This window comes from Acomys russatus, chromosome X, assembly GCF_903995435.1.
Source record: "Acomys russatus chromosome X, mAcoRus1.1, whole genome shotgun sequence".
NCBI lineage: Eukaryota > Metazoa > Chordata > Mammalia > Rodentia > Muridae > Acomys > Acomys russatus.
In genome coordinates, this window is record NC_067169.1 from 48293973 (window position 1) to 48438151 (window position 144179).

General features: G+C 37.4%; 1 protein-coding gene and 1 pseudogene across 2 annotated transcripts; one reads left to right on the top strand and one right to left on the bottom strand.

Moving 5' to 3' along the window:
- Positions 1 to 45345: 45345 nt before the first annotated feature.
- On the bottom strand, positions 45346 to 89132 carry Eda2r (ectodysplasin A2 receptor). 2 transcript variants are annotated; one of them, XM_051141677.1, is made up of 8 exons: positions 89055 to 89132; positions 83207 to 83345; positions 70491 to 70587; positions 52749 to 52927; positions 52134 to 52219; positions 50449 to 50613; positions 46947 to 47328; positions 45346 to 45472 (listed from the first exon to the last, which is right to left on the bottom strand). In XM_051141677.1, the coding sequence occupies exons 3-7, from the start codon at positions 70575 to 70577 to the stop codon at positions 46973 to 46975; spliced, it is 873 nt and encodes a 290-aa protein (XP_050997634.1). In that variant the 5' UTR covers positions 70578 to 70587; positions 83207 to 83345; positions 89055 to 89132; the 3' UTR covers positions 45346 to 45472; positions 46947 to 46972. The 2 variants fall into 2 exon arrangements, with proteins under 2 accessions (XP_050997634.1, XP_050997635.1); XM_051141678.1 differs by lacking the exon at positions 45346 to 45472 and having other exon boundaries at positions 46239 to 47322.
- LOC127185128 (ubiquitin-40S ribosomal protein S27a-like) lies at positions 53841 to 54330 on the top strand (annotated as a pseudogene).
- Positions 89133 to 144179: the final 55047 nt, after the last annotated feature.

The following is a 144179-nucleotide window of genomic DNA, read 5'->3' on the forward strand; positions in this document are numbered from 1 at the left end:
CTCTTTTTCTCTTTCTCAGTTTTTTGTGCATGTGTGTGTGCACACAATGCACATTTCCATATGAAGCTAAAATTTATCCTTTCAAGATCCGTGGAGAACTGTGTTGGTGTTTTGCTGGGAATTGCATTGAATCTGTGAGTTGCTTTTGGAGGGGGCATTTTTACAATATTAATCCTCCCTCTCCATGAAACTGGAAGAACTTTCCATCTTCTGATATCTCCTCCAAGTTTTATTTCTTTAATATCTTAAGTTTTTATTATATGAAACTTTCCCTTGTTTGATCAGAGTCACCTCAAGATAACTTATGTTGTTTGAGGCTATTTTAAAGGTTGTGTTTCTCTGATTTCTTTCTGAGTCCATTTGTCTTTTGAATATATTGGGTATTGGGTTTTGTGTGTTAATTTTGTATACAGCTATTTTGCTGAAAGTGTGCATCAGCTGTATAAATTTCTCAGTGGAATTTTTAGGGTCATTTATGTATACTATACTATCATATCATCTTCAAATAAAGATACTTTGACTTCTCTGTTTCCTATTTGTATGTCCTTGATCTCCTTCAACTGTCCTACTGTTTTAGCTAAGACTTCAAATACTGTATTGAATACATATAGAAAGTGTGAATAACCTTGTTTCTGATTTTACTAGAATTTCTTTGAGTTTCTCCCCATTTAAGTTGCTGTTGGATATGTTTATTTCAAACTGCCTTTATTATGTTGACGTGTGTCCCCTATACCCATAACCTCTCCAGGACTTTTATAATGATGGGATGTTGAGTTTTGTCAAAGTTCCTTTCTATATCTAATACAATGATCCTGTGGATTTTCTCTTTCAGTTTTTATATTCTCTTTCAGTGAATTACATTTATTCATTTATGTATGTTGAAACACCCCTGTCTCTCTGGGAAGAAGTCTATTTGATCATGGTGCATGATTTCTTTTATGTGCTTTTGCTGCATTCTGTATGAAAACAGTTAACTGAGAATTACTGCATTTATGTTCATAAGGTAAATTAGAGGGAATGTGGGGAGAAACAACTAAAATTAAGGGCTATTTGAAGGGTAGTATGTAAGCCCAATGCTTCCATATTATATATATATATGCTACACACAGACACACACACACACACACACACACACATACACACACACACACACACACATGCACTATAACTGAAATATCCAAATAATGGTAGTGACAGAGCCCTCTCTAGCCATCTCATGTCACCAAATGAAGCTTCCAGTATAAGGACTGGGTTACACCTAACTGAGTTATTGGCCAAAGTAGGCCCATGGGAATCCTCAAACAACTCAGGCTGTTGTCAAGACTATAGGTTGCTCTCCACAAACTAATGCTAAGGCCCCAATACTGAAGACAATATTTACACAACTTATTGAACATGGAGATATTGATCTGGTGCCTACACAAGGCTTTCACCTCTATGTTCTAGAATCTTTGGTAAAGGAAAGTATTCTTAATGCTATCAAAAGAGAATCATAAACACCAATCCAGCCACAAGACATTTTATTTACAATTGTGTACTTCTTACAAGATATTCTAAGGAAATGGTGGCACAAATTTTATTAAAGTAACCAATCAACATCCGATTTGACTTAAAGTCTACTCCACCAGCTGGAATGCATACTCAAAACTACTTGGGTGACCAAAAGACTGAGAATAAACTAGTCCAGGAACCTACTACTTACTGTTCTAAAGAAAAAAACAAATAAAATGACTCTTAATCACATTCTGCTATATTCATAGCTCAGTGCCTTTCTCAGCCATCATCAGAGAAGCATCCCCCTGCAACAGATAAGAAAAAATACAAATATTTTATTTTATTATTGTCCCTTAAAATCCATTTTGTTTTCTAATGTGAGACAGAAGGGGAGTGGGTCTGGATGAGAAGGGCAGTAGGGAAGAACTAGGAAGAGAAGATGGAGGGTAAGTCTAATTTTTTTTATCTGTTTAGTATAAATTTGATGGAAGTTTAATTTCTAGAGTTATACCTATGATAATCTTCCTGAAATGCATATTTAACAAAATGATTGATGTTAGAGACAATTTATGGATTCATTGTACTTTAAGTTCAATTATAATCTGCCCCTTTCAGACTCTGACCTAAACATACATTTTTAGCTATAAGACTGATATTTGCAACCAGCTATAATCCGTTATGTCCAGTTTCCTAAATAGACATTTCTCATTGAATCTAAAATATTTTCACTCACACCCCCATTCTCTGTCTAAAATGATTTTTACCTTCATAACTATTAATCTTGCAAATGCTAGATCACTGTAGTATTAACTTTGATTGCTCCTGTGTATTCTTCTATTCCCAGCCTGTTCTCAATTCACTGGAGCAAAACATTTGTCTACACTCCACGCAAAATTTATTTCTTTCCATTCCTTCATACACTTTCTTGTTTAAAGCTGATCATACAGTTGTAATTGCTTGTTTATATTTCTGTTATTCCCAGCCTCTCTTTCCGTTCTCAAAATTCTCAAGGGTATGGGCTGCTTGAAAGACACTAAGAAATGTTTATTGAAAATATTATTGGAAAGGTGTATTGTTTAGAACTTAATCCAATTTCTTATAATGCATCCTAAATAAAATAGCTAAGATGCTGTACAATGCTCCTGAATTCTATTATCAAAGAACTTCAGAAATTCTTGTTGAATTTTCCCCTTTGCTACTCCTAGCTGTTCTTTCTCCCTCTCAATTTTTTCTTCTCCTAATTACTGTAGTTATTTTTCATTGTGGTAAACATTCATTAAAACATGCCATTTAACTATATTTAAATGGATGTTTCTGTGATAATAACTGTAATTACATTGTTGTACAACTACCAACACAATTCTGATGCAAAATTTTTTTTTATCTAGCCATGCTGAAACTTCATGCCCATGAAATTCTAATGCTTTTTTCCTTTATCTCAGAAACCCTTGGTAACTATGACTTCAATCTTTGTGACTTTTGCTCTTTTAGGAACTAAACTCACAGAAGAGTTTATGTTTTCTAACTATCTTGTCTCAGTATGTTTTAAGACTTACCTATGTGTCAAAATATTAATAATAAATAGTTTTTTTATCCATTTATTCATGTATGAACATTTGAATTATACATGGTGAATAGTGGCTTATAATCATAAGTATACAATATACATTTAATTCACCCAAATAAAAAATTTGTTCTGTAAAATCTGCCTGAAAATGGGCAAGCTTAGATGCAGACAAAGTCGACAGCTGAACTCTGCCAAGACAGGGTAAGCAAGCCCTCAATAGTTCCTGCCTTGCGAATAGGTCTGGCAGAGATATTGGTCTAGAAGGCCCAAGATAAGGCTCCAACGTTGTTATAGAGAATGTTGGGTGACTGTTCAGGCAGTAAACTGTCTCAGTCATTCTTTTCTTTTTTTATTTTTGAAGTTGCTAACCTGCACTACTGGTTCACTCAGGCATTTAGGTTTTATTCCTCCTCAAGTCTCTGAGGGGGGTTGAAGGCCAGATACTTTAGTCTTAAAATCAAGTTTAATTGGTTAGGGATACTATCTTTTTAGGTCAAGATAATGATTTAAATTGATAGAGATGAGATATGATACATATTGAATTTCATTCGGAAATTTAGACGCAACAAGACAGGAAAGATGTTTATTTCAAGTTTGACAAATACAAATAGCCAAATCACTATGAATGTAACATTTAAATAACTCATGGTTGTCTCATGGTTCTCCCTGCTGTATGTAGTTTGTTTTATTCATGTGTAATAAAATAAATGTATGTTTTAAAAATTGTTTTTTACAGTTGGACAAAAATTCTCAAAATAATAAATACAAACGGATAGTAAATGCTTATGATAGAGTTCACCACACCTAGCTATCAGAAAATCATGGTTCTGTTGATTCCAACTCATCACAGCCAGAAGGGCCAAGATTAAGTATGCAGATGGAAAAAATGTTAATGTGCATGTAAGGAAATGAGAACTCTGTGGGAGTATAAAATAATAGTCACTGTAAAAATCAGTATGGATGTTTCTCAAAAAACTAGAAAGAGAATTACCATATCTACAGCTATATCACTGGGAATATGCCCAAAGGACTTTATATCTCACTACAAAGAAACTTGCATGCCCAATCCCTGTCCACTGATGTTCAATCCACTGTAGCTAGGTAATAATCAACAAAAATTGTCAGATGGTGAACTAATAAGGAAAAATTGGTACATATGTGCAATAGAGTATTACTAACTGGAATGAAATTTGAGATTATGAAATCCACAGGTAAATAAATGGATCTGTAAAAATTATACTGAGTAAGATCATCCAAGCTCAGAAAGACAAACATTGCATATTTTACCATATGTGGATACTATATTCAAATCTTTTGAATACATGTGAAGGCTAGGAAATTGGGAACAGGTCACGGTGGTTTGAAACTTTAAAGGAGGAAGTGTCTAATAAAATAAAGGTAAAATGGAGAGAGAGAGGGAGGGGGAGGGAGAAGATTAAATAGGTAGACTCACAGTTGTAATTGAGGAATGCATAGGGTACTTTGTGGAAAAGTTAGGGAAGGAGAAAATGTCCTGGAGAAGACAGGAGCATCACAAAAAAACCAACAGAACCAAGTAACCAGGGCCCAGAGGGACTTGCTGAGATTGAAGCACCAACCATGGTCCTTGCATGCATTGGACCTAGACCCCCTAAAGATATGTATCTGGTGAGCAGTTTTGACTTTCTCTAATAAGGGGAGTGGAGGCTTTCTTTGACACAAACTGTCTTGCCAGATTCTCAATTACTGCCCCCTGGTGGGACTGCCTTACCAGGCCACAGCAGAAGAGGGTGAACTCAATCCTGATATAACTTGATGAGCTGGGATGAATGGGAAAGGAGGTTTCTGAGGAATAGGGGGGGATGATGAGGAAAGAGAAGGAGGGTGGGACTGGGAGATGAGGAGGGATGGTGCTACAACCCAGATGTAAAATGAATGAATGAATGAATGAATACAATTTAAAAAGGGAAGCATAGAGAGAGTTGAGGAAAGAGAAAGTGGGCTGTTAGTTGAAAGCTTAACCAAAATGAAAAGTACTTGAAAAAGCTATATGGAAATATATGATATTCCAAATAGAGGAAATAAATTAAACTAGAAAGCATAGCTGAGCACAGGTGACATTAAAGGAAGGAGGTAGAGACTGGCTAAAGATTTCATTGGAGATAGATGTATTGGAAAGAAAACAGGGTATTGGTGACATTAGTCAGTCTAAATTAAAGATAGGTTCATGAAAAAGCTTTATGTAAACCTACTACTTAAAAGCTTATTCAACACATGTAGCATAATATAACATATGAACAATGATGCTCCCAGAAGACATATGTCATTATATTAAAATCTCAGTGCCAGGCAACGAATGCCTCCCTACAATTTATTGGTCAAGGGGGCCTCAGAGGCACCTCAGCAGTCAATGACAACTAAGGGAGAGTCACTCATCTTTTCAGGTGCGGCTACTAGTTATTTGTTTATGCATCAGTAGATGGCCATACATTCATGTGTATATGGACAGCACTAATTTGACTGAGTGGCTACTTAATAAAAATAAATTTTAAAAAAGGAATTGTAGCTGGGATAAAGATTGGGTGGAAGTTCTAGGGAGAATTAGAGGGACATAGTGTTGGATAGATATGATAAAAGAATAAAATATATCACTAAAAATATAAAAAAGGTTTGACTGGTAGAGGTCAATTCATTCAGGGGTATATATCACACTTAAAGTCCTGGCTTCGTGTTTTGATGAACAAGATACTGAATTGAAGAGAGTGAGAAAACTATGTTATACAGATTCTAGTTTGAATCCCTGAGACAGCAAGATCTATACAAATAAAAATTTTCCACTCTGTCCCAGTTTCCTGGTAAGTGAAGGCTTTCGTGGGACATGCCCCTTGGGCTAGTATGCAGATATAAGTGAGTATATACCATTTGATTCTTTCTGCTTCTGGGTTAACTCACTCATTATGATCATTTCTAGCTCAATCCATTTATCCACAAATTTCGGGAATTCCTTGTTTTTAATAGCTGAGTAGTATTCCATAGTGCCTCACATTTGACCATGTCCCCTGGAGGGGGAGACCTGGTGGCACTCAGAGGAAGGACAGCAGGTAGCCAAGAAGAGACTTGATACCCTATGAGAATATATAGGGGGAGGTAATCCCCCTCAGGAACAGTCATAGGGGAGGGGAATAATGGGAAAATGGGGCGGGGGAGGAATGGGAGGATACAAGGGATGGGATAAACATTGAGATGTAACAAGAATAAATTAAAAAAAAAATTTTTTTTCCAGTTCTTTAGAAGACTAAAGTAATTCTGCTTGGTTCTTTGATTTGAACAGACTTAACTAATTCTAAGAGCTTGACTTCTATTTATGCATCCTGTATACTTCTATTTCTCATTAATTAGATTCTATTCATGAGAAGCAAAGGAAGGTTTTTCAATGTTGAATCACCAAGTAACTAAAAGCGCTATGTAATAATGATTTAAGCTGAAGTGATCTTTATTAAAATAGTAAAATATCAGTAGACTTTCAATCTGATAAGCACTGTACAATCTATCCTAACTAACTCAATTGCTACCTAGCCTCTTTTGGTGGCACCAATATCAGTTCAGATTACCAGATCCTAAGTAAGGTACCTTGGCTAGCTCTGGGATAAACCAAATATGAGCAGTAAAATCTAACTTAGTTCAGTCACTGATTCTACTGAGAAGATATATCTGGGGAAGGGGGTGAGTGGCCTAACGAACAGCTTTCAACTTCTAAACCCAGTGATATTTTTGTAGCGTGCGTCAGAGTCGAGGGAGTCTAATCAGCAAATCCATCTTATTCATCTGACACCTAGTTCAGGAGCTTGCAGTTCCTATTTTTAGTAAGCTTCGTTTCTGTTGCAAAAAGGCAGTGATAAATCCATTTCAACTAAATCAGTATTTTAAGGGCCAAAATGCAGCCTATGTTCTAATGTACTTCTGCATTTTATTTGCTCAGTCATAAGATTTTGAACTCAGTTTTACTTCTTAAAATTATGTTTAAATGTGCATACCAAATAATGTATTTCATTATGATATTCTCATTCATGTATATCATTTTACTTTGTCCATATTATTGTCATGCTGTTTCTTTTTATCTCCCCAAATAGTGCCACTTCTGATAGAGCTGTCCAGATATATTTAGATTTGATGTGGGAGAAAATTTGATCTTTGTCTCCCCTAAATCACCCTTTCTTGTTATTCTTCACTTTTTACCATTTCTTACCCCCATATAATCTCCCTTCTGCTTTCATGTGGTGCCTGTGTATATATAATAATTGTAAACTAGATTTAATATATGTGATATTCATCTTTCTGAATCTTGCTAATTTATTTTGCTCAATTAATGAACTACTCCTTCTACTTGCATACAAAGAACAAATCTTATTCCTATGGCTTAATACAGACTCTGTTCTCTGTTGTCTGTATACACCACACTTTATCTTCTTATAATTTTATTAAAATATGACATCATTATCTCCTCCTCTTTTTCCATCCTACCTCTTCCATGTGTACCCTGTCCCAAGTTCATAGTGTCTTCTTTAACCATTGTTTTTATATATGCATATAAATAAGTAAACATACAAATACAGCCCTCTGAATCTGTTCAATATTACATGCATTTATGTCTTTCTACAACTGACCATTTGGTATTGAATAATCAACCAGAGGATTCATCCCTGGGAAAGACTAACTCTCCACTTTTCAGCAGTATTTAATTGCTTGTAGCTTTTTGTCTAGGAATCGGACCCTGTGAGATTTCTCCTGATGACTTTGGCATGTCAACTGTTGTTGGAGTTATTATTCTTCTTTAGGCATCCCTGCTATTGAGATTTTATGGGTATAAATTCCTTGTCATAGCTAGAAGATACAATCACACAGCAGACATCCTGGTGCTCTAGTATTTAAAATCTTTCTGCCCCCTCTACCTCAAGGATCCCTGTTTCTTTCACAAGTAAGTTGTGTTGTTGGTGTATCAATTGGCTTTGGGCACCCTGTGGTCAGTGGTTCTCTGCATTTCGATTAACTGTGGCTTTCTGTAATGGTCTCCCACTGCAAAAGAGAAGCTTTGTTTAGGAAGAGAGCTAAACTCATCTGTGGGTATAAAGGTAAGTATTTAGAGTGCAGTTAGGAATTATAGTGGTTTAGTGAAATGGTGGTAGTAAGTTCTCTAAGAAACATAGTCTAACTAGAAACATATTTTGTTAGATTTACACTCTCAGACATGATTTCCCTTCTGTTGAGCAGGCCTTTACTCCAATTAGACAACTGCTGCTTAATATGAAACTATATGTGCTACTATTGTACCTTTACTAATATCTTCCTATGCTGGCCACTGTTGTGGTTCCCAGGTTTCACAGCTGGGTGGGAGAGCTGATTCTTTTCCTCACTTAGCAGCTTGCAAATCACCTTCTGGTGCTGTAAAATACCATCCTTAAAGGATGAAGCTATCAGATCAAATCCTTTGAGTCCTATGTACAAAATATAATAAATCATAGTCTTTCTGTGTCAGTCATTGGGGAACTAGTTGCTTAAAGAAAACTGCAGATGGAATATTTTACTGCATTAATTAATTTAGAAAGAAGAATTTTTCTTTCTACACTATTGCTTTTAATCTGTACTGAAATCCTCATTGTAGAAGAGGCAGTTAACAAGTGTCTGTAAATAGCTGGAGTCAACTCTTATTATTGCCTCTGTCCAGTGGGCAATGAGACGCACTTTAAGTTTATATTTCTAAAACAATAGGAAGACATTTAATTTTTTGAGTTTGTGACTCTCGTAATAGTGGTTAGTTCTTTACCAGTGGTAAATCAAAACCTTATTGGAACTCCACTGATTAATATTAAAATTCTGAACTTTTGAAGTCTTGATATAACAAAAGCATAGTGATAGGGAAAGAAATCTGTACCATTTCTCATTTTTCACTTTCTTGACCTTTACATCTTGAATTTATACACGTTAAGCCAGTTTCTTAGACCCTCACAACCTACATAAACTTTAAACCTCTTTTCCATCCAGTCAGTTACCATGAAGTACAAGTTATTGATTATCTAAAGCTGTCATTTAAAAGCAAGTTCCTTTAAACAAATGAATAGTAAAAAGTTACAGGGAAATCTGTCTGGTGAGTTTATCTCTTTGAGTTTAAAGTCTGCCCCTCTCAGCAGGAGACCTATTGGCTCTGGAAAATAACAAAGCTTGATTTTTACATATGAAATAGACTGACCAGACAGCTGCAGGCATTGCAGAGAGGAGCTGGATGCTTGCTGATGTGAAACTGATAAATAACAGTTAGCCAGTAATATCCACAGTGATTTGAGAAGGCTAAATTAGAACAGGAAGTATAATCCAAATGTTAAAATGACAGAGACTTACTTGCTTCCAGGAAGGTTACCCTAGGTTCCTCCATGGTGGTTTTGATGGTTTGGGGTAGAGGTCTTGGGCTTTTACACAGGACAGCACTAAAATCCTCAGCTCCCACACAGCGCAACATTAGCCTTCAGCTGTCAGACCCAGAAGATCTGAGAGATGAGGAACTTGGAAATTTGATCTGTTTTGTCAAGGCAGAGTAGAACATTTAACACAACAGTGATCACAATTTGGGAAAGGCCCTGGTGGTGAATGAGGCATTGTACAGTTCTTTGCTCAACAGTCAGCTAGCTTTGCAACATCTGAAACAAGCTCCCAAGGGAGGTCATTTTTGCCATGTCTTTGTCTTTGGAGAACTCCTCAGGGCCATTCAGAGCTGCTCATTGTCTACCACAGGGAACTTTTTTTATTAAGTAATTTAAATGCCACATTCAGCAGACCGCTGACAGCTTTTTTAATGGCCATAATCTTTTAAGTATACCTAAATTTAAACAAACTTTACTGGTTTTTAGTTACTTACTCTATGCATAAATTTGGAAACATAGACAGAAAGCTAAATAAAGCTTGTCCCTGTTTATTAATTACAATTATTCTTACCATAACTACAAGAGTAGTTCTTAACATTAAATATTTTGATTATTTATATAGTGACTGATCATTAACTTATATGTGTTATTTTTAACAGTTTACAAGTTAGTAGCTTTTATTTTATTTTTTTATTTTATTAATTTATTCATATTACATCTCAATTGTTATCCCATCCCTTGTATCCTACCATTCCTCCCTCCCTCCTATTTTCCCCTTACTCCCTTCCCCTATGACTGTGACTGAGGGGGACCTCCTCCCCCTGTATATGCTCATAGGGTATCAAGTCTCTTCTTAGTAGGCTGCTATCCTTCCTCTGAGAGCCACCAGGTCTCCCCATCCAGGGGACATGGTCAAATATGGGGCACCAGAGTTCATGTGAAAGTCAGTCCCCACTCTCCACTCAACTGTGAAGAATGTCTTGTCCATTAGCTAGATCTGGGTAGGGATTCGAAGTTTACTGTACCTACTGTCCTTGGCTGGTGCCATTGTTTAAGCAGGACCCCTGGGCCCAGATCTGCCCATCATAATGTTCTTCTTGCAGTTTTCTAGGACCCTCTGGATCCTTCTATTTCCCCATTCTCCCATGCTTCTCTTACCTAGAGTCCCAATAGTATGTCCTCCCCTCTGTCCCACTTTCTTGGTGAGTGAAGATTTTCATGGGACATGCCCCTTGGGCTAGTATCCAGTTAGTAGCTTTTATAAGATTAAAAATTTACAGTTTTTTCTTTGTTAAGTTTGACCCTTAAAATTGAATTGAATATATAATTGAAGATCTTTGGGTATTAAACAAAACTTTCCATCATGATTATAGTCCATAGATAGATTAGGGACATTAAAAGACCGTAAACATAGTTCACATAGGGATTGAGAACCATGTTATCCTGATCTTTTTATAATATGCCTTTATATAATATTACAGTTTCTTATATGATTCAGTTTTTCCAAATAGATAAAGCTTAACAAAGTTAGCAAAGACAAAGTGGTTAGACATATATCTTCACGTCAGATTCTGCTAGCCTGAGGAGACCTAAGAAATTTATAAACCTTATTTATCAAACATATTGTTCCTTACTTAAAATTTTCTAGAAACCTTGTGTTGAACACTTTTAGTAAAGATACAAATGTTTAGACCTCTATGTCAATTTCTGTTAATCAGAGTATACTTTTACAATCTTAGAAATGTATACATCTTATTTATTAAACATACATTGCTCATCAACATACATTGTTCCTTATCTAAAATTTTTACTCTCAGGACAAAAATCATTATACAAAAGTGCATCCTAATCCAAAATATATTGGAGACATACTGATGCCTCCTTAGTCTAAAAATGAGATACAAGCAGAGACCTCAGTAAGACTGAGAAATTATATATATATATATATATATATATATATATATATATATATATATATATATATATAGTCTTATTTGATTTATACCATGTGGGTATCGTAGTCAAGATGGTGGTGAAATTATATTGTATGGACTCATTTTTAACCTAACTTGTTGGGGACAGGCTACATGGCCAATGTTCAGCCATCTTGTTAAAGCCTAGGTTCCTGTTTCTCCAGAAGTCTGCCATTCACCAGAAACTAGGTCAGCAGTTAGACACCTGTTGTGGTTTACTGTGGGGGCTGGTCATTCTAGACCCCCGAGCTACTCCTTTTCCCCTAAGACTACTGATAAGATCAGATTAAAGGCCAGCTGCCTGCAAGCAGCAGTTCAGGGAGCTTTTTCCTGACTAACCAGATCCTTCAGGACTTTCCTGGAATTTCTCTCCTGCAATTAGCAGCTGTAAAGGTAGATACCTACCTGCTGGAGCATTCCAGAGTTACGTATCCATAGCAACACTTGCTTACGCAAATACCCATGCCTCTGTGCCTATATAAACTCTGTGAAATTTTTCAATAAACGGGGTTTGATCAGAATGCAGACTTGCCCCCTTCTTTGTGTCTAGTGTTCTGTCTCTATACAGGAATTTTTTCCTCCCGAGCGTTAGTCGAACCCCGGCGGGCTGGGGCACTAACTAAAGAAAAGATTGCTGCCAGGCACATGCTTGCTTCTATCCTGATGAGGTTATCAGGCAAAATGGAGACAAGTCAAATGGTTCCTATTTACTCCTAGATGAATCATCAAGCACACAATGCCTCTTCTTATTTCTTAAAACCATCTAGTTTCCTAACCAAGAGTTGAATCCAAGGTACATTTACAGGATGCAATTGTAAACTAAGATTGTCTATGCATATTTTTATAATTTATTCACATTCCATCGTGCTTGTTACTCCCTTGCTTGTATCCTCGCATTCTCACCCTCCCTCCCTCTTCCCCTCTGTTCTTCTCCTCTAGTCCTCTGACAGCTCCAGGGGGCCGGAGGTCTCCTCCCCTACCATCTGACACCACCCTATCAAGTCTCATTAGGATACCCTGCCATGCTCTTCTTCTGTGGCCCAGCAAAGTCACATCCTTAGGAGAAATGATAAGATCACAGGAACCAGAGTCCATGTCAGAGGAAGTCCCCGCTCCCCTTAGTAGGGTGTGTGCATGGAGAAGGAGTAGTCCCTTGGCTACATTTGAACAAGGGTCTAGGTTTTCTGCATGTATTGTCCTTGGTATATCAGTTTGTGCAGGCCCCATCTGGGTCTTGTTGGCTTTGATGGTCTCCTTGGGAGCTCCTGTCCCTTCTGGATCCTTCTATTCCCCTACTCTTCATTGCTCTGCTTAGAATTTGGCTGTGAGTCTTAGCATCTGTTTTGATCCTTTGCTGAGTGGAGTCTTTCAGAGGACATCTATGTTGGCCTAATATCCACTTATAAGTGAATATATACCATGCATGTCTTTCTGGGTCTGGATTACCTCACTCAGGGTGATCTTTTCTAGTTCCATCCACTTGCCTGCAAATTTCAAGATTTCCTTGTTTCTGATAGCTGAATAGTATTCCATTGTGTAAGTATACAACATAAAACCAGACAAACTAAATATATTAGAAGAAAAAGTGGGGAAGAGCCTTAAACTCATTGGCATAAGAGACACTTCCTGAACAGAACACCAACAGTTCAGGCTCTAAGGTCAACAATTAATAAATGGGACCTCATGAAACTGAAAATATTCTGTAAAGCAAAGGATACTGTCAATTGAAAAAAACAAAACAAAAAAATCCGGCAACCTATAGACTGGGAAAAGATCTTTACCAACCCTACACCTAACAGAGGGCTAATATCCAAAATATATAAAGAACTGGAGAAACTAAACACCAACAAACCAAATAATCCAATTAAAAATGAGGTAAAGAGCTAAGCAGAGAATTCTGAACAGAGGACTATCACATGGTCAAAAGCACTTAAAGAAATGTTCAATTTCCTTAATCGTAAGGGAAATGCAAATCAAAATGACTCTGAGATTCCAATTCCATCTTACACCTATCAGAATAGCTAAGATCAAAAAAATCAAGTGACAGCCCATGCTGGTGGTAGTGCAAACTTGTACAACCACTTTGGAAATCAATCTGGTGCTTTCTCAGAAAATTGGGAATCGCACTACCTCAATACCCAGCTACACTACTCCTGGGCATATACCCGAAATATGTTCCACCATACAACAAGGGCATTTGATCAACTATGTTCATAGCAGCTTTATTTGTAATAGCCAGAATCTGGAAACAACCTAGATATCCCTCAACTGAAGAATGGATATGCATAGATTTTTTTTAATGGTTATCCTTTTATTACAAGTTTTAAGCTGACATTTTGTTATAGGTTGCTTTTGTTACAGTTTTTAACCATACCCATTGACTTATAAATGCTGAGATAAAGAGATTTTAAGTAATAATCTTAAGAAAAATTTTAGAGTAGAGAGTGAACAAAGCATAGAGATAAGAGATTTTCAAGACTGGGTAGTAGAAAAATCATAGAGAAGAGACTTTGGGATTATTTAATTGTATAGTGGCAGAAGTTGGTATAATCTGTGAGAATTTGAAAATCAAGTGTGCCATTTATTGATTGAGCTGTACTGAAGCCAGGACCTTTGTATAAAGATGTTGAGGCTTTAATGGAAAAAAGTCTGAGGAGGAAAAGAGCTAAGGAAGGACATAGTAACAATTGGAACTCTGCTACTGCTTGTGTTCCAATAAGCAGAGGAAGTTGAGAGATAAGGAGGCCAAAAATTGCAAATAGAAACTCCATCAAAGTGAGGGTTCCAATATTGTAGAGGTCCAAGGGGATTTTATGAAGCTACAGGACTTAAATAGCAACTCCTATGAGGAAGTGAGGAAGCTCCAGAAGAGGGTAGAGAGACAGAGGAGAACATGATGTGAAAGAGAAAGAAAAGTGTCAAGAATTTCAACCCATGCCATGCCCAAGTAGACCGAGAGACCTGTCAGAGATAAATGTCTCAAATCACAGAGGAAAAGCATCCCTTTCCAAGATTACCATAGGGTGGTAAAGAATACCAATACACAGTGGTGACTTTTTTTCTGTTTAACAGAAAAAGCAGGAAGCCCGGGGGTGATACTCAGATGATGATAAGAGGGGATGCAGAGTGAGAGACAGAGCCTTTCAAAGTGACAATCTTCCAGGAGGGTGTAGCAGAGAGTGAGACTTAGAGATGCCCAAAATCACAGTGGAGGAGCACAGAGGTTGAAGGAAGATGGGGCTGAAGAGGCGGACTCTACAAGTTGGAGTCAAATTTGGTGGATAGCAGAAGTCAGCAGAAACAAAGTATCCACGCATACCTTAGGAGAGTCAGTCAGCAACTGGTTCAGTTAGAAGAGGCTGAGCACCTTGAAAGCGGTCTGTTTGTGCCCTAGTTAGAAGTTTTGGCACAAGATGATCCACATGAGATCAAGACCACTCCAAGGTATGGTTTAGAAAAAAATTTTGATTGTAGATATGAGGATTATAACCAGAGTCATCTGGAAGAGTCCACAGCACAGAAAGTAGTAGATGAAACATGGTCAACATACTGGACATACTGGAGTGGGCCATGAGAAGAGAGGGATGTTCAGAGTTAGAGAGAAGAGAAAGAGATGGAAGAGAGAGAGAGAGAGAGAGAGAGAGAGACAGAGACAGAGACAGAGACAGAGACAGAGACGCAGAGAAAGAGAAAGAGAAAGAGAAAGAGACAGACAGACAGAAGCAGTGATACTCAACCAAGAGAACATATATCCACGAAGGCAGGGTGGTAAGGTAATGAGAATTTCAAGAATTTCAGGAAGGGAGGGAAGTCCAGAGAAGTTTAGGGTAGCAGGTGGAATGAGAACATCTGAGAAGGGCCACAGCTAGATAGGAAACAGAGGAAGTATGGATGCCACTACGCACCTTGGTATGCTAAATAAGCAACAACAACAACAACAACAACAACAAAGCATTTGTCTGGAGTTTCTTTTGAACCTGACACTTTCTAGTTGAGCCATGGCATTTTTTCCAGTTCTGTCTTCATTTCAGCTTGATCCCTCTTCAGTGTTTCTATCTTGCATAGAATTCCAGTTTCAAGTTCAGGGTTGCCTTCATCATTTCAATCAGCCTTACACTTGTGAATTTATTTTGATTTCTTTTGTTCAGAGAGGGGCAGGACCCATGCATTTTTTCTCCCATAAGCTCTTTATCCTTAGTTTCACTAGCCTTTTTCTCTGTGTTATCTGCAAATTTGTTGAGTTATTTGATGAAGTTTATGATCTTTTTTTAGTTTCTGAGTCCTGGGGTTGATTTACCTAACTCACATCAGGAAACATTTCTACAGCACTGGTAAGTTTTAAGGGGAGATACTGGTTTGATATTTCACATTGTATTTTTGCAATTTGTTCTTAGTATAATATGGAAAGAATATGGTGGGACAGAACAGAGAAAGTGTGGGAAAGTTAGGCCTAGATGCTGGAAATGACTTAGGTATAATGAAGTGAAATGGACAGAAAGAACTGGGCTGGTATTCAGGATATTAGCCTGGATGGAGAGTTTAGATACACTATGCGGGAGAAATGTGGGTCAGTGGAAGGGAGGGTACGTTTTGGCAGAAGTAGAGGTTGGTTGTGGTGAAGATCTGTGGAACAGGAGCTATAAGATGGAATGGAAGAGTATGTGGAGGGGAGGATCAAGAAAGCTAGAAACTTGGAGAAGAATGTGTAAGGATGTGGTATGGGATTACACATTTAAGTAAATTGATATTGTAATTGTCTATAAGTGCTTAGTTAATTCTCTAAATACTATCTCTACTTTAAGCCATGTTGTTTTAAATGACAGGATTTTTTTTTCTAGTTTTTGTTGCAGATGATTTTTTTCATATAGTTTATACACTATATTATGATCACAGTTTCTCCTCCTTTGTATCCTCCCAGATCCTCCATACCATACAACCACATGCCTTCTTTCTCTTTAGAAAACCAACAGGGCAACCAAATAACAAGTAAAAACCAGAACAAAACAAAAGGGCAGAGAGAAAAAATATAAAGACAAAGCACAAAAATCATATACACACATGATAAAAACACAAAATCTAAAATTGTAATAGATAATCCAATCACAAGCACTTTTTAAAAAAATATCTAGGGGCTGGAGAGATGGCTCAGAGGTTAAGAGCACTGGCTGTTCTTCCAAAGGTCCTGAGTTCAATCCCAGTAACCACATGGTGGCTCATAACAGTCTGTAATGAGATCTGGTGCCATTCTGTGGCAAGCAGGGACACATGCAAACAGGATTCTATATACATGATAAATAAATAAATCTTTAAAATGCCCAAAAAAGCATTATGAGACAACACATCTGAAAAATATCCTTGAGTTCATTTTGTTTAGGCTGTCTACTGCTAGGCATAGGGTCTTCATTAACTGTGATTTGTATCCCAGTTAGACTCTACTGAGAAGAATAGTTTTACCTTTGAAAGCAGTTGTCAATTGGAGATAGCTTCTGGCTTAAATGTGGGGAATCATTTCCACTTTCCCCTCTTAGTGCTGAGACCCCATATAGTCTGGACTTGTGTAGGCCCTGTATATCATGACCTGATTTCTGTGAATTCATATGTGCATCAGTCCTGTCATGTCCGGAAGACACTGTTGTTTTGGTGTCTTCCTTCTCCACTGGGCTGTTAGAATCTTTGTGCCACCTCTTCTTCATATTTCTCAGAGCTTTGAAAGAGAAGGTTAATGAAAAGATCCCTTTAGGATAAAATGTTCCAAGGCCTCTCACACTCTTTTCACATTGTCCACTTGTGAGCCTCTGTGTTATTTACACCCTCATGTAGAAGGAAGCTACTCTGATAATGGGAGAGAGAGAGAGAGAGAGAGAGAGAGAGAGAGAGAGAGAGAGAGAGAAGAAGAGAGGAGAGAGACTAATCCATGGGTATAGCAGAATGGCATTAAGAGTCATTTTATTGCTACAGTTTTTTAGCAAAGCAACACTACATGATTTTTCCATAAGTTCGTGGCCTATCTAGTCTCAGGTTCTTGGCCATGTGACCAGTTGTCAGTCATGGATTTCATTTTGTGTAATGGGCCTTAAATCCAATCAGAGAGTAGTTGGTTGCTTCCACAACTTTTTAAAAGGACTACTGCAGCAGCATACCATGTAGACAGGTCACCATTGTAGATCTAATGGTTTAAAGTTGTGTTGGTGTTTATCTTTCTCCTCTGGTAACATGTAGAACACTGACCAGTACCCTAAACACTAGTAACTTAGGTATAAAGGCTCTAGGTAGACACCATCTTGACTTTTCCATGTTTAATGAAATATGTACTTTTCTTCAGCATTAGGGCCTTACCATCAGGGCCTTAGCAATACTCAGAGATGTATGGGGGTGTCCATGGGGACCCTTTGTTCAATAACTCAGTTAAATGTAATCTATTCTTAACAATGGAAGTTCTACTTGATGTCAAGAGTGGTCTAGTTGGGATTTTGTCTCTCTTATTCCTTGTTGGTTCCATTTATATTTACATTTATATTTACATTCCCACTAGCAGTAGATGAATGTTCCCCTTACTGACCATCCTCAATTGCAAGAATTGCCATTTGGTTTTCTGATCTTGACCATTCTGCTAGGTACAATATGAAATCTAGAGTAGCTTTGACTTGCATTTCCTTGATGAATAAGGATGTTGAGCATTTTCTTTAGATGTTTTTCAGCCATTTGGTTTCATCTTTTGTGAACTGTAGTTAGCTCGTACCCCGTTTTATAATTCGATTATTTGTTTTGTTGATATCTAATTTCTTGAATTCTTTATATATTTTGGATATTAGAACTCTACCAGGTGTGGAGTTGGGAATTTTTTTTCCATTCTGTAGTCTGCCTCTTTGTCAAAATAATCATGTCCTTTGCCTTACAGAGGCTTTCCATTTTCATGAGGTTCCATTTATTAATAATAGAGCTTAGAGCTTAGGCTATCACTTCAGAAACTTGTCTTCTACATGTAGGCATCCAGTTTGACCCCCATTTATTGAAGATGCTTTCTTTTTCCAGTCTGAATTTCCTAAAATTCAGCTGACCATAGGTATTTGAAGTTTTGTCTGTGTTCAATTTGATTCCATTGATTGACATGTGAGTTTATTATGCCAGAAGCATGCTGATTTTAGAGCTCTATTATATAGAGGTTGAAGTCGTTGATACTTCCAGTTGTTCTTTTATTATTCAGAATATCCTGCCTTTTGTGTTTCCATATGAAGCTGGAAATTGTCCTTTCAAGATTTGTGAAGAATTTTGTTGGAATTTTGATGAATATTGCATTGCATCTGTAAATTGCTTCGGTAGGATGGCCATATTCACTATATTAATTCTCCCAATTCATGAGCATGGGTGATCTTTGCAGCTTCTGATATCTTCTTCAATTTCTACTACTTGTACATTTGGAGTTTTTAGTGTCCCAGTTTTCCTGAATGTTTTGTTCCTAGATTTTTCTTCTCTCTCTTTTTCATTCTTTATTTCTCTCTCTCTCTCTCTCTCTCTCTCTCTCTCTCTCTCTCTCTCTCTCTCTCTCTCTCTCTCTCTCTCTTTCTCTCTCCTGTGTGTGTGTGTGTGTGTGTGTGTGTGTGTGTGTGTGTGTGTGTGTGTGCGCTATTAAGGATTTAACCCAGAAAATATTAGGTAAGTATTCTACCATTAACCTCCATCCCCAGCCCTCATTTACTCATATTTAAAATGTTGATAGAGTAATTAAAATTTTTCTTAGGTTGGCATTGTATTTGTAGTTCTCCTGCCGCAGCTTTCCAAGTTGAGATTACAGACCTGTACTACCAGGTATGACTTTCATTCCTATGTTTCAAAGTATTTATCTTGTTTCCTCTGCTGGTTTCAGACCTTTTAAGTTGCAAAGCTATTTTTAATTTATTTTTGTAACTAGTGACAAGGGTTAGTGCCATTCTTCTGCATGTAGACATTCAAGTTTTCCCTCAATTTTATTGCAAATGTCTTCTCTAGTGAGTAGTCTTGTTGTTTTTGGGAAAGTAGATGGCTATGGCTATGTTATCAATTTTGGTCCAAATTGGCTTCCTTTTTTCTTTAAGAATTATAGAGCCAATAAATTATATAGTAGAGAAAGCAAGGAGAAAATCTTACAAATTAGTTTTTCTGCTTCTTGAGTTTAAGAAGAAATTACATGGAGGTATAGGCTAAAAGGTTTTGGAATATTTCTCCTTTTTTTGGAATGGGTGTCTTTTTCAATAATTCAGGCGGCACCATTCAGATATTTTTTTCTTCCTTGTGCCATGGTACTGGCTAACTATCATGGTACTGGAAGGGAAGGGTTACTCAGCCAAGGGATGTGGTTACAATGAAGGTAGAGATTATGGTGTGGGTGTACTAGTAGACAGCCAGCATAAAGAGGGTTTTCTCCTTTCCTGCATCTCTTGCTCAAATTTATGGTACATGTAAGGGTAACCAATCAGCTAAGTCACTAATGCAAGATATGCATTTCTTTACTTCAGGATAGTGTTCTTTTCCAGTGCTTTTTGTGTATACATACATACACACACACACGTGTGTGTGTGTGTGTGTGTGTGTGTGTGTGTGTGTTACCTAGTGTTATTATTGATGTGAGGAAATACCATGACAAAACCAAGTTGAAGAGGAAAGGTTTTATTTCTATTACACTTCCACATCACAGTTTATCATCCAAGGACTTTAGGGCAGGAAATCAAGTAGAGAAGGAACATGGAGGTAGGAGTTGATGCAGAGGCCATGGAGGAAGGCTGATTACTGGCTTGTTCCTCATAGACTGATCATCTTTCTTTCTTACTGAACATAGAACCCCAAAACCAGGGGTTTCCAAACCAATGAGCCCTCCATCATCAATCACTAATTAAGAAAATGTCCTATAGGCATACGTACAATCCAAATCATGAAAGCATTTTCTCAGTTGAGATTCCTCAGATGACACCAGGTTGTGTTCAGATGACATAAAATAGCCATCATGGTATACTTTTATTTTTCATTGATAAAATAAAAAGGTAAAGCAATAAGTAGAACTCATATTGTTTAAATATTTACTACTGGTAGAATGCTTATATACTTTATAAATTATTCTTATATAATGCTTCACCTCAACCTCTGATGATTACTAATGCTATCTCCTTGTTATAGGTTAATCAGAAAATGTCCTCTATCCAATGTTACCTACCTAATAAGGGACACAATTTAGGCTAGGAATATGAATGCTTAAAACTTGCACTGACAACTCTCATTTTTTGCCTTCACATGACAGTTGCACATAACATTTTAACTTTGGTTGGACTATAAGTAAAAATTTTGGAGAAAAAGCATGTTTTATTCATATTAGAAAAATGGTATTCTTTTCATTTCTTTTTCAAAAGTATGAGAAAATAACTTATCCTGAATAAAATTAGAAGTATAGAGAAGAGATCCAGGAAAGGACAAATAAAATTTCCTCCTACCCATACATAGCTTTCTCTTTGGATAGTTTCCAACCTTGTTCCCAGAATCACAGCCTCCTTGGAGCTCTCAGGGTATGATCCTAGAGTTTACAGATCCCCCAGACTTGCCCTTCAACCCTGGAGCTATCACTGAATTGAAATCAAAGAAAAGAATTATTGATTTCTTCTAGCAAAGAAAGAACACATCCAGAAAGGCAGCTCATTAGTCTTTAGCAGAGCATAATTATGTTTCCAACTTGACAGTTGGAAAGGCCTTACAAGACAGTTGGGATATATGCACTGCGCCCTGGCTAATGCTCTGTCAGCTGGCCAAAATAAGTCATAACACAAGTTGTAATATTTAGGTGATATCTGACAGTTTACATAGAAATCTGAATATGTGGTAGACTTTGAAGAACACTGATAGTTGAGCCCTAGTTTTTTTTTTTTTTTATCATGTCTCAGTAGTGTCAGTGTGGCACTGGAGGTTTGAGTATTCCTAAAGAGCTGCTGATTTTCAGTCTACATTCAAAGGCTATAGAAATGGGTTACTGGTGTCAAAAATAAAACAACAATGGCAGTACTGTTTACACGATTTCTTATTTAGATTTTGCTGTTGTTATTTAGTCAACCCTGTTCATGAGTGATAGAATCTTTGCTGACTTGCAAACATTCAAATTTGTGCTGAAAAATACATATTTCCTTTAAGTTAAGTAATCATTTACAAGGAGAGCAAGGTAGTAATAAAATAAACAGGTGAAACAAACAGGTAAAAATCATACAATGTGAAGAAATAATTGGTAGGACTTAGAGTCCCAGCAAAGGTCGGAAGAAAGGAAAATCAATGAAGCTAAAGATTCTTTTGTGCCTTCAGATTTTTTAATTAGTTTATTCAGATTACAACTCAGTTGTTATCCCATCACTTGTATCCTCCCATTTGTCCCTCCCTCCCACTTTCACCCTATTCCTCTCCCCTAGGTGTATGACAGAGAGGGACCTCCTCTCCCACACTGTATGGTCATAGGCTATGAAATCTCATCTTGGTAGCCTGCTTATTCTTTATTTGAATGCCACCAGGCCTCCCCACCAAGGGGAGGTGGTCAAATATGGGGCACCAGAGTTCATGTCACAGTCAGTCCCCACTCTCCACATAACTGTGGAGAATGTCCTGTCCATTGGCTAGATCAGAGTAGAGTTTCAATGTTTACTACCTGCATTGTCTTTGGTTAGTGCAATAGTTTGAGTAGACTCCCTTTAGGCCCTGATCCACCTGTCACAATGTTCTTCCTGTAGGTTTATAGGATCCTCTGGATCCTTCTATTTCCCCATCTTCTATATTTATCTTACCTAGAGTCCCAGGGGGATGTCCTCACATTTGTCCCAATCTTCTGGTAAGGGAAGACTTTCGAGGGACATGCCTTTTGGACTAATGTCCAATTATGAGTATATACCATATGAGTCTTTCTGCCTCTGTGTTAACTCATTCAGTATGGTCATTTCTAGTTCCATTCATTGCCCACAAATTTTGGGATTTCCTTGTTTTTCATAGCTGAGTAGTATTCCATAGAATAAATGTACCACAATTTCTTCATCCATTCTTCAACTGAGGGACATTTAAACTGTTTTCATGTTCTGGCTATTATGAATAAGGCTGCTCTGAACATGATTGAGCATATGTCCTTCTTGTGTGCTCGAGCATCTTCTGAGTATATTCCAAGGAGTGGAATAGCTGGGTCTTGAGGAAGCACTAGTCCCAGTTGTCTGTGAAAGCACCAGATAGATTTCCAAGTGCCTTCAGATTTTATATAGCAGAATAATGGTTGCAATTGTGCTTTACAATGCAGAGGCCGCGAGTTGTGTGGGCTATGGTGTCAGTGTCAAAAAAGCACCAAAATGAAGTTACCCAGCAAGAAACAGGAAGCCTGCAACTTTAGGATGGTTGTTTTTAAACGTTAATTAGGAAAAAATCCCTCAATGTTTTGCTGGGTTTTTTTTTTTTTCTGGTTGTAGTAATGGTTATTGAACTCCACAGGGCCTTGCACATGCTAAGATAGCAGTCTAGAAAATGGATCTATACTACCAGTTCATAAATATATTTAAATGCTAGAAACTATGTTTGAGAAGTTAGAAAGGTATTTTGATTCATAGTGGCAATAATTGAAAAACAATGTGAATATACTTGATATGGTTAAACTGTACATTTAAAATTATTGAAATGGCATTTGAGTTCTATTTTATGTTGCTATAATAAAATACCTTAGAAAAAGAAATTCACAGAGAAAATATTTATTTGGCTTACACTTCTATATCAGGAACGGAAGTTAGGATGGGAGCTCAAGCCAGGAGGCATGGAGGAGCACTACTTGCTGGTTCATTCTCTGGATGAGTCACAGGTTCATGCTTAGGTAGTTTTCATATATATTCAAGGTTCATCTTCCAAGGAACTTGCAGTGATCAAAGTAGGTTGATCCTTCTTACATAATTTAAGACAATCAAGATACTCTTCACAGGTGTTTTCACAGACCAACCTAATACATTCAAGAATTTCTTCAGATGATTGTAGACTATATCAAGTTGACAATTAATGCTAACAAGAATGCTCCATTTTCTATCAACTTGATGGAATATATGACTTTAAGTGATACTTTTTCATTCTTTGTCTGTGAGGGCTCATATTAATATCATAAAACAATCTTGAACCAGTTTTGTCAAGTGAGTCATTCCTCCAACTGACCTTCATCTCTACTACCATCTTCAGGCCTAGTTCTGGACCTATGGCTGATGAAACAACTTTGTCTCACCTAGATCCAATGAAGCAGTTCATTCACCTGCTTTCTATGGCTTGACTCCTGTCATTTGTCTTCTGCATTAAGACAGGTTCCTACCAGATACACAGTTAAAGCAGTCCACACGCCAAGATCATTGCAAAAAACACAAACTATATGAAAGCCTAAGATAACAAAAGGTCCATCAAATCCACTAGTCCTATAGAAATGCTCTGTAATGAGATTTGCCTGGATGAACTTCAGGATACATAATTTAAAAAGAACAATCATCAACTTAATCAAACGATTCAATGAGTTTTAGAAAGACTTAGACAAATCATGTAAATTAAACAGAAGAGAAAACCCACCTGATTAGTCACAAAAACACAGAAATACAGTTGAATATCAGGATTTGAAACTGAATTTAGTAAAAATATCAAATATTGAACTTAAGTTGAAAATAAGAAGGAACTGAAAACTCACTAACTCAATTTAAAAACTCAGGGAAAATATTTACAAGTAGTGTAGATAAAGTAGAATATTGAATATCAGAATTAAAAGATAACATAGAGGAATTGAAGCACTCAAACAAAGAATATATTTTTAAATATACTAAAGAAAAAAGAAATATGATACAACTTGAAAAGAATAAGTCTTTGAATTATAAGTATAGATGAAAGAGAAGAGACTTTGTGAAATGTGGTAGACTAGATCTTCAATAAAACGATACAATAAAACACACCCAAGTTAAAGAAAGTCGTACCTATATTGATACAAGAGATAAGACAAAAAAGGAAATTCCCCATGGCATATTCAAAGTATTAACACCCAAACAAGAGAGGATATGGAAAACAGCTACAGACAAAATAGGTAAGTCACATATAGAGGAAAGCCCATCAACATAACAGCTGGTTTTCAAGTGAAAACAGTAAAAGGTAGCCAGGTATCGTACCACACGCCTTTAATTCCATCACTCTGGAGGCAGAGGCAGGTAGATCGCTGTGAGTTTGAGGCCAGCCTGGTCTACAAAGTGAGCCCAGGACAGCCAAGGCTACAGAGAGAAACCCTGTCTTGAAAAAGCAAAAACAACAGCAAAAAGAAAGAAAACAAAAAGAAAAAAAAGAAAAAGAAAAGGAAGAAAACAGTAAAAGGTAAAACAGGTTGGAGCAATGAATTCCAAGTTCTAGAAGATCACAAATCGCAACCAGTATTACAATACTCCCCCAAATCTATCAATCATAGTAGAAAGAAAAATGTTTCCATGATAAAATCTTTAAGAATTTATTGCTATCAAAGCAATCCTACAGCTAATATTGAAAGAAATAAGTCAGACTGAAGGGAGGAAGTGTAGCCAAGACACTGTACAGAAAACAAATGAAGCTATAATTATTGAAATCAAAATTACAGCTAAGAACACAAATCAGGAGAACAAAGGCAAAACAGAAACCCCCAATGAAATGACTACAGTCAATCCACACTTTTTTAAAAGGACTGGATTTCTATATATTTTGAGCATGCGTAACACATATGTATAAATAATACTTTACAATATATTCATTTATTTTGATATTTCTTTATAAAGCCAAAGGTAAGAAGAACAAAACTATGAAAATTTAAAATATAACATAAGAAAAATCTTAATGTTAAAAAAACATATTCAGTAAGATGAACATAATTAATAGCACTTGTATTTCATCAAAATAAATATTCACAGTTTTATAGATAATGGTAAACATATCAGAGGAACAAATAAAGGCTTGGACAAAGTATGATATGCATAAACTATAAGGAATTGTATATAATTAGTATACATGCCAAATCTAATTTTTCAAAATAATTAATTTTTTCTTTTTAAATACCAATTGTATCCCCCTCCTTCCTCTCCTCCCAGTTTCACTCTCTCACCCTCTCCCTCTCCTCTATCCCTTAGGAAAGGAAAGCTTCCCCTAACCCATTCCAACACATCAAGTCACATCAGGAGTAAGAGCATCATCCTTGAAAGTAGCCCAGAAAGGCAGTCCTGACAGGGGGAAGCAATTAAATAGCATGCAATAGAGTCCCTGTCAGAGACACAGCCCCAGCTTACCTTATTAGGGGACCTTCATGAAGACTTAGATACTCACCAGGTACATCTGTGTAGGGGGAAGAGATCCAGTCCATACACAGTACTTCATTGGTGCTTCAGCATCCGCAAACCCTTTTGGGCTCAGGTCAGTTAGCTCTGTTGGTCTTCTTGTGGAACTCCTTCCCCCTCCAGGTCCTTCTATCCCTCCCCCTTACTCTTCCATAAGGCTCTCTGCGCTCTGCCTAGGGTTTGGCTATAAGTCTCAGCATCAATTTTACCCAGCCCCTCAGAGGACAATTATGTTAGACTCCCATAAACAAGGAAAGCAGAGTGTCCTTAATAGTGTCAGGGGTTGGCTTTCTCTCATAGTATTGGCTACGGATTAGTTGGACATTCCCTCCGTCTCTGCTCTATCTTTATCGCTGCACATCTTATAAACAGAGTAAATTTTGGATCAAAGTTTTTGTGGGTGGGTTGGTGTTCCCCTCCCTCCATTAGGAGTTCTGACTAGGTAAATGGTGGGATCGTCAGTTTCCATGTTCTCCACTACTAGGGGCCTCAGCTAGAGTCACTCCCATAGCCTCTCAAAAGCCTACCCTGTTGTAGATCTCCAGCTTGTCTCAGAGATGCCACCACCTATGGTTTCTCTTTTACTGCAAGCCCTCTGTTCTCCCCAATCCCATGCTCTTCCCCAACGTGGTCCCCACCCTCACATCCCTCAGCATTTTTTCACCTATTTTGTTTCCTCTCTCCAAGCACTTCCTCTGTCTACTCTATTTACCCTTTTCAGTGAGATTCAAGCATCCTCCTTTGGACCCATGTTGTTACTTAGATTCTTTGGGTCTGTGAACTATAGTATGGTTATCCTGTATTATATGGCTAATATCCACTTATAAGTGAGTACATACTATGTGTGTCTTTATGGGTCTGGGTTATCTTACTCAAAATGATGTTTTTTAATTCAATCCATTTGCCTGCAAATTTTATTATTTCCTTGTTTTTAATATCTGAGTAGCATTATATTGTATAAATATACCACAGTTTCTTTATTAATTCTTTGGTCTATGTACTACTGTGTTGTTTGCATGTTTTGGCTGTTACAAATAAAGCTGCTATGAACACACTTGAGCAAATGTCCTTGTTGTATGGTGGAGCACCTTTCGGGTATATGCCCAGGAGTGGTGTAGCTGGGTCTTGAGGTAAAGCTATTCCCAAATTTCTGAGAAACCTCTAGATTGTTTTCCAGAGTGGTTGTACAAGTTTGTACTCTTACCAACAATGGAGGGGTGTTCTTCTTTCTCCACATCCTTGCCAGCATGTACTGCCACTTGAGATTTTTAGCTTAGCCATTCTGACAGGTGTAACATTGAACTCAGAATTTTTATTTGCATTTCCCTGATGACTAATGATGTTGATCATTTCTTTAATTGCTTCTCTGGCCTTTGATATTCCTCTGTTGAGAATTCTCTTTTTAGCTCTGTACCTCATTTTTAAATTGGATTATTTGGTTTGTTGGTATTTAATTTCTGCAGTTCTTTATGTATTTTGGATATTAATCCTTTGTCCAATGTAGGGTTGGTGAAGATCTTTTCCCAATCTGTAGGCTGCTGTTTTGTTCTGTTAACAGTGTCCTTAGCTTAGAGAAACTTCTCAGTTTCATGAAGTCCCACAAATTCTTGATATTAGACCCTGAGTAGTTGGTGTTCTATTCAAGAAGTTGTTTCCTGTGTCAATAAGTTCAAGGCTGATACCTACTTACTCTTCTATTAGATATAGTGTATCTGGTTTTATTTTGAGGTCTCTGATCCACATGGATTTGAGTTTTGTGCAGGGTGATAAATATGGATCTATTTGTATTTTTCTACATGTAGACATTCAATTAGACCAGCACCATTTGTTAAAGGTGCTATAATTTCCCCATTGAATAGTTATAGCTTCTTTGTCAAAAATCAAGTGTCCATAGATGAATGGATTTATTTCTGGGTCTTTAATTTGACTTCATAGATCCACTAGTCTGTTCTGATGCCAATACCATACAGCTTGTATTATTGTGGCTCTGTAGTACAGCTGGAAATCAGGGATGGTGATATCTTCAGAAGTTCTTTTACTGTATAGGATTATTTTAGCTATTCTGGTTTTTGTTTGTTTGCTTGCTTGCTTGTTTGTTTTTTCATATGAAGTTTAGGATTGTTCTTTCGAGGTATGCAAAGAATTGTGTTGATATTTTGATGAGAATTGCATCAACTCTATAGATTGCTTTTAGTAAGATGGCCGTTTTTACTATATTGATCCTACCAATCCATGAGCATGAGAGAGCTTTCCATCTTTTGATATCTTCTTCAATTTATTTCTTGAGAGATTTGAATTCCTTCTCATACAGGTCTTTAACTTCCTTGGTTGGAGTTACACCAAGATACTTTATAGATACTTTATATTATTCATGGTTATTGTTAAGGGTGTTGTTTCCCTAATTTCCTTCTCAGGAGGGCTACAGATTTTTGGAGATAATTTTGTATCCAGCCAATTTGCTAAAGGTGCTTATCAGTTGTAGATTTTCTCGGGTAGAATTTTTGGGGTCACTTATGTATAGTATCATATTTTCTGGAAATAGCAATACTTTGACTTCTTTTCCAATTTTCATCCCCTTGATCTCCTTTAGCTGTTTTATCGCTCTGGCTAGGACTTCAAGTACCATATTGAAGAGCTAAGAAGAGAGTGGACAGCCTTTTCTTGTTCCCGATTTCAGTAGAATTTCTCTCCATTTAATATAATGTTGGCTATAATCTTGCTGTATATTTCCTTTATTGGGTGTAGGTATGTGCCACAGTATTGTGTTCAGGTATGTGCCTTATTAGAAAAGAAAGTAGGGATAAGCTTTGAATGCATTGCCACAGGACACATCTTCCTGAAGAGAGCAGCAACAATTCAGCAACAATTAGTTTACTGTGGTTTATTGTGGTTAGTTATGTGCCTTGTATCTATAATCTGTCCAAGACTTTAAACATGAAAGGGGGTTGGATTTTGTCAAAAAATTTTTGTTGTCTAATGAGGTGATCTTGTGGGTTTTTTCTTTCAGTTTGTTTATATGGTAAATACATTGATGGATTTTTTTTATGTTGAACCATCCCTGTATCCTTGGATGATGCTGACTTGATTATGGTGGATGATATTTTTGATGTGTTCCTGAATTTGTTTTACAAGTGTTTTATTGACTCTTCTTTTTTGTGTGTCAGTGTTCACAAGGGAAATTGGTCTGAAACTCTTTGTTGCATCTTTGTGTGGCTTAGGTATGAGGGTGACTGTTGCCTAATATAATGAGTTTGTCAATGTTTCTTCTGTTTCTATTTTGAGGACTACTTTGAGGAGTATTGGTATTACCACTTCTTTGAAAGTCAGGTAGAATTTTGTGATGAAACCATCTGGTCCTGGCTTTTTTGTAGTTGTGAGGCTTTTGATGACTAACTTCTATTCCCTTCAGGGTTATAGGTCTATTAAAATTGTTCACCTACAAGTGACAGCACATGCTGGTGAGGATGTGGAAAAAAAGAGAACAGTCCTTCATTTCTGGTGGGAGTAAAAAGTGGTAAAACCACTTTGGAAATCAATCTGGTGCTTTCTCAGAAAACTGGGAATTGGGCTACCTCAAGACCCAGTTATTCCACTCCTTGGAATATACCCAGAAGATGCTCCACAAAACAACAAGTACATTTGATCCACTATGTCCATAGCAGCTTTATTTGTGATAGCCAGAACCTAGAAACAGCCTAAGTGTCCCTCAGTAGAAGAATGGATACAGAAACATGGAAACAGCCTAAGTGTCCCTCAGTAGAGTAACGGATAAAGAAACTGTGGTACATTTACACTATGGAATACTACTCAGCTATTAAAAACAAGGAATTCCCAAAATTTGTGGACAAATAGATTGAACTAGAAATGATCATGATGAGTAAGTTAACCCAGAAGCAGAAAGACTCAAATGGTATATACTCACGTATATCTGCATACTAGCCCAAGGGGCATGTCCCATGAAAGTCTTCACTAACAAGGAAACTGGAACAGAGGGGAGGACATCCTTTTGGGACTCTAGATAAGAGAAGCATGGGAGAATGCCAAAGTTGAAGGATCCAGAGGATCCTAGAAACCTACAAGTAGAACATTATGATAGGCAGATTTGGGCCCAGGGGTCCCGCTCAAACTATGGCACCAGCCAAGGACAATACAGGCCGTAAACTTCAAACCCCTACCCAGATCTAGCCAATGGACAGGACATTCTCCACAGTTGAGTGGAGAGAGGGGACTGACTTTCACATGTACTCTGGTACCTCATATTTGAGCATGTCACCTGAATGGGGAGACTTGGTGGCACTCAGAGGAAGGATAGCAGGCTACCAAGAAGAGACTTGATACCCTATGAGCATATACAGGGGGAGGAGGTCCCCCTCAGTCACAGTCATAGGGGAGTGGAGTAAGGGGAAAATGGGAGGGAGGGAGCAATGGGAGGACACAAGGGATGGGATAACCATTGAGATGTATGAATAAATTAATAAATTAAATTTAAAAAAAGAAACTGTGGTACATTTACATTATGGAATGCTACTCAGCTATTAAAAAACAAGGATATCCTGAGATTTGCAGGTGAATGGATGGAACTAGAAATGATCACACTGAGTGAGGTAATCCAGACACAGAAAGACTCACATGGTATATACTCAAATATAATTGAATACTAACCCAAAAGGGATGTCCTATGAAAGTCTTCACTTACCAGGAGATTGAGATAGATCCGGGGACATCTTATTGGGACTCTAGGTGAGAAAAGTATGGGAGAATGGGGAAATAAAAGGATCCAGAGGGTCCTAGAAACCTACAAGAAGAACATCATGATGGGTGGATCTGGGCCCAGGGGGGTTTGCTCAAGCTACTGTACCAACCAAGGACAAAAACAAGAAGTAAACATTGAACCCCTACTCAGACCTAGCCATTGGATAAGACATTATCCACAGTTGTGTAGAGAGTGGGGACTGACTCTAACATGAACTCTGGTGCCCCATATTTGACCACTTCCCCTGGATGGGGAGGCCTGTTGGCACTCAGAGAAAGGATAAGCAGGCTACCAGAATGAGACTTCATAGGCTGTGACCATAGGGTGGGGGAGTAGGTCCGCTTCTGTCACAGACCTAGGAGAGGAAAATAGGGTGAAAGAGGGAGGGGGAGGAATGGGAGGATACACTTAAGAGGATAACAATTGAGATGTAATCTGAATAAATTAATAAAAAATAAAATTATTCACCTCATATTGATTTAACATTGGTAAGTGGTATCTATCAAGAAAATCATCCATTTTATTTAGATTTTCAAATTTTGTGCCATACAGACTTTTCAAGTAAGATCTAATGATTATTTGGATTTCCTAGGTAGCTGTTATTATGTCCCCGTGTTCAGTTCTGATTTTGTTAATTTGGATATGCTCCCTCTGCCTTTTGGTTAGTTTGGCTAAGGGTTTGTCTATCTTGTTGATTTTCTCAAAGAACCAGCTTTTACTGTTGTTGATTCGTTGTATGTTCTCTTTGTTTTTATTTATTGAGTTCAGCCCTGAGTTTGATGATTTCCTGTTGTCTACTCTTCTTAGGTGTATTTGCTTCTTTTGGTTCTTGAGCTTTAGGTGTGCTTTTTACATGGCTAGTATGAGATCTCTTCATTTTCTTTATGAAGGCACTTAATGCTATGAGCTTTCCTTTTATCACTGTTTTCATTGTGGCCCATAAATTTGGGTTTGTTGTGCATTAATTTTCATTGCATTCAAGAAAGTCTTTAACTTCTTTCTTTCTTTTTTTTAATGATTTCTCTTTTCTACTTTTATTATTTTAAAATATATTATAATTTTTTCATATTACATTCAGATTGTTATCCTCTCCCTTGTCTCTTCCCCTTCCCACTCTCCTCTCCTCTTTAGTCCTATTCCCTTCCCCTAGACCTCAGATGCTGGGACTCCCAGCCAGACTCTGGGCAGAGAGTGGTATGGAAGAGTTGGGGTGGTGATGGAAAGACCCAGAGGGTTCAGAAGCCCCGCAGGAGACCATCAAGGCCAGCAGATCTGGACTCAGGGGGGCCTTCATAAACTGATGCACCAGCCAACAACAATGCATGTAGAGAAACTAGACCCCCTGTTCAGATCTAGCCAATGGACAGTTTGTTCTCCAAGGTTGTGAGGGGAGCAGGGACTGTCTCTGACATGAACTCTGGTGCCTGCGATTTGGTCACCTTCCCTTGGTAGAGAGACCCTGGGGGCACGTAGAGGAAGGGGATGCAGGCTATCTAGATGAGACCTGATAGGCTGTGGTCAGACAGTGGGGGAGTAGTTTCCTCCTCCACCCCAGTTTAACTTCTTTCTTTATTTCATCCCTGACTCAGTGATCATTGAGTAGAGAGTTGCTCAGTTTCCATGTGTTTGTAGGCACTCTGTTGTATCTGTTTTTGAAGTCCAGCTTTAATCCATGTTGGCCTGAGAGAATGCAAGGTATTATTGTAATTTCTTTCTTTTTAAAATATATTTTATTAATTTATTCATATTACATCTCAATTGTTTTCCCATCCCTGTATCCTCCCATTCCTCCCTCCCACTTTCTCCTTACTCCCCTCCCCTATGACTGTGACTGAGGGGGGCCTCCTCCCCCTGTATGTGCTCATAGGGTATCAAGTCTCTTCTTGGTAGCCTGCTATCCTTCCTCTGAGTGCCACCAGGTCTCCCCATCCAGGGGCCGTGGTCAAATATGGGGCACCAGACATTGTGTGAAAGTCAGACCATACTCTCCACTCAACTGTGAAGAACGTCCTGTCCATTGGCTAGATCTGGGTAGGGGTTTGAGGTTTACTGCATGTATTGTCCTTGGCTGGTGCCATAGTTTGAGCAGGATCCCTTGGAATATACCCAGAAGATGCTCCACCACACAAGAACATTTGCTCAGCCATGTTCATAGCAGCCTTATTCATAATAGCCAGACCATGGAAACAGCCTACGTGTCCCTCAGTAGAAGAATGGATAAAGAAACTGTGGTACATATACACTATGGAATACTACTCAGCTATTAAAAACAAGGAATTCCCGAAATTTATGGACAATTGGATTGAACTAGAAATGATCATAATGAGTGAGTTAACCCAGAAGCAGAAAGACTCAAATGGTCCCATGCAAGTCTTCACTTACCAGAAAAGTGGGACAGAGGAGAAGACATCCTATTGGGACTCTAGGTGAGAGAAGCATGGGAGAATGGAGAAATCGAAGGATCCAGATTGTTCTATAAACCTACCAGAAGAACATTATGATGAGCAGATCTGGGCCCAGGGGTCCTGCAATTTTCTTCTATCTGTTGAGGCTTGCTTTGTGGAGGAGTATGTGGTCAATTTTGGAGAAAGTTCCATGAAGTGCTAAGAAGGAGGTATATTCTTTTGTGTTTGGATGAAATGTTATATATATATATATATATATATATATATATATATATATATATATATATATATATATATCCTGTTAGGTCCAATTAACTCATAACATCAGTTATTTTTGTAATTTCTCTGTTTAGTTTCTGTCTCAATGATCTGCCCATTGGTGAGAGAGGGTGTTAAAGTCACCTATTATTAATACATGGAGTTTGATGTGTGATTTAAGCTTTAATAATGTTTCTTTTACAAATGTGGATGTCCTTGCCTTTGTGTCATATTAAGTTCAGAATGAAGACATCATCTTGGTGGATTTTTTCTTTGATGTGTATTAAGTGTCCTTCCCCATCTCTTTTGATTAATTTTGGTTGAAGGTATATTTTATTAGATATTAGAATTGCTACTCCATCTTGCTTCTTGTGTCTGTTTGCTTGGTAAACCTTTTTAGCTCTGTACTCTGAGGTAAGTTTTATCTTTGTTGCTGAGGTGTGTTTCTTGTGTGTAGCAGAATCATGGATCCTGTTTTCATAACCACTCTATTATCCTGCGTCTTTTTATCGGTGAATTGAATCCATTGATCTTGGGAGATATTATTGACCAAAGATTGTCAGTTGCTGTAATTTTAATGTTGGTAGTGTTAGTGTGTGTGTGTTTGTTGATGTGTGATTCCTTTCTTTTTGTCTTTGCTTGTGTGGAATTACTTATTTCCTCTGTTTTTCTAGATGTAATTACCTTTGCTGGGATGGAGGGTTATTTATTCTTTTATTTTCATATTTTCTGTCTGGCTGGATTTTTCGATAGATATTGTTTAAATTTTTTTTCTTGGAATATCTTGTTTTCTCCATCTATAGCAATTGAGATTTTTTTCTGGGTATAGTAGTATGGAATGACATTTGTGATCTCTTTGGTTTCACAAGACATCTGCTGAGGACCTTCTTGATTTTAGGGTCTCTCATGAGAAGTCAGGTCTGACTTTATATGTTACTTGGCCCTTTTCTCTTGCAGGCAGTTATCACCACAGAAAGCTACAACTGGTCAAAATGAAAAGATGACCATGGAATTCTAGCCTTTAATTAATAAATGTACAGCATAGTCCTTACACTTAAGGCTGGTGAACTATCATCATTAAAGAGAGGATGGAAAACTAAAAATGTTAAAGGACCAGGGAATTTGATGTTATATAGTCTTTCCCTTAAAAAAGGAAAGGAAGGAGGAGGTAGGGAGAGAGAGAAGGGAGGGAGGGAGAGAAGGGGAAGATGTAGGGAGGGAGGGAAAGAAGGAAGGAAGGAAGGAAGGAAGGAAGGAATGAGAAAAGATGTAGTTGGGAAGGAGGTAATGGTTGGGATAGATCTGGAGGGAGTTGTGTAGAAGTGGTAGGGTGAATATAATGAAAATACACTATGAAAATATTCAAAGATTAATAAAATATGTTATTAAAATCATAAAACTGTAAAACTTTGAAGTACCTACAGGTTATGTTTTACAAAAATTTATAATGTTTTGAAAGTTTGTAGGCTCCTCTCAAATCCAAAGTCCTATAAAATAAAAACTAAGTTACATACTTCTTTATCTAAAAGGAAAACGCCTTCACATAAAAGAATTCAGACTTTACCAAATCCAGAATCAATCAGTGTGGACTCAGATCCTGTAGCTCAATGTTGAGCTTCTGGGACTCACTTATCATATAGTGTTTTGGCTCAAAATAGCCTTAGACAATCCCACAATTCTCCATACTTTTCCATCTCACCCATTTGCAGCATACGTGCTTATCTCATGCTTAGGCCGTCTTTGTCTCAACTTCACACGTGCTTTTATCCTTGGTATACATCTCAATATTCTGGAATATCCAATATCTTGGATTCTCCACTGCAACTGAGGATGCACCTCAACTAATGTCCTTTAATGACTTCTCTACGGGTAGTTAGCCTTGATCAGCTTCTCTGTGTTGACCCTAAGGAAATACTTTCCAGAAGTTATCACCTCAATGCTGCTGATCTCTTATTAATCATATCCGATGTTTCAGATCTAGCTGACCACCATCCATTGTCCCAAATACACATGGGTTTCACTTTAGTCATGCTGATATCTTTTTAAGAAAGCTGCTTCTTTAGCTCCAACAAGTAAGCAAGCACTGATTCCTAATCTAAAATAGCACACAAATAACCTCAATAAAGTCTTACTTCCTCCTGAAGCCTCAAAAGCTAGGTCTCTACAGTTCACATCTTCCTCACACAACAGCTCATTAAACTTTGAGCATCTGATTAGTTTTTATAGCCAAAGGCTCCAAAAATCCTTCACAATTTAAAAAAAATCCAAAGATTAAAAAGCTACATGCAAATTTCAATTCTAGTTGGATTTCTGTTGTGATAAAAGCATTTTTATCAAAAGCAACTTAGAGGACTTAGGATTGTATTTCAGTTTATAATCAATCCATGCCTGAGACAAGTAAGGATAGGAAGTCAGTGCAGGAATCTGGATTTGAGAACCATGGCAGAACATTCCTCAATGCTTACTTGATGACTCTCTCATAGGCTAATGCCTTGTTAGCTTTCTTTATGAATGAAAATGTATATTTTTAACCCAAATAGTTCAATTTTGAATGTGTTGGCCTTCCCTTCTACTTGACCTAGCCACTAGTCAACCACATTGCTCAGTCCTTTGAGAATTTGCATTTAGAAAATGATTATCTTTCAGAGAAGCAATATTCAGGTTTTGTGAGACATATAAAACAGAAAGATAAGTCCAAAGATTTCAGTGAAGAACCCAATTTTGTTGTGCATTTTGTAACATGTCTGTAATCCTAGTACTTTGTAAGCTAGGCCAGGAGCCGCTCCAGTTCTAGACAATTTTTGTTTACATAGTGAGACCCTGTTGAGTTACGTGGGAGGCAACAGTTAGGAATTGTGCTCCTGATGGTACATCAAACCTGAGGCCTCCACTGCAAGCTGACCTCAGCTTAGTCATCCATCGTCATTATGGCAAATATCGATAGAGCATGTACAATATGCCACTGTTATAATAAGTGCAGGGATGTGAGTCATCTTATGAAAAAAATATTTTTGCTTTACTAAAGAATGATAAAGGTACAAACAGGAAAACTGACTTGAGTTTTAAACAGAGATTTATATATAGCAGCCAGAAACAGGCTTGAAAATGAGACCATTGATTTCTCAAGTCTGTGTTCTTACCTAGTCACCTCAGTCCCTTCTGAATAATGGACAGTTGTTCTAATAGTAGATTCTGGAGAACATGGTAAAGGCTGAAGAGTGGTCAGCAGTCTTTAAGAGGTATATTATGAACATGTTATATCATTATGCTTCTGCTATTTCCATACCATGTGACTTAGAAATAACTGCTGAATTATTCTATTTTATATCTAACCAATTACAAGTGAATGTAGTTCCTCCTGTCTTTATTTAATTCAATTAGAAAACAAACATGAAAGGTGATTCAAGGATACATGAGATGATGCCAAAAGGAAAGATACTAGACAAATAAGGTTATTGTAGTGGTGTTTGGGGTTTGTCATGGAATGTGTTTGTATCAGGAATGGCATTTGTCAAACTTGTTTCCATTAAGAAAGTTTCTTGTCAATGCAGAGACTCATAACTGGTAAAATTTCTGTGAATTATTGACTATGAGTGTTCATTCTTAAATGGGACAACTATATCAATGATCAGAGAACATCACAGAAGGTAGAAAAAATATAAGAGCTATAGGATTGAGGGCGCTGTGAAATGTTATCTTCTGGTTATAACATTTCACTCATGAAACAGAAGCTGGGGTGATCCGCACAAGATTAAGATCAAGCCACTTAAAACTCCACCATGGATGGGAGGAAAGCTCATAAGAGCCCATCCATAACTAAGGAGTTCTTTTGCATTTGATGGCTGCTGGAAAGGGGACAGCCTTTATCTTTGGAAGTATGGTCACTGGAAAATTGACCAAACCTTAGTAGATGGTGCCACACCTATGCATATATAGGCAACGCTATTTGGATTCAGCAGGTGAGTAAAGGGTAAAAGCACAAAAGAAGGATGTAGCGCTGGGAGGAAGATGTGTTGGGTGGGGTCCTGGGGGCAGTTAGATGGAGAACTGCGTAATGGATATGGTCAAAACTACACACACACACACACACACACACACACACACACACACAGAAACACACACACACAAACACAGGCACGCACATGCCCACATGCACACACACACTCGCATATATATATACATACATGCACATATAAAAAACAATATGTGAGACATGGAAATCAGGAAAGCCTTCTCTAAGATGGTAACATTTAGGAAGAAACATATAACATAATTTATGCCACACAAAGGGAATGGTAATTTTAAAGGCCCCGAGGTGATAAGCATGCTTGAGATGATTAGTACATAGGCAAAAGTGGCCAGGGTGGTTGTCACAGTGACATAAGGTAGAAGAATTGCAAGTAAAAAGGGTTACAAGGAATCTGACACTGCAGCAATTGAAGGACATGACTCACCCTGTTATTACTGCCAGCTGCTGCTGGTGGGGTCAAAGTGTTTCACTCAGCCTCTCATTATACCCCTGAGGTGAAAGACCTCTCCTTGCTCTTGGTAACATGAAAGTTTTAGTTAGTTTTGAGATAACTGTAGATACTAAGCCAGAAGAAAGAAGAGTACCATTTAATGTTTCCCAGGTGACCACCACTGACATCTTTCAATGGGAGATACTTTGTTACTTTAAGACAGTAGCAGATGTTGTGGCTTTTCACATAACTTCCAATGATAATCACTGGCAGGACTAGAAGTTACAGGAATGCTTTGGAGAGAAATGCCAAGGTGAAATCCCAGCCTCCTGCAAGGCTTCCGCTGATACCTTAGTGGTATGTTTAGTGGGGTGTAATTAGTGACAAAAGTCTCCAGATTACCTTTGGCCTTGTTTGGTAGCAGCCTGACAGGATGGAAAAGGGCATGCCATTGAAGGAGAGAAAGGAGAGTACGCTTTGATCCCCACGCCAAACTAGCAGGCAACTGTAAGATTAAATAACAGTTTTTCTATATTTTGTTTAGGTAATACAAATGTTGCTTACAATGAAGCTGTTTGGCTAGATTGTCCCTTTCTTTACATTTTGCCTTGAAAGAACAAACAAACAAAAAGGCTTTCTTTCATGCTTTGAACTTGTTGAAATTTGTTTTGTTGGCTTTTCTCCCACTCAGTCTTCACAATATAAACAGCATGGGGGGATTAATTAGATAAACAATTTCTTTCCTAGTGTCTGTCTTTGGGAGGCTTCTGTGGAAGAGTGGAACATGCTTAAATTTTAGGGCCATACAGACTTAAACTAAAGTTCCAGAACATCACTTAAAGTTGTTTAATCATCACAAAATCATTAAATTTGTCAATACCTTAGTTTTTTAATAAGATGAAAATTATCAAGGGAAACTACCAACTAAGAATATCATGAGGATTCACTTTAATAATGCAGAGTATCGATGGATATAAAGGTGTCAATTCACATAAGATTGTCTTATTAGTTTTTTTTTTTTCTGTGAAAAGCACCATGACCAAAAGAAACTTTTGGAGAAAAACATTTGTTTGGCTTACACATCCAGATCCTTCATTAAGGAAAGTCAGGGCAGGAGCAGGAGTGTGAAAGTAGAAATTGAAGCAGAGGCCATGGAGGGATGCTTCTTACAGGTTTGTTCTCTTATGTTTGACATAGTTTGCCCTCTTCTACAACTAGGACCACTAGCCCAGGAGCAGTAACATCCATGTTGTGCTAGTCTGTCCCACATAAACCATTATTGAGAGAGGCCTTTGCTCAATTGTGGTTCCTTCTTAGCTCTTCTAGACTGTGTCTAATTGACAAAAAATTGATCAGCACACTAATCAACACATATTACTGCTCCATTCCACTTCATTGTCACTACACTATCACTTAAAAATGAATGATTAAGGAATGGAATCTGCTACCACTAGAAACCACAGGATAAAGACTTGCTGGATGATAACCATGCCACCCAGCAACTTCTTTAAGGAGGAAGTCATTTTGTTCAGACAAACAGAATCTAAATCCCAATCCTCATGTACACATGATTTCTCACTCCTTAAAAGGCTAACTTCTAGCTATCCAGAAACTTGCCAGTCACACTGTGAACAGAACTAAGTAGTGTTAGTAGCCCAAAAAAATGCAAGTGTTCCTAGTCACTAATAAAACAATTAATAACCATCTAAAAATTCCCTGCTTGATGCTTTGATGACTTTACTGCTCTGATCCATCTGTTCAGAGATCTAGTTTCCCCATATCCTTCTAGGGTAGAGCAAGAGTTCATTGCCTGTGACTAGCTCAGGCACACAGTGACCTCAACTCAACAGCAGACAATGTTGCTGCTCACATATTAATCATTTCTGTGCCTTCATCACCATGAACACAGTTGTTGATTTAATTTTCCTCACTATAGGAACATTCCCAATTTTAATCAAGTGATAATGGAAGACCTGGCATGTTTTCTCAAACCCAGAAACAGGAGAGTTTCACCATAGGCCTCAGCCTCTTAACTAATAGTAATTGCCAAGAAACCAATATTTTATTCATTGATAACACCAATATTCCTCATTGGTACTTCCTTTGCCCTAACATCTCTTTTGTTAGTCCAACCCTGAGACTGTAGTGACCTCTCTGCTCTTCCTCTTTTGGTCTGAGTGATATGATTAAACCTTCTTCCTGTAAGTTCCTCCTACATACTTCTCTTTCTTCCTGGCTATTTTGATAGTTCAAAAAGAATAGAGAGAGGGGGGTGAGAAGGGAGAGAGAAAACAGGCTTATTCTAGGGAATGAAGGTATATGCACAGTATTTAAATTGACAAATCTCAAAGTGAATTCAGAGATCATGAGATATGTTTTAAAAAACAGTTTTATTGAGTATTTTTATATAATAAAATCTATCCACTTCAAGTGTGCCTGCAGCATTTTTTAAAAAACAAATTTACTAAGAAGTGCAGCTATAACTTTTTTATCTTCTAAATAAGATCACAGATGACTAATAACATTTAGTTGTTTCTCTTGTACCCATAACCAAGAAACCACTAATTTAACTTCTGTCCCTACTAGATTACATTGAACATACATACAATATGAATAGAACTATGTAATGTTTGCCTTTTTATACCTGGATTCTTTCACTTAGTATGATTTGAGCTTGTTTTCTGACATATCAAGTACCCGAATTTCAATTATTTTAATATCTTATGTTTTATTTCTATGTCAATGACTCCATAGAGCCTTAGCTTTTTTTTCTTTTTTTTTTATTAATTTATTCTTGTTACATCTCAAATGTTTATCCCATCCCTTATATCCTCCCATTCCTCTCCCACCCCCCATTTTTCCATTATGCCCCTCCCCTATGACTGTTCCTGAGGGGGATTACTTCCCCCTATATATTCTCATAGGGTATCAAGTCTCTTCTTGGCAACCTGCTGTCCTTCCTCTGAGTGCCACCAGGTCTCCCCCTCCAGGGGACATGGTCAACTAGCCCAAGGGGCATGTCCCACGAAAGCCTTCACTTACCAGGAAACTGGGAGAGAGGGGAGGGCATCCTATTGGGACTCTAAATGAGAGACGCATGGGAGAATAGCAAAATAAAAGGATCCAGAGGGTCCTAGAAATCTACAAGTAGAACAATATGATAGGCAGATTTGGGCCCAGGGGTCCCGCTCAAACTAAGACACCAGCCAAGGACAATACAGGAGGTAAACTTTAAACCCCTTCCCAGATCTACCCAATGGTCAGAATAATCTCCACAGTTGAGTGGAGAGTGTGATATGATTTAATATCTTATGTTTTATTTCAATTTGTTTATTCATTCATTGGTTGATGAAATTGGATTGCTATCTATTTTGAATATTACAAAGTTTCGAAAAGTATTTAGTTAATATATTATGTGCACGTGCTTTTAATTATCTTGAATATATATTGATGAGTAGAATTATCAAATCATATGACAACTGAGGTTTAAACTTTACAGGAACTGCCAGACTGTTTCAAAAAGGTCATAACATTTACGATCCCACCAAGAAAATATAAATTTTCTTTTTTCACATCCTTGTCAGTATGTATTTCTATTAGGATTAGATAATATTTGAGATAGGAAGAAATTTAATTTGCCTGGTTTTAAATAAAATTATTGTAGTGAAGAACATTTCAAATCAAATGCTGTTCCTTTAGCAGCCTCTTGAATCCAATAACACTCTAAGCAAAAATACAGAGAAAACAATGGGAAAGCAATGTTAAGAGGCAATCTTATAGATGGTCTAGCTTGTGCATATATGTGTGCATGTATGTGTGCCTGTTTTCCTATTTGTAAAATAGTACAAACAAATGGAAATATGCACATATAAACTGCAAGAGATTGGTTCATACTTTTAGATATATGGGTATATTCTTAAGACTACAGAACTCTCCTTAAGAATTGTAAGTGTAGAACACAAAATGTCTGGTAGATCTGTAGCCAAGAAGATTCTAAATGTCATAAACAATTTGAAAGCAGGAGAATTTAGACTATAACTCAGAACTCCTGGGTTACAAGTCAGAATCCCCATAGCCCTGGGGCTACACCCAATGATTAGAAACATAATTCTTTCTGTACTGAGTAAGCAAACATACAAAACAACCAAATGAGTCACACCAGTTCTCTGAAGACAGATGAATAAACAAGGCATTTGAATGTACTTCTGTTTATTGATTAATATGAATTGTTTACAGATTCTCATAAGCCAAACATAATTTTTCAGTATCCACACATGCATATGGCTCAAAATTTGAACAAAATCTCTATAAATAGCTAATCTTAAGGAAAGCAATAATTAAAATCTACCTACATTAAACACAAAACACAACACTAAGGACCTTGGAAATAAATTGAGTGAGGGCCAGGAGGCTGACATCTCAGTATGGCAGGGCTGTTTGTTTGGGAGAGTGGTGTAGTACTAACCTTTTTTATTTTTTTACTTAACCTAATATTAACATCCTTAGGGAAGAAAGTTGATCTCTCATACTATGTACACCATTTCAAAATTCCAGTGAAATTCTAAGTGGAGGGAAAAAAAAATGAAGACGGAAGCCTAACTCACCTACACTAAACACCTACCTCTCCCCTGTAAACAAAATACTTACTTTTGCTAGCTCACAAATGTAAAGCACAACTATGGTCTAGGCTCAGAATGAACACATTTCTAATGACTTCTTCAAGTGACCTATATAACCAAATAGAAGTCATATAAAAGCATAGTACTCAAAGCTGTTCCACCTTATAAGGACACTACTTGAGTAAACCCGCAAATATGAAATAACCATCCTTCATTTCACTGCTATCCAAGATACCATGGAAAGCAAAAAAAAAAAAAAAATAAAATAAAATAAAATAAAAAATAAAAAAATAAAAAGGAATCTTCTCCTTATTCTAATTATCAATTCCAACTGTTCAGTTCAAGAAAACCAGAAGAAAGATGATTCTTGGTATGGGTCTATAACGAGCTTGCTATGTACAGGCAAGTAGGGTTCCTGGGTCATTTAATCACATTGTTTTTGCTATTTTATCATCACAATCCTCACTGAGAAGCAGTGATGGACTTCAGTTTAAAGCAGTGCCAGGCACATGGTGACCTTTCAACAGCTGGAACCTGTTTAAGCTGAATCCACCTCAGCTTGGGTGCTAGTTCTTCACCAGAAGTATAGATATGATTAATTAAAGTTGGTGAGATAAGAATAAAATGTCCCAGAAAAAAAAGTACAGAGAGCCCAAAGACCAAGGCCTGAACCTTGGCTCACACATATTTGTTAATGCTTGCATGAAACCAGGTTGCCTGGTACAGGCTTGTAATTCAAATGCTTCTAATCCCCTGCCAAGTACAATGGGACCTTTTAGCGTTTTTCTCCTGTGCTTTTAACACACGTATCAGCTGTTTGACCTTAAGGCCCTTAATCAGGGCTTGTGGATGAGCTGTTATTAAAGATGCACTTAACAGAATCCTCAAAACAGAAATCTTGTAGAAAATGTTCTCTATTAAGGATAATACTTGGTGATGACATCCACATTTTACCTTAACCATCAAGCACTTGTAGGATAGAAACTAGCCGTATGAGCTTCAGAAAGGTTCTGAGATGAAAAAGAAGAATATAATCTCCAAAGAGATTCATGCTTTTCTCTGCTCTTGAAATGTATAGGTTAAGAGCTAAGAGCAAAATGGACTTTCAAAAAGAACCAAATGGACTTCACAGTAGTCTTCGAACTGACATATCAAAAGAAATACCCAGACCTTGGGGCACCCTACACATCCTCACTTAACTAAGTGTAAATGGCTTGGGGATATCTTTAGAGACCTGCTGAGTGGTTTCTTAGAGGAGCCCAGATAGAGGAAAGGAAAACTTGGCTCAGAGTGTTCTGTAAAGTCCTGAAATCAAACTGCAGCCTGGTTTTTATACAGAACCTCAAATATTGCACAGGTCCTATGAGACCCATATGAAAATTCCTTTATGTGTTATGATACAACTCCTTGAACATCTGCCTGATCTTTTAGCAGACTTAGAGTGCTGTGAGTCTAGGGAACCAACGGGCAAACAGAAAAATCTTAGAAAACAGCGTTTAAGAGCTGGTGGTAAAACAACAAAACAACAACAGCAACAACAAAAGCTCTTAATATATGATGACGTCGTGTGATGTTTTCCAATGGAAAACTCTACTACATCCCCAGAAGCACTTAGCAGATTAAAGGATCTGGTATATTTCTTAGGTGGTGGACATGTTTCATTTCTTTCTTTCCTTCCTTCATTCCTCCAACCTTCTGCAATGCTAGGATGGAATCTAGGACCTTTAAAGGCAAGTAACCCCTCACTATCTAAACTCCTCTCCATTGGGTTTTTTAGAGTCTTGCAGGGCAATGTAGCTTTGCTTCAACATTCCAGTACTCCTGCTTCTATCATCTTTCTATTGGAAGAATACTTCTATGCAGTCATGCTCTGATTTTCTACCTTTTAAGAGCCATCAAGAAAATGTCAAAGGGGGAGAAATGACTGAAAACATTCTAGCACCTTGTGATCACCCCTATTCCACTGAGGAATCCCTGCACTTCCTGTATCCAAGTGTGCACAATGAGTCATGGAGATGAGAACCATGCTGTGAATAATGTTAGGTGCAGCACTCACATGTTTAGCACATCTTAACATCTTTAACCCAGGAGAGATGTGCTTATCTTTAGTTAGCCTTTAATAAGTTAAGGCACACAAGCATCCAGGATGGTATATATTACTCACAAGAAAAAGTATCCAGTTGTTTTACTCATTTGACCACTTTCCCCTATCTAAACCCGAATCACTATGAGGGAATAGGTATCAATCCTAGTGGCTCACTTTGGACATACAGGGATACTTAAAGTTAATGCATCATGGTCACTTCTAAGTCCTGAGGGTCACATCTGCCATGCTCCACAGGGGAAAAAAAACATTATGAAGAAAAGGGTTTCAAGTCATGCTGAGAAGCATGTGAAACTGGAGGTTCAGGCTTAAGAGAAATGGATTGTCTATTCCCTAAGCCAAGAAAGCATCAAGTGGTCCCCTTAGCTTCACAGTGCACTATTCCTGCACCTCAGAAACTTCACAATCAATACCTAACTGGAAGGGGAAAAACAACATTTGAGTAATAAAAATGGAAAGAAGTTTAGGAAAAGACAATTTAAAAAATCTAAAAGATGCTGATTTGAATCCCCACCTAGAGAGTCTTGGTAGCTTGTCTTGAGAATGAAGACAGTAATGAAAATGCTGGCTTCCTAGCTATCACAACTATCAACGTGCAGGACATGGGCTGAAGAATCAAGACCTCAGGCTGCCCCCATGATATCAATTCCCCCTCACTTTGCGTGTGTGGGTGAGGTGGAGGAGAGAGTCAAAGCAGAAAGATAAAAGGGAAAGCACTTCATTTTTCTCTCTAAAGTGGTAGGTAGATGCCAACATAGTTCTGTGTACCCCTTATTTCAGGTCTACCTCTAAAAAATATAAGCAGGAAAACTCTAACTCAGTCATTGCTATTCCCCTCACCTCTATAATTAGCTAAAGAGAAAGAACATGTCCAGCAGCCCCATAGCTATGGAATCTGGGTCTCCAGACTAGAAATGGAAAACAAAAAAATGCTCAAAGTCAGTCTTGGTGAAATGGTGGGGAATTAATCCTCTGGTAGGGCTATGGATATCGCATTTTTAGAGTACTGGTTATTTTGGACCTACATCCCAGCCCCATGCTACTGTTGTTGAATAGAAGAACAGTAAAGTCCAGCAGCAATCACTGGTAGGTTGCCGAGAGCAAAAGAGACCTAGAAAAAGAGCAGAGCAAGTTAGAATCCTATGATGCAATCTCAACGCCATACTCCTCTTCCTTTTCTCTAAAGGTTCATGGTTAGACCACTGACACAATTGCAGAAGTACATCACCTGACTATGGAGATGCCAAATCTGTCCTATTCCAAACTAACAAGAATAACTTTAATAAAATTTGGTTAAGTTCTAAGCACCATGTACTTTAGAAAGATTTTTTTTTTAATTAAGAAAAACCCTAAGTAGTACTTTACAGACAGATGTTGTCTTCAATTCTTTTACATAGCAGAGCAATCAGATGTGTGGCTCAAGAAACAGAAACAGAAACAGAACCCATAAGTGAGGATGAGACACAATTCTGATTTTTATATTGAGTTCCAATTTTTCGGTCATAGCTGTACTACACATTGAGCAGTTGGGAACTCTTGTTCACAGCAATATATGAACAAGAACTACATAACCTCTTGAAGCTATAGATTAAGCATCTTTAATCTGAAGTTAAATGATTCAAAACTCCAAATTCTTAAAACGTTATAGCTATTCGGCATGATGCTATAAATTAATTTTTCACACTTGAGCACAGATGTGAGTTTGTATTAAGACTATCACCTGAACTACTTTAAGGATGAGTTTTTTTCTACCTAGTTGTTTCAACATACATATGTATGTATATGCATACACACATGTACACACATACGTTTATGTGACATATATTGAGAACATACAATATATTTAAAAATCCAATGATGGAGTTGGATGAGCTCTATAATGGGACTTCTAATCCTGGATTCTAGTCTATTTCTGAGATTGGGTTGCTCTGTGATTTTAAGCAAATCACTTTTCATCTCTGTAGCTCAATTCCTGCTTGGCTAAAATGAGATCAACTTATTTCTTATTTTCCTACCATAGAAGTATGAAGTTGTGAAGTTCAGGAAAATGTAGAGGGTTTAGGAATTTGTAATTTGGGCCTGGGTGAAGGGAAATGAAAAGAAGGCCAGCATGGTATAAACACCTATTATGCAGACACTATAAAGGACACTTGCATTTGTTTTCATTCAGTCCTCAAAATAATTTGGGAATGGAAGGCTCTGTGTCTGAAAGAGGTAAAATGATTTGCACAAGTTCATTAGGCTATTCAGGAATTGATATAGAGATGCTTATTGGTACATACAAATTGGTGCTGCTTATACATATGAAAGGAGAAAACTGAATATGAGTAGTTGATAGTGGGGTCTAGATGAAGAAATTAGCATCATGTTAACCTGCCCTGACTACAGATAATTTCTGGGCTAGAAGTCTGATGTAGAATTAGCTCAAAAGCTTAGTACCCTAACTGTTGCCTCTCCAACATCTATCAGTCCTAATTTCCTGCTATTCTTCCACCCAAACCCTATAGAACAATAGAACTGGGCTTGGAAATTTCTGGAGTGTAACCCACACTTTCTGGTCTTTTAACCTTACCTTTCTTGCTCACCTCAGTAGAGTTAAGGGCTGAGAACTTCAAAGGGTAGATAGAGCTCCAGAGCTTTCACCTGTGTTCTCTCTCAAGGTTTCAGCCCCAGTACAGGGAGCAGGGCTGGAAAACTTTTGCAGGTCCAGCTCTGTACATTCAATGGGGGTGTGAACCCATTGAGAATGTCTCTCTGAGGCACAAGAGGCCATGGTAAAGGACTCCTGTGTGGGGAAGCCACGAGTGGAGCTGGAGTCATCATCCAGGATGGAGTTAAGAGGCTTGATCTCAAATATGCTCTCATTCACTGGAAATTCAGGACTGGTTTCCTGGCCAGGTGGCACAGGGAAAAGAGAATCCTCCTCCACTGCGTTTTCAGCATCATACTGCAACGAATCTCCTGCAACTCGAAGCAGAAAGCCAATAAGTCACCCAAAGTCAGGGTCTTTTCTCAACAGGTTACCTTTTACTGAGCAGAAAATAAGGAGGAGTGAGGGGGTGAAGGATCCAGAGTTCCTCTTCCACTCCTGGAGGACCAGGGCACCTAGAAGAGGGCTAAAATGACATATTTCATTTCATTGAGGTATCACATTAAGTCTGCCAGATGCTGGATTAGGGAAGACAAATTTCTTCAGATAGATAAATGCTTTGCAGAAAAGAGATTTTAACATGTCCCTTTCTTCCATGATCAGTGACTGTTATGTAATATGGTAAAGGGTACAGACAGAATTAAGGTAGTAGATGTTAAAATAGGAAGGTTATCTTGAGTTATGTAGATGGGTTCCCACACTTCTTTCAGCTAGACCATGATTTTTAAAAATTCTGTGCTTAATGAATATTTAATTCAGATTCATTTTTCTGGTTACTAGTTGTATCTTTCTAAGGAACCGGGAGTCAAAAATAACACAGAGCATTAGGGAGGTGTGGCATAAAATGAACTCAATGTATACCATCACTAGGTTTAGAAATAGAAGAGAGCCATGAACCAAAGGAGATGACCGCCCTCTAGGACAGGGCTTCTCAACCTTCCTAATGTAGTGACCCTTTAATACAGGTCCTCAGGCTGTGGTGACCCCAACTGTAAAACTGTTTTCAATGCTTTGCCATAACTCTAATTTTGCTATTGTTGTGAGTCATAAATACCTGTGCATTCCAATGGTCTTCAGTGATCCCTATGAAATGATCGTTTGTCCCCCAAAATGGGCACAAGCTACGGGTTAAGATCTACGAAGCTGTAAATGACTTTCAGCTGATAGCCAGCAAGAAAAAAGGACTCCAGCCAGGCGTGGTGGTGCATGCCTGTTATCCCAGCACTTGGGAGGCAGAGGCAGGTGGATCACTGTGAGTTCGAAGCCAGCCTGGTCTAAAATGCGCGTCCAGGACAGGCAGGACCACACAGAGAAACCATGTCTCTAAAAACAAACAAAACAAAAACAAAAAAGAAAAAAGGACTCTAGGCCTATATATTCACAAGGCAACAGATTCTCATAGACTGTATAGAAAGAAGCATAGCCCTGCCAGTTTCTTAATTTAGCTTTGCGAAGACCCAGAGAAGCCTGCTAAACTGAGCTATGGAAACTGAGATAAGCCATTAAACATGCGACAATGTTACAATGATAAGTGACACATCCTCATGTATGAGTTTGATTCAGTATCAGGTTACAGACTAAGTGTGTGTTCATGGTTTCCCTACTGTGGATGTGGTTCTGTTGTTTGTTCAAATTATTTGTGCGTGCATAAGAAAATTTAATACAACATTACAAATATCTGGATTCTTTGAAAATGTGGAAACTTTTGCAATGGTAACAATGAGGAGGAACTGGGTAATGCATTCTAGATTATATAGAGATGGTTTTTCTTGTTTGTCAGTTTCATTCCTTTCTCCTGCATCTACATTAGATTTACTTCACACCAACTTGATCTTTCCTACAAAGCCCTAGAACGTTTGTCAGTAAGTACTGATAAATATCTTTCTCATGAAATCATGAGGAAGTTACCTGTCTTCATGGTCGTAGGACATTACAATTGTGTCTTTAGGCTAGAAAAAGTTATTCATTTCTTCTCTCCCAAGGGTAGAATAGGGAGACAAGCAGTTCTCAGATGTTTCATCACATTAATCTTGTTGTGACCTTGGACCCAAGCATTTCACTGCACATGATCCAAGATTGGGCAAGAGACCTTACTTCACATACCACCTTCCAAAGATTAAATGGTTAATGAAACAGAGATAAGTGGTCCAACATTATCTGAAAGGTCTGAGCTACCAGAGTAGCTCTAAGGAATTTGAAGTAGAGTTCAGAAAGAGTCACTGAGAATCAAGAGGGGAATACAACATCTCATGAAACGCTAGATTCATCTTTGCTTAAGCACAAAGTACATACAAATAAATCATTGGTAGGCTCTAGATCCAAACTTACTAAGCAAACTCTAAGAAAGATTTTCCCAATATACAGTGAAGCTAAGTTAAACAATTTTGCTTTAGTCATAGTATCCATTAAATTAAGAAATCCTGTTAGTCCTTGTATCTGATAAACTCTATTTATGGTTTCGTTTACTATCACAGATATATTTACCTATTAGTCTGAGGCACTTTGTGTGTGTGTGTGTGTGTGTGTGTGTGTGTGTGTGTGTGTGTGTATGTGTGTGTGTCCCTATTTAGTCCTCAGTTCCCTTAATTGCACTGAAACTGCATTGGACATTGGTATTCTTGTCTGAAATTCTGTCTTAGTCCTGATGATTCTACCTCTTCCATATTTGCCCCTATAATGCTTTTTGTCTTACATTATTGGCTAGTAGATGTAGTTGAACCAAGTAAAATATTATCAAGACTTTAAACATGATTATCTTGATTTTTACATAACCATCTCATATGGATTTGACTAGATCACCTTAAGCAGCAATATTCTGGAGGATAGAAATGTATAAGAATGTTGATTAAACACTTGCCAAATTACTATATTGACAGCATTCATTATAAATCTCATCAACTTTTATTAGTCATGTTTCAGTATAACTAATTCTCTTCAATTCTGATGCTTCAGAACCTATTAATATATATGTATATACATACTATTATATTAATAAATACAATATATAAATATAAATAGAACACATTAGGAGACAGTTAACTAAAACTTATCCAATACCACCTATCATTTTGAAGATTAAAAACAAGTAAACCCAAAGAATCTAGATAATTTGAGTTAAATTATGATTTAAAACTAGAGTTAGATGTTTGGTCTCTTGGTTCATATAGTTAACAAGTGATTTCCCATAAAGGAAAACTGTCCATGAACCCTTATAACCTAATAAATTGGTCCACTTAACTTCCAGATTTTGGCCCTGTTGACTTCCCATGTTTTTTTATGTCATCCCAGATAGTTCCCATATGACAACAGAGCATCTTTCGTGGGATTTTACATCATATCAGAGAACACACATTATCTTGCAATCTCAGAAAATTTCTTTTTACCAAAAAAGTTATCTTACTTTTGATTCATGAGAAATGTTAAGTAGACACACTTACCACATTGGCAATGTCTGTTGAAGATATGTTTACAATAGAGGAAGAAGAGTCCAATGAAAGCCAGGGCAAATATCACTAGCAGACTGCCCACCAGTGCAACAAGTGTGGCTTCCTTAAGGGGAACAATGTGTGCATCTACCTTCACTAAGCTCAACTGGAAGGTACCTGTGGAACAACAACAGCAACCACAAAACAATGGATGAGGTCAGTAAAGTGGACAGTTAACAGCCATTCTTACAAGGGCTCTGAAGTTCCTTACGCTACATCTTCTTTAGGTCACCTGCATCAAGGCTACCATGTTCTTGTGAGAATAGGTAAAATTATAATGAAGGAAGCAGAGATTATATCCTGCAGGCATGGGATAAATTAGCATGACTAACTAAAAGATGCTGTATTGTGGTTCACTTGTGCTATGTTTAGTAATATAACCTAAAAATATAACCAAATTAAAATGCTCATCAGTAAATACTGGGTCACTAAATTGTGATTATCCTAAAACGTCATAAAAGACCTTTCAATGATTAAGCTAAATAACCCAGTGGAGAAAAATAAAGTGAATAAAAGATAGCTTGATGTTCTTTATAGAAAATGTTTAAAACATAAAGTAATAACATAGGTTGTCTAAGAATATGAATATACATGAAGTGATACAAACATTTAAACCATAGTGGAGAATATGGCAGAGAAATTTACCCAAGAATTAACCACACACTCTGTATTCGCTACAACTTTACAGTAAAGTCATTACCATGTGCATAGCCAATGCACTTTGAATGGAAATGATATGTATCACTTCCAGACTGAGTCAGTTAAGAGCTGATATATCTTAACCACTTCTTTCTGTAACAAAGAACTGGACGCTACCAGGTCTAGCAATCACAGGCAGATTATAGAAGAAGGCCTTTGCCTTATGAAAGGAAGCATGGGATTTCGGATTTCTTTTTACCATAATATAGCCTAGCAAAATGCTTCTTAAATTTTTAGAAATTTTTTGCTTCTGAGGAGGAAAGAAGGCTCAGAAAGGATCTAAAAGGGAAATTTATTATGCTTGTTCTTTTAAAAATCTAAAGGAAATATACAAAATTTGGAAATTTATTATCTAGGAATCTCAGCTAATATAGGACTTTATCTTTTAGGGTTATATTTATTTTTCAATAAGTATGTTTTATATTTCATGATTTTTAGGGATATAACAATAAGTTAAAGAGTATGTGAGACTATGGACAATTATAGAAAACCAGACAAATAAGTACATGTCTAGTAATATAGGCATAGACTAGTTTCTAGCTCTTCTCTCAGCTTCTGATGTTGTCTAAGAACTAATGATTGCCATGAATATTGACTATAATAGCAATATTGATCATAATAGCAATTAATAACTATAGAAATATTATTTTAAAAAGTACACTGTAGCATTCATTATGCCATCTAACATAGCCAAATACCTCACAAAGTATGAAGAAAAATGTTTTCTCATTAGATACCATTTTTAAGACAAAGGAAATGTGATCCAATGAGTCTGAATGCTGGAAAGTTGGGATTTAATCACAAGTGATTGCCTTTTGGCAATACTCCAAAGGAAGGAGTGTCAAAGAGTCTTTTCCTTCTACAAGAATAAAGAACTCTATTGATTTTGTTGACAAACACAGGTTTGTGGGAGGAGGGAGAGAAAAGTAGATACACACACTGAACCTCAGAAGAAGGAGTCTGTTTTGTACATGGGATGCATTCTTGGTCCTGCAGGCCCCCAATGCGGGTCTTTCGGTAGAACCTGTGGCGAGAGCAGAAGAGAATGGCAGAGTGGGGAAACAATCAATTGACTTGTAACAGTCCTTCCTGAGCTGATAAGAAATGTATAAGAGTCTTTTCTTCATGACAGGTAATACTGACCCTTGTGAGATCTCTACCATGTGTGACTTAGTCCATCTTTCCTGATTCAACACATCCTATAGCCAAAAGGGGAGCTAAGGTCATGAGATATGGAAGCACTTACATGATGCCAACTTATTCATGATTTCTGTATAATCTATCAAAAGTAAGATTTATCTTAAATTTTAGGCGTAATGTCAATGTGAATATAAAGCTTTTAATTTCTCATCTGCCTTTGATACCTCCTAGATACCTGATATAGTGAGATCTAGTTAGAAAGATATGGATTCCCCATTCATGGAGCTTAAATAGAGTGTGATGTGGATTGTTAGAATACTTTTACTAGGGTCTAAGAGATAGGATGACAAAGGACATCAAAGAGTTTTTTTTTTTTTAATCCAACAAGGACGGATACAATTTAGTAGGCTTACCTTGGCAGGCAATCTCCACAGATAGCGTTAGAGGTGTTTGTGCAGTTGGCCTTCTGGACCCGATTGATGACAGCACAGGTAATACAAGTCTGACAGTTATGATGTCCCCAAGTGCTTTTATACTTTCGGGGAGGGCAGGCTATGCAGTATGCATCTCCACCTTCTCCATAGCCACAATCCTGAAACAGAAGGTATTCATAAAAGCTTAGAGAGAGGATCTGCTATGAGTCAAGTAAATATAGTGTAAGGCAATACTTTTTAAACTACATGTTTCAAGCACATTGTTGGGGCATTAAATCAATTTACCAAGTTGTACCCAAGATGAAAAATTGAAATGTAGCTAAACAGAATAGTGAAGTACAATGAAGTAAAGCTACGTGCATAAATAAAAATAAGCAAGATTACACTATGGAAAAAACCCAAAATTTTAGTTGTATGAAAACAAAAGATTATTTCTCATTCACATTCTGCCTATTAGAGATTTAAAGGGGGTTGTCCCCTACATGAACCTACCATGAGGCATCGCATATATGAAAACTTTCATTTTATGCTTCCTTAAGAGGAACATCAGATAAAAAAGAACATTTGTCCCCAACAAATAATACACTTCACTTTAATCATATGCCACAGGCCACACATGACAACTAATTATTATGAAGTATAACGCATACAAGAAGGCACAATTTTAGAGTATAGCAAAGGGTTGCAAATATCTGATATAAAAGAATAGTTGGTATTAAAACTTTCATAGGTAAAATCTACGTTAGTATATGCTGGGTAATGATGAAAAATTCCTTCTTATTCCAAGTCATAGTAAAAATGTTTTAATAGTCACTTGATAATGGATCTATCTGGCCTATGCTTCATATCTGGTTTCAGTGTAATGATACTATATATTACCCATAACCCACTCTTTCTGAGCATAGGAGAACTGAACATTTGAAGAGACGCAATAGATTTTCTGTAAAGATCATTATAGCTCTCCTACTATGAAAATTAGTGTGGTGGTGCCTTAGAATGATGGGAATCAGTATACCTCAAGATCCAGCTATAGCTTTCTGAGCCACCATCTGTGGTGGAGCTGCTGCGAAGATGCAGATTGTTGTGAAGACGCTTATAGGTAAAACCCTCATGCTCAGGGTTGAACCCTGGAACACCATAGAAAATATAAAGGCCAAGACCCAGGATAAGGAAGGAATTCCTCCTGATCAGCAGAGGCTGATCTTTGCTGGTAAACAGCTGGAAGAGGGCCATACTTTGTCTGACTACAACATTCAAAAGGAGTCCCCTTAACCATGTGTTGAGACTTCGTGGTGGTGTTAAGTAAAAGAAGAAGTCTTAATACCACTCCCAAGAAGAATAAGCATAAGAGGAAGAAGGTTAAGTTGGTTGTGCTGAAATACTATAAGGTGGATGAAAATGGCAAAAGTAGCCGACTTCGTCTAGAGTGTCCTTCTGATGAATGTGGTGCTGGAGTGTTCATGGCTAGCCACTTTTACAGACATTACTATAGCAAGTGTTGTCTGACTTATTGCTTCAACAAACCAGAAGACAGGTAGTTGTGTATGAGTTAATAAAAATAAGGAACTGGGAAAAAATTCCAGCTATACCACTCTTGGGGATATACCCAACGGATGCATTATCCTACTACAGAAAAACTTGCTCAACAATGTTCATTGCTGCTCTATTAATAATAGCCAGAAATTGGAAAGAACTTAGATGCCCTTCAACAGACAGATGTATAAAGACAATGTGGTTATATTTCCAAAATGGAATATTATTCACCTGTTAAAAATATGATTCAGTAGGTAAATGATTGGAACCAGAAAATAATCATTCTGAGTTAGGTTACCCACACCCAGAAGTACAAATATAGCATACATTTGCTTATGAGTGGATTATGAGTGCTTATTAGTCAATTATAGACAAGCAATTGTTCAGAGAGGATGGATAGATCTCCCTAAAATGGGGAAATAGAATATATAGTAATGGATAGATGCCGGGTGATCTGGAACAGGAAGACCAAGCAGAGTGAGGGAAGGGAGAGAGATGAGGGGGAGATGTGGGAAGAAAGAGCTAAAATTAAGGGCCATTTGAGGGGTGGTATGGAAACTTGGTTTAGTAGAGGTTTCCTAAAATATATACATGCATGAAAACAATCTAAATTAATTCATTAATAATGGGGAAGACAGACTACTAACTGTCCATTTCTTGTCACTAAATGAAGCCTCCAGTAGCAGAATTGGGTTATATTGAGTTGTTGGCCAAAGAGGTTCTATCAGAGCCCCTAAACAACCCAGGCTGTTTCCAAGACTATAGGATATTATCCTATCCTGACATCAAGGCCCCATCTGTAAAGACAACACCCACGCAACTCACTAAACATGGAGAACTCCAGCAGGTGCCTATCTAGAGCCTTTCCCTGTAAGGACAAGTGTTCTTGGTATCATAAGGTCCTCTGTACACTACCAAAAGAGAAACATAAACACTAACTGAGTTTCAAACTCTTTGACCTAAAATGGTGTCCTTCCTTCAAGATAGTCTAAGACAATGGTGGCACAAAGCTTGTGGGAATAACCAACCAATATCTTATTTGTCTTGAGGCCCACTCCAGGAGATAGAAACCATACCCAACAATGCTTGTGTGATCAAGAATGTGAGAATAGATGTCTCAGGGTTCTAGGGTAAAACCAAATACTGCTGTTGTTATCACCATGCCTAGTGCATAGTATGTTGTCAATGAACAAATAACATTAGCTATTGTTATGTATTCTGAAATAATAAGTTGGGCACTGGTATCAAAGTAAGACTTGAGTCCCTATTAACTCACTCACTAGAGAAAACAATGATGGAAGCTAGCCAACATTCACTGATAATCAACAAATTTACTGATAGTTCAGCATTTTCCTTGTTTTACTGATTATTTCAGATAATATTTATCAAGTAATTATTATATATTATGATTTTGCCATGAGTATTATCAGTAATTTATTAAAAGTATCAGAGAAAACAATCTCTGCCTTCAGGGACGTTTATACTTGTTTATTTTCCATAAAAACATCTAAGGTTGCATTATAACCCTTCTGGTGGGGTTGCCTTGTCACACCACAGGTCTCATTCCTGATGTAACTTGATGTCCTGGGAAGGGTTTGTCAGGAGACTCCCCTTTTCTGAGGACTAGGGGAAGAGGTTAAGGTGGAAAAGGAAAGGAGAGTAGGACTGGGAAGAGAGGAGGGAGAGGGCTACAATTGGGATGTAAAGTGAATGAATAAATAAATAATTAAAAAATATAATCCCTATTTTAAAAGTAAGAATTTTTTGTGTCAAAGCATTTGGCTAGCTTATGAGATGTCTCCATACACAAACAGATATTGTGTTTTAGGGGACATGAGAAACAGGGATATTGATGCAAGTACACAATCCAAGTAGCCTCTTTATCTTGTTGGACTACCAATAGTACTACACAGGGCTGGATAGCTGAGTATATAAAGGCAGGTAGTATTCTACAACCACTACAGTATTAAGAATATCCTTCATCTCCAAAACTCAGAAAGTTCTTTATTTCACATGAGGTAATTAGAGAAATTGCCCAGGAAACATTTTTCCAAACATCAAAGACTCTAGCAGAATAAGGAAAGATGCAGTACTAAAAACAATATAGGCCAAAGAATATATAAAGGATACAGAAAATTATTCTTTCAACTGACATCCACAAAGAAGGCCAGAACCTGTATGTTAACACAGCCTGCAAAAATGGAAGATTTTAATAGGACTCTGAGTGTCCTGGGAAAAAAATCATATAGAGTAAAGCACAGTATCAGACACAATAAAACACTGTATCAAACAATGAAACACTCATGATAAGAATCAAGAAAATCAGATAATTAAAAAAATACAATCGACAGACAATACCAGTTAGATGAAACAATTATTGGAATTATTTAATAAGGATTTTAAAGCATCCATTAAAAATGGCTTTGACAGTTACAAATTATATATAAATATGAGAGAAAATGAAAATATCACAGCAAATGAATGCCTTTTTATTGGCAAATTTCGTTTTTAAGATAGTGTCTCTACGGTACTATTTGGCCTGAAGCCCAAGTTGGCTTCAAGCTTGAAGTCATTTTGCTTCTGCCTTCAGAATGCTGGCATAGAATTAGAAATAACTATAATCAGCTCAAAGAAATTATTTTAAGAGCAAAATGGAATTTATAAAAATAACTAAATAAATGAACAAAATTCACTGGATGTGCTGACCACTACAGAATTAAAAACTCACTGAACCTGAGGATAAAACAATTGAATGAATGCAGCTCAAACAGCAGAAAAATTAGCCTAAAATAGAAAAAAAATAAGACAATGACTAAAGAAATTTGGGGCTGAAATAACAGATCAAGTAAGAAAAACATCAAAGTCACACTAAACCAAAATAAAAGTCTGAAGAAAAAGAAATAAAGGCTGAAATTTTCACAAATTTAGAAAAAAAATCAACAAATATGATGACCAATTAACAATTAACAGAATAAGCTCAAACAAATATGCACATGAACATATATGCAAATGTAATTTACATATATAATGAAACTTTTGAGATTATGTATATGTAAGTGTATATAATGAAATTTCTAGGCAAGTCAGTTTTGAACATATCCAGGAAAAAATGACATTAACAATTACTGAAAATGACAGTGAATTTTCATCTGAAATTTTGAAAGCTTTCTTCAACCATATACTTAAAGTGTTGCAAGTGCATACCTGCCAAATGCAAATTATAATATGCAGTGAAACTACAATTTAGGAAAAAAAGGGGAAACAAAGATATTCTCCAGGCAAGAGAAAACTTCCATGTTGCTGGTAGACAAACTATGAAATAGTAGCAACAACAAGTTTTTAGTCAGAAAGGAATAGTCAAAAAAGGTACTTTGTAAAGCTGCATAAAAGATGAAAGAATATGGGAATCATATTTATAAAAAAACATCTACTTGTAGATGACATATGTTAGAAATTCCAAATATTCTACCAGAAGACTTGTAGAAACAGTCAAGAATGTGTGCAATGTGAAAGGATTAAGATCAAGAGCTTTTCCCATTTTTCTGATAGCACCAGATAGATTTCCAAAGTGGCTGTACTAGTTTGCATTCCCACCAGCAATGAAGGAGTGTTCCTCTCCACATCCTCACCAGCATGTGGTGTTACTTGAATTTTTTATCTTAGCCATTCTGATGGGTGTAAGATGGAATCTCAGAGTTGTTTTGATTTGCATTTCTCTGATGTCTAAGGAGGTTGAGCATTTCTTTATGTGTTTCTCAGCCATTCGATATTCGTCTGTTGAGAATTCTCTGTTTAGTTCTGAGCCCCATTTCTCAAATGGGTTATTTGGTCTGGTGGTGTTTAATTTCTTGAGATCTTTATATATTTTGGATATTAGACCTTTGTCAGATGTAGGGTTGGTGAAGATCTTTTCCCAGTCTGTAGGCTGTCGCTTTGTTCTCTTGACAGTGACTCCTGCTTTACAGAAGCTTCTCAGCCTCATGAGGTCCCAGTTATTAATTATTGACCTTAAGGCCTGGGCTGTTGGTGATCTGTTCAGGAAGCTGTTTCTAATGTGTTCCAGGCTCTTCCCCACTTTTTCTTCTAACTGATTTAGTTTCTCTGGTTTTATGTTGATGTCTTTGATCCACTTGGACTTGAGTTTTGTACATGGTGACAATATGGGTCCAATTGTATTTTTTTACACGTAGACATCCAGTTAGACCAGCACCCAGCTATTCCACTCCTTGGAATATACCCAGAAGATGCTGCAGCACACAACAAGAACATTTGCTCAACCATGTTCATAGCAGCCTTATTCATAATAGCGAGAACATGGAAACAGCCTAAGTGTCCCTCAGTAGAAGAATGGATAAAGAAACTGTGGTACATATACACTATGGAATACTACTCAGCTATTAAAAACAAGGAATTCCCAAAATTTGTGGACAAATGGATTGAACTAGAAATGATCATAATGAGTGAGTTAACCCAGAAGCAGAAAGACTCAAATGGTATATGCTCACTTATATCTGGACACTAGCCCAAGGGCATGTTCCATGAAAGTCTTCACTTACCAGGAAACTGTGACAGAGGGGAGGACATCCTATTGGGACTCTAGGTGAGAGAAGCATGAGAGAATGGGGAAATAGAAGGATCCAGAAGGTCCTAGAAATCTACAAGAAGAACATTATGATGGGCAAATCTAGGCCCAGGGTTCCTGCTCATACTCTGGCACCAGCCAAGGACAATACTTGCAGTAAACTCCGAACCCCTACCCATATCTAGCCAAAGACAATTTTCTTTTCTGGGTTGACAATGCTCCCTGCAAGAGCCAAAGACAACCTAGTAAAAATCCAAACACTAGGCAGGAGAACCCCTCTTTTGAATTTTTGGTCACAGTTGTTCAAACAAACAGCCTATTGCTATTGACAGTAATTGTCATCAAAAGTAGAAGGGAAGTCCCTGTTTCTACAGATATTATGCACTTCAGTCACAGGGTTCAGAGGACCCTATACTGCACCTAACTTTAATGCTTCCTTCATGAGGACTGGCTTTCATGATACCAGAAGAGGCCATAAAGCCATACAAGCATCTAAAGTTTAAAGAAAGGACATAACTCGCAGTCCGACCCAGCTATGATGCCTATGAATCACAGCAGTGACCACATGGATAAACGTAATAGGTACAGTAGTGGCACACATACTTGGTGGTGCCCAACAGCTTTTTAATTTCTCTTAAGACCTGATCAATAAGAGGGAAATCATGTCTGATACAGGAAACCTTTTCAACTACCCAGTGCTAGTGACGTCAGAGATCTTGGAGGAGATTCTACAACTACGACTTTACTAAAACCTCCAATATTCCTACCCACATTCTAAATAATGTCTTCATACACACAGTATAGTAATAATGTAGTCCTTACTACTCCTTATCAGGGAAAGTTATCTTTACAACAGGAGATCATTACAGATAACTGTAAATAATCAAAATGCTAAGCTGTGGTGTGCAGCCTCAGTGGGTATATCTACAAACAAACTCCTATATCTAAAACTCAGAGAACACTGTGGAACAGGAGTAGAAGTATAGAAGCCAGAGGATGAGGAAGTTTGATGTGAGATTGTGTATCCTAGTAATGTCATAAATACACCCATAGTCTTACCAAAATGGATGCCTAAACATGAGCAGAACAAGGATAACACAGACATGTTAAATTGAATGAAGGAACTCAATGAGTGAAGGCCTCAGCCATACACAAAGAGCTACAGTCAACTAAAGAATGCTTAGAGTAGAAGAAATGGTCTTCCCCAGAGAAAAACACACCAACACCAAGGAGGGATACATGATAATGGTTGTAGGAAGGGAAAAAGAAGGGAAAAAAATCATGTAATCATATTTTAATTTCAAAAACTTAAAAAGAAACTTTTCACGAGTTTCATGAATCCTGTTTGCTGATATAACAAAATATCATGTCTAATATTCACACCAACTACATTTATCAGTATGTTGGGTATTGTGGTGTAAGTAAGAATGGCCTGCATATACTCATATACTTCAATATTTAGTCATCAAAGAGTAGCACTGTTTGAAAAGGAATAAGAGTTGTTGCCTTGCTTGAGTAGGTATGGTCTTATTGATGTGTGTCACTGAGGGAGTGGACTTTGAGGTTTCAAAAGCTCAAGCCAGTCCCAGTGTCTGTCTCTCTTCCTTGTTCCTATGGATCTGGGTATAGAACGCTCAAGCTCTCCAGGACCACGCCATCTTGCATTCATTCACCAGTGCTTGCTGCCATGTTTAGAGTGGACTAAACCTCTGAAACTGTAACCCAGCCTCAATTAAATGCTTTCTTTTACAAGAGTTTCTGTGGTCATAGTGTCTCTTCACAGCACTAGAACACTGGCTAAGATATTGGGAAAGTAAAGATACTTAAATGGAAATGATGTTTCTATAGTCATAATGAGAAAAAGTTGAAGCCAACAGACCCTGAAAAGTCATGTGTGTATTTTAGTATTTAGAACAGTCAAGTAAATAATACAAAGAAATATAATAAAATTGGCACAAATATATCAAGATGGAGTCCTAAGAGATACCTTTGTGTAACCAACAGGAAGGCAAGAAAAGAGAGAGAAACAGGAATGAAGAAAACAGCAATAAAATGGCAGGCAGCCTTAAGCCCTAAAATGCCAATCAATTACAATCTTAAATTTAAATCACCTAAGCAAGGCAATTAAATGACAGAAATGAGCATGGTAGATAAAATCTGATACTATCAAATTACCCCCAGTAGCCATTTCTTTCACTGATGAGTGAATCATTTCCTAAGAATTAAAACGATGCAAATTATCATTTAAAACTCTTGTTGAGAATCAACTTTCATAGTTAGGAGGCAAAAAGAGTTTTGTTTTTTAAAATGATTCAGGTTCCCAAATGCTTTTGATGGTAATCAGTTTTATAACCAGGAAACATTTATCTTAATTTTATCATGCTTTAAGGATGTGGACACAAAGTTTTGATGGTGACCATAAAGTAAGTATAGTTATTTCCTCTTAAAAGTTGTTTGTGTAACATACAGGAACAATTAACAATCAAAATCAAGAATGGCTTATGTTAAAAATATACAATATTTTAATTTAAAGAATTTATTAACGTATTGCCAAATTAACATGAAATACAGCAAATTTAAAGCCATTTCTGATTTTAATGTATTTGTTATATAAGGGATTAAAACATTTTATTTTGTAATATCTGTCTATTCAAGTACCTTATGTAAGTAAAAATTTAATAAACTTTTCATTAAGAAAGTTTGCAGGTTAGGAAATTTCTCTATTAAATATTTAAAAAGTAAAAAGAAATCCTATACCATTTCATAAATTAGTGGCTAATGTTATAGAAGAAAGCACAAAATTAACAGATGATGGAAATATGCATTATTCATTTTTGGTTTTGACTTCTGGGACATGGGAATTTTATGCATTAGTAAAAAAAAGGCTCCAACATGGTATCTGTTCATATATTTCAAGAATATTAAAATTGTGTTTAGTTTATAAATTATACTTCTAGAAAAATATCCTGAGGAAGTACTGGTAATTTTATTCAATAATTTGTTTACTGTGAAAGTTATAATGCATGAGTGAAATATAAAATTAAATAAAGGTAACTGAACAGAAATGTTGTCTTGGATGCCATTAGCTACTTATCCAAACATCACTGGTCTTCCTTAACAATCAATTGTTCATTTCCTTCTAGGTACTATGATGATCAGGTTCAAAAATGGTTTCTTAGCTTGTTTAGTCAGTCATGACAACACCCTTCTCGTTTGCCAAATGCACACTTTGAAGTCACCATTCTAGTTATACAAATATGTGTTACCCAATTATGTATCATAAGATACAAAGAAGCCTTCTTGGAAATGTCGAGGCAATATTTATTTCCTAATAAAAAGCAATCTCTTTTGGCCTTATATCTGCTTCATGACTTTTGTGGTATGAGGATGTGATGAGTTGGTTTTAACAACTATAGGGCCATGAATATGTGAACAGAATAGCAAAGCATTCAAAATACCTGAAAAGAACTCATTTCCTTGATAATATTTTTGATCTGCAAAATACACCAAAAGACTTCAATATGACATACATGTATGTGGTTGTACACTAAGTCACTCTTAAGTTTTATGCTATTGATTGCTTGTCATTCTAAACATAGATAATTTTTGAAGTTTTAACAATTGTTTCGATTAAATTTATTTTAAATTAGTACACAAAACATAAACATGGCACTATATCAACTGAGCCAACTCCTCAGTATCCAGCTTGGATGTTTGTCATACATCATCTTCTGACAATTACCCACTTGCATGAGCCTGTTTGTTGTGTGTTTTGTTTTCTTGGTATTTAGTTTTTTGAGTGTTTTTATATTTTGTGTTTTAAATTGTTTAGTTAATCATGACAATATTATTCTTGTTTGCCGAATACAAATTCTACTTTCATATTGTGCCAAATACACAATGTTTTCTTACACAACTAACAAAGATTTTCTACAATTCTCTAGGATATCTTTTTGCTCAGTTGTTTACTTTGCAGTGAAGAAACATTATAATTTCATAAAATTTCCTTTACCAATCACTGTCACTGTAGTTCTATTCAGAAAGTACTTGATTTTATTTATGTCTTGAATTTTTACTCTCTTTTTTAGGGCTTGCATCTTATAATTAAGGTCTTTATGCATTTGAGGTCAATTTTGATGCAAGGGCAGAGATAGAAATCTGGTTTCATTATCTTAAAAGTGGATATCCAGCTTAGCTAGAAACATTTGTTGGTGAAGGTTATCTTTTCTTAAAGTGTGACTGTGAAAGAAAATTCACGCATGGTTGCAGCTGTATGAGCTTATATATGGGTCCTATATTCTGATACACAGATCCATTCCTGTGATTTTTTTTGCCAGTCCAGTAGTTTTTATTACTATTGTTCTGGGGTACCACTTAAAAGGATGTGTGGATATATTTTATTCTCCCCCCCCCAGAATTAATTTATGGCACTTTGGGGTCTTTTGTGTTACCACATGAATTTATTGATTTTTTCTATTTTTGTGAGGAATGTTATTGATATTTTGAAAGGATTATATTGACTATATAGATATTTTTGGTAGTATAGCCATTTTCAGAATATTGTTTTCCTGTCCATGAGCATCAGTAGGGTTTACATCTGTCTTAGTTAGGTTTTCTAATCTATAGAAAAATATCATGGCCAGAAGCAACTTAGGGAAGAAAGAGTTATTTTAAGCTTACAGTTCCACATTACAATGCATCATCCAAGGAAGTGAGGACAAGAATCTGGAGACAGATATTGAAGAGGAAACCGTAAAGGAGTGCTTTAAACTAGTTCTAAATGGGGCTTTTTCATCCTGCCATTTTTTAGCACCCAGGACCACCAAGCCAGGGATGGCACCGCTCAAAGTGGTCAGGCCTTCCCTCATCAGTCAAGAGAATACACCACTGGCTTGTCCAACGACTAACTTTATGGGCCATTTTTTCATTTGAGGCTCCCTCTTCTAAAGTGACTCTAATTCATGTTAAGTTTACATAAAACTGGCCTGTATTGAGTAAGAATGAAGAGAGGGTACATTCTTATCTTATTCCTAACCTTAGTGGCAATGCCTGGAATTTTTTTCCATTTAGGATGATGTTGTTTCTAGGTTTGTTGTATATAGCCTTTAATACAGTATTTTCTTCTTTTTCTTCTTCTTCTTCTTCTTCTTCTTCTTCTTCTTCTTCTTCTTCTTCTTCTTCTTCGCCTCTATGTGACTTTTATTATGAAAGGATGTTAGATCTGTCAAAAAGCATTTATAACTCGAAATAATTAAGTAACTTCTATGCTTAAGCCTATTCATGACAAATTATGTTTGTTGATTTAAGTATGTTGGGCCACTTCCATATCTCTGGAGTAAAAACAACTTGGTCATGAATGTACTTTTTGGTGGAATTGAATTAGGTTTATAAGCTCTATTTGAATTTTATGGGAATTTAAATAAGAATGGCCCCCATAGGCTCATATATTTCAATACTTGGTCTTCAGTTGGTGGAAATCTTTGGGAAGAATTAAAAGGTATGGTTCTGTTATAGAAGGTTACTGAAAACGCTTTTTCTCACTATGCCCAGAGCTCCTTTTTTGCTTGGGATTTTTAGATGTGAGCTCTCAGTTGTTCCTGCCACTGTGCCTTTGTCTCACCATCATGGATTCTAATCCTCTGAAACAATAAGCCCAATTAAACACTTTCTTTTATAAGTTGCCATCATAATAGAATTTTGTCATTACAGTAGAAAAGTAAGACATTTATCATGTTGAAAAATTATTACCTTATAATTATCTGCTAGTATTTTTTCTTAATTCGAATAGTTTAGGCATCAGAGTGCTGGATTCTTAATTTGGTGGATGCCTTAGAAAGTTTTCTGAACGCCATTGGTATCTCTTGTAAAACCTGTCTTTTCATTTTTAATTTTGATAATTTGGGTTCCCTTTTGTTTCTCTTGATAAGTTTTATTAAAGATTTATACTTTTATCTTTTTAAATGACTGACTCTTTGATTCATTAATTACCTGGTTTGTTTTGTTGTTTCCTTTTTGTTGTTGCTGTTTTGTTTTTTCAAGACAGCGTTTCTCTGTGTAGCCTTGGATATCCTGGGCTCTCTTTGTAAATTAGGCTAGCTTTGAACTCACAGAGATCCCCTGAGTATATTTTCCCTGAAAAGATTATATCTATCTGCTGATTTGGGTTTTTTCCTTGTTCTTCCAAAACTATAAGGTGCATCAATAAGTTATTCATTTGTAATCTGATTGTGTATGTGCACATGCATGTAGGAGCACATGCAAATCATGAGCCTTTCTCAATCGCTTTTCCAACTAATTTTTACATTAACATTCTTTTTCATTTTTATCTGTTAAACGTATTAACTCCTGCATACTATGTCTTAATGGTCTTGCTTCAGTTTTTACATTATTCATAAATGATTCATGACTGTTCTCTATGTGTCTATATCTATTTTGTTGTGTATTCTTCCTTAAACACAGCTCATATACTTTCCCTCACATTTCTACCTCATTTTTCCAATCCCCTACATCTTCTAATATTTATGTCTTAGTCAAATAATGACTCAACAGTAATAACATTTAAACCCTGTGAATACTAGAAACACTGCAGTTTTAACTTCCATCTACTTTTCTCTTCAGTTTTTTTCTAAGTTGAATTAACCCTATCCCTCATTTCTCAGCTGACATTTCTTCCATTCTTAACTTTAGTAACTAATGTTTTTTTGGCTGATAAAGAAGTTAGGGAAACAACACCTTTAATAATAGCCACAAAAAAATATGAAGTATCTTGGTGTAAGTCCAACTAATTTTTTTCAGGCAAAGTCTCTCACTGAATCTGGAGCTCAGAAATTCAGCCAGATAACCTGGCAACCAAACCACAATGACCCTTTTAGCTGTATCTCTTCAGTATAGGATTACAGGTGAGTGCAACCATGTGTGGATTTTGCTTTTATTGCAAGGGTGCTAGGTGTTTAAACTTTGGTTCTCATGTGTATGAAGCAAATACTAACAGCTGTCTACTCAATATAGTTATTCTGGATATAGCTGTCAGGTGGAAATTCTGGTAGTTAGACAAAAGCCACCATTCTTCAGGAACTTATGAAGCTGTTTCCCCTCTACCAAGGGAATCATTTTACTTTCAGACCAGATGAATGTCTAATTGTGGTGCCTGTTAGCAAATAGCTTATAGCCTAGAGGCTCTGTCAGTGTAACAAGAACTTGTTATACTTCAGAGTACATACTGGCATCCTAGCTCTACGCATTGCACTCCTTATCCTAAACTTCTCCAGCTCATGCCCTTCCCTCCTTCCAGCTACTTATTTCTCTTTATAATCCTGTGATTTCCACTATTCCAATATTCTCTCTCTCTCTCTCTCTCTCTCTCTCTCTCTCTCTCTCTCTCTCCCCTCGTTCTTTCTCTTGCCTTGTCTTGTTATTCTTTACCCATACTCGCTTTGTCTTCCTCTCTTGCACCCCCACCTCTTCCCTCATTGCCAAGTCCAGTTTGCTGCCCTTTTTGTTCTGAACTCCACCTCTTACCTACAATAACACCTTCCATTTAACCATATACTGGAGAGGTCTTATCATCAGTTTACACAATAGCAACTGAATTGTTAATTATTGTCTATCCCTCTTGAAATACATCATTAACTACTCTCTGGGTTTTCAGGGTATCTCTTCAAAAATCTGTTATAATACTGATACATTGTCTTTAAGAGAGCTTGCTGGATTTTTCCTTTATATATATATATATACACACACACACATTTGTGTGTATATATATATATATACACACACACGCACACACACACACACACACACACATATATATATATATATATATATATATATATATATACCTGATTATACCTGATGCTTAGGAAAAAAATCTATTTTCAGTTCTTTCCCATTTTGTGACTGATGTGTCTCCTGAGCCTGAGCCTGGATAGTCATCTTCTTAGCCTAGATTTTGAAAGCTTTTTGATATTGTTTTATTGAATATACAGTTTATTCATTTTAGTATGAATTTCTTATCTTAAAAATTAAACATAATTGCCTCATTTCTTCTCTTCGCTTTAGCAGCTTCCATACCTTTTTAAAATTCCTCTCAAATTCATGGCCTTTTAAAAATGCTAATTTCCGTATATCTATAAATACATAAACAAAGACAGCTTCTTGAGTTCATTTAATGTTGCTTTTTTATGTTTATGATTTCAGGATTGACCATTTGTTATTGGATAACCAAGTAAGGAGCTCATCTTACTGTTAGTTTAATTCTCTTTCTCTCAACAGTCCTTAGTTACTTGTGAAATTTCTCCTTCCTACCTTAGTATATTTGCATTGCCAAATTTCAAGTCATTGAGGTATTGTGACTATAGCTTCTCTGTGATTTCTAAAAGACACAATATCACATCAGACTTTCTGGTCCTCTGGTTTGTACAAATTTTCTGACCCCACCCCCACTGCTTCTATGGTGTTCCCTGAATCTTATGTACAGGAGTTGGGCTGTAGGACAATATTAATCTTTCAAGGGCAACTTGTAGAACTCTATGTTTTACTTACATTTCTCACTATTTTATCTTTGTTGATATCTTTAGTGTTTTTCATCTGCATTCTTTCTTCCATATGATCCATTATACTATTATATAATCCATTATATAATCTATATCTACATCTATATATCTATATATTTTAATATGGTCCATTGAGGCTTCAATTGAGGTTATTTTGCTTCCTGACTATTTTTTTCACTAAAATTTCAATTTTATTTTTACTGCATTTTTATTTCTTTTCTAAACTTCAGTTTTTTATGCTATACTAACTTTCTTATTTCGTTCCACTATTTATTTTTAATTCTTCTTGAATTCTTTCAGGATTTTATTTCTATTAAATATTCTATTAAACTACATTTTCTGAAAATTTAGCCATTTCACTTGTTCTATCCCACTGAGACTTATGCATCTGGGTTATTTAATTAATTGAGTTTACCAGCTATTTTCTTGCAGTCAAAATATTTTCAATATTCAAGTGATAGAATGTATATACGTTGTTCATAATTTATACCCTCAGTCATGTACTCAGAGGCCTGGTACAACCAAATCTTTGAATATCAGCCATAGAATCAACCACAACTGCTGGATAGAAGACCTTCTAGCCAATGATCCTTTTAACTCTAATAAGCATTGGAGAAGTGATAATCATGGATAGTATGATGTATAGTAGAACATTACCAAGATTAAAAGTAAATGGAATATGGTCTGGATAAGGATAAGAATTAGTGTTAGATCAATTGGAAGAAAATTGAGATGAGGAAAAATATTGGGAAGAGTCAGGATATTGTTATTGTCTAATAGTTTAAACATGTTAAAAGTTTTGGAGGGCTAGAGTTAATTTTTTTTAAAAAAGAGAAGGGGACAGGGAAGACAAAATAGAAAAAAAGTGCAAATTAGTGGGAAAGAACACAGATTGTATGTAGGAAAAAAACTACAGAGTACACAATAGTACAATGGGTTCAAAAGCATGCAAAACAAGCACATAAACTGAGCAATGCATGACCTAAAGCAAGACACTTACAGAGTATTTATTCAAGAGTTAAAATTAAAAAGTGAAAAGAAAAAATGAAAAATTAACAAAAACATTAATAGTAGCAAAAAAGGTAAGGTATAATAAAAGCATTTTTGTTTTTGGGAAAATTATATCTGTCAAGATTTCTTTCCTCCTGGAATGGGTTTTGAATTCTTCCTTCCCTTCAAAAGGTTCATGTGGCAGATTGCACTAATGGGGGAGGTGCAATTTGTTTCTTTACCATCTCAAGAGAAACCAGAGTATTACAATTTGTTTCTTAATCCTGTAGAAAGTTGTAAGTGCTGATTTTATGTGCATATAGTCACATAGAGTTTAGATGATAACACTTTAGACAACAGCTGCAGTGAGATGAGCAGTGTAGTTCTCAAGTCCCTTCTTGATACTCTGTATGGTCTGGCTTTACTGTGCTGGTGAAGACAGTGGGATCCCCTGCTGTGGGTTCCCATAGACTATAGCTACAAACTTGGGATAAAGAGGGTGTCAATTGTACTATCATATTTCAGCCCCTATACCCACCCAGCTCAGGTTTTTATTCATTAATTTATTTACTTGTTCATTTTATATGCCAATAACAACCCCACTCCCTCCCTTATCCCAGTTCCACCCTCTCATTTACTCTATGTCCCCTAACCCAGGTACCAGGCCACCGTAACACATCAAGTCGCATCAGGACTAAGTGCCTCCTCTTTCACTGAGACAAGAAAGGGCAGCCCTGCTAGGGAAAGGGGATGCAGAGGGAGACAACAGAGTCCAAGTCAGAGATAGCCCCCCAATTGTTAGTAGACCCACTTGAGGACCAAGCAGCCCATTAGCTTCATATGTGTAGGGGACCTAAGGCCAGTCTTTTCATGCTCTTTGGTTGGTGGTTCAGTCTCTGTGAGCTCCCATGGACAAAGGCTAGTTGGCTATGTAGGCCTTCTTGTGGTGTCCTTGACCCTTCCAGCTCCCTCAGTCCTTCTGCTAACTCTTCCACAACTCCCTCAGTTCCTCCTAATGTTTGGCTGTGGGTCTCAGTATCTGTTTCCATTATCTGCTGCATGAAGCCTCTCAGAGGACAGCTATGCTAGCCTCCTGTGTGCAAGGATAGCTGAGTATCATTACCAGTGTCAGGGGTTGGGTCTTTCCCACAGGGTGGGTCTTTAGAGGTAGTCTTTCCTCAGGCTGGGTTGCCATGCTGGTGTATAGCGAAGGGGAAGGAGGTGTAAGCTATTGTCCTGCAATTCCCTCTTAACCTCACCAGGAGCCCTGCTGTGAGAACTAAGCCTTTAGTTCCAAGGCCCCATCTCCGACTGCATAGCCAATCCTTGGTTATCAGCTAACAGGTACTGCAGGGCTGCTGAGTGTGTGTGCTGGAAAGTGCTTCCCCGTGGTTTCCAATTACCTCACCAGAGCCAATTTCTGCAGCTAGGCACCAATTCACAGCCATTCTTGTCTGCTTCCCACAGAGATCTCACTTGGCTTAATAAGTCCATTTACAGCCACTATCTCTTGCAAGAATAGAGATTATCCTGTTTTCTTTCTCTGAGTTGCATCATAAGATCTCTAATCTGCCAACTTCTGTGAAAATGCCTATTCTTAATTCTTGAACTTCTGAGCTATTTTACAACATGGCTTCATTCTTACCATAGTGTAGAAGAGGGTTTTTTTTTCTACACCTCTATCAGCATTTTCAATTGAATTAAGTATATTTTGCTTTAACAGACTTCTTTAATGCAAAAGTTCTATACCTCTGTATTTACATAACTCTTCATAAGGTGCCCTAATATTTCATTCAAGTTTTGACTGCCTCTGAGTCTGCTAGCATCACTTCTTACTTGAACAATGACTATTACTGCATAATAGTATCTATTTGTATCTCATTGTGGCTATTGAACTCAACTAGTCATATGTGAGAATGACTGTGTTGCTAATATTGGCCTTTTTCATTTATTTTCTTTAAACATTATTTTGTTTATTCCTTTCACAAGACACAAACATGCAGAGGCATACATATGTGGCTTCCTGAGATGTTAAAAAAAAAAGTATTGATCAAAAGGGTTTACCTTGGAGAGCTCCTGTCCAGGGCCACATTGTTGGCAGGTGACACAGCGCCCCCATTGGTCCTGGTACTCATTTTCTTGACAATCCATGATGAAAAAGCTGTGTGTAAAGAAAATGATTACTACTAAGGTAAAAAGAAAGATGTTAAGGAAGTGGCTTCCCTGACTCCTGGCTTTGGTGTTTTCCTAAGTGTATATTTAGTGAGGATATGTAAGGAAGCCAACCTAAAGTACTAAAATGTTTATAATACTGTCAATGTTACCAGAACTCTTCTAAATGCTTCCTGTGTGGTAATACATTTGATTTTCAAAAAAAAAGTGTCACAATTATTATTACTTCCATTTTTACAGGTAAGGAAACTAAAGCAAAGGGACAAATTTTCAACTTGTGGTTATGCCAGGAGCTTTAGCGGCAAAAGTTAATAAATAAATAAATAAACAGTTGGATTCCTTCTAGTGGCTATAATCAAATATGTGAAAAGCTCTTAAGCACTTAAAAATACCTTTTACACTTATTGTATTTTATTTGTTAATATTTCCAAAATTTTCTGACTTAAGCAATATGGAAATTATAATTTCTATTTGTGAATGAAAAAATTGAAACATGATTCTTCTTTGCCAAAGTATCTGATTACCTTGACTGGCCTAACTCCATTTCCACTTGGAGTCTTAGATGGATTACTAATGGCTTCAGTTACTTAAATGAATGAAAATTAACATCATGTTCCTCACCTACACCAGATAGCTTCAGAGCAGATTAAATGTGTGAAGACTTTGAAGGAATATACAAATAAAAAAGGTGAAGTATGGAGCTAGGCTGTCTTATATAAATACATTAAAAACTAACTGGCTCAAGGCGCCTCTCTCTCTAAATAAAACCTTGATAGGACTTTTTTGTCATTCCTAATCTTATACAAGACTGTATTTCAGCTGGTTTCTCAACCTACTGAAAGACCTTACTGTATACTTCTAATTATAAGACAGGACAATGTGACCACCAATCATCTCCTCAAAGGTCACCGATAGAAATGGTGTAGCATTTCTTGGCTGGCATTTTTGCTGAAGTATATCTTTTCTTATAACTTATTCCCCCATTTCTTCACTCAGTAGAAGGTAGCCTATGAAGTTCACCTTCTGCACAAAATGAATACACTTTCTTCTCTGTTGTCAACTTGTCAGCCTCAGCAGACAGGCTTCCCCTCTTTGCTTTCTATCCTTGTCATTGAGGAAAAAGCATTAGTAGTCTCATAACTCTTAATGACAGGGGTATTCAGTATTATGGCAGCAAGTCAGCAGATAATCTAAAGAAAACTTCCGTATAGTTTTCTTTCCCAGAAAACAGAAAAACACTGACAAGGTCCACACAAGGAACCTCTTTTGGAGATAAATTCTTAACACAAGCACCTGGAATTTTCATGGAAACTGCTGGCCATGTAGCATATGTGAGACCCTGTTTTCAGTTTGGTTTCCAAAGCGTAATCCACCCAATAGAAATGAAATTACATGAAGCTTAATGTGTCCCTTTAACCTTGGTTTGAGATTGCTTTCTAGGTGACCTTCCTGCCAAATAAACATACCAGGACATAGTAAATAGCACAGTTTCTTTGTCCCTCCTTTTTATAAAAATAATTATCTAAAACATAAATTCTTCTTCAATTTAAGTTTAAAAACTGGTTTTATTAAAGAGAAAAAACCCTGTGTACTCTGGAATAGTCTGAGGAATCCTGCGTGTGTAGATAAAACTGCCTAATAATCAATAAATGTCATCACCCATGGATAATGTGAGGCCTTATATCCAGTGAATAGCAGCATCCTGCAGCAGATGTTAATTTATGGTCAGCATAAGAAAGAATAATTAGGCATTAAGAGAAAGAATATAGTTAGTCTGCCATATCCTATTCCTGGCTTTGTCCTTCTACAAATTTGCAGAAGATGTAGTTTTGGATAAGTCAGCAATACAGAACCATACCTATGAATTTTCTAGTAAAGAATACTTAGTGCTCTATATTATTGAATGCCTCAATACTGAAATGGTAATCCAACAGTGCTTGCTGTTTGTTATTTTGTGAACATACTTACTTTCCTGGTCTATGATTAACTATGTATGCATCTAGCTAGGAAACTTAGATTGCTTCTCTCTCTAATAGTGCCTTTCCAGCCAATGCATTGTAACCCCATGTCAAGAATACTTTGGGTCTGAATCACAACTCTGCCATTTACTAGCTTTTAAAATGATTTTCTTTCCTACAGCATGGTTCATTTAACCCTTAAGTTTAGTATTTTAATAATACACACTTTCCACAGTAACTTATAAAGAAATAGATGTAACAGCATGTGTTAAAGGGCTAGTATAGAGCTTTGAGCAAGTGTTACTACATAGTAATTAGGTGAGTATCTTCTCATTTACCCCAAGTTTCCAAGAGATTTTTCAGAAGTGTGAAGAATTTAAGTGAATTCACATTTGTCACCCCTAAGATTTGTAGAAAAGAAAAGGAAAAAGCACATAAGGTCCTTCAGTGGCACAGTTCATCAGGAACATGGAAGTAATGCCAAAGAAATAGGTGTCTCCAGAGCACATGCCTCCTTAGCAACTGCTCCTGCCAATAACCTGAGGCTTAAAAACAGGGTTTTTTCCCCCAATGCGTGTAGTATCTGAGTCACTTTGGTGAAGCAAAGCTGAACATTGTTTTGCTGTTTGTTGAATCTACTTTATCAGGATATTCCTATATAAGAATAACTAAGTGGATGAAGCTTAGAAATTTTTCTGAGGTAATTACTTGTAAAATGGAAGTGGAAAGAAAAAAATACAAATTACTTAGGGATGATATTAGGGACATTCCTGAGTATCAGATCATTTTCCATTGTCATATCCTAATGCAGTGGCTGGTCCCTAACATGGACTGCCTTCTTTTTATATCATTACATTAGTAAAAATAGGGGAGATGAAAGAAAGTGTCAGGTATCTCTTGTCTCCTCTCCTGAAGCACGACATAGGCTGGGTGGGGAGCTTTCTGCTTCTGCCAAAGTTCACAATCCATTCAAATGTACTGTACAGGCCATACGTGAAAATTCTGCCTCCACCTTGAGCAACAACAAGGAAGAAAAGTATACACAAAGCTAACAGATGAACGTTGAACAAAGTCTAGATGCAGTTGACAAATTCTGTGGTTCATGACAAGAAATACCATCCAGGTAAAGATGTAAATCCTATACAGTGGCTACTCAGGTACCCTTGTATCCGTTTCCCAGTATCTGCAACCTCTTCTCATAGGTGATTACCATTCTAGTTTCTGTCATTATATATTTTCACTGAAATTCAATGTCCTATAAGTTAAAATGTAGGACATCATTGTTTTGTTTTTAGTTTATACGAGCTTTCTCACAAGAGGTATTAAAATGTATAATTTAACATTGCTTTGATCAAACAATATAGATATAAATTTTTGTGATGTTAGATTGTGTTTTTAAGCTATAGCAATACACCATAGCAAACAAAGGGCAGGGTGGGAAGACAAGTTGTATTAAAATTTAGTACTTAAAAATTAAAAATGATAGAGTTTTGGGTGACTGTTCAGGCAGCAAACTGTCTCTGTCATTTTTCAATTTGGAAGCCGCTAACCTGTACTTCCTGTTTACTCAGGTAATTAATTTTATTTCTTCTCAAGACTCTCATAGGGCTGAAGACCAAATAGCTACACAATTAAGCTTAATTGTTTAGGGATTAAGATGTTTTTATGTCTAGATAGATGTTTTAAGTTGATAGACATGAGATATGATAGATATTAATTTGCATTCAGAATTTTAAAATCACCAAGAGAGGAAAATGTTTTCTTCAAGGTTGCTAAATACAAATAGCCAAAACACTAAGAATGTAACCGTTATATAATTTCTGATTGTTTCATGGTTCTTATTGTTGTTGGTAGTTTATTGCATATATTTATAATAATATAAATGTGTATGTAAAAATCTTGTATACAAAAAATTCAAAAAATTTTTGACTCAAGGTGTGACTTAAGAAAGAATCTGCCCCTCTGATCTGAAGTGATTCTGAATATACAGAATACCAACGTATAACTAGACTTTAGCCAACATGCATCAAGAAGCTAAGGTACTGAGATTATGGTAGTCTATAGACCAAACACATTTAAAGTATGAAAAGTTGCTGCCAGCTGTAGATATGCTTGTTTACAGAAAAAAGAATGCACACCCTTTACAACCACAGGCCATAAAGCATTCATCACTCTTTTCACAGTCGGAAGAACCTGAAGTCCCACTCTAATTTTTTGGTCGGTTGAGTCACACAGGCAAAATATAGAGTAAAGGGGAATCATAGTTCAGTATGTGGTGGCCTGAGTGTAATGTGGGCTATTGCCCCTAACAGACTCCTACCCCTCCTGGGAGCATCTCTTTCTAGCCTGAGAGCAGGATTTGCAAGGGGCTCCCACACAATGCCATTAGGAAGGCCTGGTATTCTAGGAATGACCATGATTTTTAGTGAAAGCATGATGTCCTGCAGTGAGTAGCCTTCCAGTCTCAACTTCCAGTAGCATCTCGATCATGTCCATTACCAGTGTCCAAATAGTGCACAATACTAGTTCCCTGACAGTACCTTCCACCACAACTTCTTTAAGAAGAAATGGTACTAGTACCAGGCATGGCTTCTACCTAGGCCCAGGCTACTTTCCTCTATATGGATCAGATGCTATTCATCAGCCAGGACTTTTGCATTATTGTGGCTGGGCCCCAGGAGTTCCTAACTTCAGAATCTCAGGACTCATTTGGGCACCAATCAGACTGCCAGGAAGGCACTCTCTTGTATGAGCAGCCCACGTGTGCTCCAGAGAGCACAGAGAACTCCAAGGGACATGTAAGAGGGAATGCCTAGTTTCAAGGCCTTATTTCTGTCATTATGACAACTGTGGGACAGTATATATGAAATATTCTCACCTTATCAGTCACCAAATAAAGACATAAGTAAGAAGCCTTGAAGATGTAAAAGGCTATAAGTACATGGTCCTTTCTCATCCCTGTTGTGCTCATATTTTATAATGTGAATATACATTAGATACTGAGCTCAGATATGATTCCTGTAGCTGATAGTTCATGAGATCTAACTATCTAGCTAACACCGAAGAACTCATCAGTGGATTTTAATTTGGCTAGATGCAAGCCAAATGTACACCTCAGGGCAAATGTAGAAAGACTAAAAGTCTTATTCCTCCTAGACAGGTACTTTAGATAATTTTCTTCTTCCTTTGGCTCTTTAACCCCTGACATCACTGCCTCACATCAGCTCATCTCTTTGATATGTAAAGATTGAAATGTAGGAAGGAGCATTAGGCTGTGGTATTAAGGGCTAAATAAAGCTATTGAACCTGTAAGAGATAACTCAACACCTTCAAAAATAATCTATGATGCTCTCATCTCTCAAAAACACCTACTCTATGCTTTAGCCAGATGAAAAAGATGGAATAGAGATAAAGGGCTTCAAAAACCTCTTATCCTCCGTCACTCTTTATCTCAAAAACCCTTTAGTGGCTTTTGTTTTCCTGTTCCATAATGTCCAGCATCTCCACAGTCTCCAGCACCAGGTTTATGTTCAAGTAATAAAACTATTACTTACTGGAAAGGTCTTTGAGCACCATGCTTTATTTCATCATTTTCTGGAAAGTAACATTAAGTGTATTCAACTAATATGTACAGTCATATGTACCAAATAAGAGTACCTCTGACATGGCTATCCACATACTCAGTTTCCGTGAATTCTCAGTAGACTTAAATGGACTTTTTTTTTTTTTTTTTTTGCCACAGGAAATGGGATTTGAAACTCTATACAGCAACAGAATCCCATATTTTTGAGACAAGGTAATCCTCATGGGTAAAGTCTGAGGGAGAGATCCAAGAAGGGACCATCTCTCCCATAAATTGTTAGGTAGCATTAATTCTCCACCACAGATTAGCTTTGTGGAAAGACCTGCAAAGCAGCCAGTAAGCATGCCTGTCTCTTTAAGGGCTTGTCAGGAAGCAATACCCAACATGGAAACATATCACCTCACACTATTTCATTCTTCACCACCCCACCTGCATATTTTCTCTACTATATATTGGCTTTGAATATCCACAATAAAGCATTAGTATTTATTTTATGTTTAGCTTTTAAAAATGACCAGTAAGGAAGTAGAGTGAAACCAAAAGAAGGTTAGGTGGTAATTGATTTTCATTGGATGAATATATTAAAATTAACACTCTGAACCTCATCAATCTGTATAATGATACACATTAATAAAAGTTAAAATATTATTTCTTAAATAAAAAGGAAACTAATTCAAACAAGAGACATAAATTTGTAAATAATATAACTAATAATAATATATTTGTACCTAGAATACAGTTAGAGTTACAACTCAAAATTTAAAAAAACACAACTTAAATTGAGCTCATATTTTAAACACACTTCTGAAATAGGATATACAAGTGAGCAATAAACAGATGAAAGTGTGCTCATTAGGAAAGCTAATTCAAACCATAATTAAACACTTCTTTATACCATGTAGAGTGGCTACATATTTTTTCTTAAATATGGATAAGATACTGTAGCCAGAGCAATAACACAGCAAAAAGAGATCAAGGGGATCCAAATGGGAAAGGAAGAAGTCAAATTATCCCTATTTGCAGATGATATGATAGTGTACATAAGTGACCCTCAAAATTCCACCAGAGAACTACTACAGCTGATAAACATCTTCAGCAAATTGGCTGGATACAAAATTAACTCAAAAAAGTCTGTAGCCTTCCTATACACAAATGACAAGCTTACAGAGGAAGAAATTAGGAAAACCACACCCTTCACATTAGCCACAAGCAATATAAAATATTAAGGAGTTATTCTAACCAAGCAAGTGAAGGACTTGTTTGAAAAAAAATCAAAACTGTGAAGAAAGAGATTGAAGAAGACATGAGAAGATGGAATGATCTTCCTTGCTCATGGATCGGGAGAATTAACATAGTAAAAATGGCCATCTTACCAAAAGCAATCTAAAATACCTACACAATTTTTAAAGACATTGAAAGTTCAATTCTGAACTTCATATGGAAAAACAAAAAACCCAGAATAGCTAAAACAATCTTGTACAATAAAAGATCCTCCGGAGGAATCTCCATACCTGATCTCAAGCTATACTATAAACAAGAGTAATTAAAACAGCATGGTACTGGCACAGCAACAGGCTGGTTGATCAGTGGAATCGAATCGAAGACCCAGATATGAATCCACACACATATGGTTACTTGGTTTTTGACAAAGAAGCCAAATCCATTCAATGGAAAAAGGATAGCATCTTCAACAAATAGTGCTGTTCTAACTGGATGTCTATGTGTAAAAAAATGCAACTGGACCCATATTTGTCACCTTGCACAAAACTCAAATCCAAGTGGATCAAAGACCTCAACATAAAACCAGACACACTAAGTCAGATAGAAGAGAAAGTGGGGAAGAGCCTGGAACATATTGACACAGGAGACAACTTCCTGAACAGAACACCAACAGCCCAGGCCTTGAGGTCAACAATTAATAAATGGGACCTCATGAGGCTGAGAAGCTTCTGTAAGGCAAGAGACACTGTCAAGAGAACAAAGTGACAGCCTACAGACTAGGAAAAGATCTTCACCAACCCTACATGTGACAAAGGTCTAATATCCAAAATATATAAAGAATTCAAGACCAAACACCACCAAACAAAATAACCCAATTGAGAAATGGGGCTTGGAACTAAACAGAATTTTCAACAGAGGAGTATCAAATGGCTGAGAAACACTTAAAGAAATGCTAAACCTCCTTAGTCATCAGGGAAATGCAAATCAAAACAACTCTGGGATTCCATCTTACACCCATCAGAATGGCTAAGATAAAAAACTCAAGCGACACCACATGCTGACTAGGATGTGGAGAGAGAGGAACACTCTTTCATTGTTGGTGGGAATGCAAACTAGTACAGCCACTTTGGAAATCTATCTGGTGCTGTCTCAGAAAACTGGGAATAGGGCTTCCGCAAGACCCAGCTATTCCACTCCTTGGTATATACCCAGAAGATGCTCCAGCACACAACAAGAAAATTTACTCAACCATGTTCATAGCAGCCTTATTCATAATAGCCAGAACATGGAAACAGCCTAAGTGTCCCTCACTAGAAGAATGGATAAAGAAACTGTGGTACATTTACATTATGGAATACTACTCAGCTATTAAAAACAAGGAATTCCCGAAATATGTGGACAAATGGATTGAACTAGAAATGATCATAATGAGTGAGTTAACCCAGAAGCAGAAAGAGTCAAATGGTATATACTCACTTATATCTGCATACTAGCCCAAGGGGCATGTCCCATGAATGTGTTCACTTATCAGGAAAGTGGGACAGAGGGGAGGACATCCTATTGGGACTCTAGATGAGAGAAGCATGGGAGAATAGCAAAGTAGAAGGATCCAGAGGGTCCTAGAAACCTACAAGAAGAACATTATGATAGGCAGATTTGGGCCCAGGGGTCTCGCTCAAATTAGGGCACCAGCCAAGGACAATACAGGCGGTAAACTTTAAACCCCTACCCAGATCTAGCCAATGGACAGGACATTCTCCACAGTTGAATGGAGAGTGGGGTATGACTTTTACTTGTACTCTGGTGCCTCATATTTGACCACGTCCCCTGGATGGGGAGACCTGGTGGGACTCAGAGGAAGGATAGCAGGCTACCAAGAAGAGACTTGATACCCTATGAGCATATACAGGGGGAGGAAGTCCCCCTCAGTCACAGTCATAGGGGAGGGGAGTAACGGGAAAATGGGAGGGAGGGAGGAATGGGAGGATACAAGGGACGGGATAACCGTTGAGATGTAATATGAATAAATTAATAAAATTTTTAAAAAAAGAAAAAAAGATACTGTCATGGAAGATGTAGACCACTGGGATTTCACACATTGTTATTGAGAGTCTAAAACAGTGCAACTTTTATAGAAAATGATTTTTCAGTTCTACAAAAAATGAAGCATGGAGATGTCAAAAGATATAGCAATTATTCTTAAATATATGTGCCAAGTTGTGAAAACACATGTTCACACATAACCTTGTACATAAATGTTCCTAGCAGCATACTCATAATAACAGAAAGTATAAAGAAGAATCAAACGTCCATCAACCTAAAAACAAGGTTGAAAGATAGATCTTGGTTTTTCTGTAAAACAGAATATTGTATTTATCTAGAAACAAGAATGAAATATACAATGTGTGCTATAATGTGTAATCAAGTTTTAAAATATTATGATTAAGAGAAGTAGCTAGACAGGAAAGGGCAATAATATGATTTCATTTACATAAAATGTCAAAAATAAACAATACACAGAGACAAAAAGTAGGGTTAGTATTTGCCATAGGCTGGAAGGGGAGATAGTCACTATTCAATGCACAATGAAAATGACCTGGAATTACATAGTAGAAACTTGTGAATATATTAAAAAGCAAGAAACCGTATATTTGAAATGCCAATTGTTATGTTGTATTAATTATATTTTAGGTTTTTGAAGAAAGTTGACCTTCACTTTTAATACTTAAAACACCCCATGTTTTTCTAGTGAATATTGTCAAAGTTAGTCCCAAAATTAAAATTAAAATTAAATCTGCTGTAAATAGCCATGAACAACTGATTTATTTCATTCTACTTTTATGCACACATATGTACTTAATCTTATATTATCAGATTAATATCTTATTAAGTATGAGTAGAAACATATTTATCCAGTAAAATTGGAGTGACAACTAAAACAATGACTAGGGCTTCTTTACTTGTCCGGTCTGTCATCTGCTTTTATGATCTCTGAGCTTGTTCCCATTGTCCTGATTTCCCCTGAATATAACACAGAAGAGAGTGAATGCAGGCAGACAGGAAAGAAAAAAGCAATGACGTTGGCATTAATAATAATCTCAACATTAGCTCACTGTGCTCTGAATAAATAACGCTGGCTAAGTTTCTCCTGTGTCTACGGCACTCACACTGCTGGGTGTGCAGCTGCCTCTGGCCACCCTTTGTGGCTGTTGGGCTTCTCAACTTGCAGAAATGCCTGTGGCATGAAGCATGGTCTCTCTATCTAGGATGGATAGAACTTGTAGGATGACAAGTCTAAATTAAGAACTCAGGACTTTAGGCTATTTTCTTTGCCTAGGCAGTGCAGAAGTCCTGAGATTAAAAAATGGTGATGAACATAGCAGTTGGCCCATGCCCTGCCCATCCCTCTATTCCAAGCCCAATCACCACCCATGTTCTTTCCTTGAAAATGGAGCTTTTAATCTGTATAATGTCCTCACCAATTCCAGATGTTTGCCCTGCAGCTCAGAAGTTGTGTCAAACGATTAGATACTGCCTCTCAATTTTCCTTTTTCTGGTTCGGCCCAAAATCATTCCTAGGACAGATTTATCTTGTCCTTTTCCTAGTTCTATTTTATCAAGCATCTAATCCTCCTAACTCACTAATTGTGAGCTTCTGTCTCTTACTTCACCTTAGTGTAATGGTCCCAGATACAGCTCTGTCAAAAGTAACAGTAACAATCAGTGCTCACTCAAGTTCCACAGTCATCATGAGAAGGTTGGTTAAGTTAAACACTTCAGACCAGTGGTCTTCATTCTTAGCGATATTTTGGAAGCTCCAAAATATATTGATATCTTGGTACCACTTTTGAGTTTCTGATATAATTTGTCAACATCTGACCTGAGCTTCTGGAATGTAAACAGTTTACCCATTGATTTTTGGGCCCATCTACTCTAAATAACAGTACAAGGGTTTCTTCAGCTTTGAATTTTTGTGTTGCTTGAATATGAGGCAGTAAGAGGGAATCCCTGTCCTTCCACAGTCACAAGCAATCTACACATATTTTTTATAGGACAATGAGAGATGAAGAAGCAGATGAATGGATCCTATAAAACATATTAGGTTACATTCTTTTCAACTCTTCAATTACTTTTCCTTTTACTCACAAGAAATCTGAAACCTTTTAATGACTGGCGGTATCTTACATAAGCTGGCCACCTAAACTTCCTCTGGTATCACTAGCTATAGGCCCTATTGTTCTGTCCTTACACTATTCACTACAGGAGTAATGGTCTCTTTGCTATTCCTCAAATTGATCAGGGGGATTTTTACTAGAAGGACATCATACCTTGTCAAGCCATGAATTTCTTAAATATATATATTTGATTAGTTATTTCAGCTTCTTCAGCTCTTTATTATTATACATCCTCTTAATAAGGCTTCTCTGGCCACTATTTTAAAGTTAAAATTTTCCTAATCCTTTTATCCCCTTCTTCTTTCATTATCCTCCACAGTACTTATGACATTCTTCTACATTATGGTTTTCTTATTAACATATGTCCCATTTCTTTCCAGCTAAAGTGGAATCAGCATGAGCTCAGTGTACCTATTATGTTGACTAGTCCAACTAAATTCCTTAAAATACTGTCTGTGGAACAGTAAGCACTAAATATTTGTTGTTTGAGTGATTGGTAAAAAGAATTTCTATAGAATAACAGTGACAATCTTAGTTTGTAAAGAGTCTCATGTCAATTAGTCCTACAGAATTTCATAATAATCTTATGAAAGCTAAGACAGATTTTGTCAAAGCAAAATAAATAATACGCAGAGGAAAAAAAATTTCCTTTAAGTCCATTTACTTGGTAAAAAAAAAAGCCAATCTTCTGAGACTTGACATGCCAGGGTGGGTTGGTATCCCTTGGGTGGGGCTTCCCCTTCTCTGAGAAGGAGAGGGAGGAATGGGGGCAGGGCATGAGGGTGGAGCTGGCAGGAGAGGAGGGAGCTGGGATCAGGCTGCAAAGTGATTAAATAAATAACTCTTTTTAAAAGAAAAAAGCCAAGACTCAAAGGTAACTTAGGAATCCATAAAGGTATCATGTTTTCCAAGGCAGTGTTTTACTAAAATAGTGAGTTATAACCTTTGCTGAGTTTTTTTGTTTTGCTTTGTGATATTTTCAATGAGCAGAAAAAAAAAAAAAAACTCTGCACATTAACTTGATTTTTCTGATTTCAAAGGGGTTACTATGTGATTTTTTTTGAAATGCCTAAACTTAAGACTAATTAAATCAGAACACCTAGTGGTATAAAGTTGAGAATCTTTATACTAGGCAAATAATAGGACAGACTTGGATAAAGAAGAGTGCCACAAACAAAATGCTAAGTGACATACATATTAAAAGCTATAAAGGAAATAGTAGCCAAAAGCAAGCAGGAGGATCCCAGGGAAAAACTAGATTGTAGGAATAGTGGGGCACAGTAAAATGTTACTAAGTAAGGAGTGAGTAATATTGTCAGGTTTTGGTAGAGGGGTGGATAAAGGGTTTAAGATATGCTGTTTTAGTTTGGCTTGTGTAAAAGTAAATTGTCAGCCATAAAAATAGCTCAGTGAGTAGGTAAATGTGCTTGTCCTGAAAGCCTGATGAAATGGATTTGATCCTTGGAAGCCATATTTAAAAAGCAAAGTGTCTTTTTAGGCTTAAATTCATTAACATATATGTCTGAAATAAAGATAATTCTGAGGACATGGAAGCTTACTGTAGTTTTTAATTGGCTTCTCTTTCTGTTTTCCTAGTGGATGAAGAAGTTCATCTATTAATGATAGCAACTTCAGGAAAATAAAAAAGAGCTGTACACAATTAAAACTCACCTGTTGACTTTGTACTTTATTCCAGTGTACAAAGCAAGGGGTGGTGTCCCATATGAGGTAGGCAAAAGTGTATGAATCTTTTTCAAGTCAGTTGTCACTGTAGAGGTAGAATTAAACTGTTGAACTGGGCCACTTCTACCTATCCAAAGGCAAGCAGTAATCATAAAGCTACTACATAAAAAGACACAAACTTCCCAACAAACAAATACAACATAGAAGACTTTAAATTGAACAGAAGGCCCAAAACTACAGAACCATAAATTGAACAGAAGGCCCAAAACTGCAGAACCATATACACATATAATTATTCAATTTTAGGGTGATTTTAAGGGAAACATACCCTTTTGATTTCTACTGAAACAGTCATCCCAAGTGAAAGCAAAGGAACAGAAATTACTTTGGACTATGTTCAAAGGAAAAAATGAGGCAAAGTATGTGAAAATTTTCTGGAAAACTCCAAACTGTGCTTCTTCACATGTGAAGAGCTGAGATGTCTGTTATTACTATATCGCACTCAGAGCAAAAGAGCAAAGGACGGGGGAGAAAAGCCACAGACCATATCAATACTGAGCCAATATTTAAAACCCAAGTGAGTCACTGATCTGGGTATTGACCACCCACAATAAGACAGCATGAAAGTATGCTATGAGCAATACTTACCTACCAGCAGAGTGCTTGAAGGAAAGATTCACTAGCTTTCCAGGGAAACTTGGCTGAGCATCCCAGAAAGACTTCAAAATTATCATATAATTTCTTTACATGCATGGCTAAAAACTGTATGACTCAAAAACTGTGTTCTAATATCTGACTTTACCTTCCTAAATTTTGGTCTTGCATAGTATTGTTTCAACTCTGTTCAGATTAGCAGGCAATCTAGAATAACTGTACCACTCTAAGTCTGTTAGTCCTTTTTACCCAACACTAATAAAATATGCCATTTGTTCCTTAGAAGGGCAGGGGAGTGAAATATCCTGCAGAAACGGAAGGACAAACACAAGGCAGGTCCATACAATGAGACTGGGAACATCAGCCCAGAGATTAGGGACTATTTTTAGAGAATGAGCTTCTGTTGCCAAAGTAGTTCTACCCCCTTTTAATAGCCATGCCCAAGAAACAGAGAAGGATAATTGGAGGTGGACATAAATAAGAAACATAACAAACATAGTGTCATAACGAAACTCAATGTTCCGTATGTTAACCAAAAAGGTTAAAGTAATGTGGAAAATGCTCAAGAAGAAGAAAAAAATATGGGACTTGAAAGGTTTGGCATTATAAAAAATGCCTAGTAAAAATAAACCTATGATTTCATATATAGTTATGCTTCGTGAAATAATTTTCAAAAATAATTTCAGAATTTGAAAATTTCAAGCAAATAGTCATAGTAACTCAGAGGACAATGTTCCATTTACCAATATCTCCATTTGAACTCCTTTAATAACAGGCAGCTCACATGACAGTGTTTTCATTATGGTTTATTTTTTTTTTCTTTTTCTTTTTTTTTTTTTTGACAACTAGTTAATATATAAGATAAAACTAACTAGAACAACATAGATACAGAATTCTACAAAGGTATATCAGGATAATCTCAACCCTGTAGTCCAAGTAGGAAAACTGAAGTTTTAAGAAAAAAAAATAATCCTCAAAGGTACATAGTTTGTTAAGACTAAGCTCTAAGGCTCTGTTCAGGGCTCAGTGTCTTGCCTATTTCCCATATATAAAGACACAGGCCACCTTCAAGGACTGATTGCTCACTAACTACGTTACCAAGGATCCAGATTCTCTTTTTCTCTTACTCTCACAACATACTATTGGCTCTGTAATCTCTCAACAAGAAAAATTCCAAAGGGAATGGTGGATCATGAAGGGGAAGTAATCCTGACCACCCTTTCTGCCTTAGTCACAATAGTGACTTAACAACCTCCTGGAAATAATGGTATCTTACTGTTTGATTCCATCATATATTACATGGAAACCACTTTATTTTTCAGCATGGGTTGGTGTCTCTTAGGGATACATATATAGAGTAGCTTTAAAATCTCCTGGGTAGATGGCTAGTCACTACAAACTCAGTTGATAATCATTTTCTATGCTAGGCATTATGTTAGGCCTATTCACAAGGGAGAAAATCAAACCAGTGTGAATAAGATTAATCATCTGCAAGACAGCATCTAGAGAAACACTGAACCAGCACTCGGGAGGCAGAGGCAGGCGGATCACTGTGAGTTCGAGGCCAGCCTGGTCTACAAAGTGAGTCCAGGATGGCCAAGGCTACACAGAGAAACCCTGTCTCGAAAAACCAAAAAAAAAAAAAAAAAGAAAAATATATAGTTAATGCTAATCTAAGACAGACCAGCGCCATTCCCATATCTCTCATAGGTATCTAATAATTGCCCTCCTAGTATCTAAATTGATGATAAAACTGGCAAGTACTCTTCTCATTAAGCACTTTAGGGGAGAATATATGGGTAGACACAGTCTTCTAATGAAAGCAGAGAGAAAATAGCTCCTGCTTCAAAAGGTTCGGCTCGAATAATGATTCCAAAAGATGCCTCACTCCCTGCAGATGGCATTCAAGTGGAACAGATCAAGTAAGCATTCAACTAAAGGAAGGCTACATGGCCTGCCTTAGGTTTCTAGGCTGAGTTATCATATACTTTTTCTCCTTGGTTTCTTCTACTGAAAGATCTAAAAGACAAAACAACTGGTATAAGGCAACTGAATTATTATCTTCCTCTCCTTTGTCAGGATCAACCTATATAAACATAACTTTATATACAAACAGCTGTAGAAAATGAAGCAAAAGTGAATTAGAAGAAAAGTGTGGTTTGCACTATGGCTCAGACACATACAGACCAAATGATATCTAGCAAGTTTCATTTTCTCTAAGCACTCTCCAGTGAAGAAATGATGCAATTAAAGAATTGAAAGAAATAACACATTATAAAGAAATTTGTCACATTCTCCCATCATGTTTCTTTTGCAGTTATTGCCATCTCTCTCGAGGTGTTATCACTCCACTTTTATATAATTCAAACCCTCAGACTCATATTTTAATAAACAGCATGCCACATGAGAAATGGAAGAAATCTAGCTGCTTTACTAGGGAACAGAACATAAGGGAGATTTGGTCTCTGATCTTCAGATCTCTGAAGTTTCAGAAAAGAGAAACAGGTTGCTGTCCACCAGAAAGCAGCTCTAGAGCATAATAAATGCTGCTGGACAAAAGGAAGAACTTTCAACAATCTAGGATTTCCCCACAGACAGATAACAGGTTCTTTCAGAGGACAGTAAAGACTCTTCCCCCAGAAGTGTTCAAAGATGAGATGAACATTTAAAGGTGAAGTCAGTTGTTGTAAAAAAGAAACATATGATTCACAAAAGCCTGCTATTCATCAAGCAGCAGGCTAGGTCCTTTACAGAGGTTATTATTTTTAATCCTTCCAACAAGTGGGAACTATTTCCCATTTCTCAGGAAGACAGAAACTTGGGGAACTTTTAAGTTTCTCATTGGGCTTACTCATGATTCTATAGGTGGAGGGAAGGAACATCTCTTTGTTTGTCCTAATGTAGAATGAAAACATTGAACACACAATGCACTTAGGAATCCAAACAGCAGGTAAGTCTCGACCCAGGATTTAAAAACATCTGTCTCTAACTCTATCCAGAAAGGTGAGATGAAAATATGCACTCTTTCAAAGTATAGGCTAACCCTAAGAGATACACTCCATCCTTCCCTTTTTAAACCCCATGTAATTCATCAACTACAAATTTCTGAACATTCGAGTCTGTGTAACTTGATAAATAAAGTACATTGTCTCCTTTCTGTTCCCATAGTCACCATATCAGGTTTAGGGCTTTGTCTACTTTTCCGTTGTTCACATTTTTGTTTTCCTCTTCTAGCCCTGCTGATTCACATTAACCTGATTATGATTCCTAAAGTATAGATCTGACTTTTTCTTCTATTCAGAAGCTCACAGTGGCTCTTCGGTGATCTGCGAAATAAACAGAACCTCAAGCATTGGAAGTCTTGTGTAGTGTCCCACCAACCGAACTTGTACTTTTCCCTAATTGCATTAGAACAGCCAGCTCAACTATTGTTCCTTTCACATGCTCTGAGTTCCTTGCTGTCAAGCAGTTGCTCATATTTTCTGTACTTAAAATGCCTTCTCCCCTTTTTCCACCTGTTGAAACCCTATCTGTGCTACATAATCTATCTTAAATAATAGTGGCTAACATTTATTGAGTGCTTATTTTGCACTGTGCTAAGTGTGTGCAAGTATTTTACATGGATTAATTCAGTTCATCCTCACAACCACTCGATGATGTTGGTACTATTATTATCTCAGCCTTTGCCTATAGCAAAATGAAGCTCAGAGAGGGAGAAATATCCCTTTTCTCCAGGGTCCCTATATAGTAAAATGAGATCTGAATACAAATTAAGTTTGCTCTGTAGCACCCAAAGGTGTTAGTATTGAAAAACAATCAGCTGGGCATAATGAACACATACCTATACTTACAGCATTTAGGAGTAAGAGGCAGAGGGATCAGGAATTGAAGATCTCCTACAGCTATATAGAGTTTTATTCGGTCCAAACTTATCTGCATGAGACCTTATCAGGTCCCAAAGAAATCCTGAACAAGTCTCCCTCAGTACTTGTGGTGAAAAACAAAACACACAAAAGCTATTTAAAAAAAAAAAAAAGCCCAAACAAACCATTTTCTGTTCTTCTCTGTCTCTACTTGATATGGTCCTTATTTGACAACTTCAGAGCACTTTGACTGAACTTTCAAACCTCATCTTGTGCAGTATTATTTGTGGTCCTACACTCAGGATGAGTCTGTGAGGCCGCAGGAAAAACAAACTCTCTGTCTTGCACAGCTTAGTACTTCAAACTTGGGGCTAGAGGGTAGAGATTCAGTATGCATCTTATGTTAGATGAAAGCTATGATAGGATTAAAAGGGGGACAGGAGAGTTACCTAGACAGAGTTCCACAATTTACTACCTCCTATTGCCCTACTTGAATTTGGCCAACGCTGCCAAAACCTGTCAAAATGAGATCCTACAGCCTGTTTTCCCAGCCTAGTCTCTGGCAGGTCTCTTCTTCCTGCACCCTGCCAGTTCTTGCAGCTGTCTGGGCCTTCGCCAGTGTTTGGGGTGAGGCTGGATCAAAATATCACTGTCCTGGGCTCGGCTTCCAGCAGCAAGTGATCAAATGAAACTCAGTCGCACTGGTGACGAGGTTGGATTGAAAGCCCCCATACAAAGTGCCAAATTGCTCTTTACACAGGCCCGGACTTGCCCAGGCACCACGTGGGTGGGCTAGTAGTTCAACTTTCAGCAAGATGCTCTGCATATCCAATCCATTCCCTCCTTCTCTATGAGAGCTAACTCCCAGACTCCTTCTTTTCCTATCTCCTATCTCAGACGCACACGGTTGTTGGACAAGTCTGGGCATATTCCCAGCGGCCATCTGCCTTCAGTTCGAACCTGCACAGGCAGAAACTGACTAGTCAAGGCTGTAGGGATAACAGCCTGTTTCTGACATCTTGGAGAATGCTGTCTGGTCTAAAACGGATAGAATGACTGATAGCCACAGAATACCTTCCCCCAAGTCATGCTGACTTTGTAGCACCCTTACAGGGACATCTGATATTGTCCTCTGGTCCCCTATTTCCGTCCCTTTGTGCCACAGGTTCCAACTGATTTACTTCACGACGTAGTGTTCCCACACTTACTCTGTCAAGATCAATGGATGGATCTTACAACGGGATTCCCTGAAAAAACACACTAGATTACAGAACAGACACCCTGCCCAGCAGCCGCCCCTCAGACCCCAGACAGCATACCGCTCTCACTATAGGTGAAATCCGTTGCAGCCAGTGTTCTGCTGGACTCATTTCACTTCCACGTGTGGCAACAACAGATCAAATCCATCCTCTGTTTCTTTCATGTTATGCTTATCCCAGCCCCTCCTCTCCCCTGTGAGGCATTGGATTATTTGATGTATCTGGGAGTGGCTATGCAAATAAACCCCGCCCCCAGAGAACAGCGTGAGTCTGGCGGGTAAACAATGGCCAAGTCACAAGTATGGCAAGAGATTCTAAAGCTCTGGGACCTGAAGCTGAGGAGAGAGGGGGAAGGGCCTTAGAGTTGGATCTAGCAGAATCTGTGGGGAGGAAGGGAGAAGGCAGCTAAAAGCAGCACAGATTTTAAAGTTTTGTGCATGACTTAGAAGGCTTGGAGTTCCAATGAAAACCAATGTTAAAAAAAAAAAAAGGATTCTCAGACATAAGGAAAAGCCATTTCCTGACTCTGACTTTGCATTTTTATATTAAGATTGTTAACAAAAAAAATGAAGATGAGGAAAGACCACTAAAAAAATGAAGAAAAACTGGATTCTATACTTCACTCTGACTTTAAGACATCCTTTGTAAATCTCTCTCTCTCTCTCTCTCTCTCTCTCTCTCTCTCTCTCTCTCTCTCTCTCTCTCTGCCTTCCAAAAATGATATTTTCTTAGAGTTATAATTTTGCAGACTTAGGTGGGGAATGTCCTGGAATGTACTATTGATAGATAGAAAAAAGAAGAAAGAAAGAAAGCTTGAGCCAAGGTGCAGAGGAGAGAACCAAATAATGTGCCTTGACCAAACTGAGAAAATTCACCTGGCCTGGCCAGAGACCATAAACAGGAATTTGGAATCAAGTTTCAAAGGCTGAAAAGCCTTCAGAGGGAAAGAGTAGTATTGGATTAAAATAACGACTATCATGGGACATGCTCCTTGGGCTAGTGTCCAGTTATAAGTCCCATGAAAGTCTTCACTTACCAGGAAAGTGGGATAGATGTAAGGACATCCTATTGGGATTCTAGGTGAGAGAAGCATGGGAGAATGGGGAAACAGAAGGATCCAGAGGGTCCTAGAGACCTATAAGAAGAATATTATGATGGGCAGATCTGGGCTCAGGGGTTCTGCTCAAACTATGGCACCAACGAAAGACATTACGTGCAATAAGCATCAAACCCCTACCCAGATCTAGCCAGTGGACAGGACATTCTCCACAGTTAAGTGGCGAGTGGGGACCGACTTCCACACAAACTCTGGTGCCCCATTTTTGACCACGTCCCCTGCATGGGGAGGCCTGGTGGCACTCAGAGGAAGGATAGCAGGTTGCCAAGAAGAGACTTGATACCCTATGAACATGTACAGGGGGAGGAAGTCTCCCTCAGTCACAGTCATAGGGGAGGGGAGTATGGGGAAAATGGGAGGGAGAGAGGAATGGGAGGATACAAGGAATGGGATAACAATTGAGATGTAATATGAATGAAATAATAAAAAATGCTAAAATAAAAAATAAAATAAACTACTGGCTAGAATTGAGTTGTATAAAAGTGTACACACACACACACACACACACACACACACACACACACACACACAAACTTTGGGGCCATCTGACATTATCTCTGAGAGTAAAATGAAATTACTATCCTGCATAGCTAATTTTATTCTGAGTAGGGAGGGGGAACTAATAGAGAAATCATCTGCCTTTTCTCCCAGAGAAGGCAACATTTTCTAAAAGAGGGGCTCTCTGATTTTCCTCTGTCTTCTTCAAATGAGAATGTCTGTGCTAGACGAGTATTGAGACCCCATTGTAATAAAAAAGAACGCTGGTTTGGGAATTAGGACACTTGACCAAGCCAACATCTCTCAGTCTTGCTCTCTACATTTGAAATTGGAACAGGTTCTTAGCCTTGCTGGTCTCGAAGTTCTAAAGCAGTGCTTCTCACATACAGTCACATAGATTTTCTAATAATACTCCAATTCTGAATTAGTATCACCAAAGTAAGGCTGAGACTGATTTTCTAACTGTATCCCCATTTGATACAGTTGCATCTGAGTCACAGAGAATACATGAAATAGCAAAGGTCTAGATGGTAGACAAGAGCCACATTAGCAGCTCATCTCTGTTAGTCACCATTCCATCACAATAACAATCAACCTGTTAAAAAGACAGACTTGTTTCAGTTCATAGTTTTAGAAGTTTTAGTCCATGGTTGGTTGCCCATGTTGGTTTTTGGTTTCTGGCAATTAACCTTATCATGCCAGTGGCACAGTGCCATTTGCATAATGTCCAGAATCTAAAGGAGAATCTTGTCAAATAACCTGGGCCTCACTACCTCCTTCACAGACATACCCCCAGCCACCTATAGTTTCCACTAAACCTCACCTCTTAAAAGATCTAGCATTTTCTAGTAACACCATGGTCTATTGTCAAGCCATGGACAAATGAGGCCTTGTGAAATATACCAGATTTAAATTAAAACAGTCTGTAATCCTGTACATTGTGTTGCTTTGCCATTAACAATTGTCCCTTGAGGTATGGTTTACTATACACATTTTACAGCTGAAGTGCATTCTAGTACTCCATAATAATATCTGGAAGAAAGCTGAAGGAAAAGTTGCACAAAACCTGCACCGACTCAGAGTTATGTTCTCACCTATTTCCTCAAGATAGAATCTACTTCAGTCCCATAAACAGTGAAAACTGAGTTGGGACACTTCATTTCTTGGGGCTCCTCCAAACCCTCTCCTTATCATGGATGAAAGTTATTTCATGAGACTAGAGAGTATAATCTTAGTTTCTCTTATTGTTAGAACCTGCCTTACATACCTAACTGGAGGACAGATAGGTCCAGACTCCCCCTATGCATATCTAGGGCTGCAAATAGGCTCTTTTTGGGCCACACACAGATATTTGGGGCACTTTTTTTGGTTTTTTGAGACAGAGTTTCTCTGTACAGCCTTGGCTGTCCTGGACTCACTTTGTAGACCAGGCTGGACTTGGACTCAAAGTTATCTGCCTGCCTCTGTGTCCCCGAGTGCTGGAATTAAAGGCATGAACCACCATGCCAGGCAGATTTAGAGAATGTTAATGTCAAGTTTTAGATATTCCTCAGGCCACTTATGTTGGCTCTGTTTCTTACTAATTAAACTTTATTATACAACCCAACTAGCTTACACAAGAAGGAAAAAGGGTTAAAGGGACAAAAGAGCGAACCTTCCGGTATCCGTTCCAAGGGACAGGTCCTTAGGTGTCTCTCTGGCCGGCGCGCTGGTCCAGCTGGTCCGCTGCTCCATACGCTATCTCCCCCAGGCTCAACTTGTTGTTCTCTCCTCCCCAACTGCCTGAGTCACGTGGGAAGGGCCCTCTCCTTCTCCGGGTGAGGTTCAATTAGAAAGACAATAGTCCAGGTGGGGTTCCCAGGTCTGCTTCCTGAATTCCAGACCCAGGATGGCTCCACTCAGTCTGTCACAAGGTATTCATGGGGTGCCCCAAGGGTAAAGCCCGCCAAGATTGCTTCCACCTATGACAAAGCTTAAGCTTTCCCACACATCTCCCCTTCTCTTTTAAAAAAATTAAGAACTATATAAACACATACATATATACATAATCATCAGGTATCAAGTACATAACCAAGTCCTTTTATACTTGTTAACCTGAAAGAAAGTATTTCACTATCTTACCAAAGAGAGTCCTTTTCTTTTATGAGAAATTGCAATTATCAATCTATAAATGTGTTTTTAATTCTTAAACTAAAGCTTCTAGTAACACTGTGGCTATCTAGTCTTCAATCCCATCAGAGACCCAAGAAGGAAAATCTACATAATAAAGGACGTGCTGGCAGGCAACTTCCAAGTTGCATAGGAGAGAGAGAGCAGACTGCCTGGGTAGTCACCGGATTCTCTCCTTCATTGGGGCAATCAGTCTTCAGGCTTATCGGCCCAAAACATCCAACAAACTGCTTTTTGAAACAGGAAATCCGACGGTCTGGTCCATCTAGTCTCTTCAAAGCTGGACCGTCAACTTTCCACCATCACTGTTGATCATTGTAAACAGTCAGCCTGTCATCAGCAATAGAGATAAGAGCAGTTTCTCCGTCCAGTGACCATTCTGCCAGCGTCTCTTGAAGCCCCCATCTTCAATGATGTAAATGGAGAAGCGGCCAGGAGCGGATGTCTCTCTCTGTCAGGAAAGCCCTCATCCTTAATTGCAATATTCTGTGCATCTCTGAAGAGTTTGAAGACCAACTCTATCTATTCTTACAGTTATCAATCTATTCCTTTGAAGACATATACAAGAAATTAAACAAACCTGCTCTATGACAAAATAAGTTAGTATCTAGTAGGATTTCTACATAACTAAATACCAACTTTTATCCCCGATCTTCCTGAACAGTTTTTCCTAAGACATTAGTGGTACATGAATAATACATTAAATAAACATTGAATAAAATGAACTTGAGTTTCTAACATACAATATATAATATTTTGTTAACATATAACATACAATACATAAGGCAAAAATAAATTACAGTATACAATTTAAATTCTTATCAATGAGGCAAAAGTCGAAGTCTTAAATTTCCATCAATCAAAAGTCTTAAATTTTCATCAATCTACAATACCAATGTAGGATTTTTGAAGTTAGTAGATTCAATAATCTACCTTTTATTCTACAAACCTGTATCCTCCGGGCTTACTTAATTCTCAAAGAAGCCAGAGTAACATCTAATTTAAGAGTGAAATGCAGTGAGAGTGGCTTATTATAAGAGAAAATAATTTTTGTTCCATTAGATTTAGGGTCTTCCAATCTGTAGAAACTGAAAAGTGTGAATTGAAGCTACAGTTGATAAATCATAGGAAGGTTAGAGATATAGAGATGACCCTTTGGATGCTAGTATGTCTAGTAACATCGCTGACTACACAATGTTTCCTCTGTCTGTTAATTACCAGGTGCAGTATATGTAAATAACTTTGGCTATGGCTGTCTCACATAATGGTTTGGGTCTTCTGGATTAGAAAACTGGGTTATAAGAAAGTTACTTTTATTCATGTGATTATTTTTCAAACTTCAATTACTTTCTAGCATAGTTAGTATTTTCTCTCATCTTGATTCATGATTCTATTAATTTGCCAAAAAAGACAATTTCAAGATTATTCCTCTTAGTCAAGATTCTAAAATGCCGAACAGATCACTTCATTCCCAATAATATAAAAGAGCAGTGACCTCTCCTTTCTCAAGCTCATCTTTCTTATTTAAGAGCATCTTTCTGTCTTGGAATGATATATCAGCATTCATTCCTATTGTCTGTTATTTATTTCTTTTCATGTACCTTTGGACACTCAAAAATAGTATGATCCTTGAATTGTTTATTGCCACATTAAAAAACAATCCATGCTTTCCTTTCCAAACTAGGACCATCCAGTCCTTTCTGTAGAGTTAGTCTATACCTCAAACCTTTTCCTAAATGTCCTACTAGTACTGACTTTTCAGTCTAGAAAATGCACTTTGCTTTTTTCTGTAAAGAACACCTTGGATTGTATGTATTTAATATCTCTGCTTCTTTCATGTGAATCCATAATAATCACACTCTCTTTATGTGTCCTGCACTTCCCTCTGAGAGGAGAAGAGGAGAAATGAGCCTCTTCTTCCTGGTCCTTCATCCATCAATCACCTACATCTTTAAAGGTATCAGAATTATCTTCTCTGTTGTGTCCACACTCTACTCACCACCACATTTGAATCCCCCTCCAATTATAAAATTCACTTGAACCTGGCTTTCCACTGTCTCCTCCTTAATGAAAAACTTCATTTATCTTCCTTTCTTAGTTAAAGTAAGTTCTGACCAGACAAAAACCTATGGCTGGAGAGAACATTAGCCTTAGTAGGAAAGATAGTGCTTTTGTTCTGATAAACAGACATAATGTCCTAATTGAATCACTTCGAAATAACTATGTTTATGCCTATAGATTAGTGATGTTGTTATCTTTCATCAGAGAAGCTTCATTTTATGATGGAAAATGAAACTGAAGAGACTCAACAAGTTAAAGTCCTGAGAATAAGTGACTGTTGGATGCTCAGATACCTCCAAGGCACTGGAAATACCATGAAAGGGGGCAAAAGAATATAAGAACTGGAAGTAGGGGCTAGAGCATGCTGAAGAGTGTCTTTCAAACATAAAGTGGTTGATGCACTCTTGAACTCAAAGCAACCATGATTACCTGCATAAAACCTGTATGAGTCTGGTTCAGTCAACACTTGGTCATGAAGTAAAGATGGGTTCCTGAAGCTGTATTTTACCTGAGGATTTATACAGTGTAGATGGTTGATGAGGGAGACAAGTTTCCTCAAGAAAAGAGACACTGAAAAGTGCCCACAGTCCTGTGAACAACCCCTCACTTGTGCTCCTGTAAATAAACAACCTAAATGAATCTTACTGAAACTCTTTCTCCCTCCTCCACACATACATGTGCGTGCGCACACACACACACACACACACACACATACACACACACATACACATACCACCACCACCATTAAAGTAGAAAGGAGTATAGTTGAGAAGAAGGAGTGGACTAGTGGGAAAAAGAATGGAACAAAAGAAAGTAATGAGGAATGAATGTATGATCAAACTATATTGTGTACATTTATGAAAATATAACAGTGAAAACGATAGCTATATATAATTGATATATACCAGTAAAATTATTTTAAAACAGTAAGTACTGTGTACTTACTGTTTGCATGTCATCATTTGTATCAATAGCTTAATATACTGTAATTAGGCTTCTTGCCTCATGTGCTCTCCATTGTACCACAAGGGAAAACTTTAGTGCAAAATATTAAGGAACATTTTTTTGTCATCTTTTCTTTATTCACAGCTTTTTCCAGTGATGGTCAGTTTTCTTCTGGAAACATTCTTTGGTTGGAATAACATTTTCTTCTCCTGGCTTCCTTCTATTTCTCAAAATAGTCCCTCTCAGATCGTTTCATAGAGGTTTCTCTTGCCTTGTCTCTATGAATATTTGTTAACATGAGAGTTTCAAAATATTTTACACACATGAATTCATCTACCTCATAGGCAGCCCTTTGAAGTATGTATTCTTTTCAATACTTTATAAAACATGGAATTCAAAATCAAAGAACTAGATGGAAATGCCCAAGGATGCAAAGTAGCAAGAACACATTTCAGAATAAAAGCCAGAATCTGATTCCAAACCTGTCTTACTGTATTGTCCCTCTCAAAAAGGTATAGGTACAGATTATATAGGAATAGACTGACTTGTGATGCTAAAATGAGGTCCTTAATCTCTCACTAGTTTATAAGTTGTATTGTTTTTAAACAGTAACTTATAACTTTTGAACCCCTATGTCCATGTTCATAAAAAGAGGAACAACACAGGTATTTTTAGTCAAAGAGGAACATTTATAGACTTCTTATCTGAGTTCTCACCACATGAACTTAGTAACTGTAATTATTATCATTAGATTATGGTGATAACAATGATTATAGTTACTAAACATTTTCCTTTGTTGAAGTCTAAATGTGTCTTCCAAAAACTCATATGTTAAAACCTAAATTCTAATAGCAGAATATTTGTAGGTGGTGCTTTAGAAAGTGATTAAGTCACAAGGGGCAAAGACTCATGAAAAGAATTAGCAGTCTTAGGGAAAAAATCATATAGATCATAGATATTCCTTGTCCTTTTCATCATGTGAAAACACAAGAAGACAACAATACAGAAAGTGGACATGGACCAAACAGTGAATCTTCTGACATCTTAATCTTGTACTCTGAGCCTATATATGATGAGAAACATATATTGCATATAACCTACCCAGCCTGAGAGATTTTGTTTTGCTACCCAAAATGAATGCTTTATATACCTACCCAACTAATTTTCTAACCCACTATTAGAAACATAAATGAAACACTCCATGTCACTTGAAAACTGGGCTGTGTGACTTGAATTAATGTAGTGCTTGGGAGATATGAGCCATCCACAAGGTAGCTCCATAGAAACCAAGCCCACCACAGGCTTTCATATATTAATGAACCAACCCTCAGGTGGCACTGATACACTAGTGAACCAGCCCTAAAGTTTGACAGATCCAAAACTAACACCATTGGAATACTATAACGATTTGTAAGTTTGAATACAAATTTACTATCACCCTGCCTTGAGATAGCATCTCAAGCTTTTGCACTGATACTCATCCCCAAGAAGAGCTTGAGAATGGCATCTATGTGGCTCTATCTTTGGTGATTGTTGAGCTTACTGTTGCTGAGTGCACACATGACTGCTAGCATTGGTCTAACTCTCAAGAACATTTTGAGTCCTACATCAGAGCCATCCTTTAGGCCTGCCACAGGTGAGGGGCTTCACAGCAGAGTGGAGGTTGACCTGCAAGAATCATCCTAAAAAGAGAGGATTCTTCAGTGGCATCCTGCAGCAATTTTCTACATGACCAACTGTTCTCTCCTTAGTGAGATATCTGTTTGCATAAGATTAGCATAGCCTGTATTATAGCATGGAATTGAAAGGAATATTGTGAATAAACCAAGCATACCCAATTGGTAAATCTTGTATGGACACCCTAACTGCCAACTTCCTCATAGCCCTCCAACCCTGATCTTCACATGGTTTCTGAGACTTCACTTACTAATCTACTTCCCTTGTAAGTACTTCCTGGTTTATTTGGTTTTTCATTACTAAAACACTGACTGAAATAATACAATTTTGACTCAGACAAGTAGCCAAACTCATGATTTTTCTACATACTACACTAACAGGCTCAAGTCCAGAAGCATACGTGTTGCATAGATGCTTATTAATAAGTTTACTTTAAAGTAACTTGGAGCCAAATAGCTCTTCTCTGTCATTCAGGTTCAATATGATGGGAAAGATGACTTACTATAATTATGCTAATTTACTTATTACAAGGGGCCAAATTGCTATCCATGGGATGATTGCTAGATATAAGCACCCGTTCTAAACAATTATAAAAGTTATCTCACTAACCCTTTTCTGTAGTTTAAAACAGAAATACCCACACAGGCCAGTATATTTGAATACATGCTTCATGGTTGGTGCTGCTGTTTGGGAAGATACTGAAACTTTCATGCAGGAGGAAGTAAGCTCTTCAGGGAAGGGTTGGAGAGTTTATTGCCTCATCCAAATTCTTGTAGTCTGTGTCTTGTGTGCTTTTGAGATACCATCTCTTGGCTTCCTGCTTTTGATATCATGTCTTCCCCATCATTATGAATGCGAACTCACTGGACCCCTAAGTCAAGTTACTCTCTTATAAGTTGTTTTGGGTCAGAATGTTTTATTACAGCAACAAAAACAAAAACAGATACAGTATTTTACAACACTTCAAAGATTAGCTACTTTTAAAAACTGAAAACAATAGTGACTGGATAGACAGCACAATGTTTAAGAGCACTTGAAGATCTTGCTGAAGACCTTGATTTGGTTCCCAGCACCTACATCTGGCCTTCTATGGTACTATGCATGGACATGAGGTAGATACATACGTTCAGGTATTCACACACACACAAAATATTTAAAGACTATAAAACTGAAAAAATAAACAAGCAAAATATTAAGAGGGAACAGCATCAGCAACATAGTGAAATAGAGCTTTTCAGTACTTGTCCCCTCGTAGAAACATCAATTTGATAAACTATCCATACATAAAAATATCTTCAGGAGAAATGAGTCCATGTGAAGGACGTATGCACGTAATCATAACCTCTATTTGTTGATGTTTGCTACAGCTATGTCATGGTCAGAGTCAACATTTCACAACTCTCCTCCAAATTTACTGGGTCATGTTTTCTGCTTCCTCTTTTGAAATAGTCCCAAGCTTTGGATGGCTGGAAGCTAAGCATTTAGTTACTTATATTTGGTATTTTTACAATGATCTAACTGCACAAAGAACTTTTTCTTCCTGCAGTTGAGAACAGCAGAAATCTATTATATAAATATAAGTGTTTAGAACGCAATTTGACAACATAAAATACTTAGCAAATTAATAGTGTGTATACTTCTCTCTAAAGCTAATTATCTTCTTAGCCATGTTGTTTTAACCATATTAACAGTACCAGTCATAAAAATTTCCTGATGTATCAGGCCCAATATCCAAACAGGAAGTCATTAGCTGCCCCCATAACCATCAGTACTATCACACTAGTAGGCACATTTTTTCCAGCATGCCAACATGGAAGAGCCAGGGCTTCCCCCACCTATGAAGTATACGTAACACCTTGTGGCCTTATGTAAGGCAGCCAGTAGAGAGTTTTCTAGTCAGTTGGAGGTTGATTTCTTTAAGCTCTGCATCTAAAAATACTAATGTCTTCATCAACAGGGTCTCACCATCTGATCATGATGGGAGTCTAAGAGCAATGGTGATAGCCTCTGTTGTTCTGAGTATGTCTAAGGCATCCCTGAACAATAACTGGTAGAGAGATATCTCATAGCTGGCGCTGGGATTTTTCATTTGCTAACCCATATATTCTAGGGACAGCATTGTCTACCCTTGCAGGATAATTATATGTGTGTGTGTGTGTGTGTGTGTGTGTGTGTGTGTGTGTGTGTGTGTGTGTGTGGTGTGTTTGCCTTAGTGTACTTTTTGTTGTTGTAATATGCAGTAATGTCCAAGACAACTTATAAAAGACAGTTTCAAAAGGTTAAAGAACGTGTTGATCATGATGGGGGCCATGATAAGAGGCAGGCAGACATGGCTGTGGTACAACAGCTGAGACATTCATCCAGATCTGTAAGCAGGAGGCAGAGAGAAAGCTAAGTTGGAATGGCCCAAGCATTTGAATCTTCAAAGCCTGCCCTCAAGTAATAGATATCCTCCAACAAAGCCACACTTAGGAATCATTCTCAAACATTTTTACCAAACTTTCAAATATGTGAGGATATTGCGCAGTTTACTATTCAAACCAATAATAAATATTATGTGTGTAGGTTTTATTGGCTTACAAACTAGTGGATTTACTTAAGACGTCTTCATTTGCTATTACCTTTTCCTTTCTGCAATCCTTTTATGCCCACATAAATTCTAACCCTGAGTATTTCTTCTCTAATCTCACCTCACATGCCTCTCTACTCTAATTTCACTGTTTTTCCTGGGCTAGGAGTTCATAGGTTTCAAGAAAGATTTTAAAATATTTTTGGTTAAGCCTTTTTCCTATATCCCATTTTCTACCCTCTCCATGCTTAAACATTTTTACTCTCAATAGACCCCCTTTAGAACTTTCACTTTATTTTTCTTTTCCTATCTCACTTTCTTTACAGCATCCATGCATCAATGGCTTGTTTCTTCCATCCTGGCTTCTATATCTATGTCAGATCAAACAAATAAAAACAAATGATTTGGAGAAAGGATTCAAATATGAGAGAACATTAATGCAGCATTTGTCTTTCTGGGCTTGGGTGACCTCACACCTCATGTATACATGACACATATACATATACATATACATATACATATACATATACATATACATATACATATACAAGTCACTTTTGGTTACCACCATATCTAGTTCCATGCATTAACTTGAAATTTTAATAATTTAACTTTTTCTGTACAGTAGTTTGGTATATCATTATGCATATATATCACAGTTTTCTCACTCATTCATCAGTTGATGGACATTTTGGTTCATGACATTTCCTAGCTATTGTAGATCTAGCATCAACTAAGATGAGTGTTCAAGTTTTCTATAATAAGGCATAAAGTCTTTGGAACCTTATAAACCCAGGAGTAGTACAGCTGGGTCATAGGATATTTCTATTTATACATTTTTTTTTTTTTTTTTAGAAAAATCCAGCCTGCTTTCTTTCCTATAAACAGTATATTTGAGTACCGCTTTACCCACACACATTAGAATTTGTTGTCATTTGCATTCCTGATCTTGGCCATTCTGGTTGTGGTAAGTTAATTAATGAAGTAGTTTTAGTCTGCATTTTCCTTACAGTAAACAATGCCAAACACACTTTTATTTAATTAAGATACATTTACATCATTTCCATTCTCTTTCCCCTGCAACATGTCCCTTTCAAATCCATGACCTCATTTTAAATTATTATTATACATACATATTTGCAATCTTCTAAATATGTTTAGTGATACTTATGTGTATGTTTTCAGACCTGACTACCTGGTATTGGAAAACCATTTAAGGGGCTCATCCCCAAGGTGATTAATTGACTCTAGCTCTTTATCTAGTGGTGGAACCCCATGAAAATTTTCCCACCCACATTTTTATGTTAGCTGGTATTGTCATTGTTTGGTTCTTCTTTGGATGACCTTACTGTTGAGGTTTCATGGGTGCAGCTCCCTTGTCATAACACAGTGTCTTACACCAGACTTCCTGGTATGATGGCTCTTATAATGTTTCCACTCACTCTTTTGAAGTGTTTCCTGAGCCAAACGTGTAGAGGTTGTGTTGTAGATGCATCTGAAAGGGCTGGGCATCCTATAGTTAACTATTCTCTCAAATTTCAACAGTTATGGTCTTCTGTACTTTTCTTCATCTGCTGCAAAAAGAAGCTTCTCTGATGATGGATGAGAGTTGCACTTACATTTGAGTATAAAAACAACTATGTAGAGTATGGTTAGAGAGTATCCTGGGAAGTGTCAGTAGTTCATTCTCCACTTAGATCCATATCCTCATTAACCACATGTAGTTCACTAGGTTAACAGTACCAGACATGATTTCCAACCTGATGAACAGGACTTAAGTTCAATTAATCAGCTGTTTGTTACCACCATGCAGTATTGTACCCTTAGGGATGTTTTGTCATAGGTTCATATGTCATATTTCACAGACATCAGAGCTAAGAAGGGCCATTGATTGTTTTCTTTGTTAGAAGCTTGAATAGCACCTTCAGGTAATATGAAAATTGATTCTCAGGGAGAAGGTTTTCTTTTATGAATTATCTTTCTATGAATTCTCTGTCCTAGCTGCATGGTGTCTTAAGCAATAGGGACATAATTTCAAGCAGAAACAATAGCCATAACCTACATTGTTTTGGGCAATGTTTAGACTCCTCTGAGCAACAACTTAAATAGATATTTTTCATGCCTGTTGCTGAAGTTTGGGGGAGTATGCCAAGTGGCATACTTACTTTAAACTATATACATGTAATCATATGTATTTTATTCAAACCATATACATATGAATGGGACATTTCACAATCATGGCTTTTCACTCATGATATCTCAAAATTCATACCCTCACATATAAAACACATTTCATCCATGGCATTAATTCTCCTTTCAGTATGAAAATCTAAAACCCAGAGATTCCTGTAAACAAAATCTAAATGAGACTTGGGGCATAATTTTTCCAGAAACAAATTTCTTTCCACTGCTGAGCTTATAATACTGACAGTTTCATTTCCAAAAAGAATGATAAGAAAGAAAAAAATAAAGATATAAAGATTCGAAAGAAGTGCAAAATACAACAGAAAAACATTAAATCTTGAAAAATGTGAATAACCTTTGTGTTTTCTGCCTTCTGGTATAGATTGAACCTCCAATACTGCTGGAAGCATCCCTATGTTACCAAAAGCATCACACATTACAAATCTTACTGGTTGAATTATTTTTTCCGTAGCTTTCCAAAAATCTTTATGGTTTTGAAATCCTGGAAAATTCTTCTCTGTAACTCCACTAAGGATTGCACTATTAGAGGAGATCCCTCTCCCTCCATCCCTCCCTCCTTACCCCCTCTTGGTCTAATGGCTATAATAGGCATCATTTGAAATATATGTGGAGCCTGGTACACTGCTGCTTTTCTCGCATCCTACAACTTTGCACAGCTGGCAAAATGTGCATAGTTCTAAAGTTAATACATTTTTGCTTTCAGGATGGCAGCCTAAAGTTGTTTATTTTGTTGTGTTGTTTTCTTTGTTGTTGGTTGTGGTGATGGTGGTGGTGGTGGTGGTGGTGGTAGTATGTGTGTGTGTAATAAAATTAGACAGCAAAATATTAAGTAGAGAGTGATAGTGTGATAGAGAAAAGAAAGAAGAGGCGAGGTGGTGGCAGTACATATGGATAAGCTAAATAATATACTTAAATATATGACAAATGATTCCTATAGGCAAATACTGTGCTAATGGATAACATCCCTAGTCTTCAAAGGGTCATTTCAAATAGAAAAGATAGCTCTCAAGTTGTTTTACTCAATGTTCTATTGCTGTGAAGAGATATGATGATCAAGGCAACCCTTAAAGCATTTAATTGGGACTTGCTTATATTGAGAAGTTTAGTCTACTGTTACCAGAGCAGAAAGCGTAGTGACATGCAGGCAGCCATGGTGCTGGAGAGTCATCTGAAAGTTATACATCAGGATTAGCAGGCAGGAGAGAGAGAGAGAGAGAGAGAGAGAGAGAGAGAGAGAGAGAGAGAGAGAGAGAGAGAGAGAGAGACTGGGCCTGACTTGAACATTTGAAACCCCAAAGCCCACCCCCAGAAACACACTTGCTATAATATGGCCACATGTATCCCAACATGGCTACAACTACTAAAACAAGGTCACACATCCTAATGCCACCCTATAAGTATTCAAGGCCATGAGCCTATGGAGCCATTCTTATTCAAACCACCACACAGGTGGTGGTATATAAGCTGGTATTTTATTGATAAGAATCTGGTTCTATGAGATCTAAGGAAGAGAGCTATAGATAGATGAAATAAATTCCCAAACATGGGAACAATTCAAGTGAGTTAAACAAAGCAAGAAAACTCAGTGGGATTACAACATTGTATAAAAGAGTTAAGAGATGAGCCTGGGATTTTTTTCTTCCCACGTGAAGTTTTAATGCATATTGATCTAATATAGGAATCATTTGGAGAATTTAAAGAAATGGCACATGTTATGATTTATATGTTACTGACTGGCAGAACAGTGTAATCTTGTATGAAAGATTTTTAATTCCGTTGATAGTTTCTTGTGCTATGTTAAATTATCTGTTTTTATTGAGTGGTGGATTCATGCAAAGAATTTTAAAAGTGAGATTCCATAGCTTTTTATAAAGAGTTGGCCCATTCTAAAATCTTAACAACCAGTCATTTTTTAAAAACTTATCTTTTGTGCCACAGTCCAGGTTTGTAGCTTGAAGAGTCAGGATTATAAAAATTGAATAAAATATTCCTTTCAGGAACTTAGATTTACTATGCACATATGTATTGTTATATGTAGGGAAGTATAATGTTACAGAGATCTACATTTTCCACTTCATTTTTTATGACCCTTTTTGGTCTAAGAGAAGAAGAGAACAGAACAATTAGGAGACAACTCTGCTTGCTCATATTTGTTGTCTTTCATGTTACTGCCTGGTTTTTCTCAGGATAATACAGACTGAGTATTTTTTTATTTTAAGAGGCTTATTATGAGTTATCTGGAACTTCCCTACTGGTTAGTTCTTTATGTAGGAGATCCAAATCATCTTCTTTCAAATTAAGCTGCCACTTCTAGCCATGTAGCCCAAAGCTTCTTGCTGCTTGCCAGCATTTGCTGCTTGTAGACAAGGATCCATTTTAATCAAGCATGGTCAGATGATGAGCCCACAAAGTTGCATATCACCAAATCAACCTTTCTGATGTGTGTAATTAGAAGGTTTTGTTCTTCTCTAATGTGTATCACCTATCTTGGTTCAAGTATAAAATCCTAAGTTCACGTCTTACTCTGTAACTATTTTTCTCTTCAAACTAAGGAACTTGTCTCTGTATGTATGTGTGTGTTGTGTTCACTGTGCTGTGCGGTGCTCTCTTTGTCTCTCTGTCCCTCTGTCTCTGTCTATCTCTCAGCCTCTGTCTCTCTGTCTCTCTGTCTCTGTCTCTGTCTCGCTCTGTCTCTCCCTCCCTTTCTCCCTCCCTTTCTCCCCCCCCTCTGTCTGTCAAAGTTACGTATCTTGTGATTACTTAACATAGGTCCTCTCACTGAACTTGGAGCTCACTGAAGATTCTGAAAGACAAGCTAGCCAGCAATTCCCAGGAATCCTGTACAATGTTCTGATTACCAGCATGCCTTGCTATGCTGAAGATCCTAAGCCAGGACTCCATGATTGCATGGTGAGCATTTCTCCAACTGAGTCATATCCCCAAGCTGGAATCTTTCCCTTAACTAATAATAAAACTACTCTTCCTAAAGGATCTGTTAATTCTTACTTTATTTCCCCACTGAAGGAGGCCAGAACATGTTTTGATCATGACTATGTGACCAGGTTTAAAATGGAGAAGGTTATCTTAATGACTGGAAAAATCTAGAGAGCTACAAACTATACAGTATATGAAGCTAGATAACACATGGCAAGAGGAAATTGTCTTGACTCAAGATGTATGAGAAGTTTCAGTGATTTCTTCAGCCTACGCTACTAAACTACACCTGTCATACTAGCTGCTGAGTTTAAGATTTGATTTATGGAGTAGAGATCTGACAGGTTTATTACAGTCAAGAGTCACCAAGTAACAGCTGGGCAGCTATGAGTCATGGACATTTTCCTTGTCTGAAAATCAGCTGGTCTGTTAGCCCTTGCCATTGGAGAAAAGAAGTCATATATTTGGGAACATGTATTGCTGCCTTTATTGTGGCTATTTTATACATTTAGGTTTTCTGCCTACTTTCCACAAAACTTCATTATATGGGCATTATTACTCTAATATTAAGATGCTGAAAAGGTATAAATGGCATAATGTAAGTTCCTAAAATTCATACATTTAGCAAGTAGGATACTGGTCTGATAGTGGTTATAAGAAATTTCCAACCTGTGCTCTACTGGAGCAGGATTTCATTGTTGTTGTTCCTGTGTTATAAAATCAACAGTCTAAATGGGACAAAAATGAAATAAACAAAAATATTAACTGGCTTTCTTTAACAAATTAGTAAGATATCCTTGTAAGAAGTCTTAAGTTGAGTAACGATATTTAACTAAAAACCAAATGAACAAGCACTTCAATATCAGAACAAAGGACTGTTAGATGCCATGAGGATGTTTTGTTTTATCATTCATCTTAACTTCTTAATTCAAATTTCTCCCATGCCTTTTTACTCCTGACAGTACTTGTCCACATGGCAAGAAAAACAGCTGCCATGAACCTTGGTTTGTAACTTTAACAAAAAGTAGTGTCCACCCGTCCCCCCCCCTAGAATTTATATATAGCAAAGAAAAGGCTTCCATTGGCTCTGTTTGAGCTAGAACAGAAAAAAATGCCATATTATGTTTATCCAGACTTGAATTATGTGTTCATCCAGTATGAAGAGAACCTACCAATAGAGAAAGAGGAATAAGACAGATGAGGCTGAAATGGAAACAACTATTACAGCCTACTGACTATATACAGTTGTAAGACTATGCTAGGGAACTAGTGCAGAAATTGGTAAACTTTTTTAAAGGATTAGAGAACATTTTAAGCCTGTGGGCCACATACTGTTGTGTTTACTTCTTCATACTCTTCTTTTTCCTCTTCCAACCTATTAAATATCTGTAAACCATTTTTAGCTTATGAGCCACAGGAATACATGCCTCAAGCTGGACACAATTCATCTGAATATAGTTTTCTAAATAGGGATCCAGGCCTGTGTCATTTTGAATCAGAGCATGATACTAAGCATCTTAAGAAGCAGTTAGTTCCACACTGAGAATGTTCAAACTGGCAGCTAAATTCATTCACTGGAGAGGGGGAGGGGAACTAATATTACACATCTGATAAGTGTAAAATGTGGTACTAGAAGTTTTATATAATAGCTCCTTAATTCCTTGCTAATCCATTGTTACATGTTTAGTTTATATACTGGGAAATGAGCATTGCTTTCTTCATTCACAGAATGGTGTTAACAACTAATGGGCACATGTGAGAATTAAATAAGGCAGATATTTGTTTTGCATTCATTCTGTCTTGTAGCCTTTTGTTTCTTCCACAATGAGAGGATACAATGCATAGAACATGTGGTTTTGGACCCAGTTTTATTTGGCATTGATTTCTAGTTTAGTTCCCTTGCCATTTTTGAGCCTCAGTTGGCTGATTTGTAAAAAGAAGATTAATACAGTAGTTTAGGCAAGGTTTGTTACAAGAATTACAGTTCATAGCATGTAGTAGATAGTACTACTTTTTGATATTTGTCTTATTTTTTGGCCACTATAAAGATTGTAATGTTTACATACCATACTACAATTCAGCCTATCTGGAAAGGCAGTGCTAGGACTCTGTGTTTGTATATCTGTGTGTTGTGCGCTGTAGGGAGCTGGGGAACTGTTGGGTGGAAAGTTAAGCAGTGTCATGATTCAGAAAGAAATGGGGAGGCTGTTTTCTTTGTTCTCACTGTCATATGACTTTGCTGGAAATGTGGAAGGAAGATAATTAATAGACAATTCTAACAACCAAACAAGGAAAAAGTGAAATATAACAAGGCATAGTTTTTTCCTGGACCTGGGATCATGATGAGTGATGGGAGTGAGGAAAGTCTAGTTTTTTTTCTGTTTATTTCACTGTGACAACCAGAAATTAACTACAAAACACTGAACTCAAAGATTTACCCTAAGAACCTACACTGGCCAACCAGAAAGTCTTTTTCCAGATGTTCTTAATAATTGTACTAAAGCTCCCCCTTCTTTCTCAGGAAGTTGATTCAACTCTTTCAGCACTTTCTGTTTGGCTTGATGACTGATAAGGAGGGTGAGGCATGGCCTGTTTTTATGTCATCTCTCCCAACTGATTTTTATCCTGTTTTTATACTTTTCCCAGTTGTGCCTTCTTTGTATCATAGCAACCAGGGCATAACCTTTTAAGGAACTAGGTGGTCCACAATAAAAAAAATTAAGCCTTAAAGGCAATTCTGGCTCTTTCTCAACATTTTCCCTCTTCTGTTATCTTTGCCATGCTCTGTCCCACCTCACTCAGTGTCACAGACGTGAATAAAACTGCTAAACATGGGGTGCAAACCGATGATAGAAGAAAGGTTTAAATCTTTCATTACCTAAACGTAATGCAAGTCACTGCTTTCTTTTGGCTGTGGCTTTACTATCTGCCAAATATGAATACTAAAATCTTTCCTGATCTTATAGGGGTTCTGAGAATGGATGCCAGACAGTCTGCAAAAATTCAAGCACTTAGTATACAGGAGGCAAAATAGAAAGTGATAGTAACTGTTTTATTATGTGCTTAGCATGAAATAGACTTACTTTTAAACCTTTATTTTAACCCTCTCAAGCACATCTCTCTTTTTCTTTAATTATCATCACATCACAAGATGCGCGCACATACTCAGTCACATATATACAAATAAGTATATAAATAAAATCTACTGGTTCTATATAGTGTTACTTGTATGCGTATATTTTTAGGGCTGGCCACTTGGTATCCAATGAGAAATTAGGGCCTAGTCCCTGAGTAAGACTAGTTCTTCTCTAAGCAGTCATTAATTGCCTAGGACCATGTGAGATTTCCTGTATCCACATAGCATGCAAACTGCTATTGAAATTTGTTTATTCATTTCTTTTTTTCCTTTTTTTATTATTAATTTATTCATATTACATCTCAGTTGTTAGCCCATCCCTTGTATCCTCCCATTCCTCCCTCCCTCCTGCTTCCCCCCCTTGCTCCCCTCTCCTATGTCTGTGACTGAGGGGGACCTCCTCCCCCTGTATATGCTCATAGGGTATTGAGTCTCTTCTTGGTGACCTATTATCCTTCCTCTGAGTGCCGCCAGGCATCCCCATCCAAGGGACATGGTCAAATATGGGGCACCAGAGTTTGTGTGAAAGTCAGATCTCCTTCTCCACTTAAAGGTGGAGAATGTCCTGTCCATCAGCTAGTCTGGGTAGGGGTTCAAAGTTTACTGCCTATATTTTCCTTGGCTGGTGCTATAGTTTGAGGAGGACCCCAAGGCCCAGACCCGCCTGTAGTTTTCCAGGACCCTCTGGATCCTTCTATTTCCTCATTCTCCGAGGCTTCTCACACCTAAAGTCTCAATGGGATGTCCTCCCCTCTGTCCCAGTTTCCTGGTAGGTAAAGTTTTTCATGGGGACATACCCCTTGGACTCGTGTCTCGATATAAGTGAGTATATACCATTTAACTCTTTTTGCTTCTGGGTGAACTCACTCATTATGATAATTTCTAGTTCAATCCATTTGTCCACAAATTTAGGAAATTCCTTGTTTTTAATAGCTGAGTAGTATTCCATAGTGTAAATGTACCACAGTTTCTTTATCCATTCTTCTACTGAGGGACACATAGGCTATTACCATGTTCTGGCTATTATGAATAAGGCAGCTATGAACATGGTTGAGCATATGTCCCTGTTGTGTGGTATTGTGTCTTCTAGGTATATTCCAAGGAGTGGAATAGCTGGGTCTTGAGGAAGCCCTATTCCCATTTTTCTGAGAAAGCACCAGATAGCTTTCCAAAGTGGTTGTACTAGTTTGCATTCCCACCAGAAATGAAGGAATGTTCCTCTTTCTCCACATCCTTGCCAGCATGTGGTGTCAGTTGAGGTATTGATCTTAGCCATTCTGATGGGTGTAAGATGGAATCTCAGTGTCATTTTGATTTGCATTTCTCTGATGACGAAGGAGGGTGTTTCTGCTTCTTTTTTTTCTAAAGCTTTCAGATGTGTTGTTAAGTTGTTTATGTAGGATGTTTCCAGTTTCTTTTTAAAGGCACTTAGTGCTGTGAATTTTCCTCTTAGCACTGCTTTCAATGTGTCCCACAAATTTTCATTGAATTCCAGGAAGTCTTTTATTTCTTCCCTTATTTCTTCCATGACCCATGTGTCATTAAGCAGAAAGTTGTTTAGTTTCCATGTGTTAGTATGCTTTTTGTCATTTCTGTTGCTGTTGAAGTCCAGCCTTAGACCATGTGATCTGATAAGATACAAGGTATTATTTCAATCTTCTTGTATCTGTTGAGGTTTGCTTCGTGACCAACTATGTGATCAATTTTAGAGAACATTCCATTGGAAGCTGAAAAAAAGGTATTGAGGAGTGCGTTTAGCACCTCCGGACTGTTCCTTGTCCCGGAGTTAGACCCACTGGTGGTCTGCGGAGTTTGGGGCCCCACTCACCTACAGTTCTCAAAATCCAGCAGTCTGTGGCTCCATTCACGTCCCTGGTCTCCTCGGAGTAGATCAGCTATGGTGCATACTGGTCGACGCCATCTTGGAATCCCCTATTCATTTCTTGTTTAGGCAACCATACTGTTGAGATTTTACAGTGATATCTAGAACACACAAACTCTTGTCACACTTCCTGGTCATCTGGCTCTAACTGTCCACCCTCTCTTCTGCAATGTCTGTAGAGCCACAGGTGCAGGGGTTGCACTATATATGTATCAGTTGAGGCTGAGCACACTTTAGTCAGTTGTTCTCTGTGTGTTTGAACTAAGTATGGCTTTCTGTAATTGTCTCCAACTTCTGCAAAAATAATTTTTTTGAGAGATGAAAGTTATACTTTCTTGTGGTTATAAGGGTAGAAAGAAGTTAGAAATTATACTGGTTTAGGAAAGTATTAGTATATTCTCCTCTAGAATCCATGACCTTACTAGTCATGGATAGCTGGCTAGGTTTATAGTACCAGGCATAATGTCTCCCCTGTTGAGCAGGGTTAATGCTCACTTAGAAGGCTGGGGTTACTGCTAAGATATGTGTTTCATTATTGCTCCACTAAGGATATCTTGTAATGTTGGTTATTGCTGTGATTCATATGCACCATATCTGGGTAGGAGTATTGATTGCTTTCCTCTCCTGGCAAATGGTATAGGAATTTCTGGTACTGTGAAAGCTAGTCTTCATGGAGGAGAATTTTGTGGTGGAGCCACATCAAATCCTCTAAGTGCTGTGACCAAAGTGTGTGCTGTCTTTAGCCATAGGGGCTTATCTCTAACATCTCAGAGGTAACCAAGGACTAAAACAATAGTTTGTATTGATTTAGGAATACCCTATACTCCCAAACCTAACAACTTGAAAGGAAATTTCTCTTTCCTGGACCTAGGAATTTGTTAGATAATCTATGGCCCTTGTAAAAATCATGATCCATAGTAACATAAATTAATTTAGTAGAATATCTATGTATATGTATATACATAATTATAAGTAAATATAAAATAATGTGATTGTGTATCCCTGTATCAATCCTTTCTAAAAATTTCTTACCCAACTTCCCTTCTTTTCTTTCTGTATTTTCATTTTTCTATCCTCTTCAGATAAAGCCCCTCTCTCTCTTTTTTCCATTTCCTTCTTAATATTACCTTGATACTGATATTACCATCTGTATGGCACACTGCCTGGGTTCCTTTTTCATTTCCTCACTTCTGTAGTTATTCTAGTTTGAAGATTTAGACATATGAGGCACAGATGAAGGAGACTATACACCATTTTTCTTTCTGGGATTGAATTATCTCATTCACTATAATATTTTCTCATTCTACCCACTTATATGAAAATTTAAGGATTTAATTTTTCTTTAAAGTTGAATGATATCTCATTGTACATATATGCCATATTTTCATTATCCATTCCTTAACTAAATAACATTTAGATTATTTCTATCTCTGTTACTGAGACTAGAGTAGCCCCAAACACAGTTGAGCAAGAACCTGGAGAGTAAGAATCTGAATTTTATGAACTTATCCATGGGGACTGAGCTCCACAACACTACATTTTGATTGGTGGATGCCAATACTTAGAGTATGTCCAAAGGGCTGGGAATCCTATTCCAGATACTTACTTAGTCATGTTCACTTGTTTTCTAATCAGAATAACTAGGAAGTGGAAACAACCTAAATGACTTTCAACTGATGAAATGAATGGATAGTGAAAATATGGCAAATATACACTATGGAATACTATTCAACTATAATGGTTTATCTTCACTGAAAACAGAAATTTCCTTGATGAGGGTTAAGGGCTACATTTATCTGTGGGCATTAGGACAGATATTTAGAGTGTGGTTAGGTGTATTTCTGATATACTAAAGTGATGGTTTTAGGGTCTCCTCCAAGATTCATGGCATCAGTAACCCTGTGAAAACTGATGTTCAAATGCAGCAGAATGAAATTATATATGCAAAACATTGCAAAAAAATAACTCCATATGGATCACAGACATCAACATGAATCATGAAACACTAAAATTTGGCAGTATCCTATATATGTGTAGGAATGGATTTTCTGAGTTGGACTCTATTTGCCCAAGAATTCACACCAACAATTGAAAATTGAAAGTGATATAATATCCAAACAGCAAAGAGTACAAAAAGACCTATTTAAATCATGTGACTGGTATATTCCTTCAGGGGAATAATATTAATAGGTTTCTCCCTAACACCATGACTTACATCAAGTTCTGGGCCACATTAGCAGGGTCATGTATGGGTTACCTCTCATCAAATGGGCTGCAAGTGTAACAAAAGAAGTTGCTTAGTTAGTGCTACTTTTACACCAGTATATCTTTTAAGGAGATCAATGTTGTAGATCAAAAGGGTTGTAAGTGGGAGAGCCAGAGGTAGTACAAAATGCCTGCACAGTGTTAAACCAGACAAAATCGCAGCATGGAGAAGGAAAAGTGAATACCATGTTCCACTCGTAACCATGAAATTAGCTACAGTGGAGACCTGCTAGGAAGGCCTCATGCCCTGGAGAAGTTGGCTTAAAAAAAAAAAAAAGACAAAAGACTTCGTGTTTGTTCAATGTTTGTTGTTTATTTGAGTGTTTTATGTTTTATTTTGTTTTGTTTGAGTATTTTTTGTTTTGTTTGATTGGTGCGTTTTGTTTGTTTGTGTTCTCTTATTATTGTTGTTTTACAGAGTGACAATGATGGGAGCATTGGGTGAGACAAAGATCATGACCTTAGATGAACAGGGTGATGGGTGGTATAGGATAAAAAGCTGACAAAACCCTGATTGCACCCTAAGCTCAGGATTTAAAATCTCACCAACCCTAACCCTTGAAATCACAACCCTGAAAAACTCTGTCCCTCAAAAAACCTTTCTTCTGCTTGGTTGCAGCTTCTTACCTGAGCAGAGGCAGCCATCCTCTTGTGTCTTTCCTAAAAAAATCTCTTGTGTGATGTTTGCTGTGTGGTGTGACTTTGTAGGACTCCTTGGCTTCTGACTTTCAGGATACTTTTTCCTTCAGAGCTGCAACACTTGCATTGTGGTCCCCTTTTCTCTCAGAACTGTAATGCTTAGCATGGGTGCTATGACTGGGATACGTTCTCTTGGTGCCTACTTCAGTGTATGGACTGCCCCGCCATAACAGAGTCACCTTCTTGTCCACTAATCTCTCAGCACTCCATCCACCAGAGGCAATTAGGTAAGTTTCTCCTTTGGTGTAAATGCTTCCCTGAGTCTGAGGAGGTGGTCCTTGAGCATCTGGCACTGCTCTGTTACTCTTGGAGGCTGAGGTACCCCTACCTATGGTATTTAAGGCTATGGCTGACCCTCTTCACATGACCAAATCCTCCCACTATTAGAGCTATAATCTTAAAGTTTCTTTAGGCCAACAAGGCTATTGTGCCTCTTCCTTACCCTCTTCTCCTGCCTTCCCTTAAAAGCTGCTCATAATCCCATGGCTCCTCAAGGCCCTCATAATTTTTGAGACTCAATTCTTGACCCTTTCCTATGGACAAGACCCCTTCTTCTAGAGATCACTTCTCTTTCTCACTTTCTGTCTTCTCCTGATCTCCTTGCCTTCTGGCCTCCATGGTAGGCATGGTACCAAGTTCTGAGTCTTTCCTTGGGCTAAGCACATAAAGCCTGTTGACAATCCATTGAAAGGCTTGTCTTCCTCTGGTCCTGGGAATGCCAGTGACTATAGGTTGAAGAGATTTTTTCTCCCTACTCCCCATGGAATGGTGTCTCCCATACCCTCTCATTACCTCTTGGGCTACCTTTTAGAAAACCTCTAGCCTTTTCATGTGACACTGGACCCAAAGCGCCCTAAATTTATTGGCTTTCGTAATAAGATTTGGCCTCAATATCTCTTAGATAACTATTCCAAGTAGCTGCCTAATGGCATGCTAGATCCAAGTATTATTTGAGACCTTTACAAATACTGGTAGTAAATGTTGAAATGGAAAGAGATTCTCCATTCTTTATGTTCAACCTCTTTTTTCTCCACTTCAAGCCCGGTTAGTCTTTTGTCTGGTCTCACCCCACCCTCAACCTGGAACACACACACACACACACACACACACACACACACACACACACACACACACACACACACACACACACTGTGTAAATGTCCTGTCTTTTTTGTTTGTTTTTACTTTTTATTTTATTAATTTATTCATGTTACATCTCAATTGTTATCCCATCCCTTGTATCCTCCCATTCCTCCCTCCCTCCTGCTTCCCCCCTACTCCCCTCTCCTGTGTCTGTGACTGAGGGGGATCTCCTCCCCCTATATATGCTCTTAGGGTCCTGTCCTGTGTTGACTCTGTTTCTTAGCAATTAAAATTTATTCTACAACCCAACTAGCTTATACAAGAAGGAAAAAGGTTAAAGGGACAAAAGAGTGAATCTTCTGGTAGCCGTCCCACGGGACGGGTCCTTAGGTGTCTCTCTGGCCTGCGCCCTGGTACAGCTGGTCCACTGCTCTACAAGCTCTGTCCGTGCTCCCCCCCCCCCCCCCCCCCCCCCCCCCCCCGCCACCTCCCCCACCCAGCTGACTTTGTTGTTCTCTCCTCCCCAACTCCCTGAGTCACATGGGAAGGACCATCTCCTTCTCCCGGTGAGGGTCAATTAGAAAGACAATAGTCCAGGTGGGGTTCCCAGGTCTGCTTCCTAAATTCTAGACCCAGGATGGCTCCACTCAGTCTGTCACAAGGTATTCATGGGGTGCCCCAAGGGTAAAGCCCCCCAAGACTGCTCCCACCTGTGACAAGGCTTATTCTTTCCCACAGTCCTGTCTTTTAAGTTACAGTTGATGGATCTGTAAGTTTGTTGCAAAATAGAAGCAGGGAGCTAAGTCTAGCAGGAGTGGGAGAAAAAGGAGTAGGCTAGCAGCAGGGTGCACGCACTCAACTGACTAGTGGGTTTCTCAGTTCCCTTTTGCAGTGTCCTCTGTCTATAGCCAGGACTCAAAATTTTTTTTTTATCTCCAAGCCTTCTTTGTTTTCATCTTACTGGATTCAGTGTTACAGGAATCCAGGAGCTTTTTAGGTGCTTTTAGGCATGATTGGCATCAGACTGCTGTTTTGTGCTATCCAGTTTCAATTAAAAGATGGCTTTGGAGTTGCGATATGGCCCCTCCTCCTCCTCTAGACCCAACCAAGCATACTTATTTAAAGGTTACCTCCAAAATCTTTGTCCTATATCAGGCAAGCTGCTTGATTGTGGGACAGAAAAAGGAGAGCAAAGCAAGAGGATAGATTATTTCCAATGGGGAGTATTGCTACTCATGCTCTTTTGGTCTTGGTTTAACTCGCTAAAACATTTGCAAAGGTATAATAAATCTTATCACAAGATTTGTTAGACTATTGTGTAAACTTTCTGTACTTTATTAAACCTCCTGTCTGGCTGGGGATATAGAGTTTCACTCTCTGAGGTCCAGGTGTCCACTACCCAGGATACTTATCTGAAACTAGCTATTACTCTAACTCACAAGGCCATTACCCTTGATAGAAAACACTTTATTCACTTGCTCACAGTTGCCACAACCAAGGATCAAATGCTATCTTTCTTAGGAATGGCTGTTTTCATTGGATATCCTCTTTCTCTCCTCTTGCCTACTCCTTATATGACGTAGCTCTTAGCACCTCACACAAGCACCTCATCATACCTATTGACAAGCCCTTTTATAAAATTTCAACAAGCCATCCTCCAGGCTCCAGCCCTACATCCTTATTATTTACTTATCCTTTGTCTCTCTATGTTACAGAAAAGGAGGGATATGCCCTCATGGTCCTGTGTCACCAACTATGATCTTCTTTTGCCCCCCATTTCATACTTACTGAAAAAATAATTAAATCATACTATACAAGGATGGAAACCTTACCTGCATGCTCTAGCTGCAACAAAACTTTTTATACACAAGTAAAAAGGCTAATTTTCAGTTCACCCATTATATTCACTTCTCACCACCTGTCCTATCTTCTAACATACAAGGGTCTCCAAACACTACTCCCTTCTTGAGTTTTCTCTCTTCAGGTAGCATTAGTAGAGGATGCCATATGTATCTTTCAGGCTTGCCCACTTCTCCGCATTTCAAACTGACTCAAGATGTTGATTTGACTCTATTACAGTATGTATGGACAATTTGTTTCTGCTGGCTTTTGCCACTCATCATACTTGTTTTCAAATTCTAGGGTCTGCCTCGTCAGCTACTTCTTCCCTTCACCATCTCTAACCATCCATCTCTCCTTGCCTACTCAGTAAGTGTCCTCTCTGACTCCTGGAGTTTGCTACACCTTCCAGGACCTCACCACTGTGCAACTCTAGTTACTGAGACATTTCCTCCTGGGTCAAATTTACAATCACCATATGTTGCCTGGCTCATTGTCTTGAACCCCCTTCCATCCATTTACTGACATTCCAGTCTTTCTAAGTCCCAATGACCATGTCCTAATTTATTTTATTTTAATTAATTTATTTATTTTAAATTTTATCCTGATCAGAGCTTCCCCTCTCTCCCCACTCCATCTCTCCCTCTTTTTTTCTACAGAAAAGAGGAGACCTCCCATAGACATCAACCTGCCTTGCCATATATCAACTTGCAGTAAGACTAAGTGCATCTTCTATTAAGGCTAGATAAGGCAGCCCAGTTAGGGGAAATGGATCCAGAGGCAGACAGCAAGCAGAGACAACCCCTGCTTCTGCTGTTAGGGGTCCTACATGAGTACAAGCTGCACACATATTACATATGTGTAGGGGGCCTAGGTCTATCCCATGCATGCTCTTTGTTTGGTGGTTCAATCTCTGTGAGTCTCTATGGGCCAAGGCTATTTGATTCTGTAGGTTTTCTTGTGGTCTTCTTGACCCCCTGCCTCCTTCAGTCCACCTCCCTCTCTTCCACAAGGTTCTCTAGCTCCACATACTGTTTGGCTGTGGGTCTCTGTATGTATTTCCATCAGTTGCTAGATGAAATCTCTCAGATGACAGTTATTCTAGCCTCCTGTCTACAAGTATCATTAATATTGTGAGGGGTGGACTCTCTCTCATGGCATGAGTCTCAAGTTGGGCCAGTTGTTTGTGGGCCATTCCCTAAATTTCTGCTCTTTCTTCATCTCAGCATATCTTATAGGCAGGAAAATCTGTGAGTCAAAGTTTTTGTGGCTGGGCTGCTGTCCCCATCCCTCCAATGGAAGAATTGCCTGCTTACAAGACATGGCCTTTTCAGGTTCCTTATCACCTATTACTAAGAGTCTTAACTAGGTTCATCCTCATAGGTTCCTGGAAGTTTTCATTTTCCTATATTTCTAGCTCATCCCAGAGATGTTTCTCCACTGATTCCATTTCTCTCTCCCAGGTGTCTCTGACCTCTGTTCTCTCCACAGTCTCTGTTTCCCTCTATACTTCTTTCCACACAGTTCCATCAGCCCACTCACTCCTTTCCCTTCCCAGTGAGATTCATACATCTTGCTTGGGCCCTCTTGATAATTTTCTTCTTTAGGTTTATGGATTATAGCATGGTTAGCTCACATTTTATGGCTAATAGACAATTGTAAGTCAGTAAATACCATATTTGTCTTTCTGGGTCTGAGTTACCTCACTCAGAATGATATTTTCTAGACCCATTCATTTGCCTGCAAATGTCATGATGTCGTTGTTTTTAATAGCTGAGTTATATAAATGTACCATATTTTATTTATCTATGTTTTAGCTGATGGGCAACTAGATGGGTCCTGAGGTAGCACTATTCCCAATAGTCTGAGAAAGCACCAGATTGATTTCCAAAGTAGTTGTTCAAATATGCTCTCCCACCAGCAATGGAGAAGTGTTCCCCTGTTTCTACATGTGCTGTTGCTTGAGTTTTTTATCTTAGCCATTCTGACGGGTGTAAGATGAAATCTCAGTCATTTTGATTAGCATTTCCCTGATAGCTAAGGATTTTGAACATTTCTTTAAGTGTTTCTCAGCCATTTGAGATTTCTCTGTTCAGAATTCTCTGTTTAGCTCTGTACCCATTTTTAATTGGTTTGATGATGTCTAGCTGCTTGAGTTCTTTATATATTTTGGATATTAACACTCTGTTGGATATGGGATTGGTAAAAGCAGTATTCCATTCTATAACCTGCCATTTTGTCTCACAGACAGTGTTCTTTGCCTTACAGAAGCTTTGCAGTTTCATGAGATCCATTTATTAAGTGTTGATCTTAGTTCATGCACTATTGGTGCTCTATTCAGAAAGTTGTCTCCTGTACCAATGAATTCAAGTCTCTTCCCTCCGTTTTCTTCTGTTACCTTCACTGTATCTGATTTTATGTTGAAGTCTTTGATCCACTTTACTTGAGTATTGTACAGGGTGATAATTATGGCTTTATTCGCATTCTTGTACAAGCAGACATCCAGTTAGAACAGCACCATTGTTGAAGATAAACTCCTTCAGCCTATTTGTATCATGTAAATTACATCTTCTTTTTTCATCTATACAGATAGTTTTGTTATGTGGAATAGTCTAGGATGGTGATTGTTGTGCTTTACAACGTGACGAACCCTTCTCTAGGCTCTTCTGGCTTTCAATGTTTCGATTGAAAAATAGTTTTTCTGTATATGAACCTTGATTTCCTCTTGTAGCTTTTAGTACTCTTTTTGCCCCTATATATTTAGTAGTTTATGATGTGCTATAGGTGTTTTTTTTTTTTTTTTTTTTTTTGCTTTGTCTATTTCGTGTCCTGCATACTTTTAATATCTCTATGGATATACCACTTCCTAGTTTGGAGACATTTCCATTGATGATATTGTTGAGGATCTGTTCTGTGCTCCTGATCTGGGATTCAGGCTGTTGTCAATTCTATTGGTTGCCCTACAGAATTTGATGATAAGACTGTATTGGTAAAGATACACTATGCTTGGGCCATAGATTATGGGGAAATCAATATAGCACTAAGATATAAGGTTTGTCCTTGTAAGGTTAGCTTTCATTGTATTGGAAGGATCTGTATACAGGACCAGAATAGGAAACAATTTTTTAAACTATTTACTGATATCGCTCATATATGAATTCTCAGAGATGGTTCAGCAGTTAAGAGCACTGGCTGGTCTTCCAATGTTCCTGGTTTTAATTCCCAGTCCACACATTACAGCTGAAACTATCTTTAATTCTAGTTCCTGGAGATATGATGCCTTCTTCTGGCTTCTGGAGGACCCAGGCATGAACATGGTACACAGACTTGCATACAGGAAAACACACATATATGTAAAATAATAAAATACAATGAAAAAGAAGAGATGCCCACTGGTAAAATATTGATATATATATCATGAAGCCAATGACATTTTTATTGGATTCAAGGCCTTGCCCATAAGATGAAATTCATGTCTGGCATGGACACTGGTGTCAAGAACCTATGGGTAGATAAGTTATAGGACTTAAGGATAATCTACTAGTATTATTCTGCTAAGTTCAAATAGTATTAAACTGAGTAAGAAATTATTACTTGTTTAGCACTTCAAAATATTTTAAAATTAATTCTCACAAAGACCTTATCATTTATTAAGTGTATTGGTAAAGTTTATTAATGTGGAAACTAAAGCTTAGAAGAGATGAACTCACATTGAAAGTGGCAAAGAAACCTTTTAAACTCAGCAGTCTTGATTTGAGACCCACATGGTCAATCACTGGTATAAACAAATTGTTAGAAGTGGATTGGAATGACCAGTCTCTGTGTAGACTAAGTAGAGCTAAAACCTCTATGCACAATGATATTTCAGGTACATTAAGAGAAGTTTAAAAACAAAAAGCATAGAAAAGAAATGATGAGAGAGGAAGCGTGAGTAAGATATGGATACTTTTGCGAAGCCAAAAAAATCAATAAACTGACTCCAATTATGTGAACAAAGGCCAAATAAGCAATATTTCTACAAAGACTTCAAGCTCTAATATTAAAGAGATAGTCGATATTTAGCAGAACTTTCTCAGAGGAGTAGTGAGAGTGTACACTGGATCACAACGAGTTTTACTATCAAGAAATGGAGCCTAAGGAGAGACTATTGAGGTAATGAAGGAACAGAAGATACATATTTGCAATCTGAGAAGAATATAAAGTCAGAGGGATTTCTCCAACTGAGAAATAGTAGTAGAGAATATAGAAAGATGGATGTTTGAAGAGTGTGCAAGAGTATGTGATATGGGATGTGAGAACAGACCAGGGATATATTAAAAAGACTTTTAAAAAAAGTCACACTGTAGCTCAGATAAAAGTAGAGTGTGTGGAATTGGTGATGCTTTAATGTGTCTTGCTGCACAGTAGTTATATCTTTACTTAACAGCATTATAGTGAGAGAGTACAGCACAGCAAAAGCTTTTTCAAACTTTCTACTCAAAGGTTCTTGAAAGGTGGCATGAAGAACAACAACTTCTAAGCATTTCTTATCACCAGCATAGCCTTAAAAACAGTGTAAATATTTTCACTCAGGATTTGCAACAACTCCAGGGCTTAAGAAAACTCTCATTCTCATTTTTCATGGCAAGAAGCTGAAATTTAGAGGTTTACTGTAATGATAGTAAATTTTAGGGACTGTCTTCAAATACAAATAGTGTGAATGTGAATCAATGCTTACCACAAGAATACTACAACTGTGTATCTTCTTAAGGTAGTAGTTATATTTTTTATCTTTTTTTCTTTCAAGTCTCTTCTTAATTTTTTAAAAATTTATTATAATCTAGATTACATTCCAATTGTTATACCTTCACTTGTATCTTTCCATTCCCACCTTTCTCTTGTGCCCCTTTCCTCTCCTCTAGTCCTCTGAGAGGGGAGACCCTTTCCCACACCACCTGACTACAACCTGTCAGGTCTCATCAGGATAGTCTGCATGCTATTCCCCTGTGTGCCAAAAGGGCCTCCCCACCAAGGGGAAGTAATCAAATTGGGGCCACCAGAGTTTATGTCAGAGTTAGTCTCTGCTCTTCCCACAACTGTGGAGAATGAGCTGTCCACTGGCTAGATCTGAATAGGGTGTCTAGATTTCCTGCATGCACTGTCTTGGTTGGTGCATCAGTTTGTGCAGGTCCCCTTGGGTCCAGATCCACAAATCTTGATGGTCTCCCTGTGAAGTTCCTGACCCCGCCTGGTCCTTCCATTCCCCAACTCTTCCATGAAATGCTCAGTGCTCCACCCAGAGTCCTGCTAAGAATCCCAGCTTTTACCCCAATTGTCCACTGGATGGAATCTCTCAGAGGACATCGATTTTGGACTAATATGCTTATAAATGAGTATATACCGTGCATGTCTTTCTGGGTCTGGATTACCTCACTCAGGATGAATTTTTCTATTTCCATCCATTTGCCTGCAAACTGCAGGGTTTCATGTTTTTGATAGCTGAGTATTATTCTGTTGTATAAATTAACCACAATTTCTTTATCCATTCTTCATTTCAGGGATTTTTGAGTTGTTTCCAGATTCTGGCTATTAGGAATAAAGATGCTATGAATATAGTTGAGCAAATGTCCTTGTTGTATGGTGGAACATCTTTTGGGTGTATGCCTAGGAGTGGTAGAGCTGAGTCTTTTTTTTTTTTTAAGTTTTTATTAATTTATTCTTGTTACATCTCAATGGTTATCCCATCCCTTGTATCCTCCCATTCTTCCCTCCCCCCCCCATCTTCCCCTTATTCCCCTCCCCTATGTCTGTTCCTGAGGGGGATTACCTCCCCCTCTATATTCTCATAGGGTATCAAGTCTCTTCTTGGTAACCTGCTATCCTTCCTCTGAGTGCCACCAGGTCTCCCCCTCCAGGGGACATGGTCAAATGTGAGGCACCAGAGTCTTGAGGTAAAGATAGTCCCAGTTTTCTGAGAAAGCACCACATTGTTTTCCAAAGTGGTGTGCAAGTTTGCACTCCCTCCAGCAATGAGTAGCGTTCCCCTTTCTCTACATTCATGCCAGCATGTGCTGTCACTTGAGTTTTTTTTATCTTGACCATTCTCATGGATGTAAGATGGAATTTCAGTCACTTTGATTTGCATTTCCCTGATGACTAAGGATTTTAAACATTTCTTTAAGTCTTTTTAAGCCACCCAATATTCCTTTGTGGAGAAATCTCTGCACCCCATTTTTGATTGGATTATTTGGCTTATTGGTGTTTAGTTTCTTGAATTCATTTTTGATAATAGCCTTTTGTGAGATGTAGGATTGGTGAAGATCTTTTTACAATCTGTAGGCTGCCATTTTGTTCTGTTGATGGTATCCTTTACTTTATAAAAGCTTTTCAGTTTCATGAGGTCCCACTTATTAATTGTTGACCTTAGAGCCTGAGCTGTTGGTGTTCTGCTCAGAAAGTTGTCTCCTATGCCAATGAGTTCAAGGCTCTTCCCCACTTTTTCTCCTATCAGATTTAATGTGTCTGCTTTTATGTTGAGGTCTTTAATCTACTTGGACTTTTATTTTGTTCAGGGTGATAACTATGGACCTATTTGCTTTTTTCTACATGTATACATCCAATTAGACCAGCATCATTTGTTGAAGATGCTATCTTTTTTTTCACACTGTATGGTTTTGGCTTCTTTGTCAAATATCAAGTGTCCATATGTGTGTGGGTTTATTTCTGGGTCTTCAATTTGATTCCATTAATTAAACAGCTTATTTCTATGTGAGAGCCATGCCATTTTTATTACTGTTGCTGTGTAGTACAGCTTGAGATCAGGCATGGAGATTCCTCAGGAAAATCTTACATTGTACAGTATTGTTGTAGTTATTCTGGGTCTTTTGGTTTTCCACATGAAGTTGAGAATTAATCTTTCAAGGTCTATAAAGAATTGTGTTGGCATTTGGATGGGAATCGCATTGAATCTGTAGATTGCTTTTGGTAAGATGGTCATTTTACTGTATTGATATTCCCTATTCACAGGCATGGGTCATCTTTTGATCTTCTGATAACTTCTTCAGTTTCCTTCTCAGAGACTTGAAGTTTTTCTTCATACAAGTCTTTCACTTGCTTGGTTAGAGTTACACCAAGATACTTTATATTATCTGTGGCTATTGTGAAGGATGTAGTTTCCACAATTTCTTTATCAGAGTGATAATCATTTATATACAGGATGGCTCCTGATTTTTAAAATTAATCTTGTATCCTGCCACTTTGCTGAAGGTATTTTTCAGCTGTAGGAGTTCTCTGGTGGAATTTTTGGGGTCACTTACCTATAGCATCATATCATCTGCAAATAGTGATACTTTGACTTCTTCCTTTTTTGTCTTATTGCTGTAGCTAGCACTTCAAGTACTATACCAAAGAGATATAGAGTGAACAGACTTTTCTAGTCCCTGATTTTAGTGGACTTGCTTTGAATTTCTCTTCATTTAATTTGATGTTGCCTATTGGCTTGCTATATATAGGCTTTATTATGTTTATGTATGTACCTTGTACCCCTGATCTCTTTAAGACTTTAAACATGAACTTTTGGATTTTGTCAAATGCTTTTCTGGCATCTAAGGAGATGATCAGGTGTTTTTTCTTTCAGTCTGATTAAATGGTGAATTACATTGATGGATTTCCATATATTGTACCACTCCTACATGCCTGGAATGAAGCCTACTTGGTCATGGTGAATGATATTTTTGATGTGTCCTTGAATTTGGTTTGTGAATATTTAATTATTTTTGCATCAATGTTCATAAGAGAAATTGGACTTAAATTCTTTCTTTGTTGGGTCATTGTGTGGTTTAAGTATCAAAGTGACTGTGGCCTCATAGAATGAGTTTGCTAATGTTCCTTTTATTTCTATTATGTAGAATAGTTTCAGGAGTATTGGTATTAGCTCTTCTTTGAACATCTGGTACAATTATGTTCTGAAACTATCTGTCCCCCCTTTTTTGTGGGAGGGGGTTGGGAGACTTTTGATGACTGCTTCAATTTCCTTAGGAGATATAGGATTATTTAATTTTTTACATGACCTTGATACAACTTTGGTAAGTGGACTCTATCTAGAAAATTGTCTATTCATTTAGATTCTTGAATTTTGTGGTTTATAGGCTTTTGAAGTAAGAACTAATAATTCTTTGGATTTCCTCTGTGTCTGTTGTTATGTCCTTTTCATTTCTGATTTTGTTGATTTGCATAGTGTCTCTCTTTCTTTTAGTTAGTTTGGCTAAGGGTTTGTCCATCTTGTTGATTTTCTGAAAGTATCAGATCTTGATTTGGTTGATTTTTTTTCAATTGTTCTCTTTGTTTCTAATTTGTTGATTTCAGACTTGAGTTTGATCATTTCCTACCATCTACTGTGCTTGGGTGTATCTCCTCTTTTCTAGGGCTTTCAAGTGTGCCATTAATTTGCTTGTATGGGATGTTTCCAATCCTTTTATGAAGATACTCAGTGCTATGATTTTTTTTTATTAGCATCACTTTCATTGTGTCCCATTTGTTTACTTATGTTGTACTCTCATTTTCAATGACTTTTAAGAAGTCTCTAATTTCATTTTTATTTCTGTCCTGACCCAGTTGCCATTGAGTAGAGAGATGTTCAATTTCCATGTGTGTGTAACCTTTTTGTTATTTTTGTTGTTGTTGAGGTCCAGCTATAGTCCATGGTGGTCTGATAAGACAAAAGTTATTATTTCAATCTTCTTGTATCTGTTGAGGCTTGTTTTGTGACCTCCTATATAATGAATGTTGGAGAAGATTCTGCGAGGTATTGAGAAGAAAGTATAATCTTTTTTTCTTGGGTTAAAGTTCTGTAGATGTTTGTTGGGTGCCTTTGGTTCACGATATCTGTTAGTGTCATTATTTCTCAGTTTAGTTTCTGTTTCAGTGACCTATCCTTTGGTGAAATTGGGACTTTGAAGTCTCCCACTATTAATATGTGGTTTAAGATATATTAATGTTTCTTTTACAAATGTGGGTGCCCTTGTATTTGGAGCATAAATGTTCAGGATTGTGATTTCATCTTGCTTGAATTTTCCTTTGATGAGTATGAAGTGTATTTCCTCCTCTATGTTGATTAACTTTGGTCAAAAGTCTATTTTATTAGATATTAGAATGGCTACACTAGCGTGCTTCTTGAGTCTGTTACTTAGAAGACCTTCTTACACATCTTTACTGTCAGGTAATGTCTATCTTTAAGGCTGAAGTGTATTTCTTGTATGCAGCAGAATGAAAGGTTCTATTTACACATACATTCTGTTAGTCTGTGTCTTTTTATTAGAGAATTGAGAAAGATTTACGACCTGTGACTGTTTGATCCTTTGATGTTGGTTGTGGTGGTATGTGTGTGTGTGCTTGCCTAATTTTTGTTATGCTGAAGTGAAATTATCTATTTCCTGTATTTTCTTGGGTGTAGTTATCCTCCTTGGGTTGGAGTTTTCCTCCTAGTATCTTTTGTATGGATCATTTGTTAATAGGTACTGTTTAAATTAGTTTTTGTCATGGAATATCTTTTCTCCATCTATGATTATTGAAAATTTTGCTGGATATAGTATTCTGGCCTGGTATCTGTAGTCTCTTAAGTTTTGCACGACACCTGCCTAGGCCCTTCTGGCTTTTATGGTCTCTGTTGAGAAGTCAGTTGTGATTCTGATAGGTTTGCCATTATATGATACTTGGTCTTTTCCCCTTGTCTCTTTTAATATTTTTCTTTGTTCTGTAATTTAGTGTTTTGATTATTATGTGGTGGGAAATATTCTTTTCTGGTCTATTATATTTGGTGTTCTACAATCCTCTTGTATGTTTTTAAGCTTCTCTTTAAATTAGGGAAATTTTCTTCTATTTTTTGTTGAATCAGTTTCTGGGACTTGGAGCTGGTAATCTTCTCTTTTCTCAATGGTGTCCCTCATGTCTTGAATGCTTTGTGTCAGTAACTTTTTATATTTAACATTTTATTTGATGGTTGCATCAAATTCTTCCACTGTACCTTCTATGCCTGAAATTCTTTCCTCCATCTTTATATTCTGTTGGTGATGCTTACCTCTATAGTTCCTGTTTTCTTCTCTAAGTTCTATCTTTCCAGGATTTCCTCAGTTTGTGTTTTTTATTGTTTCTATTTTCACCTTCAGATCTTGAAATGTTTTATTGATTTCCTTCACCTGAATGTTTGCATTTCCCTGAGCTTTTAGTGATTTTATTTCGAGCCTACAGTCTTCTCTCATTGGCCTCTAGCAGCCTCAATCTGTTTGACTGTATATTTGTGCATTTCTTTATGGATTTTGTTTGTTTACATCATTATCATCTTCATAAGGGTAGATTTGAGGTCATTTTCTTGTGCTTCAGTTGTTTTAGCATGTCCAGGGCTGATTTCTTTGGGGTAATTGGGTTCTGGAGAAGCAATATTGTTTTGGCTTTTGTTGTTTGTATTTTTACACTGGCCTTTAGCCATCTGGCTCTCTCCGGTATTGTGTGGTAATTTTCCATTAGGAAAAGCTCATAGTTGAGTGACTATAGGTTGAGACCTGGTGGTGCCTGTGGGGACTGGGGGAATCCTTTCTGTGGACCAGCTGGGTGACCTGAGTTCAGATCTATCTGTGTTCCCCACCGGGGTGTGTCTTCTCTCCAGGGAGACTCAGCTACTGGTATTTTGTGACTTACAGTTCAGTCTGAGACACTGAGTGCAGTGTGATGTGTGCTGGTGGTGTGTGACTAGACACTGGAGACCATGCTAGTGCCTGCATGGTCCTGTGCGTTTTCTATTGATTAGCCAGGTGACCTGAGATCTGTTCCACTTGTGTCTCCTTTGGACTAAGAGACCCAGCTACTAGTGTTTTCTGGCCAACAGTTCAGTCTGTCCCATTGAGACTAGTGTGCTGTATGCTAATGTATGGCCAGAAACTGGAGACAGCGCTTGCGGGGACTTAGAAATGCTTTCATGAATTAGCTGGGTGATCTGGGGTCAGTTCTACTTGTGTCCCACACCATGGCATCTTCACTTGGCTGTGAGATACAGACACTGGTGTTTTGTGGCCCGCAGTTCAGTCTGCGACACTGAGAGTGTGCTGTATGCTGATGTGTGGCTAGATGCTGCAGAATACGAGCATGCCTGCAGGGCCCAGGGACTTTCTATGGATTAGCTGGGTGACCCAAGGCTAGATCCACCTGTGTTTCATATGTGTGCTCCCCTGGGAAAGACCAGCACTGGTGTTTTGAAGCCCACAGTTTGATCCTTTGGTTGCTGAGCAATCATTGCTATCCTGCTGATCAGACACAGTGTATGATCGGTACCACAATCTTGGATCCCTCTGAAACTTCATAGTGTTTAAGAAATCTATGGAGGGGAATAGGTGAAAGTGGGAGGGAGGGAGGAATGGGAGGATACAAATGATGGCATAAATTGAGATGCAATCTGAATAAATTAATTAAAAAGGAAATCTATGACTATGGTTCAGTAGTTGTGCACTTGTCCTTTGTTCAAGAGGTTCTTTTATGAGGGTGTTGATTCAACCTTAGCACATTCCCCTGAAAAATAAATTAGTTTACGAACTAGCCCACTAGTTCATAAGGCTTCTCATAAGGCTTCTCATACATTCTTAGTTCTTGTGAATCCATCCTCTAAGCTAACTAAATCAAAATTTAAAAAATAGCTTAAACAGAATTAGCCTACATGGGTGAACTTTCAAAACACATAAAATAAATAAAAATCTCAGTGCCCTGCACTGGTCACCTTCCTCTGAATTGTTAATAAGGAAGTCAAAGCATCAGAGGTTCTCACCATTGGTAATGATATGCATCACAACTAGAGAGTACGATCAAATTCCTGAAGACACAACTAACTTTGGCTGCAGAAAAAAAAGGAGAAATAAATCTTGAACTGACTCCCTACTAGTTAGCCTTCATAGTGCTAAAAATTATCAGGGGAGAAAAGAGTTCAATGGTATTCCTGAGGCGAGATGTGCCCATTGGTGCAATGTGGCATATCAAGTTATGAGAGTAACCCAGCTCTCTTATTGGATTTGGGGCCTGATACATAAGAAAGAATTCATGTCTAGTAAAATAAATGTGGTCAGAAGCCAGGGTTTGTGACAACTTATTAATGTTTTTGCTAAATTGCCATGTTGTCAAACTCCCTTCAAAATATGTTTGTTTATACCCATAGCTTTATGCTGCTCCCAACTTTGATCAGAGAAGCTTCTTCTTGCCGAAGATAATGTTTAATGCAGAGCTCATGGCTGTTTAAAATGCTGAGAATAAGTGAGTGTGATTCGTCAGCCATTCATAGAACATCATATATCAATATGTATCTCAACACACCAAGGCTCGAGAGGTGAGGGGAACAGCACAGAAGTAGGAGCAGAAAGACTGTAAAAACCAGAGGATGAGGAGTAATTCTGAAAAATGATGGCTTCTAGACTGTACATCGATGTTACACACATGAACTCACAGAACCTGCAGTTCCTCACATAAGACCTCAAAAGAAAGAGTGCAAAAAATTTGAGCATGGAGGTACAGGTGGCTCTTGATGTCCTACCTGGAGTTGAGAAGCTAATGTCCATTTATGGCTACTGAGGAATGGAGAGCTACTTTTCTTTGAGGGGCAGAAATTTGTAAATTACACACACTTTAGTGGATGACCCATCCTCATTTGCATATGGGCAGTATTAATTTGACTTCATGATCTATAAAAAAAGACAAAATTTAGAGAGAGATGGGAAATATGTTGGAGTGGCAAGAGGACCTGAAGGGAGGGAGAGGGTGGTGGATATGTGTAAGACACTTTATTGTTTATTGTTTGAGAATTGTATAAATGAATAGAGTGAGATTTGATCAAATTCATCCCCAATTCCCACCTTTCCAATTCCTCACTTATGCCCTCTACCACTTTATATTTCAATTTCATGTGTTCTTTTGTTTACTTCTCTGAATTAAACTAAGTCCTCTTATTGATGCCAGTATGTACACAGTTATAGCATCATCATCTGGAGTACAGGTAGCCACATATCCTAGACAAAAACTGACTCGCCCTCTCTTAGTTGTGACTTCCCTTCTCCACTCAGGCAGAGATGTAGTATGGCTTGCTTGTGTTTTGTGCATGCATTTACAAATTCTGTAATTTTATATGTGTAACAGCCTTGTCGTGTCCAGAAAACAGTGCTTTCTGCAGTGATCTACTGTACCACTTGCTTTTGAAATCTTTAATCCCCCTATCTCATGATAATAGCTGAGTCTTGAAAGGAAGACGTCATATAGATGTCCAATTTCAGACTGAAAATTCTACATTTTCTTAGTCTATGCACATTAACCAGTTGTAGATCTCTGTCCCCCTTCTTCCTCTAAAATCCCCCATGGAGCCTTACTATGCTCCAGACTTTTATAGGTACAAAATTAACATATATCTAAAATTTCAAACCTCTGAAATGCATAAAGAAAGATCCTGTTATCTTTTTATTTCTGGGTTTGGATTGACCTCACTCAGAATAGTTATTTCAGCTTTATTTGTCTTCAAGTTTCCTAATTTCATTTTCTTCACAGCTTCATAAAATTCCATTTTCATTACCCATTTATCACTTGTCAGCCATCTAGGCTCTTTCCATGTCTTGTATATTGTGAATAAGGCAGCTATAAACAGATGAACGAATATCCAATCTATGATAACGTCCTTTAAGTATATGCCTGGGACTGTGATAACAGAGTCATATGATAAATATATTCCCAGTTTTTTTGAGGAACCTCCACACTGATTTTCATAATGGTTTCACGAAGTTTGTGCTGTCACTAATAGCAAATAAGACTCGCCTTTCCTCACATCCATACCAACAACTGCTGTAATCTTCATTGCTGTCATCATCATCATCATCATCATCATCATCATCATCAGTTTTATTAAGTTTTGTCTTAGATATTCAGACAAGAGTAAAATGAAATCTCAACATAGTTTTAATTTGAATTAATCCAATGTCTAAGATGTTAAACATTTAAAACTTATTTCTCATCCATCTGATTTTCTTCTGAGCTTTCTGCTTAGTTCAATGTCTCAATTTTAATTTGGTTCTTTATTTCATTGTTGTTTACATATAGTTTTTAGACCTTTCTGTATTCTAGATACTAATCACTGTAAAATACATATGTGATAAATATTAACTAATGGTGTCTTTTGCTACACAGAAGCTTTTAGTTTCATGAGGTTCAAGTTGTAAATTATGGATCTTAATTCTTGTGTTACTGGAGTATTATATAGAACATTCTTTCCTGTTTCTATAAATTTATACATGTATGTGTAACAACATGTTTTATATTTTATCCTCTAAAAGATTTCAGGTGTGAGATATTATGTTGACATCTTTGATCAAGTTTGAGTTGAGTTTGGTGCAGGAGGAAGATATGGATATAGTTTCATTCCTCTCCATGTAGATTCACCTTTTAAATCATCACTTGTTGAAGATGCTGTGTTTTCTTAAGTGTGTATTTTTGGTGTCTTTCTTAAAAATCAGGTGCCTGTAGGATCATGAGCTTATATCCAGGTCTTCAGTTGCTGGCTAATAAGAGAATAAAGACACTTTTCTTTTGGGATTAATGGCAATTGGTAGGTTTACCATGCACCACTTCAGGAATACATGCATGTGCGCACGCACGCACACACACACACACACACACACACACACACACAGAGAGAGAGAGAGAGAGAGAGAGAGAGAGAGAGAGAGAGAGAGAGAGAGAGAGAGAGAGAGAGAGAGAGAGAGAGAGAGAGAGAGAGATGCACAAGCACACATACTTAGTGATTTACAAAACAGACATAAAGTTGGGAGGGAGTTCAGAGAGATGTTAAGGTTGCCAGTGGAAGCTGTAGTGAGAGATCATGGAGTACATTTGACTAGAGTACATGGCATGCATTTGTAAAAATTTCAAAAACTTTAAAAAACATCAGGGGAAATTTTTAAAATGAAAATGGCAAGAAGTGTCTGGTAAGCCAGAAGAGGGAGTACTATCTCATAGACAGAAAAGTACATATGTATAAAGCACAGAATATGTGCAGAGAGATTGCTCTATATTAAAGCATATGAAAACTTGTCTATCTCCAATATAGCTTGGTTAGCATTCATAACAAGACTGCCACTAAAGTCCACTGAAATACATCTTTTAAAAAATTCATTTTATTAACATAATTTACAATGAATGACTCACTCACCAAAAAAAAAAAAAAAAAAAAAAAAAAAAAAAGCAACTGGTCAAAGTGTGGTGGGTACACACCTGTAATAGAAGTACTTGGGAGGCAGAGGCAATTTGATCTCTGAGTTCTATAACATCCAGGTCTACAAAGTGAGTTTCAGGAAAGCCAGTAAGGCACAGGAAGACCTTGTCTGAAAAAGATCAATCAATAAAACAAACAAAAACTTTACAATTCAATTGGTTTTAGTATACTCACAGGTTATCCAACCATCACTACAATAGTTAGAATACTTTCATCATCCCCACAAGAAACAGTGCCTGTTAGAAGCCATCTCTCCCTAGCACCCTTCCTAGCTCTAGATGACTGCTGTCACTTTCTGTGTCCATGAATTGTACTATACTAGGTCTCATGTCACTGGGATAAAAAAGCATGAGATCTATGTGTTTTTCTTCTTCCACTCAACATGTTTTGTTTAACTGTGTATACATTGTGATATAGTTCAGAATCTTTATTCTTTTGAAAACAGACTAGTGTTTAAGGGCTTAACACATTTGATTTGTTCATCATTTGGTGGACACTTGAATTGCTTTCAGACATGTCCATTCCATGGCCTAGGGGCCACATGTGTTCTGGGGTAGCTACAAAAGTGGTCAAACATCAACTTTCTTAAAACATTGTCTTAGTTTCTTTCTTGTTGCTATGATAAAATGTTCTGGCAAAGGCAAATTGAAGGAGAAATATAAAAGATGAGGTCATTGTTCAAAATGGAAAGATAGTAGCTCCATTTGGAGACATGGTTAGCTAAAGTCACAGAGGATCTATATAAAGGATTAGGGTGATAGAAAAGTGTATGTCTTGCCATGATCAGTGTGTTGGCTATTTCTATGTCAACTTGATATAAGCTAGATTCATTAAGAAAGAGGGAATCTCAACTAAAAATCACCCCTATCAGATTGTCCTCTAGGCAAGCTTGTGGACCATTTTCTTAGTTAATGATTGATGTGGTAAGACTCAGTCCATTGTGGGTGGTGTAATGCCTGATGGTCCTGGGGTATATGAGAAAGCAAGCTGAGAAAACCTATGGGAATCAAGTCAGTAAGCAGAGTTCCTCCATGGTCTCTGATGAGTTCTTGTCTTGATTTCCATTCATGGGAGGCTACGACTATAAGCTGGAATAAGCACTTTCCTCCTGAGTTACTTTGGTCAAGGTGTTTTATTTTAATTTTTCATTATTTTTGATTGCTACTTTTAGGTTGTGGGTTGTTTTTAACCAATGAAAGGAAAGAAGAAGGGAAGTCTATGGACTTCTGGAGGTTTTGCCTTTAACCTAAGACTCAATATGTAAATACATGTGATACTTATACCAAATTAAAAATATTTAAAAAATAAGTATACTATTTACTCCTGAAAACTCTTGAGTGACATTATTTTTTTAATCTTTTTTTTAATTAATTTATTCTTGTTACATCTCAATGGTTATCCCATCCCTTGTATCCTCCCATTCTTCCCTCCCTCCCATTTTCCCCTTATTCCCCTCCCCTATGACTGTTCCTGAGGGGGATTACCTCCCCCTGTATATGCTCATAGGGTATCAAGTCTCTTCTTGGCTACCTGCTGTCCTTCCTCTGAGTGCCACCAGGTCTCCCCCTCCAGGGGACATGGTCAAATGTGAGGCACCAGAGTACATGAGAAAGTCATATCCCACTCTCCACTCCACTGTGGAGAATGTCCTGACCATTGGCTAGATCTGGGTAGGGGTTTAAAGTTTACCGCCTGTATTGTCCTTGGCTGGTGCCTTAGTTTGAGCGGGAACCCTGGGCCCAAATCTACGTATCATAATGTTCTACTTGTAGGTTTCTTGGACCCTCTGGATCCTTCTACTTTGCTATTCTCCCATGCTTCTCTCATTTAGAGTCCCAATAGGATGTCCTCCCCTCTGTCCCATTTTCCTGGTAAGTGAAGGCTTTCGTGGGACATGCCCCTTGGGCTAGTATGCAGATATAAGTGAGTATATACCATTTGAGTGTTTCTGCTTCTGGGTTAACTCACTCATTATGATCATTTCAGAACATATTATTAAGGTGGCATGTTTTACTTCTATATTATAAACTCATTAATATTAATTTATTTATGAAAATACTTTCTCTTTATTTCTATATAGATTTAAATATGTCTTTCAGTTCTGGTAGATATGTACAGTACAATACTGTTTTGAAAACTATTTCTTCATAATTTGACATTTATCCACATAAAACCAGCACATATCCTATCAGTGCCTTGTGTGCCTGATCCATTAAAATACCACTGTATTGCTTTTTATTCCTCAATTTCATCTTCATAAAATACAGCAATGGAATGCCAAATGTACTTTTTTACTTTCTTTTTTACCTTGGCCTTTGCTTCTTGCCTTCTACAGAGCAGGTTAAACACTAGACTCTGACTCTATTCAACTCAATTTATCTGTTTCTGTATCTTTAAGATAGTGATCTTAGTAAACTTGTGGCCTTTTCTAACTTAATTTATTTTAACTTATGTGAACAATACAGCATTTAATCCTTTATTTTAAACTTGAAGTCAGTCATTATTTACTGAAGAACCACACATTCACAAATATATAGGAATCACAATTTGTTTTTAAAAAGATACAAAATTGGTTGGATAAGGAGAGGGGAAGATCGGAGAAGAGTTGCATGAGTATGATCAAGACACAGTGTACAAAATTCTAGAAGAATCAATACATTGTTTTTGTTAAGAAATAAAAACTTGTTTCATGAGGTCTCTTATTAATTGTTGATCTTAGAACCTGAGCTATTGGTGGTCTCTTCAGAAAGTTGTCTCCTGTGCCAATGAGCTCTTGGCTCTTCCCCACTTTTACTTCTAACAGATTTAGTTTGTCTTGTTCTATTTTGAGGCTCCCCTTTTTTTGGTTTTTCAAAAAAGGGTTTCTCTGTGTAGCCCTGGCTGTCCTGGGTTCGCTTCCTAGACCAAGCTGGCCTTAAACTCACAGTGCAGCCTGCCACTGCCTCCCAAGTGCTGAGATTAAAGGTATACACCACCACACCTGGATTTATGTTGAGATCTTTAATACATTTGGACTTTAGTTTTGTGCAGAGTGATAAATAAGTGTCTATTTTCATTTTTTCTATAAATAGAAATCCAGTTAGACCAGCACCATTTGTTGAAGACACTATCTTTTTTCCCATTGTATTTTTTTTTGTTTTTTGTTTTTTTTGTTTTTGTTTTTTGTTTTTTGTTTTTTTGTCAAAAATCAAGTGTCCATAGGTGTGTGGGTTTCTTTGTGGGTCTTCAATTTAATGCCATTGATCCACCTGTCTGTCTCTATAACAGTACCATGCTGATTTTTATTACTTTTGCTCTATAGTACAGCTACAGATCACAGAGATTCCTCCAGAAGATCTTTTATTGTATAGGATTGTCTCAGCTATTCAGGTATTTTTTTTTTCCAAATTAAGTTAAGAATTGTTCTTTCAAGGTCTGTAAAGAATTGTGTTGGAATTTTGATGGGAATTGCATTGAACCTATAGATTTCTTTTTGTAAGATAGCCATTTTTTACTATGTTAATCTTACCAATCCATGAGCATGGGAGATCTTTGCATCTTCTGATATCTTCTTCAATTTCTTCGAAGACTTAAAGTTTTTTTTTTCCATACAGGTTTTTCACTTGCTTGGTTAGAGTTACACTAAGTTACATCATGTTTTTTGTGGCTATTGTGAAGGGTGTTTGTTTCCCTAATTTCTTTCTCAATCTGGATGTCTTTTGTATAAAGGAAGGCTATTGATTTTTTTGAGTTGATTTTCTTTCCAGCAGCTTTGCTGAAAGTGTTTATCAGCTGTAGGTGCTCCTTTGTAGAATTCTTGGGGTTACTTATTTATACTATCTTATCATCTGCAGATAGTTATACTTTGACTTTTTCCTTTTCAATTTTTATCACTATGATCTCCTTAAGTTGTCTTATTGTAAGGCAAAGCACACCATCAACAGAACAAAGTGACAGCCTATAGATTGGGAAAAAATCTTCTCCAACCCTACATCTGGCAAAGGTCTAATATCTAAAATATATAAAGAACTCAAGAAATTAAACACCACCAAACCTAATAATCCAGTTAAAATGAGATACAGAACTAAACAGAGAATTTTCAACAGAGGAACATCATATAGCCGAAAAACACTTAAAGAAATGCTCAACATCCTAGTCATCAGGGAAATGCAAATCAAAAAGATTCTGAGATTCTAGCTTATACCTATCTGAATGGCTAAAATAGAAAACTCAAATGACAATACATGCTGACAAGGATGTGGAGAAATGGGAAAACTTCTCCATGGCTGGTGGGAGTGCAAACCACTTTAGAAATCAATCTGGTGCTTTGTCAGAAAATTTGCAATAGTTCTACCTCAAGACACAGCCATACCACTCCTGAGCACATATCCAAAAGATGACCCACCATACAAGAACATTTATTCTACTATGTTCACAGCAGCTTTATTTGTAATATCCAGAATTTTGAAACAACCTAGATTTCCCTCAACCAAAGAATGGATAAAGAAACTGTGGTATATTTATACAATGCAATACTACCCATCTACTAAAAACAAGGAAATATTGAAATTTGCAGGCAAATGTATGGAACTCAAAATGACCATGCTGAGTGAGGTAACCCATACTCAGAAAGACAGGCATGGCATATACTCACTTATAAGCGGATATTAGCCAAATAATACAGGATAACCACATTACAATACACAGACCTAAAGAAATTAAATAACAAGGAGGAAACTAAGAAGAATGCTTAATTCTCATTCAGAAGGGCAAATAGGATAGACAGCAGAAGCAGCTGAAGAGAAGGAACAGGAAGAGAGCCTACCGTAAAGGTCCTCTGAAAGACTTCATCCGGGAGGAGATCCAAGCACATGCTGAGACACACAGCCAAAGTTCAGAGTGGAGCACAGGAAATCCTATGGAAGAGTTGGGGAATAGAAGGACCTGGAGAGGACAGGAGATCCACAGGGGACCAATGGAGCCAACAAATCTGGGCAGCGTAAGGGGGTGCTGCAGAGACTGATGCACCAACCAAGGACCATGCATAATGTGGACTTAGACCCCCTGCTCAGATGTAGTAGATAAGCAGTGCAGTCTCCTTGTGGGTCCCATAATATGGGGAGTAGGGACTACTTCAGACATGGACTCTGGTCCCCATACATTGATCATTTCCTCGTGGCAGGGCAGCCTTGCCAAGCCACAGAGGAAGAGAATGCAGCCAGTCCAGATGAGACTTGATAGGCTGAGGTCAGATGTTAAAAGAGGACTACGGGCGGGAGGGAAGGGGTAAGAGGGAGGGGTCTACAATCAGAATGTATGGTGAACAAATACAAATTTTAAAAAGTAAAAACAGACAAAAAACACCCCCCAAATCAAAACAAACAAACAAGAAAGAATAAAATTGAGTGGTACTTTTCACCTTCTTCTATGCCTATTATTTTTAGGTTAGGTCTTTTCATAGTATCCTAGATTTCCTAGATGTTTTGTATCTGGAATGTTTCAGATTTAACATTTTCTTTGATTGATGTATCAATATCTTCTTCTTATTATTTTTTTTATTAATTTATTCTTGTTACATCTCAATGTTTATCCCATCCCTTGTATCCTCCCATTCCTCCCCCCCCCATTTTCCCATTATTCCCCTCCCCTATGACTGTTCTTGAGGGGGATTACGTCCCCCTATATATTCTCATAGGGTATCAAGTCTCTTCTTGGCTACTTGCTGTCCTTCCTCTGAGTGCCACCAGGTCTCCCCCTCCAGGGGACATGGTCAAATGTGAGGCACCAGAGTACGTGAGAAAGTCGTATCACACTCTCCACTCAACTGTGGAGAATATTCTGACCATTGGCTAGATCTGGGAAGGGGTTTAAAGTTTACCTCCTGTATTGTCCTTGGCTGGTGCCTTAGTTTGAGCGGGACCCCTGGGCCCAAATCTGCCTATCATATTGTTCTACTTGTAGATTTCTAGGACCCTCTGGATCCTTTTATTTTGCTGTTCTCCCATGCTAGAACTTTCAACTTCTCTTTTCAGGTCTTGAGCAGTTTTATCCATATTTTTTACCTGTTGTTTTATTTTCTTGTATTTCTTTAAGGGACTTATTTGTTTCCTCTTTAAATGCCTCTACCTGTTTGATTGTATTTTTCTGCATTTCCTTAAGGGATTTATTCATTTTTTCTGAATGCTAAGAACAAAAACTCAAGTAACAGTACATCCTGGTGAGGTTGTGGAACACAGGGTATATTCCTACATTGCTGGTGGGAGTGCAGACTTATACAACCACTTTGGATCAATCTGGTGCTCCCTCAGAAAATTGGGAATAGCTCTACCTTAACACACAGTTGTCCTACTCCGGGGCATATATCCAAAAGGAACCCCACCAAACCACAAGGCCACTTGTTCAACAATGGCCATAGCAGCTTTATTTGTAATGCCAGATACTGGAAACAACCTAGATGTCCCTCATCTGAAGGATAGGTAAAGAAAATATGGTACATTTACATAATGTAATACTACTCAGCTCTTAAAAATAAAGATACTGCATTTAATTTCACAATTAAGCCTAGTTGTTTATAGATTAAGATGTCTTTAGGTCTAGACAGATGTTTTAAGTTGATAGAGATGAGATATGATAGATATTGAGTTAGATTCAGAATTTTAGACTCACCAAGATAGGAAAATGTTTTCTTCAAGATTGTCAAATACAAACAGCCAAAACACTATGAATGTAATTCCTCAAAGTTCTGTGGTTCTTTTGCTGTGCGTAGTTTATTTTATATAGTTATAATATAAATGCATATGTAAAAATATCACAAAAAATAATAAAAATGAATAAAAATCTAGACACTGGGTTTTTGGTCTTAGCCATTTGGATAAGTGTAAGATGGAATCTCAGAGTTGAGTTGAGTTTCCCTGATAGCTAGGGATGTTGAACATTTCTTTAAGTGTTTCTTAGCAATTCAATATTCTTCTCCTGAGAATTCTCTGTTTAGTTCTGTACCCCATTTTTTAATTAGGTTATTTGGTTTGGTGAGGTTTAATTTCTTGAGCTCCTTATATATTTTGGATATTAGATCTCTGTCAAATGTAGGGTTGGTGAAGATCTTTTCCCAGTCTGTAGGCTGTCGCTTTGTTCTGTTGACAGTGTCTTCTGCAGATATTCAAAGGATAGCAATAGTTTTTAGTCTTACTGATCAAAAGCATGGCTGTTGTATGTTTTTATTAATACTAAACTCTCAGTTTTCAAAATTTGCTGTTAGATGGAGTAGATTTCCTGTTCCAAGCATAAGACTCGACATATCCCTTCCCAAAGACTTTAATATTATAGAAGCACTAACAAAAACTTAGTGGTTGAATAAACTACTCAACTCCTATAAGATCAAGATGGCATCTGATCCTTTGAAAAGTCCATGGAAGATCACAAAGTGAGTTAAAAGATTCTAAGTCAGATATTATTTGACAAATAATTATGATTGACAAAGTACATGCTCAACTGCAGTTAAGAATTGAGTTGGTGGAATCCTTATATCCAGATATTTCCCAGCATACCTTATTATTTCAGGTTACCATTGTTACCAGGGTTATGATTAAACACCATGACCAAAAGCAAGTTGGAAAGGAAAGGGTTTATTTGACTTATACTTTCAAATCTTAGTCCATCATTGAAGGATGTCAAGATCTCAAGCATGGAAGAAACCTGGAGACAGGAAGTGATGCAGATGCCACGAAGGGGTGCTGCATATTGAATTGCTGACCATGGCTTGATCAGTCTGCTTTCTTACACAAGCCAGGATGACCAGCTCAGGGATGGTATAATACACAAATGAATGGGCCCTCACACATCAATCACTAATTTAAAAATGCCCTACAGCCAGATCTTATAGAAGCATTTTTTCAGTTGAGGTCCTCTTCTTTCAGATGACTCTAACTTGTGTGAAGTTGATATAAACCTAGTCATCAAAGTTATGTTCTGGGATTGAAATGACATAGTCAAGAAAACTGAAAATTTCAAAGAGTTTGAGATAATAAAGACAAATTCATGATATCATTGCTGTATATTTTCTATGAAATTCTACTTCACTGGATAAATATATTGACTATCTCTAGCTTGAAATAGAAAGTAATTGTCATGGTCGCTGGAGGAAGGAATGGCCTAGCTGCTTTTAATATGATTTATTTTTAGTATCTTTCATGGAACATAATAGATTCTCAAAATTATGAATGAAAATACAAATGAGTAAAGTTCTATGAGTCTGTGATATATTTGTTCATTTAGTTTCTTATTCTGAAGCTTCATTCAGCCATAACTACTGCAAAATTTTATGACTTTTATACAATAATTCCAATGGACATATTCTTTATTCCTCATCTTATTTAACCTGTTTTCCTTTCCCTTTTTCTTTTTCTTTTTAGAAGATTTAGAAGAAGTTTCTTTTGCCTTATGAAACATCAGGTGCTACTAGACTTCTTTTCATGTCTGGGCCTTCATTGTCAGTTCCTAATCTCCTATCAAGTATTTGAATGCTAATCATCTTTGAGATTCCTGCTTCAACTCCGTTCCCTTATGAATCCATTTGTGTGATTTCATCCAAAATCTAGGTTTCAACAACAAAGCCTAGCTTTAATTACTTTTCTGTCAATTTGAATAAGTACCATTGTTTGGCAGTACTTTAATAAATCAAAACTTATTTTCATATACTTGTACTATCTCAAATTGGATTACATTATTGCATGCTAAATGTACTCCTCATGTCCTTCACAACTCAAATCATCACCACCATTGAGGTTCTAGTTTAAGCTAGAAATCAGAAACAAAGCCCATCCCTCTCTCTTGCCTTACCAAATCCTATTTTTTATATTGAGTAACTCCCTATGTCTAGCTTTTACCCACTATGAACTTACATTAAAAACTTACTCAGCCATGTTTGCTGCTACTCTATTCCCTATAGCTAAAAAATTAAAAAAAAAAAACTTAAATGGCCTTCAAATGATGACTGTATAATAAAAATGGTGTACGTATACACCATGGAATATAGTAAAAAAATTTGTAAAGAAAATTGCAGGTAAATAGATGGAAGTAGAAATATTTTGTTAAGTATATTGTGTGAGTTGACCTGGACAATGACAGAAATACATCACATGTTGTGTCTTATTTATGGTCCCTAGCTCCAAATGTTCAGTTATGAGTGTAACTTTAAACATTGGAAAAGTCAAGAGGGACTATGTGGTGGATTATAGATAGGAAAATAGCAGGGTACAAGTGATATGAAGGGAAATGAGAAAAACAAGGGTGACTTTAATTGGAGGTGTATGGGGAAGTCAAGACAGAAGGAGAAGGTGGTGGTGGGAAATAGCACTAATTATACTTGAAAACATTATGAAGAATAATTATAAATTGTATACAATGTATGTATACACATATACACATAAAGTTTAAATGAAATTATGCAACCAGGGATGGCAATCCCCCCCCCAAAGAATCATAGAATGTCTAACAAGAATTCTATACCTAATGTGAGAATCCTGCTTTTGATTTGTGGTCAGGGATACCCAAGAGACTCCCCCAAATAATATGGGCTATTGCTGTTGCTCATGGTTGCCTCCGTTTCACTTGTGACACAGTGATTGGAGGATCTGGACTCTACCTGACTTGAAAATCTCTTCCTTAAAGACTAGCTTTCATAATATTGGAAGGTTCTGTGCAAGATTCCAAGAAAGAGAAACAATGAATGGTCCTAAGGAGATATGATACCTATAGACAATAACAACAAACAGCATGGACATATTCCCCTAATATGTAATAGTGGCAATCTATACAGACGTTTGTTGGTACCAACAACTGTCTAATTGTACTTAAATCCTCTTCAACAGGTGGCAAATCATGCCTGGTATTGTATACCTAGCCAACTACTCCAGGGCTAGTAAAGACATAGCTCTTGGAGTAAAACATTCCATTGCCACTTTACTCAGCAAGCAGAATTCCTAACTGCATTCTCCATACTTATTCTTATACCAACAGATAAGTGTAGCCCTTACCACTCTTCAAAGACTCCTCTATTTGCAACCTATGGAGAACAATACAGAAAAGGGCAACTGTACAAAATACAGAAAACAACTGGTGACATGGCATCCAGCCCCATTTGAACATATATGACATAACTCTAACATTTAAGGCTCAAGAAAGTATTGAAATATATGATAGAAAGATTGGGAAAGACAGAGAACTAGGAAATCTGTTGTAGAAATTACAGGGAACATTTCCATGTGATATCTCAACTGTGTGGCTTCCCAAACAAGATCTGAAGCAATAAAACAGCAATAAGCATGCTAACATGGAAGAGAGATAGCTTATGTGGCCCCATCCCTATAAAAAGAACTACAAGTAAGTAAAGTAAGCTGAAAGCAAGAGAAACTGTCTTCCTAGAAATAAACCCCTTAATTAGTTATCCAATATAAATTGGTCAATCTGAAATCATAAATGTACAAGTAACAGCAAATGTACATATTAAGGTATAGTTATGTATGTATGCTATATGTAGCATAATATATTATATATCATACATAGCATAATGCATTATAACACACATGTGCAGTGTGTGGGTGAGAGAGAGAGAGAGAGAGAGAGAGAGAGAGAGAGAGAGAGAGAGAGAGAGAGACAGAGAGAGAGAGAGAGAGAGAGAGACAGAGAGAGAGAGAGAGACAGAGAGAGAGAGACAGAGAGAGACAGAGAGAGAGAGAGAATTTGAGAAGGAGCAAAAGGGGGAATGATAAGATGATTAGAAGGTTGGAAGGAGAATAGAAAAGGAAGACATTGTGGGGTTATATTTCAATTAAAAATACAATATTAAAAAATAATGCATTAATGTGAATTCAGTGATTACAACACTGCTTAAGAATTATAGCTAGTTTCTGATTGTGTTAATTCAGTTCAATGGTAGCATCTTAGATCTGAAACAAAGGGAAAGTGTTATATTTAGATTTAGGAGAAGTGGTGGTGCTTTTGAGATATATGATAGGCAGTTAGTTGCAATATTCTGGAGTTAGGGCAAGATGCCTAGACTGTGGTATTAAAGTTAATAGCCATTAGCTTCAGGTGTTGGTTGAAGCTGAGTGAGGGATGAAGTCATCCAGAGACTCAGTGTAACATAAGACTAAGAGAGGCCTAAGAATATAACTAGAACAGCAACACACATGAAATAGACAAAGGACAATAAACCACACAGGGAAAGGGGAGGAAAAAAGAGACATTAAAGAAAAATAAAAACAATATGGTATTTAGAGTTCATGAGGCAACAGGGCAAAAAACAGTGCATGGGTTAGGACAGACAAGTTCTGAATAGCACTCACTGCTCTTATCAATGAGAATAACACTCGTAAGACACTTAAAGAAGAAAGCTAATAGGTAAATCAGAACTGAAGATTGTGAAACCCTGGCTGAACAATTTTCCTCTAAATTTGTTGGAAAAGAAAGAAGATCCAGATAAGAAATTGATGAAGGGGCAACTTGCAAGAGATCAATATCAAGGAAAGCTTTACTTAAAAGTCATTTTGTATGCTGGGCATGATGGATGGCACATGCCTTTAATCACAGCACTTGAGCAAAGACAGGAAGATGTTCGTAAGTTTGAAGCCTGTTTGATCTCTATTATGAGTGCCAGGACAGACAGAGCTACATAATGAGAGCCTGTCTTAAAGAAATATCATTTTGTATATTCATTGTACATGGTACTGTGTTACATAAGGGTATTTTTATACAAGTGTGTACTGGTATCTTGGGCATATCACTCCGCATACCTCCTTGCCCTCTCCTTCCTTCCTCTTCTGTATTAGTTTTCATTGTCCCAAAGATAGCTGTATTTCTACTTCTATAACATATATACTCATGATTTTTGCATCTAGGTAAAATTCAGGAACCATAATGAAAACATACAATATTTGTATGTCTGATATTGCTTAATTTGCTTAATATGATTATCTCTAGTTATAGCTATTTTCCTGAAAACCACATAACTCCATTCTTCTTTATAGCTAAAAAATGCCATCAGGCATGCATACCATATATAGTTATGGATATAAGGAAATTTTTCAGATATGTAAAACCTCTGAGAATTTTCAATGTTTACAATACACATTGTAATGAAGTTATCTTTCTCTAAGTTATCTTGGATTCTTCCAAGATACATTTTGCTTCTTGTAATACATATTTAAGCTAAGACCGGGTATAGAACCATATGAGGATTTTTTTCAATTGTAAAATGAAACCCAAAGTCAGAATTTAGGTTTAAATCATATACAAAAGGTTTTTATAGCAGTAAATCATGATAAAATAGAAAGAGCGCTAGGCCCAAAAACCAGTAAAGTTTTTTATTTTTATTTTTCTAGAATCCCACTTTGTCCTTGATTGATTGCATGATCTCATGCAAGTTATTTAAACTGTCTATTTCAAATTTCCTTATGTGCAAACACAGTTCATGCAATTGTATTTAACATCAAAGGAGATAATGGATTTTGAGAATTTTTGTATCAGCGTGAGGTATTATAATGTTGCCAAGGGCTACAGAACACTCAGGGAAGCCTAAACTCATTTTCATCAGCTATTTCATCAGCACTGCTATTAACTCTATATTATAGCTGAAGCAGCTTTGTCACAGACAAGCTGGAAGTCTTCCCTGGGATCAACAAGCTAGGTACCAGCTGAGTGAGTGACTATTAGAAACAGAGTTTGGGTCTAGAATTCTGCACAGTCATTACAGCCTGTTATCCCTGGCACAGCGCTCTGTTCTCCAATGCAAGCAGTTACTACATTCTTTGTGAAAATCTAATGAAAATGCAAAAATTTGCATGTGTATGTGTTTGTGTACTATTCA

Coding starts and splice junctions, on each gene's coding strand:
- Eda2r (XM_051141677.1), bottom strand. CDS start 70,577: ATGGATTGTCAAGAAAATGAGTACCAGGACCAATGGGGGCGCTGTGTC. Junction 52,928..70,490: donor CTGGACAGGAGCTCTCCAAG/GTAAACCCTTTT, acceptor CTTCTGTTTCAG/GATTGTGGCTATGGAGAAGG. Junction 52,220..52,748: donor TGTGGAGATTGCCTGCCAAG/GTAAGCCTACTA, acceptor CTCTCGCCACAG/GTTCTACCGAAAGACCCGCA.